The following is a 144,179-nucleotide window of genomic DNA, read 5'->3' as shown; positions in this document are numbered from 1 at the left end:
GGAGATCCATGAGTATGTGGACCACAAAGAGATCCTATCCAATCATGATGGGACCTTCCAGATGAGAGTTGACCTGAACATTTCATCAGTCACACCTGAAGACTGGTGTAGATACGACTGTGTGTTCCAGCTCTCTGATAGTGAGGATGACATCATCACCAGACTGAATAAATCAGTGATCAGAACCAACTGGAGGAAAACTGAATTAAGAAATGAAGGTGAGAAATCTGTTAGTCAGTTAACACATGCAGGTGACTGCCTTCAAGGTGGATGTCCAGTCACCAGCTGCTTAAAATGAATTTAGAGCCAAGTATAAAAACCCTTAAAAAAGGAAAACTATTTACTTCTAATATAATGTGCTTTTGTACTGTACCAGTTATTTTTATAGACAGAATCCAGCTCAAGATCAGTGGACTAACAGTATGTTCTGGATCTTACAGCTCCTGACACCAGCTCTGAACTCTGAATCCAGAGAACACATGGACAATCACAGGACTCTCCGGGGTTCATCAGATGTAATATATGTATGTGTCTGTATTATTCATTTTTATTATTCATCTCTTGCCCTCCTCCACAACATCTCTTTGTCTTGTTTACCTCCCCTCACCCCAACCTGGTCAGAGCAGATGGTTCTGCTGCAGGTGTTTTCCTGTTAAAAGGCAGTTTTTCCTTCCCACTGCTGCCAAGGACACCATTGGGGTCATCTGATTGTTGGGGTTTTTCTGTATTATTGTGGGGTCTTTACCATGCAATATAAAGCACCTTGGGGAAACTGTTGGTGCCATACAAATAAAACTGAACTGAATTGAATGCAAGTGGATATTGACAGAGTGCCTACTATAACTGAAGGTTTTAAAGAAAAAAATCTGTTCATAAAACAGATAACGTATTTCCAGTATGTATCCAATTATGTATTTGATTATGTATTACAATAGGCAGACCATATTAAAAAATAGATTCCTTTAAAAGGTAGGATGGATTTTAATGCTTCAAAATCTACAGTAAATGCCCACTGTATCTCAGTAAGGTGTTGGTTTACTATGTGCTGCAAGAAAAGCTTCAGTGCACCTTGGCATTGATTTTCCAGCTCTACTAAATATATTTCTCTCAAAAGATTTTTCTCCTTTAGTTCTCTAGATGATAGCTGTCATTAGAAAATTGTACTTAGTAGTCAGTATAAGCTTTTAATGATATAAGTTTAGATATGATAGAATACTGCATAATAACCTTTTGATGACTTAGACTATTCTTCATTTTTAAGACTTGTTCTGCCTCTTTCTTATCAGTTCTTTCCCACAGCGATAGAGCTGAACAAGCAGTTTCACTGTACCGCGAAAAGGAGCCGCTTCACTCTCACACACACACACACACACACACACACACACACACACACACACACACACACACACACACACACACACACACACACACGCTCACGTATCAACATTCCACTGAACAAATGTATTCACTGTTGTATTACTTTTCTGTGTATAAATAAAGACCAGGGCAGTGGCAGAGCACGTGTCCCGGAGCTCTCACTCTCGTGCGAGTGCTCTGTGACTGCCTTTGCTTGCAAGTAAATAACTGCAGTGTGTGTTTCTCCTCTCTGATTTCTCAGCTGAAGAAGTGTCTAAGAATAAATCTCTTGACAATAGTCATAATCAAACCATTCTACAAGCCCTCATAAACCCTTTTATGAGAAGTTAAGAAAATGGATGAATTGTTTCTGTGTATATGTGAAAAATTTCCATCAGTGAAACTTTACTTCTGTTGTCTTGTTGCACTTCCAATCATTCGGCTCTTTAAGTAATCCTGATGTGTTATCTGATTGTATCATTAATTTAACAAAATCCCCTTAAAAAAGAATACAACTGGAACACCACAGGCAACCGGTATTTGTAAATATCATCATCATCATAGTTTATTTATATAGCACTTTAAAAACACACAAGACTGACCAAAGTGCTGAAAAATAGAAATATAAGAGATACAATAAGAATAATAAATACGATAAAATAATAAACATAGCAAAAACAATAAAATATAAGTAAAAACAAGTCATTAAACCACTGAGTCAAAAGCCAGTGAATAAAAATGCATTTTCAACCTGGATTTAAAAACCAGCACTGATGTCGATTGCCTAATGTGAAGAGGAAGATTATTCCAAAGCTTTGGAGCCACGATAGAGAACGCTCGGTCTCCTCTCAGTTTCAGCCATGATTTGGGGACTGAGAGCAACAGCTGCTCAGCTGACTGGAGCGAACGAGTGGGGACATAGGGCTTCAGCAAATCAGACAAATATGCAGGTGCCAGACCATTTAAGGATTTAAAAACCAATTAAAGAACTTTAAAATGAATCCTAAATTCAATTGGAAGCCAGCGCAGGGAGGCCAGAACCGGAGTAATGTGCTCAAATTTCCTTCTACCAGATAAAAACCGTGCCGCAGCATTCTGCACTAGTTGCAGGCGTGTCAGAGTGCCCGGTCCAACCCCTATTAAAAGGGAGTTGCAATAATCCAAGCGTGAGGTTATAAAAGCGTGGATAACAGTCTCCAAATCACGCCTTGAAAGAAAAGGTTTAACCTTTGACAGACGTCTGAGTTGACAGAATGATGATGTCACCACCCCATTCACGTGGCCATCAAAAGTAAGTGCAGAGTCGATTTTTAACCCAAGATTGGTAATCGAGCTCTTCAGGTGAGGAGGAGATACAACCAAAACAGTAATGGCCCAAGAATAGATCCCTGTGGTACACCCCATGGCAGAGGGGCCACAGAGGACGATGACGAACCCAACTTAACACAGAAGCTCCTGTTTGAGAGATATGATTTTATCCACAGGAGTGCCAAGCCAGAAATGCCCATACAATGCTGTAATCGAGAGATCAGCAGGTCGTGATCCACTGTGTCGAATGCAGCAGTCATATCTAGTAGTATAAGCACTACGTGTTCACCACAGTCCGTCGCTACCAGAATATCGTTCATTTCTTACTCAGAAAAGGAAGTTTAGAGATGGGGCTAAAGTTTGACATAACTGAAATATCTGAGCCTGGCTTCTTAAGTAGGGGATGAATAACTGCATGCTTAAACTCGCTTGGTACTTGACCTGACAAGAGGCTGGTATTAATTAGGTTCAGAATATGTGGTCCAACAGTAGGAAACACCTTTTTTAGAAAACGGGGATGAGCAACATCATTCGGAGAACCACACGGTTTAGCAGTTAACACAAGCTTCTCTAGTTCAGGTAGAACAATTTGCTTCGGGTAGAAGCAAATTTAAACAGGCAACATGCACAGCCGGGTCAACAGAAGATAAAGTGGAGGGTCTCAAACTGGCAACCTTATCCACAAAGAAATTAAGAAACTTATTACACATAACCTCAGAAGACTGCAAAAGAACATGATCCTCTGCATTCAGCACAGAATTTATGGTATTATACAAAACACGAGAGTTATGTGAATTAACAGCAATAAGTTGAGAAAAATAGGAGTTTTTGGTAGTCTTTAAATACACCTTAACAACTCAGTAATTACAGAAGCTCTTCTTAGACTTGTTGTTTCAACACTGTTTAACATTAAGTTAGGAATCAGTAAGTATTGTATATGTATTGATATGTAAAGCAAACCTACGTTATAAATTCATAGTAAGTGTCTTGAAACTGCATTAAGTTGTTGGTTGGCTAGTCTAGACTCCACTCTGGATGTCTTTGTGTTACTGGACTTAATGGTCTGTGCATGATTGACAAATATCAAGGTGAAACACTGAATTAAGGGGTATTTCTTATTTTCATTGTCCTGCGTGTGCTAGTGGAAATATTTATTATTATGATCATTATTATCACCATCACTATTATTATTCTAATTAATAATAAAAAAATAACTTTGTATAGCTTTTTTTCAAGGCACAGAGTTACAAAGTGCTTCACAGATTAAACAGATTAAAACTATACAAACATAGACCTAGAGACATAAACAGTCACATAATCAGCCACTCATTCCAACATCTATACTTGTAATGTCAACAGTCTGTAAACAGTTGTAAACTATGGCCCAAAAGAAAGGAAAAAAGATTGAGGGAACACTAACCTATAAGCAGTCATCTGTTGTTTAAATCAAACATGGACCTGAGAGGGTGAGGGAGGCTCAAACACACCTTTGGTTTGAAAATTAGAGTGAATGATAGTTAGGAGACTCTGGGTAGAGGACCTGAAAGGCCCGCTTCAGTGATAAGGTCGCCAAAGCTCTGATATTTAAGCTAGGTCTGTCCATGTGGAGCCTTATATGTTAAAAACGCGATTTTTAAGTGGTTTCTAAATTCACACATGCTGCTTAAACAATGTTAAGATTTGCTTGTTTTATTGTCTTTAGAATGAAGAGTGCAATACACTTGGATGTGCCAAAGCATCAGCCTGTTTCATCATCCAGCTTGCACAGTGAAATTAAAAAAAAAAAAATTGTCGGGCTTTTTAATTATAATTGTGCTTTATGTATTTTAAGCTGAATCCAAACCTCGTTTTCAACTTTGTTTATAACAAAGATATAAATCACTTTAAAAAAGATCAATACAATTAAGAAAAAAAACACACACACAAACTAAACATCTTTTTTTTTTTTTTTTTTTTATGAATTCCAGAGTGTTTTTTCCCTTTTTTTAACTTCCTCGTGGGTTGCAAGACACAATCTGCTCGTGTGACTCCCCGTGACTGTTAGGATGCCTGGGTCGTTGACCCAGAGGTTTGAGTTTATTATATTATTTATCATTTCTAGTCTTTGGTTTCTTTTTCTGAGTTCTGTCTTATGGTTTATGTCTCTGTGTTCTCTAGTTGCTGTCTCCCCTGTCAGCTGTATCCCCTTGTCAAGTTTGCTTCTCTGTGTTTTGTTTCTTGTTTTACTTTGAAAGTCCGTGTCTTATGTTAATGTATCTGGTTTTGCTTCCCCTGTTTCGTTAGGCCTGACTTGCCCCAGCTGTGTTTCCCTCCTGTTGCTCATTCCCTGATTGCTCCCTCTGTGTATATAAGCCCTGTGTTTTCATCTGTCCGTGTCGCGATCTGGTCTCATCTTGCTGTGTGTTGTGTCTGTTTGCCAGTTCAGGTTATTGTAGTCTTCAGTTTAATTGTATTCCCAGTTTTGCTAGTTCTCTGTTTGCCATCTAGCACTAAATCTGAGTTTAACCTTTTGTCTAAGACTGTCTGCACTTTGGGTCCTATTCCTGCCTGCGCACAGCCGTCACTTTAGACCAGGGTCCCCAATCTCAGTCCACGAGGGCGGTGTCCCTGCAGGTTTTAGATGTGTCCTTGATCCATCACAGCTGATTTAAATGGATAAATTACCTTCTCAACATGTCTTGAAGTTCTCCAGAGGCCTGGTAATGAGCTAATCATGTGATTCAGGTGTGTTGACCCAGGGTGAGATCTAAAACCTGCAGGGACACCGGCCCTCGTGGACTGAGATTGGGGACCCCTGCTTTAGACATTTAGACTTTTTTTACATTTCATAGAAACATTTATATCATTGCAGGACCTTCCAACTTTTCATAACTGTGGTTATACTTATGTGTGTTTCTGTTATATTGAATACACTTTCTAACCATCATCACACAAACATGATTTAGACTTCAATAATTCATTTTTCTCTGTTGTTGTTTTTGTTTAAATAATTTTCAGTTTTGTCCATGGGGGGGTATTATTTTTGACAGTCCAAACCAAAGAGAAGAACACAACTCGTGAAATTCGCGTTAAAGGATTAATACAGCCACTATGTTTTGAAAATTATAGTAAATATCAGTCAAGAGCCACTAGACATTTGCACTTGCAGTAATCACAAAGTGCTGTTGCAGCATTGTGTAATAAAAACAAAGCTGGTTCACTTGACATGTCTTGTATGAAGGTTTATATAGAGATAGAATAAAGTACTGGAGTTTTTCTATTATGGTAAGCTCTGTTGTTATTCTTGGTGTGATTTCATGTATTTTGAGGAGGTGATATTTGAACTCTGAGGTCAGATGATGCACTGTCATCTATCCTGTTTGTTACACCAATGGGCAGAATATCAAGTTACTTTTGATAATGGAATTGCTGGGAACTTTGCATAAATCATATATACAATTACCTTGTAAATGACTACTAGAGATGTGACTATTAAGGACATGATATCAGAAGATAAATGTTTAAAGCAAAAGCAAACATAAGTTTGTCAGCACTAATATCAGGCACTGAAGCCGTAACTACTCCGGAAAATTTAAAAAACTTTGTTGTCTGAGCTTCTGTCTAGTGTAGAAAAAAATAAAGTGGAATTTATCAAAAACAGACAGATTTTTTTCGACATGATTGCCAGAAAGAGTCAGCTGAATCTCCAGGGTGCGATGGGTGACATCGACTAGCCGTGTTCCATTCAAAGCAGACACTGCTGGAAGGGGAACTAACCGGAGATCCATCTTCTGAGCAAGCGTCTCATACACAAAACTCTGTTCTGCCCTGGAGTCGGCTATCACGCTGCATAAGTGAGCTATAGTGAATTGTGGGTGAGTTTAGCAGGACAAGATCAGTGGGTTTAACCGGGAGGGACAGGTATCAGCAAGATGTCCCTTCTTCCCACAGGCAAAACACTCACCCGCCAGGCACCTTGTTTCTTCGACCAGAGCGTCTGAGTCTGGCATGTCCCAGCTGTGTGGCCTGCTCCTCTTTGTCTGCCTTCTCGTGGTCCATCATCAGCCATACTGTGGGCAGAGCCCTCTTCCAAGGGTTCAAACTTCCGTCGGTCGGCCGAGGTTCCCCTGTGTCCCTGTGTTGACGCTCGTCCCGTCAGCAACTCTACTATGAAGGATATTTTAGGGCAGTCTGTGACATAAGTTTGATTCTGCTGAATATTAGAACACATTGTGTTAAAACTAGTGCTGTCATCGTGAATCTCTTTAAAATGACTTTAACGCCATAACTGCATTAATGCGGCAAATCTCTGTTAGCGAGTTAGCGTGGATCACCCCTTGCGTGGGACTGGTCAACGCGTTAGCGCCGTGCATTTTTTATAAGCAGCACCCTGTTATAAGAGACACATCTCTGACCAACCATTATTTGAATTTAATTTAAATGGAAGAAAATTTGGGTTCACTTTGAACAGTGGGATGTTCAAAAACCCGACATTGTGTTCACATCGATATCAGTGTTTTAAAGTGTTCGTGTTAGTGCTGATATCAGTGATTTTGCATACTTTTTCTTTTCTGTTTGCCACTTTTGTCTCTCTTTATGTGAATGAGTGTGCTTGTTCGCTTATATTATTATCATTATTAATAAATTATAAAATATATATAATAAGATTCATAAAGTACAATACAATACAACTTTATTTATAGAGCACATTTAAAAACCAACAGTACACCAAAGTGCTTCACATAAAAGACAGAAAATAAGACATAAATATTATAAATATTAAATATTATTAAAATATTATAGGACTATAACAAAGCACCAAGTATGCTAACAGGTCAGTGTCACTAATACACAGGAATACACGGTGGCCCTGGGAGGCCAAACGGATGGCAACTTCAGAAAACACCAGCAATAAGAAAAACGCTGCAAAAGCACACAAAACACAACGGAAATAGGAAAAAAGAACAACAAATAGGAAAAACGAAAACATAATTTATTATATTGAACTAGTTTGTAATGCAGAGAGTAGCTTTCTAATAGAAGTTAGAAATCACACAAACACACACTCATTTTCATAGTGAGGACATCTCATTGACATAATGCTTTCCCTAGCAGTTTACCCTAACAATCAAAAATAAATTCCTAATGCTAAACCTAACCATAACCTAACTGTGATCCTGACACTCAAACCATATTTTAATCTTCCATCATGCCTTCAAAGTTATGGGGACAGGCATTTTTTCCCCATAAGTGACTGCTGGGCCCCACAAGTATAGTAGCATTCAAATTTTCAGTTGTTACAAAGATGTCTAAACATGTACACACACTCTCTCTCTCTCTCTTCAGTAGCAAGATATGCAGTGAAAAAGTGTGGAGTTGTGCAAGATGCTATGAATAATAAAAACAAGTAGCGCCTTCTGGTGGTCGAATATAAAAATTGAAAGCAAGTAGTGCAGAATAAAGTCATAATACATAGGAATGCAAAAACTGACATTTTAAATCCTCCACAGGAAAGCAGAAAAAGTCCACCATCAAAGCAGGCTGTGTTCTTATTAATCTACTGGGAAAAACACTGATTTATTTATTTATTTATTTATTTTTAATTGACGTCATTTGCATTCGTATTAAATTAAGTAGCACAAATGGAGAAATGGTGATGTCAGTAAGGGGAATTTGATTCTGGCCTGAATAGTATTAAGGGTTTGTATTGTGATTTTTCACTGGATCACTCGTTTCTGCAGGCTGACAATACTGCACCAAATGTTACATTGACAGAAACAATACATACTAGATATACAGGCTGCCGAACTCTGGTTCCCTAATATTTATATAGAGAAATATTAAATTTCTCCCATATTACAATTCATATTTTTTATTAATAATTAGGCGTATTTAAATCTTCAAAGCTTCTTTTTTCAGTTTCAATTTATGGGAGGTTATTAATCCCATATCGGTGGACATGCAACATAGAAGGAGAGGGCAGGAATCTGAACCTTGTACTCTGTCAGGCTTTCACAAGAAACATCCAACAAATTCATGGTCACCAATGCTGCTTTCAGGATAACGAGGAAATAAAGTTATTTTTTGCCGCTTTTCTTAAAAAACAACAACAACAACAACAACAACAACAACAACAACAACAAACTGTGTTTGTGTTTCATTTTAATGTTTGAATCTTAAAATATGTAAAGTAGACTTCAGTAAGTTCCATAGCCTAAAAAAACATTTATACACATTAGACATTATCTTCATTAACACAGAGATCTGATATCTTGTGTTCTTCTATAGTACAGCTGTTACACATATACACTTTATGTTTAACAGTGGAAAAGTTATAACAATTTTTGTAATAATACAGCTCTCCTCTGGATAAGTCCTTCCTCACACATTTTTGAGTTTACCTGTATAAAAACCATGCTGATTTTTCTTCAGCAACATTCTTCTTCTCTCATTCATCTTACCTGCCACTCCGTTTTCAGTGAGAACAACATGTAAAACTGTCGCTTACACTGTATTAATTTTGTTTGGACACGTGGCCTCATCTGGTCAATATTTAAGCCACTAATATGAGCTGTTCTTCTATGCAATCATTGAAATAAACTAACTGCATCTGTGTATATGCACTAGCATACTGCTGGTAGGGCACTCAAAGACTTTTCACTCTCATAGGCGCATGTATGGAAGTGCATCATCATGCTAATTTGGCCTGTCATTCACAAAACTGACACTGCATCTCTTTAATGAGACCAAACAGCAGTTTTTGCTTTGACTGGACCGTATTAAATTCACTAGAACACTAGCTGTCATCATGATGACAGCTTTGACACTGATTTTGCCTTTATTTAATCCATGAAATATTCTTAAAGTAACAACTGAATTTCAAATGATCAACCTACATAGGAATATGTTTATATCCTCACATGTCCAAACAGAGTGGACTACACCTCTGCTTGGCTGCTGACATTGTTTGCACATTTTTAACTATAAATAGAAATTGTTTGCGTCACAGTGAAACTCACTGAAGCATGTGGCCACTGGATCGTCAGGAGTCGCAAACATATCAGAGTTTTTGAGTGAAATGGTATTTGATGGCATTCAGGCGGGTTACTGTGACAGCAGGAACAAAATACTAGAACCAAGACAAGACTGGGTAAAGAAAATATTAGATAACAACTCTCAGCAGCTGAAGTCTTTGACTGTACAGTGTTTTGTGACTCTAACTAACTGCATCTGTGTATATGCCAAACTTATTCCGAGCCTGGATTTTTGGTTTACAGCAGCAATTTAACCAACCTGGAGGTAAAGTATTTCCCGTTATGCCTCATGTCAGATCATTATAAAACATTAGATATACGAAAGCAAAACAAGACTTCATAACAAAACATTTTTTGTTAATCATGAAAGATTTCAAGTTATAATTTCGTTGGCCTTTTTCTTATTTGAGACCTTAAAACCATCATAAAAATACAAAAGTTTGTGTTAAAAAATGTTAAGATTTCAATTTTACTTATTTTAATAATAATATCTAACAATCTTAAGAAAATATACATATCTCTATCTTCACATTCTTCTAAGATGACTCCTCTGCTGAATCATTTTCTTTCTCTTGTCTTTCTAAACCTTTTTTGTTTTAAACACGAATAACCAGACATTAATTTAAATCTGCAATGTTTTTCAGTTGATTAAATTATTCAACTATTAATAACCAAATCTTGGAGAATAGCAGTGCCTCATGCATTGAACAACATTAATGCAGTTCACTGCAGTCTTTGTTTTCTTTCTGTTTCTTCAGGCATCCACATTTTACAGAGTATAAGTGGCTGTGAATGGAATGAAAGCACTGGCGAGATGATCAACTTTTTACGGTATGCTTACAACGGAGAAGACTTTCTTGAATTTGATATGAAGACATTAACGTGGATCGCACCGAAACCAGAGGCTGTCATTACCAAACAGAGATGGGACACTGACGAAAATAGAATAAAATACACCGTCAAGTTCCTCAGTAGGACTTGTCCAATGTGGCTGAAGATGTCTTTGGAAAGTGGGAAACGTTCCCTGCAGAGAACAGGTACAGTCACGTAACCAGATGTAGCTTCATAGATGCTGTGGTATTTATTTTATGTTGCATCGTTTTTTAATAATACAGGTCTCTTTTAAAAGAAAATGGCAGAAAAGTTTAAGCTGATTTCATATTTAATGATTTAGAAAGTAACTTAAACTGGGCTGGATCTCCTGTACATCTGTAAAATTTTATCAACACTTCCAATTTAACGTTTGATCAGAAACATTTTCGGGCACAAGTAGAATTTTCAAACGACATGCATCAGCAATCACACTGTTTTTTCTTTTCTATTTATTGTTTAATTTTCCCAGATACATTTTTGTCTTGTATGTAGGACAGAGTTTTGATTGATGATGCTCTAATGTGTCATTTTTTGTCAAATAAATGTCTGCAATTATTTATTAGATGTTATCAAGATGCTATAACATTGTCAGATTTGAAAAAATGAAACCCTTTTTTAATCTTTTTGATACTTTCTTCTCTTTCTTTTTCTCCAGTTCTTCCCTCAGTGTCTCTCCTCCAGAAGTCTTCGTCCTCTCCAGTCAGCTGCCACGCTACAGGTTTCTACCCTCAAAGAGTCGAGATGTTCTGGAGGAAAGATGGAGAGGAGATTCATGATGGTGTGGATCCTGGAGAGATCCTCCCCAACAATGATGAGACCTTCCAGATGAATGTTGATCTGAATGTTTCATCAGTCAGACCTGAAGACTGGAGCAGATACGACTGTGTTTCAGCTCTCTGACGGCGATGACATCATCACCAAACTGGATAAAAAAGTGATCAGAACCAACTGTGGAAAAACAATACCTGTCATAGGTGAGAGAAACATTTTGTTTGCTGTCTCGAATATAATGCTTGACCTTTTTGTCCTATATTTAATCCCAGGAGGAACAGCTGTCACTGTGGGGAAAATGAATGTCTTAATTGTTTTAATTATTATGTATTACAATCATTTTCTCTCTTTCATTGTAAATATAAACTGTTGCTGTTATTATTATTAAGAAACCCATTTTTGCAAAAGTTTCAAATCAGGTTAATTTACATAGCGCCAAATCAGAATAAAAGTCAACTCAAGGTGCTTTATACTTTTAGTTAAAGACCCTGCAGCATTCTGAAGAAAACTCCAGCAATCAAACTACTGTCTATAAGCAACACTTGATGACAGTAGGAAGGAAAAACTACATTTTAACAGGCTTAGAGAGGGGCAGCTATCTGCCTCAACTGGTTTAGGGTGAGGGAAAGAGAAAAGAAGAGAAAAAAGAGAGCATGAAAAAGATATATCACAGACTAAGGTAGAAAGAGGAGAACGATGTGATGACATGTTACAGTGATATGTAAAGACGTGGGGAGTTAAGAGTAAAGAGGAAATGCTCAGTGCATCACAGTGTATCACATGACGTCCTGAAACAATCTGAACCTATAGCAGCATAACTAAAGGAGGTATAGAAAGTCACCTGATCTAGCCTTGACTATAAGCTTTATCAAAAGCAGAGATAGTGTCTGTCTCCTGAATCCAAACTGAGAGCTGGTTCCACAGAAGAGGGGCCTGAAAGCTGAAGGCTCTGCCTCCCATTCTACTTGTAAATACTATAAAGAGTATGTTATGAGAGAAATATTATTTCTCTTTCTCATCTCTGTCAGTATTCTCACTGTAGCATTTTTAAGTTTTTTAGGAAATATTTAGGGAAATTGATAACAATGAATGACAGTAATCCGGCTGAGAAGTATTTAATCTATGAACTAGTTTTTTAGGATCACTCAGAGAGATGTTTCTCATTTTAGCAATATTGCACACACTACCTATTAATTTAATATGAACACTGAAGGATATATCCTGTTCAAAAATGACTCAGAGATTTTTCAGCAAAGCCATCCACACCAGATATCTGGTTAGAAGATATTTACAGCCAAATGTAAGCTTCTATGTTTTTAAGATATGCTGTCAGTTTAAGTAATAGATTTGTATCAATTATGTGACAAATTACTTTTCATTTACCTAAACAAACTGAAAACTATCAGATAGATTCAAAACACTCAAAACAGACCAAATGAGCAGTTAGCTGTTTTACAACTACTCTTCCAGGATATTTTAAATATTACTTTATTTTAATATTACTCGTAAATATGTTTATTCTAACCTGCTTCATCTGCAGATTTGATCTTGTTTGTCTGTTTTTACCGAGCAGAGAATCCCTCTGACAGGATGATCTCCATCATTGCTGCAGTGGTTGTTCCAGTTCTTCTCATCCTTTTTGCTGTTGTTGGATTTGCTGTTTACAAAAAGAGGAAAGGTCAGAGAATCAAAGGAGCTGAGTTTATCAGTACATGGTTAAGTTATATTATTTTTTTGGGTATTGTATATATTAGACACTTTTATTTTTGAATATATATAACAGAAACTTTGATTGTAATGTAGAACAAATCCCTGAAATGATTTCTTTCCTTTTTATTTCAGGCAGAAACTCAAGTTCACCTTGTAAGTACAACTTGTTTTACTGTGATATACAGTTTATGTTTTTTATAAAGAAAACCAGTGATTTTTCTTCTTTGGAAATAACAGTGCCTGGCAACACTGCTGAACTGTTGGAGAAACTGAAACAAGATCCACATATACAAATATTGGACCCAGAAAACAGTGTTCAAATCTCCAGTTAAACGAACACATAAAAGGTGTTTTTTAAACAGTTTGTTTATGTGAACTTTACGTTTTTGTGGAAAACCATTTTTCTCTTTTTGTGTTATAATCCAAAGGATTGTTCAGTCATTCAAGTCAAACAGTTTTCATGTTTCACTATATTTTAACTGTAATGTCTATAAATAATTTACTTTCACCATTTTGGTTATTCATTTATTCAGCAGAGAAGGTCAATAACGTAACCACCTCCTTCATCACATTGGTTTCTTACAATATATTTTTTATAACTGGAGACCTGGCTTTTATTAACACACAACAAAAAAAGTAATAAAATAAAATGAGGTAAAATACTTACATTTTATTTAATTTATTAAGTTTTTTCTTTCAACACTGCTATTAAATAGAAATTTTAAAGTTGAAACTGTTTCCTTCATGGAGTTATATTCTCAGTTAAACAATTCATTTTTAATGGTATTACAAACGTAGCAAGAGGTGCTATGTGTCTATTTCTTTATGAATCACACACACACACACACACACAAACACATCCACACACACACACACACTGCTGTTTTCTGTTGACCATTGTGTAGTTTAAAAATGCTGAGAATTGTTTGGTTTTCTAACATAAAGAGACACTGAGGTCCATCCATTGTCCATCAGACAAACATGCTTTTGAAAATAAAACCCACCGACATGGAATAGCTTTGTTTAACAGTGTGAAGATCAAACTGGACATCTACTCCCAGATAATGAGTGTAATACAGTTACATAGTGAGTGAAGTAAAGTTAAAACATTATAAATTCTATTTATAATCTTTAATTCTATTTAGATTAAAATTCATGTTACATGGAACATCATCAAGATCTGGCAATGATAACAGAGGCCAGTAGGTGTCACTGTTGAGTCAGTTGTCAGATTCCATCAAAACCTCAAAACAATTCTGGCAGTTGTTGAAAAATTTCTTAAAAACTCTGAAAACTGATAAATATTTGAAAACACATTTCAAAGTAACTGAGAAAAATGTATGCTTAGGCCAGATCTGTGACATGTCAGTGGCAAATAAAAAGTTAACAACACAATTAACTGAACAGCAGTTAGATATTTTGGAGAGAAGTAACTTATTAATGAATTCCTGAAACGGCACAGTCTATCACAAGAAACTCATTGAGGCTGCATAACAGACCTGCATAATTCAGTTATGGAACTATTAAGATACTGTATTTATTTAAAAAAAACAAGTACACATTTTGCATTCACTTGTTGATTTCTTTTTTATTTTTCTTTTGTAAATGAATTTGTATTTCCTAAAAAAGAGACTGTGAGAGAGAGAGATTTGACAGGTTTCTGTTAAAAAAAAAAAAGTGTAAAAAGATTTAACACTTGATTTGGTGCATAAAGTTTGCTACTTTGTCAACTGTCTTGATGAGTTGTTTCTTATCTCATGTGTTAAAACCACATCTATGTTACGTCTGGAACTTTTTCTCTCAACCAAGAATGTTTTTAGTAACATTTGCAAACTGTACAAAAGATCACCTTCCCAAAAGACATAGTCATGAGAGCAAGGGCGTAGATTTGGTTTTGGCGTTGGTGGGGATGGATGATTCAACCATCGAACCCTGCCCTGTTTCTTTTTTTTTTCCCTTTTTGTCTTTGATTCTTGATAAAAGAAGGAGAAATATACTTGCCTACATATCCTATTCTACATGCTTTTAAACCATTTAAAATTCCAATTCATAGTTTTATATTTGAATTATATAATGTTAAATTACTTAAGTATTTAAGACTTTAGTTTATTTGAGCCATATTCCATATAAATCAGGTATCATACAAAAATAAAAATACAGTCATGACAATAAAAGAATATGACTTTAAGGACCTAACAACATTACTTCAGTTGTACTACACCAACATCTCTTATACATTACCACTAAGGGAACACTTACCTGGTAGTTTTTGTCCATAAAACTACTCATCTAAGATTACCACAAAGTAAAAGATCTCTCAGCAAAATTATGCAACATTTTAGGCACACTATTGCCCCGATCAACTCAGTGAGCTGGGATTTTTTATTCTAAACATGAACTACTGTTACAGCAACAGACATGGACTACTGGTGCCCCACACAACAACCCAATGTCCACTGTGTGAAGGAGCCAAACACATGCCTTCTCCTCTCGTTAACTGAGATAAACTGCTGGCATATTGGTTTTACATCTATACTGTCCAGTCTCTCCTGGTGGACATGGCATACAGCAGCATTGTTTAATCTCATTTGAGTCATTGTTAACCTTAGCCATATTTTTAGTCTTCTGAGAGCACTGAAGCTTCTTTCATCCTCAGCACCTGTGTTTTATCCTCAGTTCAAAATTATTATTATGTGCTTGATGTGCCTCACCTTTGGCCCTGGCTCTTCCCCTCTGACTGCACTAGGACATATTGCCACCTGATAAAATAACACATTGATTCGTGCCATATAAAAAGTGAGACATGTCAATTCAGATTCTTTGTCAAATATACACTAATGAATCAATTTACATCAGCAGCCTAACAATTGTCATGATAATAAATACTAGTTAATCTATAGCACCACATCATCAGTCAGTCACCTGTGACCTCGCCTCTTCACCTCTGTCCAAGTACAACATGGCAGAGCTGCCTCTGTCACCTGATAAATAACAGTGAGACATTCCAAATACATGCAGTCACACATGTGCCTCAAATACAGTCATGAACCATCAAGTCATCATCCAATTTCACCTGTGATCTTGTGTCACCATTACTCTCTGAGCTTTGTGTTGGTTCTTCTGTCACCTGACAAATAGCACATACATGACAATAAGAACAAAACGGGTAGCTGCTTCAGTTTTTCTGTCAATTTGTGCAGATCTTGATTTATCAGTAATGTTTGTAGGGCGAGTGCATTTTTAAAACAATTTGTGCAAACTGCACTACAAGGTGGAATATTTGCAAAATCATGACTACCTCATGATATTTTGTCTCAAAAATTAACCCTATGAATATGTCAGTACCATTAGGATGTAATATTTTGTCACCAACATTTTAACGTTAGACATATAATTTTAACAGCCTCTGTAAACTAATATCCTGGCTTACTCGAGGCTGCCGTTTTCTCTGACAGTTTCACTCAAAATTAGAAATGCTACTCTGAGACTGAGATAACTAATAGTGCTGCATGTTGAGCAGTTAGTTTCCAAAACACGTTATTCATGGTTACATACAATTTTAGACTGATGTGGGCCAAAGCCTAGCATAGCCTGTAACGTTATTATGACGGACACATATTATGAGTGAACTTGGCTTTAAGTGACTTACAGGTTTCTTTGAAAAATACTTTCTTATATCCAGGTTCTTCCTTTGTGCTGTCATCCCCCTCTCCTCCTCTCCTCCTTGCAGGTCCTCACAGCGCAGGCTTGCCGCTGCTAAAACTAAACAGAGCTCCCCGAAAGGCACAGCCAATCACATTGGACATATTTGTCACATGAGGTAGGACTCCAGTAGAGAACGGAATTTAACTCTTTCTGCACCGCTGGGTGAATGAGACGTTGACAGATCGTTTTTTTTTCTTTCTATCGGTTTTGTTTTTCTTTACTCGAAGAAATCAAATTATTGGTGGGGACATGTCCCTTCCGTCCATGCCAAATCTACGCCCTTGCATGAGAGTGCAGATAGCCATGAGAGTGCTTATCAAACAAGTGTACCTCCTCTCATAAAAGGTTAAGAAAATGAGTGGCTTGATTGTTTCTATATCTATCTGACAAAATAAATAAATAAAAAATGACTCTATCGGGAAGTGACAAAGTCTGGGTGAGTGGGAATAAGGATATAACCAATGATGGAATGCTAGAAGCTTGATTGCCAGTGGTCCTTTTTTGAAGCAACTCATTTTCAGTTAGAATGAGGAAACAGATCCTCCAGGAGTCATGGAGGTTTGTTAAAGATATCATCACTTTCAGGGTAATAGACACTGGATCTGAACTGGACGTTTTGGCTGAAAAGTGAAATATAATAGATAATCCATGCAGAAAAGTAGAGCTCAACTGACATGAGGAAATAGGTGTAAATAAAAGGAGCGCTCTGTGGTGTAGAGGCATCAGTGCACGTATGTGTTAAGGGGAGATGGCAACAGCGATTTCAAAGGTCAGGTGGTTCAGACCTGAGAGAGTTCCACAGGAGCGTGGATTTGTGACATAACAGACTTGAGAAATTTAACAAGCAAGATAATTATTACGTGTGTGAAGTTTGTGGCAGTATTGTAACATAAATCTTTCACGGGAAAATAATTCAGGGTGTAAAATCAGAAAGTTAATTCCTAAATAAATGGGAATAGCAAAGAGGAAGACTGGTAAGTCCTGCTTTGAGCAGCAGAGAGGATGAGGCACTAAGAAGAAAATGTCATACGTTTGCTGTTGTGCACTGTTCCAGTAGTTTAACTGAGGAAAGGTGCAGGGGGGGGGAACATGATTCAATAATTCGTATTTGGACTTTATGTTTTTACCTTTGTGGATTACCTGCCAACAGATAACTAAACGTTTCACTTTAAGTCCAGTCTTCAGTCTTTAGTGTAATTCTCAGCCGAAAACATTATTATTATTATTATTATTATTATTATGAAACATTATTGTCCACGAATCATCTATTTTTTTATTATAAGGGGAATGTAACCGTCTTTTCAATTTTTGCCTATTATATATTCATGTTAAATTACATTTTTAAAAACCAAAACAATGATATCATTTATTTATGAAGAAAAAAGTGCTGAACTGATACTACATTTTAAGAAACAATTTTATGCACGCTCGTCGCTTAGCATGTATGTCAGCGACAGGATAAAAGAGAGAAAACAACCTACACTTATAAATGTATATGTGTCTATATAATTAGGACTTTTCCCGTGAAAGGAAGACGCCCTTATCCCACACGCACTGAACCTAACGGGTTTCCGGTAACGGTATCGAGAGTAAACAAGATCAACAGTTATTCTCACAGTAACTACAAGATGCGGACAGGATGACTTTATTCTCGCGGCTTCTTTTTTTTTGTCTGTTTCATCTGTAGGTAATAAAACTTTTTGAATCTCTGATCTCCAAAAGCTTTTCACATCTGCAGCGCGTTTACTTTAACGTTGTGTTAGTCTGACCTTTGCTAACTGAATTTCCACACCCACGTTCAGGAATAATAACCGAATCCTCTTCTTATAGATTTAAACGTAGTTTTTATTGCTAATCTTCTCTCACAGTTGGTCTTTGCTCACACTTGAAATAACTAAAAAATAACTACAGGAGTTATATTTTTCATATTTTTTGGATATTTTATTTATCTAATCTTTTAAAATATTAAAATGCTTGTTTCACAGTGAAACACTCGCTGATAAATTACTTCACTGGATCTGCTGGAGTCCCAAAGGTCTCACAGTTTGTGGGTGTTGCTGTGGTTGATGGCGTCGAGGCAGTTTACTTGAAGAGGCACAAACGTGAGTGCTTTAACATTCAGCCAAGCGCCTACAGAGCGCGGATTATTAGTTTGAAACAGCACTTCAACCAAAGTGAAGGCTGCGGTATTTATTTATTTTTTCTTATATACCTTCTGTCTGATTATTATAAACCATGAGATACACCTAAGGAAAACTGTTTTGCTAAATGTTAAAGATTTAAAGTTCTAATGTTGTGCTTCTCAGATGAGACCAGGAATGATCAGACTTTACTAATATCAACTTCTCTTAAAAAGCATGACAAACAATGCATTTACAGAATTGTTCAAAATTTTAGTCTTTTAGATTAATATATGTATCATAGTTCAGTCCCTCTCTCTCTCTCGTTCCAAGTTTTTCCATCTTACAGACTAGAAGTGGCTGTGAATATGAGGAAAGCACCGAGAGAAGTCTGGCTTTTTGAAGTCTGGCTTTATTGGACTAGATCTGAAGACACTGTGATGGGCTTCACTGAAGGCTGACGCTACCAAACAGAGCTGTGATGCTGACAGTAATAAAACAAAGATTAATGAAGTCTTCCTGACTGACATCTGTCCAGAGCGGCAGAAGATGTTTTTGGACGGTGGGAACAGCTCCCTGCAGAGAACAGGTAGAATCACATGACCTCATGAATGCAGTGGTGTTTATTTTATGTTGAGTTTTCTTTCTAACAACACAGTTATCTTTTAAAGGACAAAGCTTTGAGGCTAATTTTGCATTTAATGATTTTGAAGGTGAATGAAAGAAGCTGTGTGCAAACACTGCTGTACTGCTACATTTTATGGACAATTATAGTTTCACATTTTTATCAGTAAGTTTGACACAAGACACAAATAAGGAAACAGAAATTTGTGGTGCGATGTTACTTATAGTGTTCTAACAATCAAGACCAGGTGACCAGCACACACAGCATTATGGACACTCGTGGTTTTCTCCAGTTTTAACATTATAACATATATTCTTTATAGTTCTACACTAAGTCTATGGATATCTATCCACTGGGTAGTTTTTATCCTTTATTTGTAGGTAAGGGGCTTCTCTGAAAAAGTTAGATATTCATAACTGATAATCAGTTATTTGCATGGGCAGAAAAAATGTCAAGGTTAAACAACAACAACAACAAAACAAACTCAAATGCAGACCTGAACTGAGAAAACAGGAGCTCTGATGAAAGCTGATCAGAACAAACTGCTGCCAAAAAAAGAATCTAGAAAAGAACAAAGACTATGGAGTCGACTACTGGCTCGAATCTCAAAACAGACAAACTGACAACTGTCAGAGGAAGAGACACGACTGCATGCACACACAGAGCTGATTGGACACAGGTGAAACCAGGGAGGAAAAGTAAAGCCATAAGAAGAAGAAAATGCTCAGAACAAGTTGCTCTGTGTCTTTGTGGATCCAGATAGAGTGTACGATAGATCATATGACAGATGGAGCCAGGCAGGAGTCTCTGTGGGTTGGGATATTTGCAAATAATGTTGTGATCTCTAGTGAGAGCAAGTGGAAGAGAGCCTGGAGAGGTGGAGATGTGCTCTCAGGAAAAGAGGAATGAAACTCTGTTAAAACACAACAGAATATACATGTGTGAATGAGTGGGAGGCAGGTAGAAAGAGGCAGAGTGGAGTGGGTGGAGACGAGTATCAGGAGCATAACAGCAAGACTGAAAGAGAAGGTTTACAAACTGGCAGTGAGACATGCTATGATGTATGGTTTGCAGACAGTGGCATTAACGAAAAGACAGGAGGCAAAGCTGAAGATGTTAAGATGTTCAGAATGGACAAAATTAAAAATGAATGCCTCAGAGGGGTAGCTCAGCTCAGGCAGGGCAGTTTGGAGATGAAGCTAAAGAGGCGAAGCTGAAATGGTTTGGACGTGTGCACAGGAGGGATAGAGGAGATTTTAAGATGAAGGATGTTAAATGTGAAGCTGCCAGGCAGAAGGAGAAGAGGAAGACCACAGAGGAGCCTCATGGATGTAGTGAAGGACAAGCAGAGGGTTGGTGTGACAGAGAGGTGAGACTGAGGTAGATAATCTGCTGTTGGGCCCTGTAAGGAGAGGAACCGAAAGAGTTCTTCAGCGTTTTCCAAACAGTGTATTCTCCAACTTTTCTTTTAGCTTCAGCTGCTAGTGGATGGGTGGATTTACATTATTTTATATTAATGTTTGTGATTAAAAGAATGATTTTACATGAACTGAACCCATGTGTTTTCATTTAGTGCATTCATGAGTTCAGAATTTCAATTCATGCAGTAGTTACTGATAATATCTCCATGTTTCTAAAGTTGCATTTAGTTTAGATTGTGCTATAATACATCGGTATCCAGCTGCTAATAAGCTGGTGGCACTCACTCTGTTTTGAATTACAGATTTAGTTTTGATTTTCACATCTTTGAGTTCATGTCAGTTATTTTCTACCGCTGCAGCCATGTTTTTCATCTAGGGCTGCCACAAACGATTCTTTTGATAGTCGACTAGTCACCGATTATTTTTGCGATTAGTCGACTAATCAGATCATGCATCCATTGGACGTAAAAAGTACAGTTTATTGCACCAGCATACATCTGCTCTTATATAACTATCATTAACTTACAGCTTTAAGTGTTTAAGGTATGTGCTAACTAAAAATAAAGACAAGATGATAGTTTATTAAATTTTAATGAAATTTGCAGATTGTTTCAGTGACGTTTAAAAAACTCCTTGCTATCTAAAATATAACATGACACCAGAGTGTATTCTCCAGCATCTCACACTTCTGATAATCAGTTGTCTGCTTGACGTTTATTCAGCTGTGTAAAAACTATAACTTTAATCTCAGCCAAACCGATTTACTCAGGAACAAATAAAATACTAAAAAAGCCAAACAATAACATTTTTAAGTTATCTAAGTGACTTATGTTTAACCTGAGTAGCGAAAGACGGCGGTGGGTTTGAAAACGACTTGCTGGGAGTCCGGTGTTCTCACGGGCTCTAGTGAGCCTAGCACAGCGGCTCGCTATCGAGCTAGTGGGTAGCGGACAAAAACAGTGCCTTTTATATGGACGGAAACGTGCGTTGCAACTTCTTATCTGGTGCGCGTCTTTTATTTTGACAGCAAATGCGCACATGCGGACCACTTATGTGCACCCGTGTAAATAACATAATGTTCTGCCGGGTGTGTTGTTGTTTTTCCCTCGATTTCTGAGTCGACAAGCGCCTGTGTTACTGGGACCAGTAATTTTAAGAAAGGCCCCCATTAGAACCCATGAGAAATGCAAGAAATGCATTATTGCTCAGTCTGCAAATAACATACTAAAAATCAACCTGAAAAATCTGTTCAGAACAGCGTACTGTGTTGCAAAGAGTGAACTACCACTGGCAAAATTTAGCAGTCTTTGCAAACTTCAAAAAGCAAATGGCCTAGATCTTGGTTCCACTTGCCTCTTACCCGTGACTTCAGTGGAAATTTCAAATTTAGGATCTGACACAGACTGATTCCTGTTGTACAGTTCTGACAAGTTCATAGAAATTTCTGTTCAATTAGAACCAAGTGTTTGAGTTGATGATCGTAATTTTTATACAATGTTGTAATTTGTGTTTCAACAATTTTTTGATTAATGTTTTGTTTCCGTTACAATATTATACATTGAAGTATAATATTGTAACGGAAACAAAACAGGAAACAAAACATAAAAAATTGCTCCCTTTTTTATTCGGGCTACTTAAATTTATTTTGGGCTACCAAAAACTGAAGAGTCCCTGCCCGAAGGGCTACCAGGGATTTCGAAATTTTGCGAGCCCTGCTCCCTCTCTCCAGTTCCTCCTTCAGTGTCTCTCCTCCAGAGGACTCCCTCCTCTCCAGTCAGCTGCCACGCTACAGGTTTCTACCCAGACAGAGCCGTGATGTTCTGGAGGAAAGATGGAGAGGAGATTGATGAAGTTGTGCCCCACAGAGAGACCCTCCCCAACAATGATGGGAGCTTCCAGATGAGTGATGATCTGAATGTTTTATCAGTTAGACCAGAAGACTGGAGCAAATATGAGCGTGTGTTTCAGGTCTCTGATTTCAAGAAGAACATTCTCACCAAAGTTTTTGTTTGGAATCCAAGAATAGCAACTGTTACTACTGAATAACTAATGGAGATGCTTATAGACAAGAAGAAACAAATTCATTGCTTGTATATATAAAGTTATAACTGTTTTTTTATTCCAAAAATGCAAGATATCAATGTTATTAGTATTCTTAAAATGAATCCAGTTTAAATTTCAGGTTCACAGTTTATACCAGGGGTGTCAAACTTATGACCCGTGACACCAAACAAGCAGGAAAGATAAAGAAGAGATTAGCATCAAAACAACAAGACAGGGGTGGTGCAATTTTAATGAGGTAATTATGGCACAATAAAAGCAGATAGACCAGCAAGTTTAAAAACTGAACATCACCATGAACATGTTAGACCACCTGGTAAAAATGACAAACACCAACTCATCTCTGAATACGTCCACTGAAACTCCCAGAAACCCAGCATGTGTGACATCACCGTGCAGAAGGTGATAAAAGACCCTCCCATCTATTCCAGCATATATACCCAACATTAAGCCCCAGGAGCCTCCTCGTACTAAAGCTGAATTGCAGCAAATACTGAAGAATGGAGAAAGAGCAGCAGTACCAAGAGAGAAGAAGCTGTAGAAGAAAGTAAATCCTTCAGTCTGAAGAGGTGAATTCCTCCAATGGCTCCACAAAAGTTTTATTGTAACTTTTTGTGATAACTCCACAGCAGACCGGTCCACGTTTCAGTGCTTTTCAGCATGCTTTATTTTCTCACACGGTTGCTGTACAACCCTTGGCTGCAGCTTTACAGCTCACAGCCGGACACATTACCAACAACAACAACATTCTAATGACAGGACAGACTTTTAAGCTGGCTAGGCGTGATTGCAGATGCTGCACAGGTGAATCCATCCCCCCTGCAGTGGCACCGCAGACCATGTATATTTTCTGTCTTCTGTTCCAAACTGCCTTGATAACATTTTTATTATTTAAAAAGTCAGGTATTATCTCAAAACCCTTTTAAAACCAGTGATGATGTTATATGACCACAATAAATGTAATCTTAGGGTTTTTTAATCATTGGTGTGTTTGTTTGTTTTTTACTGTTTTTTTTTTTTAAAGTTAAGAGACGTGCTTTATAAACAAATAAAAATGTGTTTTATATTGGAATATTTCCTGTTCTTTATGTTAAATGTATGATTGGATGTATTAATTCTATATTTATTTATCATTTGTTGTTTACCTTAAATTACACATTTAGAGAAATTATACTAATACTCTTTCATTTTGTAGTTGTTACAACATTTTGGATTTATTAAAAAAAAAAAAAAGCAAAAAGGTCCTGAGTTCAATTCTACCATCAGGCTGGGGTGTTTCTGTGTGGAGTTTGCATGTTCTCCTTACGTTTGTGTGGGGCGATCGTGGCTCAAGAGCTCACCTTGTAATCGGAAGGTTGCCGGTTCGAGCCCCAGCTTGGACAGTCTCGGTCGTTGTGTCCTTGGGCAAGACACTTCACCCGTTGCCTACTGGTGGTGGTCAGAGGGCCCGGTGGCACCAGTGTCCAGCAGTCATCTCTGTCAGTGCGCCCCAGGGTGGCTGTGGCTACAATGTAGCTTGCCATCACCAGTGTGTGAATGGGTGGATGACTGGATGTGTAAAGCGCTTTGGGGTCCTTAGGGACTAGTAAAGTGCTATACAAACACAGGCCATTTACAATTTGTGTGGGTACTCCGGCTTCTTCCCACAGTCCAATTGGTAACTCTAAATTGCCCGTAGGTATGAGTGTGAATTTGTTAGCCCTGTGACAGACTGGTGACCTGTCCCGGGTGTACCCTGCCTTTTGCCCTAAGAGAGATGGGATAGGCAGGGGAAACCCCACGACCCTGACAAGGATAAGTGGAAAAGAATGGATGGATGTATTTCAATTAGTTCAATTAGTCAGTATTGTATAAAGAAATAACAAGTACTATTGTTGGGAAGCCTATCAGTGACACCTTGTGAAGTTAATCACAATCACTTCCAGCTTAAGCAACACAGCAGCCAATTTAACTAGTGATTCTGAGTCTTACAGTGCACTGGACATTTCCTTCTGTGTGGTGGCCAGCATTGCCATGCTAGTTTAGGCAGTCTAATGAACATTCTTGTGTCTTTTTGAAGATGTTATTAATTGTTCACATTTACAAATTCTGTTTGCATTGTTGTCTAATTATTGTTGTCCCACCAGGAGGAGCAGTGTTGGGTAAGTTACTTTAAATTAGTAACTTAGTTACATTACTAGTTACTTCTCTAAAAAAGTAACTCAGTTACTTCAAGTTACTCGTTACTTTCAAAGTAATTAGTTACTAGGGAAAGTAACTTTGGTTTTACTCAGAATTCTCTTGTTAATGTGTTGCTTCCGTAACTGGATACCCAGCAAGATTGTCAGTCTTCTAGCTTGCTTACTTGCCACAAGTGCACTGTGCCACCTACCAATAGAAAGGAAAAATAATGTGCACATTTCCACGAGAGAAATCACGCCTGGACCGTCGTTGACCGCCGCCATGATTCTAGCCTGCTTTTACATCCAACACAAAAACTGCAGTCGTGGTGCTTTTGATTGTACTCAGAACTTGGAAATTCTGCCTTCTGAATAGGAAGATGTAGGTAACACCAGACTGCAGATGAGCTGCATACAGAGCTGGACTGGGACAAAAAAATCGGCCGGGCATTTTGACTAGAGACCGCCCACCATTATAGGAAAAATCATAAAGCCTTTGAATGAAAACAAACACTGTTGTGACAGTGATGTACACTGTTCTGATGGTATATATGGATCAATCTATCAATCGTTTCTTGTAAGACTCAGATAATTATTTTTTTAAAAGCGAGACATTTTAAATGAGAATAATAAAGAAAATTATTTCCTTGTCCCCCCTTTCCCTGTTAATGCCCTACCTGGCCCCTGGCAAAACTTTGCTAGACCCGCCCCTGCACAGTTACCAGCTGTCAGCTACGTGAAAAGGATCCTGGTGTTATTTGTCTCTCAGAAACAGTTCATAACTTCCCTTCAACTCATTCATGTCACCTAAAAGGTAAACCTGTTTCTCCATCACTTGTTCAGCGCTGATGATTCAGTAAGGAAATCTCCTGGTTTCATCTTCATGTTTCCCTCTCACCACATATCCAAACCGACATCCTGACCAGCAGCTTTACAGCTGTGGCTCCAGCAAACATCAGCTGATACTAGAAATTAATATTAAACAAATTCTAACAACAGCTGATCAAACGTGCTGCTGTTGTTTAACACAACATCCGCTGGTTTCCTCTTTCTGGCGCAAAGTGGGCGATAAATAAACAAGAGAGAAAAGCCGATCAGCTGATCATTGATCAGTTTCGTGATTGAAGTAGAAACGGGAGAGGAGAGAATGAGAGAAGAAGAGGCAGCTGTGCAGCTTCAGCTTTGTGTCTTTTTCATTGTAGCTGAAGTCCGGGACAAACTGTGTTCCCTTTCACCTCAGTACGAAACGCGTAGTGTTTTCTCTGAATACCAGACGATTCTGTTTTTTAGGGGACGGTTGGCAACTCTAATAATTAACCGTATACACAAAATAAAGTTCAACATCAGTAACATAGCACCCGCCCAGCTAAACTCCGTCATGCTAGCTAGCACGCAGTATGAAAATACCGAAAATAAACTCCACCTAAACTTGGTTTATATCTGACTCAGATAGACTGCAGGTCATAACTTCTTACCTGAAGTTCAGTTCACCTGACACGCGGACCGTCGGCCGCTTCGGGTCTCTCCTCTTGCCTCCCTTTTCCTTCATCCACCTGCTGGCTTCCACCACTTGCTAATGTTGCTGAATCTGTGGAAGCTCCGCGCGATATCCACCACACGAAGTAACGAATAACGAGCCTATCTAAATCCCAGTAACGAGTAACACGTTCCTGGTTTTGGCATAATAACTAGTTACCATGCTCGTTACCACAATAATAACGTAGTTACTGTAACGCGTTACTTAATAACGCGTTAGTCCCAACACTGAGGAGGAGAAACTTGGGTCCAAAATGGGATCCTATTGGTGGCTCAGCTGGTTAATAAAGAGGGACAATTACTTACTTAAAACGAATTCCTTGCACTATATAATTTTCCAGTCAGTGTTCGGGAATTCTCAGTGGTGCTTGGTGCCATTTCCTCAGGTACTATAATGTTATATGAAAACACTGACAGCTCAATATCTACCTCAGTCGCTCTCCCTGATCCAGCTGAGTCAGCAGTGGGAAAAATCTGCTTTTCCCAGGAACTTGGTAACAACAATAAGAGAATACGTAGTTTATTCCAAGAAGATATCGTTTCTCTCCCATATATAATATCGTACTGAAATTGATATGTTCCAGATATCAACTGGAAGACAGACTGGATGATCTCCATAAATATCTAACTGTAAATAAGGTGAAGGAAGTTTAATTTAAAATTCTTCATAAATGTTACCCAGCCAGTCACCACATTGTAAAATTTAAATGAGAAGTAAATACTAATTGCACTTTCTGTGGGGATCATCCAGAAACTGTGACACATCTTTTTTGGTACTGTTCTTCTAGACCAGGTCGGGCAATCTCAGTCCACGAGGGCCGGTGTCCCTGCAGGTTTTAGATGTGTCCTCGAACCAACACAGCTGATTTAAATGGCTAAATTAACTCCTCAACATGTCCTGAAGTTCTCCAGAGGCCTGGTAACGAACTAATCATGTGATTCAGGTGTGTTGACCCAAGGTGAGATCTAAAACCTGCAGGGACACCGGCCCTCGTGGACTGAGATTGCCCACCCCTGTTCTAGACAGAGATTCTAGAAAGAATTTAGCAGATTTGTTTTTGTCCATATTTTAAGGAAGTTTTCTTTACGATGGGAAAATGTTTTATTCCGTTTCTTTAAGTTCCCCAAGAAAAACGATGAATGTTTTTTACAATAATTTTTTAAATACTTTTAGCTAATTTTTTATCCATAAATGTAAGTTTTCTGATAAAACATCATATTTCTGTCATTTTATAAAGGATGTGGAATTGTACATAAAATCAATATCAGACTCCACCAACAAAAAGGCCCTCAAAACAATGCAAATATGTGAATTTTTGCATGTATTCATATAATTATTTCTTTGCCCCTGGTTTTGTGTGTTTATGTTCTGTTCTTTTGTATACTTCATCTGTTTGTATGTTTTGTACTCATTTTTTGTTCAATAAAGTTCATTAAAAAAAATCCCACTGACAGTGGATACAAAGTTTGACCATGAGAGCGATTTAACCCTTTCATGCATGAATAAAGACAATCTTATTCAGGTTTTTTTTCATAAGTATTTTTATTCATCTTTAGGCATGAAAAAAAGATGTTGGAACTTGATTTTTTTTAAACATGCACTTTTCAAAGAGTGTTTTACATGTCAACTTAAATGGACAGCATATGTTTTGACTTATGAATTTGACAAACTAATGAATAATATACACTGTGTGTTGTGTTTATGAAAAGAAAACAGCTGAATAGCTGTCCACTGTAGTGACCACTATGCGAAAGGGTTACAAATGTGCTGGTCAACAAGAGTGAAATGGACTGCTACGATTGGTCAGAATTAGCACGTGAGAATGTGATAAATGTTACCGTTTTAAAAAGAAGGAAAACACATTCTTTCTTTTTTAACACTGGATGCTAGTCTTGATTTCGAGGACTTTTACTGTGAAAGAAATCAACAGGAAGACGCCATTTTCACACGTACAGTACATAAAACCTAACGGGTTTCTAAAATGGAACCGCTTAGCGATGACTAACAGCAAAATTATTCTAGCAGTAATTAACGGATCACGATGAGGATAATATGTTTTTATTCGTGTTGCTTCTTTTTTTATTCCACGTCATCTGCAGGTAAAAAGAAAATATTTTGAACTCATCTGACCCAGAGCAGGGCGTCAACTTTCGCTTTACTTTAAAGCTCTTTTTAGCCTGAATTTCACGAAAATTCATTGCTAATTTTCTGGAAAACTGCGGATAAAAACCTCACCAAAACGAATACCTTTTTTATTACTCACTGTGTGATAACGGAAACTACAGCTGTGTTTGATTATCGTCGTCAGCAAAGTTTTTACTATATAACGTGGTATATTACATGCCATAACATATTTGCCCCGTTGAAGAAGTGTTTAGAAGGTTTTTGGCTGAATACACACAGTTTTATAGATGTTGGTTTAATAATTTATTGTCGATGTTACAAACGCATGCAAAACAGCTGCAAACCAGATGAGCAGATTTGGTCAAACATCTTCATCAGAGTAAAAAGAATGGGTTAGGAATGAATGGGTTAATTGTGTTGTTGTTTTGCTTGATCACCGATCAAATAGTCCTCTTTTAGACTGATTTCCTTTGACTCCAGCGCCAATAATGCTAACTGAATCATACTGAACCAATCATATTTCTGACATTTTCTCTGAATGTTTTATTTACTTTCATTTAACATTATAAAAATTGCTTATTCCACAGTGAAACACTCACTGCAGCTTCTCGTCACTGCATCATCTGGAGTCCCAAACATCCCAGAGTATATGGGTGCTATGATGCTTGATGGCATTCAGCTGGGTTACTGTGACAGCATTAACAAGATATTGGAACTAAGACAGGACTGGGTGAAGAAGATGTTAGAAAACGACACTGAGCTGTTGGAGATGTACACTCGTTACTGTTTTGTGAATCTGCCAAATAACTTTGGAAGGCGTATTTCTAGTCTGGAGGAGCAGTTCCAGAGTGAAGGTGCAGTATTATATATTTTTAGATCAATTAAATCAATAAGTCGAAAAGAAATTGATTGATATAAAATTATTTTGTTAGTTATCAGTTAAAGATTTTTAAAGTCTTATTTTTGTGTTCATAAATGGAGTCATAAACCTTGTTAGTGTGAGAGTTCCAAAAAAGGATCATAAACATATATATTTACATAATTGTTCTTTTTTAAATTTTACTCTTGCATAAAAAATAATTAGAAATAGACTTTGCCTTTAAAAGCTTAACTCATGATAACTTGTCAGTTGAATCAGTTTCTATCTCTTGTTTTTCTTTTAACCTTGAATAATCACACCAGGCCTACTTTACACATTGTAGAATTCCATCACCTTCAAAATCATTTTAACAAAAAGTTGCTAGAGAGTCAGATTCAGATCATGGGCACGTTATAAACCCTGAAGAGGTAGTTCCTCACACATGGCGTCATGGTCCCTGGGTTTTGAGTTTTGTGAGTTAATGTTTTTTTGATTTTGACAATTGCCTATATTTGCATTTTGTTTTGAAAAATTGTTTTTATTACTTATTCTTTTTGCCTCCTTTGTGGCTTTGTGTATATTTAGTTCATCATTTGTGTCTCACTATTCATTATTTTTGTAGTTAGTATTTAGTTTGTTAAAAAAAAAAAAAGCATGCACAATTGCACTCAAAAAAATCCGCGAAACAGCGAGGCTGCGAAATATATAATGTTTTATTATGTCCTATATAGTATGTTATTCTATTTTATCTTATTCTATAGTTTTTTCTTAATTTTTGCTGCTCTTAACTTTGTACTTTTCACTTTCTGCTGTGACCAAACACATTTCCCATGTGTGGGACTAATAAAGGGTTAACTAATCTTATTTTATCTTACCTTATCTTATGTTCCTTCTTTAGACTTTCAGTCCTCTATGTTAGTTTAACCCTTGTTTCTCCCATTCAGTTGTGCCTTCTTGTTTTATTTAGTAACTGTTGTTCTCACTGTCTTCTATTATATTTACTTCCTCTGCCTTATAATTTGTACCTGTGCTCTCCTCTCAATATCCCATGAGTGCATTTGGGTCCACATCCTACCTGCCAATCCATGATGCAGTGCATCCATGACAATATGCAATATTAAAATGATATATTACTGTCTTTATTTTCTTTGTTTCTCTCTTCAGGTGTTCACATTTTACAGATGAGAGAAGGCTGTGAATGGGATGAAAAAACTGGAGAGGAGACTGGATTTTTACAGTACGGTTACAACGGAGAAGACTTTGTTGAGTTTGATCTGAAGACACTGACGTGGATCGCACTGAAACCAGAAGCTGCCATTACTAAACAAAGATGGGATGCTGACAGTGTTAGAACAAAACACAATGAAAACCTTCTCACTAACATTTATCAAAAATGGATGAAGAAGTTTTTGTCCTATGGGAAAAGCTGCCTGCAGAGAACAGGTAGTCACACAACCTCGTACGGTTTCATGGATACAAAAATGTTTATTTTGTGTTGCATAGTATTCCAAGAAATACAGTGTTACGTCCCCCCGTGAAAGCTAGGCGATGAGGGTGGGGGGCAGTAACAGTTGGATCCGGGTGAAATGAAAAGAACGCCAGGCAAATGGTATTTAACACAAAATAAGTCTTTATTGATCAATTAACTCAATAATCATAAATGGTAACAACAGAAAGAGACAGCACCGCTGCTTTAATGATAACGCCGACAGGTCAACCTAAAGAGAATGGTGATAACTTCAACAAAGAATACAACTATAAGGCTTCAACAGAAAAAGACAGCAACGCTGCTAATAGCAATAACTAGGCAGGCCAAACAAAGTAAAGGGGCTGCCATCACCTAAGCAAAACCACCACTCTATTAGGAACTACTCACAAAGAGCCAAAGAGCCACGCACGGTGGGGCTGGTCACACACACACACACACAGAGCAGGCCTTTTACACACCTAGGCTGGAAACACACACTGACCAGCACAGAGGAAACCCACCAGAAACCTCTCCCACTGCTCCTACCACTCCACACCGTAGGCAGGAGAACACACACACACCACACGCAACGCGGAGACACCAGAAAGCCACTCTCCCACATTCAGTCCATCCCCAGCTTATACAACCTCAGAGAGGCGATTGCTGACTGGGCCCAGGTGGTAAATGAGGGCCAATGAGCAGCAGCTGTGTCCTGGGGAGAGAGAAGAAGTGAGAGAGAGACAGAGGGGTGGAGCAAGAGAGGAGGAGGCGGAGAAAAACACCACGCCCACACAAGGGCAGCTTCAGGAGGCCCAGCTAGGGCCGTAACACCCCCTCCCATAAATACAAACCAGTGGCTTGTCACAGAATGTCCTACCCAACTTTCAAACACATCACCTACCATGCACCATAATGACGGTTAGGCATACCCTGCCAAGACCTTTTTGATGGGTCGAAAACACTGTATGGGGTTGGCTCAAGTCCCTCAACATAGTGTCCCAAGTGACAGCCAGATGTTCTTTGAGCCATCACACATGGAGAACCCAGCAAATAGCTAGAAGGCCTTTCCGAAACACTGTTCAGGCGCTTCATTGCTAGGTCATGGCGACGGGCATGCTGGTTAGCCACAGGTGCAGGTTTGAATGGTTGTGTCGTACACAAGGTGTCGTACTGCAGGTCATCTGGACCTGACAGATTGCCAACAGGTGGCCTCTCATACTTAGGTGACCTCTGACATTGGCCAAATGGCACCACTGAGCCATTACGCTCCAATTGTGGCCTAGGACTAGCAACTTTGTCTGTCTGCGAACCACGGTTCACTGTTTTGACAGCAGATAGTTTTCGCTTTGATTTGGCTTTCAGACAGCGAGCAATCAGGTGGCCAGGTTTGTGGCAGAAAAAACAGAGCTTTGTTTTGGCTCTTGCCACCATGCCTGTATTAGCATTGTTAGCTGGCACAATCCTAGCCCTCGAGACTGACCATTTCTGTTTGTAGGCCCCACAATTAGCTATTAAATGGCCAGACTTGAAACAGAAAAAACACTTGCGGTCTGACCTGGGACGAGGCATAGGCACCTCCCCCCTTGTGCCTTGCTCACCACTAGCACCGCTAGCCTTCGCTAGTGTGTCACGTCGCTCTTGCTTACTGATACTGGCTTTATGGACAAGTGCGAACTCGTCAGCCAGTGTCGCGGCCTGCTGCAAAGTGGAGACTTTCTGTTCGCTCAGATACACTGCCATCCGCTCGGAGATGCAGTTTTTAAATTCCTCAATGAGAATTAACTCCCGTACCGAAACTAGATCTGCAGCTTTACAGGCCATACACCATCGGTCAAAGAGCACACTCTTTTCCCTTGCGAAATCCAGGAAGGATTGACCCTGCACCTTTTTCAACCCCCGAAATCGCTGCCTATAAGCCTCAGGGACTAGTTCGTAGGCTAACAGGATAGCGCTCTTTAGTTTGTCGTAATCCAAACTGCACTCAGTGGATAACGAGGAACAAACCTCCTGTGCCTTGCCCACCAGCTTGCACTGCAGCAGGATGGCCCACGCATCCCGCGGCCAACGCAAGGCTGTTGCTATCCGCTCGAATGATTCAAAGTAAACCTCCACCTCAGTGTCACGAAACACAGGGACCAGGCGACTATTCCTGCCTACATCAAACTGCACCTCTGTCTGTGACAGAGAGGCCGCCACAGGAGGGGAGGAGGCCTGCTGGAGTTCCAGCTGTCGCACCTTGACCTTAGTCTCCGCCTCCACCTTCTTTAGCTCGACCTCCCTAGCCCTAGCCAGTTCTGCGTCCAAACGCCTAAGCTCTATTTCCCTTTTCAGCTGGAACTCTCTCTCGAGCTGCTCCTTTTCCAGCTGGAGGCGAGCCAGGACGGACTTTGAGCCTAGCATCCTGCTTAGAACCCTCCGATGACTGGGTGGAAAGCGGATCAAAGCGGGCAGCGTTATTGGCCCGCCCTCGGGCAGCCCCTGGCCCACGGGTGTAGACACCGACGGTTCTACGCCCTGGCTTGGAACATGAGGCGCGGCACTTGGTCCAGCCGGACCGGGCGTGCTCGGGGTTCTTGCATCACAACCACCCCTTCTCCAACAACCCGGACACCAGCGGCTTTCAGCTCTGCTTTTATGGAGACCAGTGGAGACACTGATCCCGTAACATATTGCCACCTCATGTAGATCCCTCTTCCTACAAACATCCAGCAGGGACAGCGGCGGCTCTGCCGTAAACCCAGAAATATCAAAAGTGGCCATGAAAACCCAAAACGGCCTGCAAAACACAAAATAACCACTCAAGGGCCACACAACACCTTCACTTCACTACACAACCAAAACCAGGCGAAAGAAGATGTTGTGTCAAGTCAACCAACCACTGACTAGAATTTTACCCGCACTCCCCCCAGTCCTGCCTACTCAGATCTAGCCTCACCTAGCTTCTGGAGCGTACCAGGCTCGAGGCAAATCATCAAGTGCCGAAGGCACCGAAAAGCCTACCCCCAACAGAGAATTAATCCCCACCGGGTTTGCTCGAAAATAAAAAGGCAAAACAAAAAGCGAGTGTCGAAGGAAGAGCAAATGCTCAGCTAGACACTCCCTGTTCTAGCCAGGAGAGCAGCAGCTAGTCAAATGACCCTCACACAACACACAAACACCTGTTCACAATCGCAATTAGCTCAACTCCTTTCATTCCGATCCCGGACGAGCCCCCACTTTGTTACGTCCCCCCGTGAAAGCTAGGCGATGAGGGTGGGGGGCAGTAACAGTTGGATCCGGGTGAAATGAAAAGAACGCCAGGCAAATGGTATTTAACACAAAATAAGTCTTTATTGATCAATTAACTCAATAATCATAAATGGTAACAACAGAAAGAGACAGCACCGCTGCTTTAATGATAACGCCGACAGGTCAACCTAAAGAGAATGGTGATAACTTCAACAAAGAATACAACTATAAGGCTTCAACAGAAAAAGACAGCAACGCTGCTAATAGCAATAACTAGGCAGGCCAAACAAAGTAAAGGGGCTGCCATCACCTAAACAAAACCACCACTCTATTAGGAACTACTCACAAAGAGCCAAAGAGCCACGCACGGTGGGGCTGGTCACACACACACACACACAGAGCAGGCCTTTTTACACACCTAGGCTGGAAACACACACTGACCAGCACAGAGGAAACCCACCAGAAACCTCCCACTGCTCCTACCACTCCACACCGTAGGCAGGAGAAACACACACACACCACACGCAACGCGGAGACACCAGAGAAAGCCACTCTCCCACATTCAGTCCATCCCCAGCTTATACAACCTCAGAGAGGCGATTGCTGACTGGGCCCAGGTGGTAAATGAGGCCAATGAGCAGCAGCTGTGTCCTGGGGAGAGAGAAGAAGAGAGAGAGAGACAGAGGGTGGAGCAAGAGAGGAGGAGGCGGAGAAAAACACCACGCCCACACAAGGGCAGCTTCAGGAGGCCCAGCTAGGGCCGTAACATACAGTTGTATGACAAAACATAATTTTAAGAAGGTAACTCTGGAAGAGGCTGGATCCACACACATCTGCTACAATGTGTTATTGATTATTTCAGTTAAAAAAAATTCAATAATATTTTCAGACACAAATAAGGAAAAATTAAAATTAACAGTGATGGTGTGGGCAGAAAAATGATTAAGAACTCATTGAGATGAAGAGCCCTTCTACTAAGAGAGGCTTGTGTACAAAAAAAAACCAATACAAGAACACATTATGCCTATTCAAATTAAGAAAATCATGTGCAAGGGTGGTTGTAGATAATATAACAATTTTAAATATAATGAAATCAGTTTCACAATTTTTGTAGCTCATTACATTTAAAGACAGCAAGTCCCAGTGTTAAAATGTACTCTGAAATGTGTTCAGATCCCAGTTATCTCTGTACAGAAATTTGGACCGGCTCTCCGTTCAAAGGTTTAGAGTCTCTGATCCTAGGGGTATCATCACTATAGGTACCAAAATAGAAAGTGATTGAAGCTGATGGTGTTGATGATTCGACCAGCAACTAACTACCTCAATCTAAAAGTGTCTACCCTGCTGTCCCCTAGATGATGCACCCCACTAGCAACCCTGAGTAAGTTATAATCAGCACCCATATTCATTAACCAAAGCTTGCCCATAATGATCTATAGCACTTGGAAATTTGCTGAGAGTTACTCTGAAGTAGGCCCCCGTGATTCAAACATGGCAACAGATCCACTGTTTTCTTGGTGAGGAATTTGAATCTTTCTGCAATCACCAAAGGTCAGTGTGTACATGTTGTTTTTTATGGTTTTACTGCTTAGATTTGATGGGGAAAGAGAAGCCTTTGGTTCCAATACACTCACAAAGGTAGGCTGATTTATTGATGTACAGAATTCAGTTTGAGGTATTTGATGGTTAGACTCCAACTGCCCATCACAGCAGAGTTGAATCCCAGTGGTGATAGGGATTAGGGCAGGACCCCTCGGAATCTAGATGCTAGTGGTGGAGATGAAGAGCCTTGAATGGAGCCTGAGTGACAAGGGAGACAGAGATGGGAAGGAGGTGGGTTGCACTAAGCCAGGGGTGTCGAACTCCAGGCCTCGAGGGCTGGTGTCCTGCAGGTTTTAGATATCACCCTAGGTCAACACACCTGAATCATGTGATCAGTTCATTACCAGGCTTCTGGAGAAGTTCAAGACACATTGGCTGTGTCCCAATTCAGGGTATGCACGCTTGAAGCACGCATTTCAAGTGCGAATACGTCACTGCCACTTGTGACGACGGCTGTCCCAATTCAAAGTGTACTTCAAATGCATACTCCAAATGCGCCCGTCGATTTCCCCAAATATCAAGCGTGGTCGATTGCACGCTTTGTGGTCCCATATATCCCACAATTCATAGCGCAGCGGTGGGTGTGGATAATTTTGCCATAAAATACGGCAGAAGGGAGCGGCTGAAGAGTGAACTGTCAAAAGTAAGTACTGAATATTATGTCACTTATTTATGTGCGAATGTTTATGAACATTAAAACATTACTGTTGGCCACATGTCGGCAAAGTTATGTGACATTAGTGATGTTTGTACTTTCAGCGGTAACTTGGTTTTAAAGCCTCTACTTCTATATATATATATGTGTATGTATATATATATATATATATATAAAACACCCAGCACGCCCCTGCGGGCGGTTTATCCTTCAAGCTCGGGTCCTCTACCAGAGGCCTGGGAGCTTGAGGGTCCTGCGCAGTATCTTAGCTGTTCCCAGGACTGCGCTCTTCTGGACAGAGATCTCCGATGTTGTTCCCGGGATCTGCTGGAGCCACTCGCCTAGCTTGGGAGTCACCGCACCTAGTGCTCCGATTACCACGGGGACCACCGTCACCTTCACCCTCCACATCCTCTCGAGCTCTTCTCTGAGCCCTTGGTATTTCTCCAGCTTCTCGTGTTCCTTCTTCCTGATATTGCTGTCATTCGGAACCGCTACATCGATCACTACAGCCGTCTTCTTCTGTTTGTCTACCACCACTATGTCCGGTTGGTTAGCCACCACCATTTTGTCCGTCTGCATCTGGAAGTCCCACAGGATCTTAGCTCGGTCATTCTCCACCACCCTTGGGGGCATCTCCCATTTTGACCTCGGGACTTCCAGGTTATACTCGGCACAGATGTTCCTGTACACTATGCCGGCCACTTGGTTATGGCGCTCCATGTATGCCTTGCCTGCTAGCATCTTGCACCCTGCTGTTATGTGCTGGATTGTCTCTGGGGCATCTTTACACAGCCTGCACCTGGGGTCTTGCCTGGTGTGATAGACCCCAGCCTCTATGGATCTTGTACTCAGAGCTTGTTCTTGTGCTGCCATGATTAGTGCCTCTGTGCTGTCTTTCAGTCCAGCTTTGTCCAGCCACTGGTAGGATTTCTGTATATCAGCCACCTCCTCTATCTGCCGGTGGTACATACCGTGCAGGGGCCTGTCCTTCCATGATGGTTCCTCGCCTTCCTCCTCTTTCTTGGGTTTCTGCTGCCTGAGGTATTCACTGAGCACACTGTCAGTTGGGGTCATCTTCGTGATGTATTCGTGGATGTTTCTTGTCTCATCCTGGACTGTGGTGCTGACACTCACCAGTCCCGGCCCCTTCCTTCCGCTTAGCGTACAACCTCAGGGTGCTAGACTTGGGGTGAAACCCTCCATGCATGGTAAGGAGCTTTCTTGTCTTGATGTCAGTGGCTTCTATCTCCTTCTTTGGCCAGCCTATTACCCCAGCAGGGTACCTGATCACGGGCAGGGCGTGGGTGTTGATGGCCCGGATCTTGTTCTTACCGTTCAGCTGACTCCTCAGGACTTGCCTGACCCTCTGCAGGTACTTGGTGGTTGCAGCTTTCCTAGCGGCCTCTTCATCGTTCCCATTCGCCTGTGGGATCCCCAGGTACTTGTAACTGTCCTCTATGTCTGCAATGTTGCCTTCTGGTAGTTCAATCCCCTCAGTTCTGACTACCTTCCCTCTCTTTGTTACCATCCGACTACACTTCTCCAGCCCAAATGACATTCCAATGTCATTGCTGTATAACCTGGTAGTGTGTATCAGTGAATCGATGTCTCGTTCACTCTTGGCATACAACTTGATGTCATCCATGTACAGGAGGTGGCTGACAACCGCTCCGTTCCGTGTCGGTATCCGTAGCCAGTCTTGTTAATGATCTCACTGAGGGGTTCAGGCCTATGCAGAACAGCAGTGGGGACAGAGCATCTCCTTGGTAGATCCCGCACTTGATGGTGACTTGTGCTATGGGCTTGGAGTTGGCCTCTAGTGTTGTGTGCTATATATATATATATATATAATAATCTGACAATACATATAATATTGTCCATATTATATCAACATTACCACAGTGAGATGATTTTAGTCTCATGAACATTAGCTGATTGTTATTTACTAACTAATATTGAAATGACTGTTCAGTACAGAAATGAAGCCCAACTATCATGTTTTACAGTCCCGTGGTCTCAGCCTCAGATATTCAACTAATCAAAGTGATGTCATGACAAAAATGAAGGACCAACAGAACATTTTTTTCTCCTTCATTTCTGTCACACAATGCTGTATGACACGTTTCTCGCGGTTAGTATCATGGTTGCTAGACAACCTGAACAGCACGATGAAGGCTAGACCGTCCCATTTCACAAGCCTCTCACTTCCGCACTTCCCATACTTGTAGTACGCACCGTCCGTAGTACGCGTAGTGTGCGTACTTCAAGCGTGCATACCCTGAATTGGGACACAGCCATTGAGGAGGTCATATAGCCATTTAAATCAGCTGTGAATCATCAAGGAAACATCTAAAACCTGCAGGACACCGGCCCTCAAGGCCTGGAGTTTGACACCTGTGCACTAAGCCATCTGCATGGGAAAATGACAGATGCGCAGTGAGATTTAAAGTACGAGGAGTGAAGACTGATTGGACTGATGGAGGCCAGGAGAAAGACAATTGGTCTAGACCTGTCATGACAATCAGCTTAACAGTGTGAGGAAACTGGAAGTGATGTAAAGCTTAGATTAGTCACATACACATTGGAAACAAATAGATAACTACCTACAGATCATCCTTAATGAATTTACACATAAGCTTCATTACATTACTTCATTACTGAAATTAAGAAACTTTTGATCGTTTCATTGAGTCCTTTTGAGTTAACTGGTGACACACCTGTGGATGAAAATAAAGGCACACCCCAAACACAGAGCCTTTTTCTTTGACATCATGGGAAAATCAAGAGAAATCATCCAAGACATCAGAAAAAGAATTGTGGCCCTCCACAAGTGTGATTCATCTTTAGGTGCAATTTCCAGATGCCTGGAGGTCCCACATTCATCTATTCAGACAATAATATGCAAGTATAACAAATATGGGAATGCACAACCGTCATACTGCTTGAGAAGAAGACAGATTTTGCATCACAGAGAGTTTTGTTGCGAAATGTGCAAATCAACCCTGGGACAACAGCAAAAGACCTTGTGAAGATGCTGGCTGAAACTGATAAGACAGTGTCATTATCCACCATAAAACGAATCCTGTACCACCATTAGCTGAAAGGTTACTCTGGGATGAGAAAGCCATTACTTCAAAACCAACGTAAAAAAGCCAAACTACAGTTTCCAACTGCACGGGGGGACAAAAATGTTAAATTCTTGTGACATGTCCTGTGGTCTGACGAAACAAAAATTAAACCATTCGGCAATGATAAAGTGTATATTTGGAGAAAAAAAGGGGGAAGCTTTAAAGCGTCATTACTCCATCGCAACTGCAAAGTATGGGGGTGGTGGCATCATGTTGTGGGGCTGTTTTGCTGCAGAAGGAACTCGTGGAGCGCAAATGGGTCTTCTACAAAGACAATTACCCCAAACATACATCAAAATGAATTACAAAAGTTACACCTGTTCTGTCAAGAGAAGTATTGTATAAAGCTTGGGGAAGGATGTATTGCTTGTTTATTCTATCTTGTGCTTTTGTTTTTATTGTTCTTCATTTTGTCATTGTTCTATTATGTGTTCTATTCTATTGTAAAGTGTCCTTGGGTGTCTTGAAAGGCGCTTCCAAATAAAATTTATTATTATTATTATTATTGTTAATATACCAGAAAGATTTGGCCCAAGTGAAACAGTTTTAGGGCAATTCTACAAAATACCAGTGTGATGGCTGTACTGGTTGTACTGACAGAAGTGAAGCAGGTGAAAAACAGTCCTTTAACTAAAGGCAGTCCTTGTGATTTTATTCACAGGTGAAATGGGGAAACCACAGTCATCATTATCTTGTGTCACAAAACACACAACCCGAGAATAAACAGTCCCAGAAACAAAACTAGTGTCCTTTACACTCATCATAGCTGGCTGCTCTGAAGTCCTGACAACCTACCTGAAACCATTAGGAGGCGGAGAGATGAGCAGAGATGACACAGGGAATGTAGAGCAGAGAGACGCAGAGATACACTGAGTTACACAGACGGACCGACAACCAGCACAGGCAAACACATAGTATGGTAAATGGTAAATGGCCTGCATTCGTATAGCGCTTTACTCAGTCCCTAAGGACCCCAAAGCGCTTTACACTACATTCAGTCATTCACCCATTCACACACTGGCAATGGCAAGCTACATTGTAGCCACAGCTGCCCTGGGGCGCACTGACAGAGGCGAGGCTGCCGGACACTGGCGCCACCGGGCCCTCTGACCACCAGTAGACAACGGGTGAAGTGTCTTGCCCAAGGACACAACGACCGAGACACATAGTATATATGCACACACATGGAGGGGAATGAGGAATGGCAAACAGGAGGGAGGTACAGCTGATCCTAAATAACATTACAAGTGACACAGACCTTCAAAGTAAAACAGGAACTCCACAGATTGAACTTACAGACACAGACTCAGGGACACGAAACAGAGCACACAGACAGGAATAACTAGGCACACACCAAGGGAGGCACAGGAAGAAAACCCCTGAACCAGAATACATAATGAAACTAAATATCAAATCATCAGATAATAATAACAACACAAAATGCTGGGTCACCAGCATTGATCCCACTGAAAAGGAACCATAGGAGACGTTAACAGAGTTAGTGGTGAAGCAATCTTACTAAAGTCCCTAATAAAACTGCAGTAGAAATTTGCGAACCCAAGGAAGAGCTGGAGTTGTGGGTTTGGGCCACTCTTCTACAGCCTTTACCTTCACAGGATCGGGTCAAAGATTGCCCTGCTCAATGATGTAACCAAGAAAAGACAGTGTCCAAACATGCCTGACATGGCTTTTGTGTTCTGACACTGACGTGGGGAAAATCAGGATGTCGTCCAAGTAGACAAAAACAAAGTGGTTGATAAAGTCCCGTAACACGTTGTTAACCAGGACCCGAAAAACAGCTGATGCATTGGTTAATCCAAAATATCATCACAAGCTTAAAGGCTAATTTCCACTCATCCCCTCCTCGAATCCTGACTAGATAGTAGACATTCCTCTGGTCCGGCTTACTGAAAACCACCTGGGAAGAGATATCCAAACTACATTGTAGATGACAGACAGTTGGTGTCGAAAGCCACCCCCTTTTTTCATCCGAAACCTCTGGTAATAATGACCCATGCTTTTTTATTTACACTTTGGCTCATGATGAGGAACATAATCAATGGCTGGTCAATGACAATCTTAAGGACGGGGTTTAAGTACCTAGGAACTCTCCACTATTTGCCCCATATCAATGGTCATGACAATTAGCATATTAATGATCATGAAACTGACCTCATGGTCCATTAGTGCAATCGTGGTTGGGACGCTCATCTTGTAACCGGAAAGTTGCCAGTTCAATCCCCAGCTCTGTCTTGGTCGTTGTGTCCTTGGGCAAGACACTTCACCTACCGCCTACTGGTGTTGGCCAGAGGGGCCGATGGCGCGATATGGCAGCCTCGCTTCTGTCAGTCTGCCCCAGGGCAGCTGTGGCTACAAACGTAGCTTGCCTCCACCAGTTTGTGAGAGTTAATGAATAGTGGAATTGTAAAGTGCTTTGAGGGTCTCGAAAAGCGCTATACAAATGCAATCCATTATTATTCAGTGGTGGTAGTTTCAGTCATTATGCCATTTAAGGTATAAAGTTGGGGAAATCTGCAGTCAGCTGAAACTGTGGAAGTCATTTGGATGAGTGACAAAATGTTTCTCCTACTAAAAATGCTACGTCCAGATGAACAGAATAAACTTTTTGGGATTTTTTTTACCTGGATGATTGAGCATGCATCAAAACATCTCCACCATTTGGCTTCAAGAACATTTACAAGAAACTTAAAGTCCAGTTGCTTTCTTTGTGCCATCTACCGGAACCAAATTCCTTCTATATGTTTAGAGGGATACTTGGCCAATACACGTGATTCTGATTCTGATTCCAAGCTTCATAGGCAACCATGACCTGGAAGACTGAAAACCTACACAGACAATCACTCACAATTATTTTCTGTTGGTATTACAGTGTTTTATATCTAACACGTACATTATACATTTCTTCCTACTGAATTTCATTTTCTTTGTTTTTCTTTGTATCCTCATTTGGTTTCTTTTCTAATCATTACTTCTTCCTTCCCTCTGCCTGCATTGTCTCCCTCTGTCTCTCCAGTTCTTCCCTCAGTGTCTCTCCTTCAGAAGACTCCCTCCTCTCAAATCATCTGCCACGCTACAGGTTTCTACCCTGACAGAGCTGTGATGTTCTGGAAAAAAGATGGAGAGGAAATTCATGAAGGTGTGGATCCTGGAGAGATCCTCCCCAACAATGATGGGACCTTCCAGAGTAGCATTGATCTGAATGTTTCATCAGTCACACCTGAAGACTGGAGCAGATATGACTGTGTGTTTCAGCTCTCCAATGATGAGCATGTCATCACCAAACTGGACAAAACAGTGATCAGTACAAAATGTGGAAAAAAAATACCTTGCAATGATGGAGGTGAGAGAAACGTTCGGTTTGCTGATATTGTTAATGTAATACTTTATTTGTTTATCCTATATTGGATCCCAGGAGGCATAACTGTCACGTTGAAAATAACTCTTTTAGGTCTTAATAGGGAAAATATGTTGTTGTTGTTTTTATTATTGTGTATTACAATCATTTTCTCTCACTTTCATTGTAAATATAAGCTCTTGCTGTTGATATTAGTAAGAAAACTTGTTTTGAATTTCATGCCACCCTGAATGTGATATTAGAACTTCTACATTTGTCTTCAAACTACATAAATCCGTGGCTAGAACCAAAGGGGCAAAAACAAAATAAGTAATGATCAAATGAGAGCAACTAATTTATTTGCTCTAACTGCTAAAACTGTGAATTGTCTATAATGTGGTGTTTGAATGTCCATCCATCCACTTTCTTCCCCTTATCTAATAAAGTAATAATAATAATAATAATAATAATAATAATAATGATGATACATTTTATTTATAAAGCAGCTTTCAACACACCTAAGGACACTCAACAATAGAACAAAACACATAATAGAATAAAACACAAAATGAAGAACAATAAAAGCCTAAGAAGGTCTAGCAGAAAAGTCAGACCTCTCCCCAGCCTCACACTCCAGCTTATATGGGGGAACACTGAGGCATTCCCAGGCCAGCCAAGAGATGTAATCTCTCCAGGCTGTCCTGGGTCTGCCCTAGGGCCTCCATCTGGTGAGACATGCCTTGAACAGCTCTCCCAGGAGGTGGCCAAGAAGCATCCTAATCATTTACCCAAACTATCTCAGCTGGGTCCTTTTGATGTGGACAAGTAGCTGCTCTCCTCTGAGCCCCTCTTGAATGGCTGACCTCCTCACCCTGTCCTATCTCTAAGGGAGAGGCCAGACACTAATTTCTGCCGCTTGTATCTGTATCTCATTCTTTTGGTCATTACCCAGAGCTTGTAACTATAGGTGCTCAGTTCTCTCTTCACCATGATGGACTGGTACAGCATCCGCATCACTGCAGATGCCACCCCAATTTATCTGTCAATTTCTCACTCCCCTCGCCCCTCACTTGCGAACAATACCCTGACTGACTTAATCTCCTCCACTTGGGCCAGTGATCCCCAGGTCCTCCACCTCTGACAGCCACTCAACAAACATTGTAGCCAACATATATTTCTCCTGCGAGTGGTAGGCTTACAGGAGGGCTTTTGGCTGCACTCCCCCGGGACCCATGAGCTAAGGTCCGGCCTCATCTGGCACTTCACCTAGGACCAATTTGGCTATGAAGACCCTACCAAGGGACAGTCCAACATAGCCCCTGGGATCACTGATAAGGTGTTTGAATTTTTTGTCCTGTTTTTAGTCCTCAACTGTGAAAGGCTGATAGGGTATTGTTGCTACCCTCCTGGGCAGACATGGACACCCAAGTTTGTGGATGCACTAACTTGAGAACGAAGCAATGTAGGATTTTTAAATTGATACCATAGGTGTAGCAACTACAAATCTTGGACAATTTATAATCTCAGTGCCCTTGAACTCAAGGTTAAGCTCAGAGGTTATATATCTTGAAAATCATGTAGGATTTTTAAATTGATACCCTGAGTGCATCTACTAGGGGTCTGAGCGATACTATTTACAGCCGCCAGTATTTTTCTGTCACGCCCCAAGAAAAATAGCTGTTACTGTGGGAATAAATTATGGACAGAATAAAAATAAATCCGGTGTTTGTATAAAGTAATACCTGTTTCATAGATTCAGAGTATGTGAGGTGTTACTGGTGTTAAAAATTGTAAGAATACCCTTTTTAAAGTTCACGCTTCAGACCATGTAACTCTGACAGTGAACTTCTACATTTTAAAATTCAACAGTGTCTCTAATTCATAAAATCCTCAGTTTATTTATGGCTTTTCACTGAGGCATATGTTACTGAATGCAATTAGAAGTGAAAACTAGAGCTCCTGCTAATGAGTTAAAAAGGTAGTAATATAATTTTAGTACATTTGTCCTGCTTCATTGAAATATGTAGTGTAGATGAAACCTATAGAATGGATGTGTGATATTATTATAGGGTTCTTAGGCAACTGTTGTTGTGATTTGGTGCTATGTAAATAAAACTGAACTGAATGTACTTTTTTAAATTTTATTTTTTACTTAGTAGACACACCCCCTGCCACGATGACTGCTGTCATTGCTGCGGTGGTTGCTGCAGTGGTTGCTCTCTCTGTGGCTGCTGTTGGATTTGTTGTTTACAAAAAGTAAAAAGGTAAGAGATCTAAATGATTAGAGCTGGCACTCTGATACAGACTGTAAAACTGAACTCATCTGGCATTTAGAAATCCTTTTTTATTGCAGAAACACATTGTACATTGAAAGTAAACATCTATACACCCATTTTCTTCTCCTTATCCACTTCAGGGGGACGGGGGGGCTGCAGCCTATGCCATGTGTCATAATAAAGCAAGAGGCAGCACTGGACAGAGATAACACAGAGAGACAGACAAGCATTAATGCCAACTGACCCCATGGATGTCTTTGGAATGGGATGTGGGAGGAAGCTGAAGTGCCCAGAAAAAACTCAGGTGGACACGATGAAAAGGCCCAAACGCCACACAGAAAGACCCCAGACTGGATTCAAGTCCAAGACCTTCTTTTAAAATGTGTTTTATTGATGTATATAAAAGTAATTTCAGGATCAGTGAGCCTAAAAAAATGTGTTGTTGACCTACAATTTCTGTCAACATGTTTGAACTCTGATATTGAATCAAGACGCCACATGAACAAAGTACAGCAAACCACAGAGTATAGATAAGTATAAGGACTTCAGTTGAAGAAGTTATGAGCAAAGAAGATACCTGGTCATTTTATTCTTTTCATTAATATAATTTCTTAAATGTCTAACAACACTTTAATAGTTTTTTAGGATGACTTTGCAAACATGAAGCCCTTCTGAAAGCCTTTAACGCTATCCGTTTACACTATCCATTATCCTGCATTATCTAGAACAGCGGTCCCCAACCCCCGGGCCTCGGACCAGTACCGGTCTGTGAGTCGTTTGGTACTGGGCCGCGAGAGTTGAGGTTCAGGTGTGAAATGTATGGTTTTCAGGGGTTTTATTGGTTTTCAGCGTTATTTTGTTATCGTTTTTATCGTTAACTCAGTTTTCCTGAGTCTTTTCACGTGTGTTATGAATAAATCTTCTTTTTTTCGGTACCGGTACTAGTTTAATTTTGTTGTATTTTTCCGCGACACCTTAAAGGTCGGTCCATGAAAATATTGTTGGGCATAAACCGGTCCGTGGCGCAAAAAAGGTTGGGGACCGCTGATCTAGAACCCCAGGTTGGTATTAAAGGATCTGCACTTCCGTTGCCCATTATAAATGTGATTTTCTTCAAGTTTTTGCCTTCAGTGCTCTACTTTTTTTCAGTATGTTTCTTTTAGGCCAGGTCATTTGAAACAGAGTACAGTTATGGCCAAATGCTTTGACAGTGTAATTCTTTGTGATTTTATTTACAAAAGTCTTTGAAACTTATGAAATGCTTATGATTTAATTTAATTTGATTTATTTAGGACAGTGCATGTTAATGAACATAAATGTAAAAAAATTACATGAATGTAAACATACCAGATTCATTCATAATAAAAACTCCATCACCAAACTCACACATACACATCATTCTATTCCCAAATAAAACATTAAAACTATACAACTTATACATGATCACACACTTGATTTATCCATAACCAGTTTTTAACCTTTTTAACCTCTAGTGGTCCTGTCTGAGCTTTCTTTATGCCTAATGAACTCCTTTAGTGGTGGTGGAGCAAGGGAGTGTAAGACTTTATATATTAAACACACTGTTTTAAGTTTCACTAAGTTATTGAAGTTCAGTAATTTATGTTTTTTTAACACATGACAGTGGTGGTGGGAAGTCGTTTTTTTGTCAAGTAGTTTTAAACTTCTTTTATAAATGTTTTCAATAGTTTTAAGTGTTGTTGGACAAGCAAGTGACCAGGACGTCAAACAATAGTCTATATGAGAGATGATCCTTGAGTAAAAATAAGTTTACTTGTTGATTGTTCCTGTATATCATGTCAAAACATGTTTAAAAAAAAAACACAAAACACAAAGACTGAAGCTACAAACTGTATGAAACACATCATTTGTGTCACACTCAAATGTTGCTTTGACTGTATATCTCACCAATGATGGCAGAAGATGGCTGGTTTATCAGGTTAATAAAATCTAAATAAGGAGGAGGAGTGAAAGGCTCTGTCAGATTTTTTATGCAGCATATCATATGTTAAAGATGAAGAAATGTGGTTTATTTCTGAATTTAGATGAGATTTTTATTAATACTAAGCCATACATAAAATCAATTCCAGGATCATTGACGATGTGTTTTAATAAAGCTCTTGACTTCACCTCCTAACTCTCAAAGACTGAAACCACATAGACAAACACAGCGCCCTGAACATATAGTGACATCAGGGGCGTCACTAGGATTTAAGGACAGGGGGGGCTTAGCCCCCAAGAGATGCACACGATACGAACGAATGTAGTGAATGAGCACAAAATTTCACAAACAGAAAAGGACTGAGAAATTGCTTTACTACTTTTTTGGACTGATTAAACATCCTAGGCCACCAATTGATCTATTGCTTTATTTCCGTCTGTTTTAGAATACAGTACAACAAGAAAACAGAGAAAATGTGTTTGCTGCATCAATAACAAGAAAAAAAACTGAAAATAAAAAAATACATAATTTTTATGGCTGCAATCACCAGTTACTTGGTGGGTGGACGCATCAAAGAGTAGCGTCCGTTTTTAAGAGTGGCAAATCGGTCAATCACTATGTTGTGACTCAGATGTTGAAGCGTGTCTTTTTCAATAGACATGACTGCAAGTCTGTGAAGTATTTTCTGACCCATTGTTTGACGCAGCCAAATGCATCTGAGTGTTTGCCCTTAAGTGTGTCACACACAGCTTGTTTACAGATAAAAGCTTCTGCCAGGTCTAAAGTCTCTTTCTGCAGGAATTTGTGGAGTCCTTCGGTTACAGAAAGAATCAACTGAAACATCAGTAGTGCATAGACTGCTGAGAACTTGTAGAGCTTTGCTCTGAGACCAACAGCTATGGGGGATCCAATTGCAGATAGGCACTCCAAAATGGCTGGCAATGTCTCAAGAACTGCACTGATTGATTGCAACTGACATGCCCAGTGAGTGTTTGAAAGTTGCACAAGCTCAGTTTTTGTCAATCCAAGCTTTGCCTGAGTCTTTATGAACTTATGATGATTGACTAGGGAGGTGCTGAAGAAAGAATACACACACTCCAACAAGCTGAAAAGCTCCACAGCCTCTGGGACAGCCTTGCAAGTATTGCACAAAACCAGGTTGACTTGATGAGTATAAAAATGCACATAGATAGCCTCAGGATGGAGCCTTCTAAAATGTGCTTGTACACCTCCAGTGGAGCCACTCATAACGGCTGCACCATCATATGTTTGTGCTACACACTTAAGTTCTGCAAGACCATTGTTTTGGATCTGCTGCTGAATCTCATTTGCAATGGACTGGGCATCAAATGATTTTATCTCTGCAAGTGCAAGGAAACACTCCTTCACTGCCCCCTCTGACACGTACCTGACACAAACAGCTAACTGCTCTGCGTTTTCATTCCTTGCCTTATCTGCCATGATGGCATAGATTTTAGACTTTGTCATTTTGGATACAATGACACTAGTAACTTCCTGGGCACAACAGTCAATCGTGTCATTCTGGGATGTTGGCAAGATATACTGTGTATTTGATGGGGGTTTATGTTTTTGAAGAAAAGGATCAAACTCCTTTAAAAGCTCCATGCACGTAAAAGCTCCGTTTGGGCTGTCTTCACCTTCATCACTGACCAAACTATCATGTTTGATGTTTTTGCCAAACACTCTACATGGGAAGCAGAAAGCTGCATTCTGGTTGACTGAATATTCTAACCAGTTGTGCCTTTCAAACCAGCTGTGGTTAAATGCTCGCTTCTGTGTACCAAAAGTATCATGTGGATAGCTCTTCAGCTTTACCTGTCTGGGCCCTGTGTCTTTGTCACCTAAATCAAACCCTGTAGTAGAATGAGTTGCTGCAGCTGCTTCATCATTTTCCCTCTCTTGGCCTGTTTGCTCCTCTCTCTGTAATAACTTGATCTTCCTCTGCCTCTTGATCCATTTGCTGCAGCTCCTCTGTCTCTCCTTGCTCTTTCTGACTTGAACTTGCCTGTTGACCTTTTTCACCCTCAGCCTCTCCTTCTGCCTCACCCTACAAGATACATTAAAACATACTGAATTGTAATGTAAATTGCTAATATCATGACTTCTGATCACGCGCCACAGCAATTTGTTGCTCCCAAATATTTTGAAGTTACAAACATTACATTTTGAGCACGCATGTGACTAAAATGGTTGCAATTTAAAGCCCTGAAAAATATTACTAAATTACTTGAATTGAAGTAATATTAAAATAGAACCCTCAAAAATATGTGAGTCAGGCTAATTTGACTTATATATATATATATATATATACCTCTTTGCTCTCTCCACTTTCTAACCTTGACTCTCCTAAATAAAAGCTCAAGTTAAACATGTCTTATATGTTGTACCATGACTGAAATGTTTCATATTTCATATCCATATTGAGTTCCATAAAATTCTAATCAGACTGTCTGCATCACAAATGACTCCATCCTGTGAAATCTTTGACTCACCTCTCCAGTAGAGGTCTCTCCCCTCTCACTCTCTGTGCTCCTCTGCCCTGACTCCTACAGGTTAATAGGGATGGAGGAGTGATTATTATTATTTCCACTGATGATAACCATACCTGAATGAGCTCAGCTCCATTTTTCAGAGCTAAAACGAGTGACAGAAATTAACATTATGCTAACAATTTAACTTAGTGCGCTAGCCAGGTTTTTATTTATCGATATGGGGAGCACCTGGTTCATTAATTACATAGGACTCTCTGCTGTTAGCTGGAGCTAACTAATTGTTACTACCAGCCAGTGATGAAGACTTACTTTCTTGCGTATATCCATGATTTCTTGCAGTTTGGAGCATGTACGCTAGTGTGTCCGCAGGTGTAGACGAGCGGAGTGTAAAGTAGCAGTGAAAACGAGGACTGGATTTTCAGCAATGTGGATGTCCCCTGTGAACAACTGGAACGGATTGGATAACGAAGCACTGACGCTACCTTAACAGTGTAAAGTGAAAGGGACCTGCCGAGTTATCATCATATTTATGTGAATAGCGAGAGGTTTATATTATTATTTTTTAAACTCATATTCCTGCATCTTTATATTGAATTTGTCTGCAAGTTCTGTTAAAAAAAATCGAATAAGTTAAAAAAAAAAAAAACCCACCAAATTATTTAGGGGGGCTTAAGAATATTTTAGGGAGGCTTCAGCACCCCTAAAATAGGGAGGCTTCAGCACCCCTAAAATAGGCCTAACAACGCCACTGATAGTCCCAATTGTCTATGGAGCTTGGAGAGAAAGCGACTGGAGTTCTTTAAGCTTTTTGAACGTTTCACCTCTCATTCATGAAGCTCCTTTATTTCTAAAGGAAAATGGAGAGTCTGAAGTATTTAAACCCTAGTCTGGGTTGACCCACTATTAACTATTAATCATGTTACTCATCACATGATAAAAGGTGTGGCTCATTAGGTTTCGGGTGGAACCATTGTGAGACTTTTTTATTTATTTACTTATTTATTTTTAAAAACCTTTATTTAAAAAAGTTCTGGCAACACATATAAAGCATTCATTAAAATTAATCCAAAATTCTTTATATAGTTAAAACATTCCAGGGAAAAGGACTGTTATTCATCTGTCCAATGGTTTTCCTCCTCCTCAGATCAGCAACAATGTTTTTAAAAACATCACTATCTCCCACCACCACAATCCCTGCCAGTGGTTGGTGCATTAGTGGTTTTTGGCCTCTGGATTTCTTGGGCCCAGAGCTCCTCCATTCATGCTTCATGTCCTGGAGGGCAGGGCTGTGGCTCCCCACACCTGCTATTAGTCACTAACATGGAAAAACTTTATGAATACAAGTGTTCTCATACATACAGGTGTTCACACAGGCGCACAAACAGGTACTCGCAGACACAGACTATCTTGGCTGCTGGTTCTAAACATATTATGTATTATTAGTACTGTATGCTGCATTCAATATTTATTATTTACTGTAAATTATGCTTATGTCGGTTGTTGTTGTGGTTTGTACTATGTTTTCTTTTGCTTGCTTTTTTCAGCAGGTGTTGAAGCAGATTTTCAGTATCTTAACAATGTAAAATCATTAACGAAATTATCGATCTCTGCTGGTGTAGCCCAAGGAAATGTTCACTTTGCTTTTATACAGGGCGATCGTGGCTCAAGAGTTGGCAGTTCGTCTTGTAACCGGAAGGTTGCCAGTTCGAGTCTCGGTAAGCGAATCACTCAGGACTCGCTCACCCCCTCCCTCCTGTGCTGAATCATAGAGCGAACAAATCACTCACTCACTCGCTCACCCCCTCCCTCCTGGCTCACAGCTTCTTCTTCTTCTTGGTTGGCAACCAATGTTAAGGCGCATTACCGCTCACAGCTCAGTGGACATTTAGATGAGAAAATATTAATAAAATAAAAATAAACAAAATAAATGTTCCCTTTAGAATTTTTTTTTTGCTCTTTTTTGCTCTATAAAATAGGTGTTTTCTTTTAGAATCACACATCTTAGCAGTAGGATATACATGAAAAGAGAAACAAATAAAGTTTGAGTGAAAATGTACATTTTTTGCACTCTCTGGTCAACTGACTCAGTGAATCAAATGACTCAAAAAAACTGATTCATTTTGGTGAGTGACTCATTAAAACTCGACTCAGTAAAAAGAATCAAATTTACCATCACTACTCACTAAGTAGAAAACCAGCCGAGTGATACACCTCTTGTTGTCAGGCCTGCAGGTTTATCCCTGTGGTGTTCTCCTCTGTCTTTTTGCGACACCTTATTGTTCTCTCATTTTAGCTTTAGTGATATTTTTAAATGGTTGTACAAAATAAAAGAAAACGGCAGGCGTATTGGCTGCATTTTTAGATAAATAGTTCTATGTGTTTACAAAATGTACATTTCATATTTGCATTTCAAGTTATAAAAATAATTTACTCAACAAGTCTGTTTTTTTTTCATTAAAAAAAATACTACTAGGATTTTAAGTTTTTTGTGTGATTTCAAATCAGTAATATTAATACAGTATGTCAATGAAAAAACATCTAAATTCAGACACGTGAGGTTGAGCTGAAAAGAATGGTACCAAGCAAGGCAGGAAAAAAAATAAAATGAAACAATTTGAGGGTGAAATACAAATGTAAACCCAAAAGGAGTCAAAAATGGCCGGTTGTATTGCAGACCTCAGAGGGTTAATCCAACAAATCATGAAAAAATAGGTTTAAATTTTTGTTCATGACAGTGCAGATTTCTGACATTTTGTGTAATGTAAGCATGTAACAATTTGATTATTTTTCTAACAAAAACAGTGTGAAACTTAAATTAGACTTGTGTTTGTAAATGAGCCAGCCCGTGTTGTGTAGCTTTCTGGATTTTATACTTATTGGGTTACATATTAATTTATTATACAGGCTATACAGTACATAACATCAAAACTCACATGTTTCACTGTATTTTCTCACTGTGCAGGGGCAGGGATAGCTCAGTAGGTAGAGTGGTGGCCCCATGATCGGAAGGTCGGGTGTTCGATTCCCCTGAACAGCTACCCTGAGGTACCCCTGAGCAAGGTACCGTCCCTACACACTGCTCCCCGGGCGCCCAAAGGCTGACCACTGCTTCACTGAGTGAATGGGTTAAATGCAGAGAGGAATTTCCCCACGGGGATCAATAAAGTACACTTTCTTTCTTTATGTAACTAAGGTGTTTAATTATGTGGGCTACAGACAGTAATAAAGTTATAGACTATATTTATATGGAAAACGTGTATACTTACTGCTTTTGAATCATTTTAACCATATGTAACCACCTGCATATGTGTGAAAAAAAAGGCTTTGATTTTACCACCCCATTTGATTTCTTTGCCACCCTCTTGCCACCCTAAGAAAATTTCTCTAGATCCGCCCCTGTCCACTAGCCCAGAGAGGTTGAGTGTTTTATTTTATTTGATAAACAATGATAGATTCTCCTGATTTTGGTGATTACTCCTTTAGATCTCATGCAAATGATTTGCATCCAGCAATATGATTATTTAGGCATATGATGACACAGGTCCAGGAATCCAAAATAGTTGAACTAGTCCTTTTACAGTTGAATACCGCGATCTCGTTCTTTTATTCACTACCCGCAGCCCATGACCATAGGTGAGGCTAGGGGGGTAGATCAACCGGTAAACTGAGAGCTTCGCTTTTACACTCAGCTCTCTCTTCACCACGACGGAATGGTACAGCGTCCGTATCACTGCAGCCGCAGCACCAATCCGTCTGTCGATCTTCGGCTCCCTTATCCCATCACTTGTGAACAAGACCCCACTTGGCTAATGCATACTTTTAAAAAAACATGTTTAACCCTCTGGGGTCCAGGGTATAATTGGCCATTTTTGACTATTTTTGATTTTACCTCTACATTTCACCTTTAAAAACTATTTCTCTTGTTTGGTATTGTCCTTTGTATGTGTCAGATTTTAAAGTTATGTTTTCATTTTGACATACTCTATTAACATAATTGATCTAAAATCAGACAAAAAACATAAAATCTGAGTAGAAAAAGTTATATTTTTTACCATAACAACCACAAACATGTTTAATGTTTGTGGTTTTATGTAATCATATTTCATAACTTGATATGCAAATATAAATTTTAAAATCATATGCACAAGTTAAGCCATTTACCTTTTACCCTTTTGCCATTTCCTTTTTACCCTTTAAAAAAATAATAATAACCATTTCAAACTATTTCTATAACAAATCGGGTGTTCTGCATTCAATAAGATGCCACACAAATCATTTGTGCCACTCCAAAAAAAAATTTCTGTGGACTATAAAGGAGAACATCACTAGCCTGATACCTGCAGGCCTGACAGCAGGTGTATCACTCCTGTTTTCTACCTGGAGACAGCAGTCACCTCATTGTTCTGACACACAACACAAAACCATACCTCAACGCTACACACTAACTACACGAGACAAAACATTAACTACACACTCCAAACACGCTAAACGTCACAAATCTCTCACATCTCAAAACTTGCTCTCTCTCTTTTTCTGCTGTCTTTCTCTCTATGCCTCTCTTGCGTCACTCCTAAAACTTCCCCCTCTTCCTAAACAATCGAATGTCATGTTGCCATATCAATTTTTGATTGGTCGACATGGTACATTTTTCTACCAACACGAAAGGCTGTTTTTTTGTTTTGTTTTTTTATTTTCTGGTCATAAGCAGAGAGTGCTTGCTAGCGCTGTCCTTAGACAGTAAATGTGACGAAACTATTGAGGGAAAAACACTGCGTATATTTTGTTTATCATGACTCTGGCTTTATGTGGCCTGTCAGCACAATTTAAAAACTGGTATATATCACCTTGTTGCTTTGTCATCTTGAAGTGGTCGTGTGATTGGCTTACCACGACTACTTTATTCTTCCTCAGTCAAACATTTATGCGATTGTTTTGCCCCCTAGCAAAACAATCTAGGTGTTGTGCCAAAGAGTAATTGTCGGCAAGAAAGTGATTGCCGCCCGTAAGGAGCGCATGCAGCTGCTTAAAGCTGTAGTGCCCAGATTATGTACATAGACAGCTACTCCTGTGCAACTGATGTAAGATGCGGTAAGCTGAACACAGCTTCAACCGTCTGTTTGTTGAAAAATAGTAACGTGCCTGCACCGCATTTTCTTGTTAGTAACTGTAAAGGCATTGTAATGATAGAAATAGCAATTAATTAGATTACGAGTTACTGAAAAAAGTAACGCCATTAGTAACACCGTTACTCTTAACGCCGTTATTCCCATCACTGCTGCTTGGGCACCTGCTGATTGAGCTGGCATGTCTCACCAGATGGAGGCCCTAGGGCAGAACCAGTACACCCTGGAGAGATTAATTCAATTCAGTTCAATTTATTTATATAGCACTCCTCACAGGATAAAAACCACAAAGTGCTTCACAGTAATATAAAAAACAGAAATACATAAAATACATCAAAAATCAAACATACAGCACAAAAAACTAATTAAAAACCTATCTAAATAAAAAAAATGTCTTAAGCTGCTTTTTAAAAGAATAAATACAATCAAGGCAACGTAATGATGGAGGGAGTGCATTCCTCAACCTGGGGGTCACTGTTCTAAAAGATCTATCACCTCTGGTCTTAAAACGTGTTCGTGGGACTACCAACAGCCTTAGATTAGATGATCTCAGGCTGTGAGACGGAGCGTAGGGTTCTAAAAGATCTGAAATGTAGGCAGGGGCATTACAATTCAAAGCTTTAAAAGTCAGTTCTAAGATTTTAAAATCAATTCTAAAATGTACTGGAAGCCAGTGTAATGAACGTAACACTGGTGTAATGTGCTCTCTTTTTCGTGTCTTAGTTAAAAGCCTTGCAGCAGCATTCTGGACTAATTCTGGAGACGGTCAAGATTGCTTTTGCTCAAACAAAGAAAAAGATTGTTACAATAATCTAAGTGAGATGAAATAAAAGCATGAATAACCATTTCTAACTCAGATGTAGACAACAAAGTTCATAGTTTGGAGATGTTTCTTAGCTGAAAAAGGCAATTCCTAATTAACTGGTGAGAGTGTTGTTCTAGGGAGATGGCAGAATCAAAGATCACACCAAGGTACAGATGAGCCAAGAGAACATTGATGCTGTTTGATTAGAGATATCTGGCTGTCAGGGGCAATAATTAATGTTTCTGACTTCTCAGAGTTCAACTGTAAGTAGTTGTCTCCAAGCCACTGTTCAATGGAAGCTAAACATTTAATTAAAGACCACAGTTTATGGACTTCCATCGGCTTAAAAGAGCAATAGAGCTGAATATCATCAGCATAGAAGTCATAAGACACCTCAGGGAACTGCCTAATTATAAATCCTAGAGGTAACATGTACAAAAGAAAAAGAATAGGACCCAGAGCTGAACCCTGCGGTACCCCACATGTCAGATCCTTAGAATGTGACAAAAACTGATTTGTTGGAGAGGTATGACTGAAACCACTTCAAAGCCAGACCGGACACACTACATCCCAGAGCCTGTTAATCAGGCTCTTTGGTATCAAAGGCAGATGTCAAGTCCAACAAAACCATGACTGTGGATGCTCCGGAGTCAGCTGACATCATAATGTTACTAGAGACTTTAAGTAATGCGGTTTCTGTTGAGTGTTGAGTGGTTTTTGCCCCTTTGGGGCATTACTTAAAGTCTTAAAGTACAAAATCCAAAACTTTAGGAATGCAATTAAACATTTCTTCTTGAGGACACAGCTTTCAGGTGGTCTTCTACATTTTGTAGTTTGGTGACAAATGTAGAAGTTCTAATATCACATTCAGGGTGGCATGAAATTCAGGTTTTTCTTACTAATATCAACAGTAAGAGCTTATAATCACAATGAAAGAGAGAGAGAGAGAAAATGATTGTAATATACAATAATTAAAAAAGAAGAAATTATTCCCTATCAAGAGTTATTCCCAACATGGCAGTTATGCCTCCTGGGATCCAATATAGGATAAACAAATAAAGCATTATATTAACAATATCAGCAAACAAGATGTTTCTCTCACCTCCATCATTGCAAAGTATTTTTTTTCCACAGTTTGTTCTGATCACTGTTTTGTCCAGTTTGGTGATGACATGTTCACCATCAGAGAACTGAAATACACAGTCATATGTGCTCCAGTCTTTAGGTTTGACTGATGAAACATTCAGATCAACATTCACCTGGAAGGACCCATCATTGTTGGGGAGGATCTCTCCAGGATGCACACCATCATGAATTTCCTCTTCATCTTTTCTCCAGAACATCACAGCTCTGTCAGGATAGAAACCTGTAGCGTGGCAGCTGATTGGAGAGGTAGGAGTCGTCTCTATGAGAGACACCATGGGAAGAACTGGAGAGACAGATGGAGACAATGCAGGCAGAGGGAAGGAAGAAGTACTGATTAGAAAAGAAACCAGATGAGGATACAAACAAAGAAAAAGAAATTCAATAGGAAGAAGTGTACAATGTACGTGTTAGATATAAAACATTATAGTACCAGTAGAAAATAATTGTGACTGATTTTCTGTGTAGGTTTTTAGTCTTCCGGGTCATGGTAGTCTATGAAGTTTGCAAAGAAAGCAACTGGACTGGAGTTTCTTGTAGATGTTTCACCTCTCAACCGAGAACTCAAATGGTGGAGATGTCTTGATGCATGCTTAATCATCCAGGTAAAGAAATCCCAAAAAATGTTTATTCGAATGTAGCATTTTTAGTGGGAGAAAGGTTTTGTCACCCAAGTGACTTCCACTGTCTCAGCTGACAGCAGTGTCCCCAACTTATACCTTAAACAGTACATTTGAATAATGACTGAATTTTGCACTACTGAATAACAATAGACCGTGAGGTCAGTTTCATGATCATTAATATGCAAATTGCCATGACCATTGATATGGAGCAAATAGTAGAGAGTCCTAGGTATTTAAACCCTGCCCCTTAAGATGGTCATTGACCCACTTTTAATTATGTGCCTCTTCACATGAACCAAAGTGTGAAAAAAAGGCATGGATCATTATTACAAGAGGTTTCAGATGAAAAGAGAGGGTGGTTTACGACACCAACTGTCTGTCATCTGCAATGTAGTTTGGACATCCCTTCCCAGGTGACTCAACCCCCACTCTTATCCTGCGTTGGCCACATGATAGAGTGAGGAAAGGTGTTTAATAAGGTTTGGCGAATGGATGAATTTATCGACCATCAATGATAGGCTAAACCAGGGGCTATTCTAGGATCAGAGATTTGGGGGTGCTGAGCACCCAGAGAGCTGCCCAGCCAGACAAGATAAACTTTCCTTGTCACGATGAGACTTCTTCCCTTCTCTGTCAGTCCCAGAATCCTAAAATTTCTCTAGTTGTCCCGAGTTCTCTCTGACTGTCTCCTTGGTACATTTAAACCCCTGTTCCTCCCTGTCCTCGTTGTCAGTTGTCTTCGTCTCCGTTATCAGTCATCATAATTTTACCATCTCTGTGCAAGTCTGTAAATTTCTTTATTAAATCATAAGATTCTTAAATTCATCAAGTCTCTCTGTGCCTGGATCATCGTCACAAAACATGACATCACTGTTTTGTACATTTTAACACAACTTAATCCCCACATTTGTGAAAGAAAAACACTTCTTTGAAAAGTCTGTAACTGTTAAGGGATTTTGTGATTTTATGTTGATTTTATGTTTTTCCTTTTTGATACGTCTTCCTTTTAATGTTTCATTTATTCAGTTCTCCTTATATTGCTCCATTTACTCATTTACTCATATGCTCCTGTTAAGAAAGGCTTGAAAAGCACACAGTGTTCACATATCTTTATGTTTTGTCTTTGCTTCTGCTCACACACATACACATGAGCCCTGCAGTATTCGCTGACTCCTGTGAAAGTCTCTTGCAGACACCCTGGGAAACAGGACCCAAACTGGCTTCTGTTTTCCTCGAGATAGAAACTGCACACACACACACACATATACACTGTGTCCCATACATGCCCAGATTGTCTGTTACAGCCTGATAAAACAGGGAATGCTACGATGTATAAATAAAGCTGACTACAAAGCCTCGGGTGAGTATCACTCGATCACTCACCCGTGCGCACGTAGTTCTCTGAACAAAACTCTGACTGTTTCTGTATTCTTTCAATGTTTAAAAATGTCTTGCCACTGACATTTAATTGGTCCTTCGAGCCGGATAGTTTATTGATATTATTGTATCATCTAACTATTCACAGACGAACCACCAGATCCGGACGTCGTGACTACCTGCACTGCAACCACCGTTTCTAGCGAAGCGAGGAAAAGCCCAGAGTCGTACATTCGCCTACTGGCCAGTGTCTTATACAGGTCCACGACGCCAGGTTCTCGGTGACGCCGAAAAAAAAGAACACAGCGCAACATTGAAGGTGAATATAAAGCAGCCAGAAACACTGCGTTGAATAATCGATTTTAGTTTGACACTGCTCAAAGTAAGGAAAAGGACAGGCGTGTCCTATGTAATATGCTCGCCCGTGTAAGCGAAACAACCTGCCCTGTGGGGCCCGTTTTCATAACATAAGTAAGGGTTGGTAGCCAGTATATCTCACGCTCGCCTGCGTAAGACGGATTAACACGCCCAGGGAGGCTTAATCCGCAGCAAAACAAAAGGTTGGTAGCAACGCTCGCCTGTGTAAGACGGATTACCATGCCCTGAGAGGCTCAATCCGCAACAAAAAAAAGGTTGGTAGCCAGAGAAGCGAGAGTGTCAAATAAAAATAGGATTTTCTCTAAGCGCGCTAACTGTTTGCTGATTGTTGAGGGTAAGTGCTTCATTGAATAGGAGCTCTAGGCTCCTGCACTACTCCTACTGTTTTCCTGTGAGTACTGGATGGTGAGAAAGAGAAAAGGTTGCGCTTCAACGCGTAAAATTAAGTCCGCCCTGAATTTAGTTCAGGGTAGAAGGCTGACTTAATAACCTCCTCTGACTCTAGTACCAGAACGTCTCACAGTGTGTGTTGGCAGTATTAATAAATAAATAAATCAATAAAGTGGTTCTATTGAAATAAAATATAAAATATAAAATATAAGCATTGAAATAAAATATAACATATAAGCATTGCATCAATTAAACAAAATTAGAAATGGGCAATAAATCCACAAAACCTGAATTAACACCTGACGAATTGTGGATGGAGAAAAAGCACCCAGGTGCAGGTAGAATAAGTGCAAATAGATGGAGAGACCCAGAAAAACCTACTTGCACAACCTGGGACGGGAATGGCAACCCCGCCCCAGTACAGGAACTACACAAATGCCTGCAGAAAGAGATAGAACAAACTAGTGGTAAGGAAAAGGATTTAAGAATGTCTGAATACGTAAAATTTTTCATGCCCTGGCAGGAGGAGAGCAAAAGGCGTGGGGATAAGAGAAAAGTGAAGCAAAACAAACAGAGTGAAAAGCCACCCACTGAAATAGTAAACCCCCCTCCTTATCAGCCGCCTCCTCCTGCCTCAGCCCCACCAGATAGTGAGCAGCAGCCTCAACCTTGTCCTCCAATCTCAAAAAACCCCTTTGTGAAATCAAAAGACCCCTATGCTGCAGCTAGGCAACAGCTTAATTCAACCACACATATAAACCCACCTACTTCGGGTTTCCGCCACCGCTGTTCCCACCCACACTGGGTCAATTTCCTTTAATCCAGGTACCAAATCCCAACTACGGCCGAGCCACTGGCCCTGCGGTGGGTGAAGACGGTGTGATCCCCAGAGACCAGTTGACATTTACATATACATATCAGCCGTGGACAGCTGAGGATCGTAAAAATGTGTTAAAAGATGTCCCTCCTTTAAACGAGGGCACCACCAGTGGAGGAATGCGGTAGACATAATACGCTCTGATTGGCACCTGAATGGCAGAGAAATGCTGCAAGTGCTCCAGGACCTGTTGGGCCTGAAGTTGGCCCGGGTCCGGGGCAACTTCACGGGCAACAGACCGGACGGAGAACCTTTAAGAGGCGATGAATTAATCCAAGCATTGAACCCAGTATTTGATAGAATAAAAACCGAGCTAGCACCAAGACCAGATTATGGTAAAATAGGGGATACAAAACAAAAAGAGGATGAGTCCGCCTCTGACTTCCTGGACAGGTTACGTCCAGTGTTTAGACAAAACTCAGGTCTAGAATATGATGAGAGCCCCAATACACCTTTCGAACAACAATTAAAAAATGCGTTTCTAAAAGGTCTCCTCCCAAAGGTCCGCGCTCACGTAGATAAACATTGGGTCACTCAAAACACCGGGAGCTTAGCTGATGCTCTACAGCATGCAGAGCACGCAGTAAAAGTGCAGAAAAATAAAGCAGCTCAAACCGAGTTTTGTAGTCACAACAGAGGAGACCTCGTTGCTTATGCAGGAAAAATCCACAGCAGCAAAAAGGAAAGGTCGGAGACAACACACGGGCGATAAGGGAGGGACAGACGGTGCTATAACTGCGACAGAGAAGGTCATTTTGCTAGAGATTGTAGGAGCAAGCCTAGGGATCGCCGAGATAGGCGTGACCGCTGCATGGAGAAGGCAGGGACAGAGATAGATATGACCGCTCAAACAGACGAGATAGGCAGGACAGCGAAGAGGAGGATAACAGTAGAGAAAGGTGACTAGGTTCTCACACCAAAGCTCAGAGCAACAACAGCAGGGACAGTACAGAAATTTTCAACATACATCAGCTGCTGTTGGGCTCTGAGCACAAACCAGAAGTAACAATTCACATAAATGGCAAACCATACCTCATGTTATGTGATACGGGAGCTTGCATGACTGTGTTAAAAGAAGAACCGCCGCGAACGCATTTCTCAAAAGACGCTCGCGTTGTAACCTCTGCCTCAGGGCATACTACAACACAGTTCCTAACCCAAAAACTAGATTTCCTGCACTCAGATAGCAACAGATGCTGCAAGTTGCAATGCATTGTTGATTCCAGCTGCCCTGTAAATTTATTAGGGCGAGATGGTTTAATGAAACTAAAAATAGGTGTGGTGCCTGAGAGTAATGGCATGAGAGCAGAGCTTATGCTCTCTGAAACCCATGAACTAGCATGTCATTCAGACGGTGAGCCACACTATTACTGGACTTTAGACCTGCCACCAGTGCCGCAGCTTGTGACCGCAGCTGAGCGCTATCTACCCAGCTCATCATCCACCATGCCATTTAATGAGCTGCACAACACCATACGTTTTAAACAAACACCAGGCCCTGACTCGGAGTATGACACACAAATCCATCGTTTAGGACCTCAAAAGTTAACACTGCAACATCTCTACGTCACAAAAAGTGGAAACGCAGTATGTTCAGTGATACAGCCCCCTAAGGTCAGAGAGTTAAATCGAATGCCTATTTCACATGTTTCTGTAGCGAAAAGCCCAGAAACTCAATGGAGGGACCTGGGCACTATTCTTAAACGAGTACAAAACGATCATTACGAGAAAACTAAAGAAACACACGAAGGCTGGCTCCAGGGCCGCAGAACCGGTTGTATGAGATACACTCTAGGATGGGTGCTAAACACACAGCCCAGCACCCACCTGGATACCTCCCCGGACACATGCTATGTGATCGAGGAGGCTGAATGATTTATCTTGACACCCGTCGAGAACGCAGAACTAAAAATGCTTCCATCATCATTATGGTCAAACGGACCCACAGACGTAGGCCTAATAAAAAATGCAGACCCAGTAAAGGTAAAAGTCATCTCAAAACACAGACCAATGAAACCACAATACCCACTCTCTGCAGAAGCTAGAGACGGCATACGCCCAGTAATAGCAGACATGGTAAAAGCAGGAATTCTGATTAAAACAACAAAAACGACATGTAACACGCCAATATTTCCAGTGAAAAAAGCAAATACAGGAAAATATAGGCTGGTACATGATTTAAGAGCAATAAACGACATCACTGAACAGATACCACCAATAGTGGCAAATCCACACACACTTTTGAATCACGTGTCACCACGAGAACAGTGGTTTTCAGTAATTGACCTGTCAAACGCCTTTTTCTCAGTACCACTACACCCCGAGTCACGTGGGCTGTTCGGTTTTACATTTGATGGCCAAAGATACACTTACACACGACTTACGTAGATGACATCCTGGTAACCGGAAACACGCAGGACGACTGCAGGACAAACACTCTAGTGGTGCTGAGACACCTCGCAGAACAAGGACACAAAGTCTCTCAACATAAACTGCAACTATGGCAACCTAAGGTCGTATACCTAGGCCATGAACTAACAGGACAGGGTCGAAGGTTACTTAACAGTAGGAAAACTGCAGTACAAACTGCCCCAAAACCACTAACAAAACAACAAATGATGAGTTTCCTCGGCCTCTGCAATTATTGCAGAAGTTGGATTCAGAGTTCGCCCTCAGGGCTCAACCCCTGCAAGACCTTATCTATGGCAAAGATATGGCCCTGACAGATAAGCTGACCTGGACTGCTGAAGCTGAAACTGCCTTCGCCAATTTAAAACTGGCTTTACAAGCGAGCATGGTTCTAGCATTACCAGACTATGATAAACCCTTCTACTTATATGTAGATGAGGCGCTGGATATGAAAGCTGTGCTAACCCAAGCTTTTGGAGATAAACAACGTCCACTTGCATTTTATTCCTGTAAATTAGACTCAGTGGCCTCGGGCCTACCAACCTGTGTACAAGCCTGTGCAGCAGCAGCAGAAGCAGTAAAGAAGTCAGCAGATATCATTCTCGGCCCACCGTTAATAGTTAAGGTCCCGCACGCAGTGACCTCAATTCTATTACAAGCAAACTTATCATATTTGACACATGCCAGACAGCTGTCGTATGTAGGAATATTGTTGTCACAGTCACACATCAATATAGAGAAATGTGGTCAGCTAAATCCAAGCACCCTGCTACCTGTAGAAACAGATGGTGACACACACAGCTGCTTACACACACTCGATGAGGAAACAAAACCAAGGGCAGATATATACAGTTCACCACAAACAACCTTTGCAGATATTTTTGTTGATGGCTCTGCCAGCAAAGACAGCACTGGGAAAAACTGTGTGGGTTATGCAGTAACCACAGTCGACACTGTCATAGAGGCAAGGCCTCTCACATCTGCAAATTCGGCACAAAGTGCAGAATTAACAGCAGTTATTCGTGCTTATGAATTGCATAAAGATAAAGATGTCAATATACACACAGACAGTCAATATGTCTTTGCTGCAGTTCACCATTTCGCATAAAAATATGGCAAAACAGAGGTATGATAACCTCTACAGGAGCACCAGTCCAACATGGCAGTCTCCTTAAAAGCTACTACAGGTAATCACATTACCTAGGAAACTAGCACTATGCAAATGTGCTGCCCATCAAACAGATGACTCTTACATCACTAAGGGTAATAACTTTGCAGACAACGCAGCAAAGGAGGCTGCACAACAAAAACCAAATGTTTTTACTTTAACCTCATGCTCTCTGATACCACTAGAGGTCCTCAAAAAGGCGAACAAAAGGCGGCTCCACAAAATGAAAAATCCTCGTGGTTAAAAGATGGCGCAATTCTACAAGATGATATCATGACATGTAATGGGAAACCTATTCTACCTAAATCCCTACATAAAACAGCAGCATTAGTGACACATGGGAATACACACGTGTCGCCGGCATCAATGGTAGATATTCTTTCTAAACAATTCTACTCGAAAAACTTTGAAAACTCAGCTAAAGCATATATTAGAACATGCATGATATGCCAAAAACATAATGCACAGGGAAATTTAAGGCCAAAGAGAGGCCAATTCCCAACACCGCCACATCCGTTTCACACAATACACATAGATTTCATCCAATTACATAAGCACCAACAAGTAGAATATGCACTAGTAATCATAGACGTATTCTCAAGGTGGCCAGAAATCTACCCGGTAAAGAAAAATGATGCAATCTCAGTAGCAAAATGTTTGTGTAATCATTTTATTCCAACCTATGGAATACCAAGCCTAATAAGATCTGACAATGGCACACATTTTGTAAATGAGGTAATATCAAAAGTCTCTGAAGCACTGGGCTTCAGTATAAAGCATCACTGTTCATACCACCCACAGAGTGCAGGATTGGTTGAAAGAACAAACGGCACTATAAAACAAAGACTAAGGAAATGCATGGCGGAAACGGGTCGCCCCTGGCCTGAATGTGTGGGTCTAGTAAAAATGTGGATGAGACTGACACAAGGCTCACAGAAACTGACACCCTTTGAAATAGTACACGGGCGACCCTTTCCTCTACCCATTACAAGTGAACCGATAGACAAATCCATAAGAGAAACAACACTAGCAGAATGGATGACAAAACTGTTAGAAAACAAAGAAATAGTTTTGAACAATCAACTGCCAGATGATTCTCTTCCAGTCTCTTCCAGGTTGAAACCAGGAGATTGGATCCTGATAAAAGTGCTCCAGAGGAAAAACTGGAGCTCCCCGAGGTGGGAAGGACCCTACCAAGTCCTCCTGGCCACACCAACAGCCTGCAAAATTGCTGAACGACCTTCCTGGATTCATCAGAGCCATTGTAAAAAAGTGAGTGACAGCCCATAAACACTGAGACGCCAGCACCCCTGCCTGTCAGTGACCTGGGAGGTGGAGAGAGGGCTGTTTGGGTAAATCCCGCCCTTGTTCTTCTCGCCCCTAGTCTACTCACTCACAGGACCAGGTGTGTTCGGTCATCATGAAGACCATACTCGTTCTAATGGCCAGTGTCACAATTCTGTTGGGACTGCTGTTACTGATTCCACAAGAAGAACGACAGCACCACCTGGAGACAAGACTGACACATGACACAATGCATCCAGACGACATGACGCAAGATCACAACCACCCATGGATGAACAATGCCTGGTACCGTTATGTGTACAACTCCACAAGAGACAAAAACTGTTACATCTGTTCACACATGCCTCTCACTGCAAAACACTTGACCCTGTACGGCACACCCGCACCACTAAATGAAGGACTGTGCATATATGGGAAAGCTGCCCGCGGACATTGTAATAACCAAACAATGAGAAAATTGGAGAAGTGGATATGTCTGGGAGACCCTAACGTCCAGAACATCAACGTGACCGCAACCGTAGGACAAGAAGACCCGACCTATCTGATGGACCTATGCACTAATATCACCAACACGTCAGAGCCTAACAGGTACACGTACGCCTGTGAGGACAAACACTGGGTGAATATGTCACTCAGCACCCCAAACATCACTGTGCTGGCTGTGGTGACCACGCACACTTTTCCCTTATGTGTCATGTTTGTCAACATCACCAAAGGAGCAACTCACTACAGCCTATCTGGCACATGCCAATACACCCTGACAGTACCAACTCGTACAAAGAAACTCTACTGGGTCGAGGGGACCGGCTGGTGGTGTCAAGGATATGCCAATCAACCCCAAACCTACCTAGCCGTGCCTGAAAACTACGAAGGACAATGTGTGCCCCTGATGCTAAGTGATCACACCTTCGTGATAACAGCAGGAGCAGCCCGTCTTGTGACACGCCGGAGACGAACAATACAACCACACGACCCAATTTGGGGCTCTGACGTCCCAAAGGAATTCAAGCTTTGGACCACAGGACAAAAGGTCGCCCATGCCCTTTTCCCAGGGGTAGGAGTCGGAAAGCACGCCCTTAGAATTGAAACTCTGAACTACCGTTTTGGACTGTTCCTGAATGCATCCTGTAGAGTGAATAACGCACAGAATGAAGAAATCGACGCCTTGCGCCTTAGTACAATGCAACACCGTGTGGCGTTAGACATGATTTTGGCCGAGAAAGGCGGCCTTTGTGTGTTGTTCAATACAACCTGCTGCACCTACATCCCTAATAATGTGCATTCCACCGACATGTCTGATGCACTGAACACGCCACGTGAGCTCAGACGAGTACAGCAGCAAGATTACACACACAACACCGAGGACTGGCTCACGTGGCTGTTTAGCGGGTCATGGAAGTCATTGCTCACTAAAGGACTAACATTCGTTGGGATGCTCCTTCTGCTACTTTGCTTATTTTCCACATGTGTACTGCCTTGTATTCGGAGTATGATAAGCAAAATGTTTACTGTACGAGTGCAAGCTTACATTGCATTATCTCAAGTTGAACAAGCTCAAGAAAAGGTACAAGTTGAAGAAGATGGTTTCTAAGCACTAAACTGTGTAAACCCACTAAAGTTGATCATGTACGTTTTCACAAAATGATACTCTAGTTGAAAATGCTTCTGCAAGTGACTAGTAGTTGAAGTACATAAATATATATGAACAACAGCAGGGAATGTTAAGGGATTTTGTGATTTTATGTTGATTTTATGTTTTTCCTTTTTGATACGTCTTCCTTTTAATGTTTCATTTATTCAGTTCTCCTTATATTGCTCCATTTACTCATTTACTCATATGCTCCTGTTAAGTCATTTATTTCAGTTCTCCTTATATTGCTCCATTTACTCATTTACTCATATGCTCCTGTTAAGAAAGGCTTGAAAAGCACACAGTGTTCACATATCTTTATGTTTTGTCTTTGCTTCTGCTCACACACATACACATGAGCCCTGCAGTATTCGCTGACTCCTGTGAAAGTCTCTTGCAGACACCCTGGGAAACAGGACCCAAACTGGCTTCTGTTTTCCTCGAGATAGAAACTGCACACACACACACACATATACACTGTGTCCCATACATGCCCAGATTGTCTGTTACAGCCTGATAAAACAGGGAATGCTACGATGTATAAATAAAGCTGACTACAAAGCCTCGGGGTGAGTATCACTCGATCACTCACCCGTGCGCACGTAGTTCTCTGAACAAAACTCTGACTGTTTCTGTATTCTTTCAATGTTTAAAAATGTCTTGCCACTGACAGTAACAAAACCATCAAATCTCATAAAGGTTATTTAAATGCTGCAAAAGAAGAATGGATTGGAATATAAAAATTTGCAGACTTGCACAGAGATGGTAAAATTATGATGACTGATAACGGAGACGAAGACAACTGATGACGAGGACAGGGTGAAGATTTATTAGGCTGTGTTTTGAGTTTTGATCCAAAAAGAATGACTTCATATAAGAAAAAAATATATCACATATGCAGGACACCTTAAACTAGTTTTTTTATTAAGCAGGGAGGCAGAACAAAGTCGGGGCTCCATCAAGACATGGGGACTGAACCCCAATTCAACCAGACCCAGAACTGATCCAGAATTAAAAGAGGACTACAACAGTTCAAAATCAGGACTACTTTAGGACTTAACCAAGACAGAAGCAGAATCAGAACTAGATGATAGTCGCACTGAAAATCATCATAGACCTGCACTACACTGACAACACCTCTTTATTGTGGTAACATGAGACTGTATCCTCGAGGCTCGAGTTTTGTGAACCTATCAATGACACTTTCAGGGTCAATATTATTAAAGTATTCCTTTTCAATAGATATGATGAGTTATTAGTTTGTACCATATTATTTTTAAGTAGACTATTTAGATTCAGAAAAGATTATATAACTATTTTGCCTTGTTGTGCAAACAAGCCTGCATAACTTCAAATATTGTGTGTAACTTTTGTTTTATACAGTTGTCAGTCATCCATCTAACTATGAAACAATTACACTACAAAAGACCCCGGCTTCTGAAACAACAACCGGGCTTAAGCCCAGTAAGCCCCCACCCCGCCGATGCCCACAACATGATGCAACTAGCCCCATGTGACACAGTTGGGATAGTATAACGAGGCTACAAAGCTTCCCCGTTTTTCTCCAAATATACAGTTTATCATTGCCGAATGGTTCAATTATTGTTTCGTCAGCCATGGAGCACAAGTCAGAGGGGGCTGCAGTGGCGTGCCCGCTGGCTCTGCCAGCAGCCAGCTGTGCCAGAGTGAACCGAGCCACAGGCCCAGCAGCCGGAGGCCTGATAGCCCACCCACACCACCATTTTTAGATGGGCTTATTTGTAGTGAATATAAAGTTTCATAGAGATACCTAAAAATCTCGTTTATTCTTTCAGGGTCTTGATGGATTGCCGGAGCATCATGGCTGCCGTAGTCAGGTGCCTTGCGGAGTAATCTGGGTCCAAATCTCAGTCTGCTTCAGGTTCCAAAGTCAAACGAACACTGCGGCATCACTGAGAGTTAAAAACTGTCTAAATTATTTCATCTTCAATAAAATGATCACCGTTGCTGCTTTGCCAGGTGTAACAATTAAGTTTATGTGAAGAGTAGAAAGATATTTTGCTGCTATTATTTGCTGCAATTTTTATAATCATCATTACCATTTCATTATTAATAGTGATATTGCATTCAGATGTTCAAACATATTGGTATCATATTAGTCTTTATTACAGGTTCAGTGAGAACCACTTTAAACTGTGGAGTTGAATCTATAACCCGAAATGCTTTTGAATCTATAATCTTAAATGTTTATATGCAGACTGCATTATAAAAGAAAGGCCCTAATGTTGAGTATACTCTGTGCCAAAATGAGACAGGAAACTGCAGGCTGACAGGAAACGCCATGCTTTGCAAAAGTGAAACCAAAAGCAGAGTCTGAGTGCAAGTATTTTGAGCAGGTTATGAACAATCAGGTTATTCTTTATTATCTTTTATTCATCTATATCTATTGATTAAGCCTTTAGTAGAGGTTCTTGATTGAAACAGTTGTTTAATACATTTTACATATAAGTCAAGATCATCACACTCAGGATGGCCTCAGCCTGGGTGCATAAGCAGAGAGGTCAAAGAAGGTGCAGCGCGAGGATCACACATGCACAGACATACACACACACACACACATACACCCACATACAGTTAGAGAGGTTCATTTATAGGTGAAAGTTTAATCATGTTTTGCTTGCAACTGCAAAATTGTGCCTGCATGAGTGACAGTTTGTGCAGAACGTGTGCCTGATGTTCCAGACAGATAAGCGTGGGCAGGATGGTGACAGGATGCACCTGCCGACAATGTTCTTTTTAAACTGTGTTAAAAGTCATTGTGGTTTTGAGTTGACGTATCATGTATTGTATTGGTGAACGCAAGAGGGGGCGTTCTAATACCCCGATGTATAAAACTGTGTTCTGAAGTTTTGAAGATCGAGATCTGATGCTGTCTGGGTACAGATCTCCACACGCTGCGTGTGTTTCATTAAAATCTTCGTTGATTCCACCTGACAGGGTCAGTGTGTTATTCCGATCTCCACCATCTCTCTCTCCCCAAAATGAACCTTAACATTTAACATCCATGAAAACAGAATTTATTAAATTCAACAGAGTTAGAAGTTAGCAGTTAGCAAGTTAGCTTGCTAGTTTCCACCTTAACATGATATAGCATGCTCTGACTGAGAGATTTCTGAAAAAATTAAAACGTACAGCTCTGCTATCACTTCCAACATAAATGAAGAGAGATAACTCAACAGCAGTGGTGTTTGTAGGGTTACTTAAATTGGACTAGCTGGTATATAATGATGTCCTACGTCACATGTGTCAAACTCAAGGCCTCAAACTCTTTGTGTGAAAGAAGCAAAAACTTTATTGCATACTCTCTTGCTGAGGATGAAAGTACAGACATGATGGACATTGCACGGCTGGCCATCTTCATCCGTGGAGTGGAAATATTGGACATTAAATCAATGCACGGGACAACGACAGGGAAAGACACTTTTTAAAACGTATGTCAAAGTGTAACCGACATGAAACTGCCCTGGAACAAACTTGTTGGACTTACAACAGATGGAGCGTCGGTGTTGTGCGGATAAAAAAAGTGGACTAGTCGGCAGGATGAGAGTATAGATGCGCAGGAGGAGAAATGTACCGGTGAGTTAACAGCATATCACTCACTGATCATACATCAGGAAAAGCTGTGTGGTAAAGTCCTAAAAATCGAGCATGTAATGATCACCATAACACAAACCGTAAATTTTATCTGAGCTAAAGGTTTAAATCACCGTCAATTTAAGTCTTTTATATGGGAAATAGATTCAGAGTTTGCCGACATTCCTTATCATACATAGGTCCGTTGGCTGAGTTGGGGAAAAGTTCTCAATAGAGTTTTTGAGCTCAGCAAGGAAATCTGTCAGTTAATGGACATGGCATGTATGATGCGGTGAAGACATTTCAAGTGAAGCTGTCACAAATGCACCAGTGCAACTTGCCTCACTTTCCCTCTTGGCAAGTAATGTTGAACCAAGTTGGCGCACTTTGCTGATAAACTGAGCGCACTGCGCACTGAGTACGCCCGGCGCTTTGGTGACTTTGAAGCACAAAAAGAGAATTTCAAGCTGCTTCGCAACCCATTTACGTGGAAACTGCACCTGTGCAGATTCAGATGGAGCTGCACTGTAATGGGACACTCAGGGCAAAGTACGACACCGAATGGCCTGCACAGTTTATTAGTTCCATTCCTGAAGCAATGCCCCAGCTCCGTCTACATGCGGCTCGAACCTTGTGTATGCTTTCATTTATTTTTTCTGGGGTTTTTAGCAGCATGTTCATATTTCTAACTTGCATAATTTTGACAGGATATAGTTTTATGAAGAGCAAAATATTTAAAGTTAAAGGTTTTTTTTCTGGAATAATATTCCTGTCTGTTTTCATTCGTATTTATGTTTAAAAAACATTGTTTAAGTGTGTTCAAAAAATGTTTATCTTGTTTGGCCCGCGACCTAAAGTGTGCCTTGAGTTTTGGCCCCCTGTGCAATTGAGTTTGACACCCCTGTCCTACGTAATTGCTAGCAAAACAGCTACGTTAGCAAAACATTAGTACAGTGAAGCTGAAGGATGAACGCTAACTTTTGTTCCACTCAATAAAAGTTAACCTGAGGGTTTCTGGTCGTTAGGGACAAATGCAATTGCATGGCAGGATGCTACAAACGGACCAAACTTCAGTTAGGAGAAAAACTGAGATAATCCATCCACAATAGAGATTGACAGACGACGTGACTTTCGCGCCTTGCATTGTGGGTACGAGTGGCAACAAAACAAAACACTGCATCAAGTGCTAGCATTTCCAGCACCGGTAATCATTAATTCTGCGGTTTTAATCCCTACTTGCATTTTATTTGCCCCCAAAACAGTTATGTACAAAACGATGGAGAACACGGCAGGTCCGTACAAAGACAGACTTGACGAAAAGGCAAAAAAAAAAAAAGTACAAAGAAAAAAATCAAAGGAGTGAAAGGGTTAGACCCATACGAGCATACAGAGTGGAGTAAGGACGTTAGCGTGCTGCCCAACTTTCATCATGCACACATTTATTATTATATGGTCCTAAGTGTGAGTGCATACACTCACAAAATGTTTAGTAACTTCAGATCCCTGCAACAAGCCCAGGTCCAGTTTACTATGGTGATTTGGACTATTCCATTTCACAGCTGTTGTTAAATTTTTTTCCTCTATCTCCTGTATAGGCCAACACAATCTATTTGTCATTTCAGGTTGTAGTATTACACAACATTTTCAGATCTAATAGAAATAAAATGAATGTTTCATAATTCATTCAACTTATTGTCTTTATTTATAACTGGCATTATTGTTTCATTCTATTATAGAATCTTACAAGAAAGAGGCAAAATTGTAAAAGTCCATTATGCTTTATTAGCTGCTTCGGTGAAAAACAAATCAACAATGCAACAAAAAAACCAACATACTGGAAAACACTTATTCATCACTTGATTGCTTCAATACAACACTTGGGCACATATATGCGGGACTTTTCGTGGCTGTTTTGATATCGCTCTCTCTCTTAACCGATCAAATCTCGCTGTGGTAGCAGCTTTTGGAGCCAGAGTCTGCGCAGTAGTGTCTTGAGGTGGAGCGACTGTGTCACGCTCCCGCCCACACACTCGCTGGACGTGACCGCAAACACGCCCCCCTACACTTTTTACGTAGCCCGGCTGCTCCAGTTTATTTGCTGATGGGTTTACCGCGACTGACGACTTGTTCAATTAAGGTAAATGCAACCATGTCACTGTTATGAAAAAGACACACAGCTTATCATCTTATAGTTCTAAAACATCTAAAATCACTGTGTTGTTAATTCGTTTGCTAGATTAGCCGCTAGCATACGCACTGTGTTGGAGGCTTGTTGCTAGCTAGTTAGCGGTGCTACACACCTGTTACTCTAATAGTCTGTGTTATTGAAGGATTCAGGACTCCTTAGGTTTTGTTTGTCCATTTTTAGACAGCGATAAGATCAGCTGCACACTACACAGAGGCACAGAGTTACTGTTAATATCAGAAATGTAATGCTGTTCTTTGAGATTTTAACATTTAAGACTGTGAGTGTAATGGATCTAAACCTGTTTGAATCTTCAGAGCCGCCTACAGTCAGGTAACATGGAGACTTTAAAAACAGCAGCAGAAGGTTTCAGTAGTGTAGGGTAATTCAACAGCTACTTTCACCCTGGGGAGAAACTAGTGAGGGAGACCATGAGGACCAAGCTGGGTTTCCTGGGTCGAGGTTTGGAGAAACTTCTTCCTTTTCTTTCATCACAGCTGTCCTGTGCCAGATGTTCTGTTGACCCACTGAGAGAGGCTTCATTTAAGAAACACCAGGAAGACTGAAGCTCATCGCATTGATCAAACAGGACTCATGATCTTCACCAGCAGCTCCCTCACAGGGAAATCTTCAGCACTCCTCTGTAGGCCCGCCCCAGGAGATGGATAAACCCAGCATTTCATGAACACTGTGATGGAGACCTTTGGTTTGTGTAATGTTATAAATACCGGATACTCCCCAGAGTATTATATTATTATAAGATATTATATTCAGTCATGTAGAAAGTTATATTATTAAAAATATATGATCCTCTCTGGTTACTCTGGTATGAATAACTCTGAATCACTTTATGGTAAATAACACATTATCTGCAAAAAACTGTGAAAGAATTCCAGATGACAAGTTTGTAATTCAACATACAAGTGACGACCTTTGACCTTCATCAGGTTTTATTTAATTGTGTCAGAAAATCAGCTGTGCTCTTCATGCAGCTGAGTACATCAAGTGTTTAAAATGGAAGCTGTGCAGATCTGAGATCAGCAGCTCTCTGAAACACCAAACTGAGGTCCTGTTAATGCTGCACTGGCACTGCTGGTGATTAATCCTTTTGACTTTTTGTCTTTAACTTTATCAATAAAACAGCTGCAGCTTTCACTACAGCACATGTGATACTTTAACCTTTGTACTGTTTTCATCAGTTAATTTGCAGTTAAGACATGAACATGTTGGATGATCTGTCTGCTGTCATTGGGTGGTGCTGAGGTCTGAATCTGAGGGCAGCTCCTGTAATCACAAAGAGAACAGAATCATCACAATCTCAAATATAAAGTGTATCTCACAAATATGAAATAAAGCTGATCCTTCTCTCTCCTCACACACCCAGGATCTGAAGTTCTTCTCTTAGATTGTTTCAATTCTACAGTTTAATCCATAGTTACTGATTAATGAAGAGTTACTGAAGTACAACCTTTTTTTTGCTTTTTAAAAAAAAAAAAAATTGGTGTTACTGTCTTTACAGATGTGGCAAGAGACTGAAAACCTGCTGCTGTTTGAAGATATTTAATAATCAGCCCTGCACCAGAGCTGAAGCAGAGTGCAGCCTGTTGCTTTTACAGTATAATACTTGTAATAAAAGTTCAGTAACAGTAATTAGTGACTGATCAGCCCAGTGTGTTTCTCTTGATTTCTTTAGTCAGGGTAAATTCATTCACCTGCAAAGGTTAGCTAAACGAACTTTACAAAACAAGTTTTCCCGACACCCGAGTGCTCATCTTAGCTAGCTAGGCTAGGTCCTGGGACCTTAGCTTACAAACACGTTTAACTTACTGAAAAAGTGCAGCGGTGCTTCGGGTCCTTCTGTCGGGTAGTCCAGTTTACTGAAGAACACCTCAGGCTGTCAGGTTAAAGCAGTCGGTCGTGTTTTCGTAACGTAAACGCTGGCCCTCCTCTCAGACCCTACGCTCTGCTATTCCCAAACAGAGATACAGAAGTTTCTCCGTGACTGCAGCTGTCAGTCAAAGCTGCTATGATGACGTTACACCCCAATTTAACATCACCGCGGTAGGAATTAGAATCAAACTTATGGGAAAGGAGACCCCTTGGACATAAATCAATGTGATGAGAACTATTGATAACAAAAGAAAGAATCTTTGGAAAAAAATTATCTGAGGAGAATTAATTTATTTTAGTCTGACCCCAGTCCCATCCGCTAACATGGAGGAGGCGGGGTTTATGACCTATACTGCAGCCAGATACCAGGGGGCGGTAGAGATGTTTTGGCTTCATTTTTGGGGTGCTGTCACGTCGTGCATGTTTTCTACAGTCATTGCTTTCGACCAAAACAGGCGCAGGTTGATGATGAAACCATCAACATGCGCTATCGCGGTAGAGCGGTATAGTCAAAATCTCTACCGTTGGCCAAATTTACACCGTTTCTACCGTATACCGTTTCTACCGCCCACCCCTAGGTCCCAGATAAACCTTTAACAGCACATACAGTTGTTGTTTTTTCTTTATTTTTACTGGTTAGCTAGAAATCAACCGGATTTGTTACTGTGTTCAAAATTCTGCAAGCGAAGTCTTTGCACTAGGAATCGAGTTTTTATTAACAATTTCATTTAATTCTAGTTTTGTTTTGCATATTTTGTTCAAGTATTTCCTGATCTTGGTCAGAAACATAGGCTTCCTCTAAGGATTTGGTTGTTTTCTCTAGTTCCTTAATATTTTTGTTTTCTTCTCTCTTTTCATGTGATGGGAAAGAAATTATTTTGCCTCATATTACAATTTTCCCTTCTTCCCAGAGAAAAGATGCTGATGTTCAAGGAATATCATTATAGTCTAAATATGAAGTCCATTCTTTTTAAAAATATTTAATAAATTCTTCATCTTTGAGCAATGATGTCTTAAATCTCCAGTTTTTATTTGGTGGGATGTTCTTCTTATGTATAGGTGTTAGAGATACAGGAGCATGATCGCTGACAGCTATAGGATGAATCTCAGTGTCTGTCATGATTAGTTAACGGACTCCGGCACAGACCAGGAATCCTTGTAGAGAAGAGAGTTAATTTATTTAAACAGAGAACACCAGGTGATATTATATACAACGTGCTGGAGGGGGGGGGGTCCAGGGCTCCAGGGTCCGTGAGGGAAAGGAAGGGGATCGAACGCACTCCAAAAGGTCTACAAATAACTCTCCTCACTCCACAACTGGGTTACACACATCACACACTCGTTCAGGGGATTATAGGCAGGCAGGGAAAGTACCGGGAAATATCTGCACACAAAAACTTTAGTTGGAGGCGAACTGAAGGAAACAACTCACAGATTCAAATTCTCAAACTACTGAGTGACTGACGCTGATAGCTCATTGATCCAGCGACGAGTAGCACAGTGCTGCCATCTTAAGTAGAGCTTGGGATTACCAAGATAGGCAGCAGATGTGGAGATGGCAGGTGCGTGGGCCAGGGGTGGGAGCCCGTAATGAGCACCGCCCCGGCAGGAGAGAGGGAGAGAGAGAGAGAGAGGGAGAGAGAGAGAGAAAGAGCAAAACAACAAAAACACATGTTGCCTAATACGGGATCAGGTGGTGAGGCACAGGGACCATGACAGTCTGAAATATCACTCAACAATGAACTGCTGATTAAGAAATAATCCAGACGAGAGTAGCAGTGATGGACATGTGAGAAGAAAGAATATTCCTTACTGTTGGGGTGAAGGGAGCACCATGCATCGCAAAGCCCAGGTCGCTCATATACTGTTTGATTATATTTGTGGACTGCCAATTGCGCTCAGTTCCTGCTGACCAGTACCTAACCCTGCAGCTGCTGTTTTTGGCTGGAGGAAAAGGGGAAAGTTACCTAGCCACAGGGGGTGGGGTTATATTAGTCACTGTATGAAAGGCGACACCTTTGGCCAAAGTGTAAATATGTAAATAGCTGTTACTAACCCCTAAGTATAATCACACTGATGTAAATATTGCTAACTAGTAGTCTAGAGTATAATCTGTTTGTTGCTGTAAATACTGCTTAATATTAATTTAACCAATGTATTGCTGTAAACATTTCTTAAAATAACTCTTGCTGTAAATAAGAGAGGAATATGCGTAATGGGTGATAAATAAATAAGAAAAAGGGAAGTTAGTAGATAAATAATGTTGTAGAGGGACTCTGTTGTAGAGGCTGAGAAAAACTGAGCTCACTCTTCTGTAAAGCTCTGTGTCTGCAGGCAATTTGTGAATCATCCCTAAGGTATGTGGAGGAGAGAAAAGAGCATCAGAGCAGTGAAATTGAAAGATCTGCAGAAATAATATTTGTTATGTAACAATACAAAGTAAAGTGAAAAAGTGGTGGGTAAAATTGAGTAAAACAGAATAATAATTACCAAAATAGGGATAATAAGCAGACAGGGATGCAAGGTATGGGCAGAAATCTGTGCCATCAGAAACTGAATTTGAATAAGTTAAATTTGAATTTGAATTGCTCAGATTGAATCTGAATTGTAACTTGAATAAATGCTTTTGAAAACTGAATTTGAATTAGTCTAATTTGAAATTGAATTTATGGTTTGAAAATGATCATCACTAAATTGAAATTGAATTTTATATTTTGAAAATGAATTGATTTGCTTTGAAACTGCATTTTATCCTTTAAAAATTCAGCTCTCGAATAATTTCAGTTTCACTCTCACCATTCAGTTTCAGTGCTACAATTCAGTTTTTTGGAACTTACATCCGGTTCAAGCGCAGATTAATAGAACTACGTTTTACTAGCGGACCGAAAGTGTTACTGAAGGGAATCTACAGCATTTTGAGCTGAATTAAGACTTCAGAAGTCATTCGTCATGTCGAATCACCAGCGGATAAACTCTCAGGTTGGTAATAAATGTATTACATGTATAAGAACAAGCGTCATGTTAACAAATGATAGTCGTAAGGTAACTTTTATGCTTATTGTAGCTGCTAGCTAAAAACGCTAATTTAGCGTACTTTGCCCTGGATTCAGCTTAGCAAACAAATATGATCGACTGTTTCTAGTAGAATTCCAAAGTTGTCATCTTGTACCCTGTCAGAGCCCTGTATGCTTGCAGAGACCCCTACAGTAGGGAAACATGCAAAACCATGTCCAAACCTTTGTATTTGAGCTTTATTTATGTCTTACACAGCATCCCAACTCTTTAACTAACTTAATAACTTTAGCTAAAGTGAATAGTTAGTCTAATTTATTAGCGCAGCATTACTGGATCACCTCTGTTTGAAGTGATATAATATGATATACAACTATCACTGTGTTTAACTACCATAATAATTCTTAGGGTACTGAGTGCATGCTTAATTAGATTTTTTTTTAACATACTGCTCCATTGCTATGTTTGACAGGCTGAAGTTGTCGGGTCACCTCCTAAATCGACCATCTTTTACAGGTGTTTTGTGCCAGAAATGGAATGTCCACTGAATACTGAAGATACTGAATCTCTACGCCGTGCCATTGATCCCTCTTGTGCCTTCATCTAGACAAGAGACATTAACTTAACCACTCTCACATGCTCTGTACCTACATCACCTTCCCTGACAGTCGTAGCTTGGCTCATCTGAGGGTGAAATTATAAGAATGTGTTATTTTGCAAAGTGCTCTCTAGGGTTCCTAAATAAAATATGGCATTGAGGTCATTTCTTTTGAATTAATCCCTTCTTCTGAAATATAAGAACCTCTCCTGGTTTTAATGGCAATTTGGATTTCCTTACTTTTTGTTCCACTTCCAAACCCAAATAGATGCTGACAAGCTGACACAGTAACATGGAAGAGGGAAAGAAGTTGGAAAGGACTACTACAAATAAGCCTAATGCCTAACAATGAAAAATGTAAAATAAGAACAATAATAGTAAAGATAAAAGATGAAGTAGCAAGTTTTTAGTTCTTTGTTTATTCTAAATGATCATCAGATGTCTGTGACATGTGATGACAAACACCATAATGGAAGGCCTTAGTCATCACATGCTTAAACTCATCATATATTTTTGCATATGCTGAACAGGCAGTCAGACATGCTGTAACTGTGGGGTAGAAAACAGCATGAACACCATACGGCAGGGTCTCAAACTCCAGTCCTCGAGGGCATGGAAAAGTTGCATGACACCGGCCCTTGAGGACTGGAGTTTGAGACCCCTGTCATATGGAATATGACAGGTGTGGTTCAACTGCATGAAGACTCTGAAGTTTCTCTTCTGGCAGGACAGGAATGTAGCCTTGTCCTGTGAGCTACTGTAAGGATGTACTTAGAGTAGAACTGGACTGTCACCGGCCTCAGGCTCTTCACCTTTTCAAAGACAAAGCAGTCATTTAGACAAAATATTAGATAATGTTTACCTGTAAATGCACAAAGAGAATTTAGAAATGTAATTATTGTCAAGAGTGAACAAGCACTGATAGTGTAATCTACAGCTGTGGCCAAACATTTCGAGAATGAGAAGTGTTGTTTGTTTATTTACAAAGTTTGCTGTTTCAGTGATAGTTGTATATCATATTATATCACTTTAAACAGGTGATCCAGTAATGCTGTACTAATAAATTAGACTAACTATTCACTTTAGCTAAAGTTATTAAGTTAGCTAAAGAGTTGGGATGCTGTGTAAGACATAAATAAAGCTAAAGAACAAAGGTTTGGACACCGTTTTGCATGTTTCCCTACTGTAGGGGTCGCTGCAAGCATACAGGGCTCTGACAGGGTACAAGATGACAACTTTGGAATTCTACTAGAAACAGTCGATCATATTTGTTTGCTAAGTTGAATCCAGGGCAAAGTACGCTAAATTAGCGTTTTTAGCTAGCAGCTACAATAAGCATAAAAGTTACCTTACGGCTATCATTTGTTAACATGACGCTTGTTCTTATACATTGTCAGGTGGGAGTAACGTGTTATGCTGCTATTATTTGCTGCTATTTTTATAATCATCATTACCATTTCATTATTAATAGTGATGTTGCATCCAGATGCATTCAGATGTTCAAATATATTGGTATTATGTTAGTCTTTATTACAGGTCCAGTTATAACCACTTTAAACTGTTGAGTTGAATTTATAATCTTAAATGTTTGTATGCAGACGGCATGGTGAAAGAAAAGGCCCCACGTAGAGTAACTCTGTGCCAAAATAAGACAGGAAGTTACATGTTTTTGAAGTTGCAGGCTGACAGGAAACGGCGTGCTTTGCAGAAGTGAAACTGAAAGCAGAGTCTGAGTGCAAGTATTTTGAGCAGGTTATTTTAATCTTTGAATAAGCTTTGATTAAGCTTTAAGTAGTTGTATTAGATTGGAACATTTGTTTTATACATTTTACATATAAGTCAAGATCGGCACACACAGGATGGCCTTAGCCTGGTTGCTTAAGCTGAGGTCAATCAAAGTGCAGTGTGAGGATCACACATGTACAGACATACACACATACACACACATAGTTTCAGTACATGCTGGCCTTCTGTCAAGGTTTAGCCGATGAAGTGAAGGGTGAAATAAAGGACAGCACACACACCCGCACACACATATTAGATAGACTCATTTATATAGGTAAGAGTTTAATTATGTTTTGCTATAACTGCAAAGTTGGGGTGCATACGTGTTAGTCTGTTCCCGGAAGTACACCAGATGTCCCAGAGATAAGCGACAGCGAAGACGAGCTGAGGGGAAGCACCTGGGTCCGAGCCGAAGACGATGTTCTTTAAAACTGTGTTCAAAGTTAACTGAACGTTTGTGGTTTTGGAGTGACGTATGCTGTATTGAGACTGCCAACCCTATAAAGCCTTTGTCTGACTATTGTAAGACAGTTCGATCACTGACTTTGCCCAGTGTTTTGGACTCCGCACGTGTGTACATTAAAATGTCGTCTAATTGCACCAGCCCGGATCTGTGGTTATTTTGGATTCCACCTCAATATCAGAACCTTAACAACATGTAATACATTTATTACCAACCTGAGAGTTTATCCGCTAGTGATTCGACATGACGAATGACTTCTGAAGTCTTAATTCAGCTCAAAATGCTGTAGATTCCCTTCAGTAACACTTTCGGTCCGCTAATAGATAAGATAAGAGATAAGATAATTCTTTATTGTCATTGCACAGTCATACATAGTACAGTAGTACAATGAAATTGGAAAAACGTAGTTCTATTAATCTGCGCTTGAACCGGAACCAGATGTAAGTTCCAAAAATCTGAATTTTGGAACTGAAATTGAATGGTGAGAAGTGAAACTGAAATTATTCGAGAGCTGAATTTTTAAAGGATAAAATGCAGTTTCAAAGCAAATCAATTCATTTTCAAAATATAAAATTCAATTTCAATTTAGTGATGATCATTTTCAAACCATGAATTCAATTTCAAATTAGACTAATTCAAATTCAGTTTTCAAAAGCATTTATTCAAGTTACAATTCAGATTCAATCTGAGCAATTCAAATTCAAATTTAACTTATTCAAATTCAGTTTCTGATGGCACAGATTTCTGCCCATACGCAGGCACTTTATTGGATTATCGCCCTAATAAAAGTCAGAGCAAAAGTTAAATAAATTGGAAATAGAGCTGATTGACTAAAGAAAAAAATAAACGAAGGGATAAAGTAAACCAGAGCTTAAATTGAAATCCAATTATTAGTTTGTATCCAAACTAATAATGACAACTATAAACTAATACTGATAATAAAACATAGCTGGGATAAAACCCAAGCCTAAAATGAATAAAGGGAAAGCAAATAACAAATAATAAATGAAATAGGGAGGTTTGTGTGCTGTTTGGCAAATATAAAAGGTAGGGGTGATTGTTAGAGTGAATTGTTAAATGTTGTCATTTTTATGCTTACCATCCATCTCTACATTGTTTAACTGTGTGAGGAAAGGAATTCTTTCTGTCCTCCCCTCCCCAGATTCTCGAGGTTCTGGGTGGGGGCTGTAGTCTTTATTACAGACACATCCTTGTGAAGGTCTTTTTGATGTAAGCTTCCTGCCCAGCAGGAGGTCACACACACACACACACACACACACACACACACACACACACACACACACACACACACACACACACACACACACATTCACACACATTCTTACTTACATACAGAAGTTCACACATATACATACAATGCCTTGTCTTAGAACCATGTGGGCGTTGCTCTGCTGTGTTTTGTGTGAACTGTCACTCAATAAAAGGCAGCGGGAGGAGGCCGGATTTGGGGTCATTTTCGTGGTGGACACAGACAAGGCCTCCCTTGCGCAAGTAATCGATCGATCGCTGACTGTCTTGTTTTCTTTCATGATGAATAAGTCTCTAAAACCAGTGGGGCTTGTGGAAACACAGACCCAACAGTGATGATGTAAGAACATCTGAACATCTTAGTAAGGAAGGAGAAACCAAATAAATAAGAAAAGGTTTGGGTTAGAAAGAATATGCAAGAATCAAAACGGCATCCATAAAAAGTTTTGCCTGTTCCAGAAAGGTTTGCAGAGGGGTCATAAACTCATCCAAAAGCGAAGATAGAAAGTGGGTAATATGATGTGAAATGAATGATTGTTGAAAATAGTTTGTGTCAAGCTTAGAGGAGTTCAGAATAAGTAGGCTGACATGTGGGGTGAAGTTTTAATGAGGACAAATATGAACAAATTAATACAAAGAGACACCTGCTAGAGATCTGTTTAAAATGCTAAAAAAAATAAATGAATAAGGAGTTGGGAAGAGAAAAGAAAGTACACAGGGTTTAAATACAACCAGTTGATATACTAAACCCTGAGCACAACAGCTAAAATCACTGAATGGAAAATAGAGAGTTGAAATGGGAGAGCTTTACTGGAGATGGTAGTTTATTAAGTATTAAGTTTATTAAGTCAGTTGAGAGTTTAAACACCTTCACAGTGTGTAGCTGGCTCAAGTTGCTGTGGCTTTGGAGTGTGTGGGGTGGGCCTTGACATGCAGCCAAGAGTGTCCTTGACACAGTGCACAGGCTTTCAAATGACCTGAGCCAAATGCAAGTGTGACAGAAGAGGAGTAAAAGATTGAACTGCATATCTCAATAAGGTCATTGTTATGTTGCTCAGATGACTCACATGAGACAGGAAGCAAAATTTTTTGCTTAACAAAAAATAAAAGAGAGAAGTAACTTGTTTGGAAGTTTAGGTCCCACACCAGTGAAGATGCTTAAACAAGTGATCAAATTCTTAGAACTATAAACAAAAAGTTAAAAAAAAATTTTTTTGAAAGGAATAGTGCCCTTTAAAATGAAAAACATGAAGAAAGAAGCTCCAAAATTAAGAATAAAATATTAAAGATAAACATATGAGAGCAAGTGAATTGAAAATAAATATAACAAACTATTAAAATAAGAACAAGTGAAATAAGTAATAACAGAATGAAAGAAGAACATAAGCCATAACAAGTGGAAGAAAATTTAGAATAATATAATTCAGTGAGTAAACAAAAAGCTTAAATATAATAATAACAACGTATGCGAGTGTAATGTTAATAATAGTAAAACAGTAATCAGGAGGATGTAATAAATGATGTTATTAAGTGTAATAGTAAAGTAGCAGGAAAAGTAGGAATGAAGGCAAAGTGATTAGAGTTGAGCATTTTAGGGAAAAAAAGAAAAGCTTAAATTTAAGGAAAAAAATATTTGGCTGGGTAAATAAATAACAGAAGTAAAAGTTGCAGGATGCGTGACTGGTTAATCTGAACCTGTGATTCACTGAAACTGCTGATCAAAGAAGAAACAACATGGTTAGATGTTGTGTGGGGGAAATAATTAATAAAGGGATCTTTGGTATCTAAAACACTTGCCTTGATGCTGATCAGACTGTGTGTATGTCATGGTGCTGCGTCGGTGACCCAGGGTTTTGTGTTTATTAATATTATTATTATGATCTTCAAATCAAATCAAATCAAAATTTATTTATATAGCACATTTAAAAACAACAGTTTTGATCAAAGTGCTTCACAAATTAGGAAATAAAAATAAGACAAATACAACGCAAGACGAGACAAACATAGTTTGATTATCATTTGGTTGGTTTCTATCTTACATCAAAGCCAGAGTAAACAGATGGGTCTTTAAACGAGATTTAAAAGACTGAACAGTCTCAGAAGAGCGAATGGCAATAGGGAGGTTGTTCCACAGTCTAGGAGCTGCAATAGCAAAGGCACGATCGCCTCTGGTTTTCAAACTAGACTTAGGTTGCATTAAGAGCATCTGGTTAGAAGATCTTAGTGCTTTTATAGGATTATACAAATAAAGAAGTTCTGTTAAATAGCTAGGGGCAGTGTTATTTAAGATTTTATAAGTGAGTAAAAGAATTTTAAAATCAATGCAAAATTTCACAGGAAGCCAGTGTAAGTTGGCTAAAACTGGAGTCATATGATCATGCATTCTGGCACCGATAAAAGGCGTGCAGCAGCGTTCTGTACTAATTGCAACCGGTGATGAGAGGAGTGAGGGAGGCCTAAATAGAGGGAGTTACAATAGTCCAGTCTAGAGGTAATGAATGCATGAATAAGCTTTTCAAGGTCCTTGGGGGAGAGGAAAGGCTTAGCTTTAGAAATTTGCCATAGCTGATAGAAGCTGGATTTAACCAGTAGATACTTGTTTCTCTAATTTGAAGGAGCTATCCAGGAGTACCCCAAAGTCTCTTACAACGTGGGAGAGGTAGCTAGCAAGTGGGCCAAGGGTAACAGTTAGTTGGTTCAATGGAATATGGCTGTCAAAGACAATAACTTCAGTTTTACTGTCATTCAAGGTTAGAGAGTTTTGAGATAGCCAGGTTCTCACATCATGAAGACAGTTAAACAATGTATGCAATGGATCTGTGACATTCAAACTCAAAGGGAAATAAATTTGAATGTCATCGGCATAACAATGGAAGGAAATATTATATCTTTGGAAAATAGATCCCAAGGGCAACATACAGAGAGAATAGCATAGGGCCCAAAACAGACCCCTGGGGCACACCACAGAGAAAAGGAGCAGAGGAGGAGGAGTATTGCCCCATAGTGATAGAGAATGACCTCTCTAAAAGATAAGATTTAAACCATGATAAGGCTGTGCCCTTAAGGCCAACTACTTGCTCTAACCTTGATAATAGAATGTTATGATCTACTGTGTCAAACGCAGAAGTCAGATCCAGTAAGACTAGAACCACAGAGCAACCTGAGTCAGTGGTTAAAAGGAGATCATTAAAAACTCTTAGCAAAGCTGTCTCAGTACTATGTCGAGGCTTGAAGCCCGACTGGAATTTTTCAGTAATACCATTGGTATCTAATGTGTCGACAGGATATTTTCAGGCAGAGATCTGTTGCATGTTTTTGTTTTGTTTTTGGGTGGTTAAATCTGTTCGGTTTTTCTGGTTATTGTAGTGCAGCGGCAAGACAGCAGCAGCGGCAGCGTCGGGACGGACTTCTGGTTTTTATAAAGTGATATTTAAATACTCTGGTTTATTATGGAGGAAGAGCTTACACAGCTACGAGACTTGGTAGCTCAGCTGCAAGCAGAAAATCGGTGGATGCAGCAAGAGCGAGGATCGGAGCAACCTGGCACCAGTGCTGCTGCTACAGGTTCATCCACCAATGGGCATTCTGCTGTTTCAGCTCCCGCAACTGAGAGACTGATTTATATTCCTCGGGAGAGGAAGTGCCCATGGTTCAACGGTAAGACTGGTATAGGTATTGCCGAATGGGTGGAAGAGGTGCAGGCCTGTTTGAGGGTACGACATCTTTCACCAGCCGACCAAGCCCTTTTCATCTATGATCATCTAGAAGGCGAGCCCAGAGAAAAGATTAAATATCGGCTTCCAGAGGAGAAAGACGATCCCGAAAAGATTTTGACTATTTTACAGGAACTGTATGGGTGTACTAAGTCATATGTCTCTCTGCAGGAAGAGTTCTTTTCAAGACGACAGCAAGAGTTTTCACATGCTCTTATGTGCCTCATGGATAGAGTTGTGAAACAGTCCCCTCATGTTCTGCTGAAGAAAGATGTGTTGCTTAGAGACCAATTTGTTGAAAATGTGCTTGATTGTTTCTTACGCAGAGCATTAAAACAGTATGTCTGCAGCCACCCTACTGCCACCTTGATGGATGTTCGTCGTGAGGCTATATTATGGGAGCGTGGAGGTATGCCAGGGGGCGGGAGGGATAGAAGCTACTCGGTTCCCCCGGCACTAGGCTTTCAACACACTGTCCAGGAGGTCCCCTTTAGAGGTAGTCCGGCAGGTATTGCACCCTATGCATCTGAAATACAGGAGTTAAAAGAGATGCTTAAAAGTCAGCAAGAGCAGTTGAATCAGCTCGCAAGGAGTCTTGCTGCTTTGAATAGTGCTTCCAAACCATATCCTGCCTCACGTAATAAGGCTGTCATTTGCAGACGGTGCCAGAAGGTTGGGCATTTTGCCAGAGAGTGCCCTGGTGAGCCCACAGTCATGCCTGTGCAGTCAGCTGGAACAGCAACGCAAGCCAGTTTAAGCAATGTTGTTTGTTCTTCCATGCAGGAAACTTCCACCCCCTGAACCATTGAGCCGAGGTTCAGGTGGGGGCATCCTAGGCTCAGAGTCTGTACTACCTGACCCGTTGCCGCAGGTTACTGGTAGGAAACCAGTAACCCCCGCCATTAAAACCATTACTTCGGTCTTCCCTGGGTACGCATTGTCTGACCTTCGTATGTTGCAGGAGACTGACCCCATGATCCGTGAGTTTCTACAATTTTGGAGGCGGAGGCGGGGCCCTGATGCCAAGGAATGTGGTCGCACTTCAAGGCTGGCCCTCGGGTTGGTCAGGCACTGGAGTAGGTTAGTGGAGCGGGATGGTGTGTTATATCGGAAGGTCTGTCATCCAAGGAGAGGAGAGACACTGCAGGTATTGCTGCCCAAGTCCCTTCAGGGTCAAGTTTTGCAACATGTGCGCCAGGAGCATGGTTATCAGGGTGTTCGGAGCACGGTAGATGTGGTTTCTCAATGGTGCTGCTGGGTAGGGATGTATAGAGACATCCAATGGTGGTGCCAGGAGTGTGAGCGATGCCAGTCGGCTAAAGATGCACCAACCCATCTTAATGTGTGTGTGGGCCATTTGCCCGCACCCCAACCGAAGCAAATCCCTGTAGCTGATTGGCGTGAGACGCGCCACGACCAGCAAGCCAAGGATGCTCCCCTGCAAGAAGGTCAGCTGGTTTATCTGAAGAAAGTTGGGCTCAGAGGTCGTGATAAAAGTAAGGGTGCTTCGAGTTCAGTGGTGTATAAAGTGCTTAAGGCCCCTGACCAAAATGGGTCCATGTATACTACTGCCCCTGTAGAAGAACCGATGCAAGGTGGCGAGTGGTTTTTATTGTTTTCTGAACCTACTCCAGCCCCAAACAGTTGCCAACCAAGACCAGAGACTCCTAGCCCTCGTAGACCAGATGAGCTAGAACCCTCAACGTCCTCCGTGGTGTCGACTTGCACTGATCAGCTGCCAGTTATGGCTGGTGTTCATAACAATATAGCCCCTTTACGCAGGACTAATCGTGGTAATGCTGGGACGCACTCAAATCTGCATCATTTGCCCCAGGCAGCAGGAAGTAGAGCAATAGGGGCCGTGAACTCCCAGGCACCTGTGCCTAATACAGTTACCCTGTTTAGACCTTGGCAGTGAGTGTCAATCGTCGGGACGACGATTCAAATCCCGGGGGTAGATTGTAGTGAAGTAGATTCTGGGGTAGGATTTTACATGATGTCCACAAACGCACCACTGACATCCACACCTTCCCAGCCGACAATTAGCAGGCTTATAAGAAACAGCTGCGCTTCACTACCAGAAGGAGGCATTTGGCAGTCTTGTCCATCCAAGGTGGCTGCGAGCATTAGGCAGTTAAGCGCTGCAGATCTCTCAAGGAAAGCTACTCAGTATTGCCCTTTAGAGAGTGGTAAGTGGGACCTTTGTGTTCATCATAACGTGGCACAGTAGGGTGGACTTTGACAACTGTTTCCCTCTTTTGTTGCAGGTTTGGATTATACTGCTGCTGTCTTGTCATATGCTGTTTTGTTTGTTATGCAATGCTTTTATAACGAACAGTAATTTGGGGTGTATTTGTTTTATGTAGATCTTTTACTAATTTGTTTAACGTTTTATCCTTTCTTTTATTGCTTTAGTGGAGGTGCGGCCGCTTGTTGAGGGGCTAGGCACGTGAGGTGGAATCCCCCTCCCCGATGCATGCGAGTGTACACACCGGGCATAGGTAGATTGCACCATTTAAAGTTTAGTGTGAGTGAGGTCTGCAGTGAAATCACACGGGTGAGTAATTGGTGACACCCTTGGGCACTCCTCCTTGTAGGTTGCCTCCTCAAGTGGCCGGTCTCCACCATTTTGTTTAGTTATTCTTTTAACATGTTGTGATTGTTTTTAGGGTAGCATCGTGGTAGGGAGTCTGGTCATTTTGTTAATAAAGTGTTTTAATTATCTATTTTGCCATCTCAACCCAGCTACCTTAGGTGCCTTTTTGATTTTATAATTCTGTTTTTTTAGTAGTAGTTCTTAATAAACTTTGATTTGTAAAATTCATCTGTCTCACCTCTGCCGTTAATAACGAGTCTGTGGGCTTTGGTAGCCAGTGTAATACTTACATTGGCTAGAGAAATCTTTCCTGGGGTGTAACTCCCTCCCCCAGGTGGCGTTGTCAACATCTTAGTTACCGTCCCCGGTTATTCCTCAATCGCGATACCACACTAAGAAGGTCTGAAGTTGTTTACAGACCACTTTTTCCAGGATCTTTGACATAAAGGGAAGCTTAGAAATCGGTCTATAATTTGAAAGAACACTGGAGTCAAGATTAGTCTTCTTAATAACGGGTTGAACAACAGCATGCTTGAAGGCAGACGGTACGCAGCCCGAAGACAATGATGCATTCAAAATTAATAAAATACAAGGCCCAATAGTATTCAACGCTTCCTTAAAAATACGGGCAGGGAGAATATCATGTGGGAATTGGAGATTGTTAAGTGGTCAATTATTTCCTTTACATCAGAAAGAGTCACAGGCTCAAACTGCTGAAAGACAGCAGAGCATTTAGAAACTGGAACTTGATGTGGAACTACCGATAAAAAGCAGGGGCCCTTAAAGTAGTGATTTTTCAATAAAATACCTTAAAAACTATATATATATATATATATATATATATATATATATATATATATATATATATACACGCAGCTAATCAACGTCGTTGACAGGCTATGACACCGTCCTTATGTGCCGACTCCGGTGTTTTAGCTAGCAAAGCGGTGTGTACAACCATTGGAGATGTGAGCAGGACAGATGGAACAATTGACGGAAAAAGTGTGAACTTTCAACCAGTTTTTAAATTGTGTTAATAGGGCACGTAAAAGTCAAAGTCGACTTTATTGTCATCTCTGCTATGTACAGTTCAGTATATAGAGAGACGAGACGACGAGGCTCCAGTTCCGTACAGTGCAAAAGAACAACAATAAATACAGGAAGGATAACAATAAGAAGAATAAATATATATACACTTGAGACTGAGGTGATAGGGATTCTGAAAGGGACTCAGGCGCAGGCCAGGGTTTTCCTTTAAGTGAAAGACTACGTTTATTCACAGTGAACACAACACCAGGTGACTATGTACAATGTGCAGGGAAAAGGGGGTCCAGGTTGCCGGGGTCCGTGGGAAGACTGATCAGGGAAAAGCGAGGAACAGGGACCATGACAGTACCCCCCCCCTCAACGGGAGCTTCCCGGCGACCCACCAGGCTTACCAGGATGAGACCAGTGGAAGGCGTGCAGCATACGCTTGTCCAGGATGGCGGCCCGCGGAACCCAGGAGCGTTCCTCAATACCATAGACCTTCCCAGTCCACCAGGTACTGGAAGCCACGCCCGCGGCCGCGAGAGTCCATAATCCGCGTAATGGAATAGGCTGGCAAGCCATCCACGAGCCGGGTGGGAGGAGGGGGCCTGGAAGGAGGGCACAGGGGGCTACTCCAGACAGGTTTAATCTGGGAGACATGGAACACACTGTGAATCCTCATGTTGCGTGGCAGCTTGAGTTCCACAGAGACAGGGTTAACCAGTGCCAAAATCTCAAACGGACCAATGAAGTTCGGATTGAGTTTTTTGGATTCGGTCCTGAGAGGAACAAAGCGTGTGGACAGCCATACCTTTTGTCCCATGGTGTATGCTGGAGCTGGCGTGCGGTGGCGATCTGCGATCTGTTTGTTATGGTCCTTTGTGCGCAGCAGCGCTGCCCTTGCGGCCCGCCAAGCTCGTCGGCACCTGCGCAGATGGGCCTGAACAGATGGTACAGAATGCTCACGTTCAACAGAGGGGAAGAGAGGCAGCTGGAAACCCAAAGAGACCTCGAAGGGGGATCGACCGGTGGCGGAGGAAGTCTGACTGTTATGGGCATACTCAATCCAGGGCAGCTCATCACTCCAGATGGACTGGTTGGTGGATGCCGTGCACCATAGCGCTGCCTCAAGCTCTTGTTTGGCTCGCTCACACGGACCGTTGCTCTGGGGATGATAACCGGAGGTTAGACTGACCTTTGCTCCCAAAGAGGTGCAGAATTCCTTTTTTTTTTTTTTTTTTTTTTTGTTGCCTGTCCCGTTTGGTTCTCTTTCCATCAGAATTGTTGTCTAAAGGCAAAGAAAGATGCCCAACGGATTTACTTTATCAAATGGACCATCCCAGCCTTGCCGTATTGGTCTATTTGATTCACCTTTGCTTTTATTGTGTAGGTGCAGAATTCCTTCCAGATGCCAGATGTGAACTGGGGACCCCTGTCAGAAATGATGTCCTCCGGGATCCCGTGCAAACGAAACACGTGGAGGGTGAGCAGCCGTGCAGTCTCCATGGCCGTGGGAAGCTTGGGCAGAGCTATGAAGTGGGCTGCTTTAGAAAAGCGATCAATGATGGTAAGTATGACAGTGTTACCTGCTGATGGTGGCAGCCCGGTCACAAAGTCCAAAGCTATATGGGACCAAGGCCTGGAGGGAGTAGACAGAGGATTGAGCTGTCCGGCGGGTGGCTGATGAGACGGTTTATTCCGGGCGCAGGTCGCGCAAGCGGAGACATACTCTCGAGCGTCTTTGGTCAGTGAGGGCCACCAGAAGTAGCGCCGGAGGAAGTTGATAGTGCGGTGGACCCCCGGGTGGCAAGAGAAGCGGGCTGTGTGGGCCCAATGTAGTACTTGAGAACGTACCGATTGAGGAACAAAGAGCCGTTGAGCTGGTCCACCTCCCGGATCTGGTTCCGACGCCTGAGCCTCCCGAACAGCCGCCTCGATCTCCCAGGAGATGGCGCCCACGACGCAGGTGGCGGGGAGAATGGAAGCGGCCTCAGTGGACTCCTCCGAGGCTGAGAACTGACGGGACAGGGCGTCAGGTTTGACATTCCGGGATCCAGGTCTGTAAGAGATGGTGAAGTGGAAACAGGTGAAAAACAGGGCCCACCTAGCCTGTCGGGCGTTGAGCCTCTTAGCTGATTGCAGGTATGCCAGGTTCTTGTAGTCAGTCCAAACAAGGAAGGACTGAGCCGTGCCCTCCAACCAGTGCCACCACTCCTCCAAGGCCAGTTTTATCGCCAGCAGTTCTCAATCTCCGACATCATAGTTTCTTTCTGCAGGGGACAGACGGCGAGAGAAGGCGGCACAAGGGTGGAGCTTACCTTCCTTCTGTTGTGATAGGACTGCTCCAACCCCTGAGTCAGAGGCGTCAACCTCGACCACAAATGGTTGCGTGAGGTCAGGTTGGATCAGGATGGGGGCCGTGGCAAACCGTTTCTTGAGCTCTTGGAAGGCTAACTGGGCTTCTTAGTTCCACTGAAAAGGAAGCTTGGGAGAGGTTAGCTGGGTCAACGGCAAGGCAACTCGGCTGAAGTCCCGAATGAACCGCCGGTAGAAGTTGGCAAACCCAAGGAAACATTGCAGTTGGCGCCGATTTGGTGGTTCTGGCCACTCAACGACGGCTTTTACCTTCACAGGGTCCGGGCGAAGATCCCCTTGGTCGATTATGTACCCCAGGAATGCAACGGTGGAGATGTGGAATTCACACTTCTCCCTTTTGATGAACAATCGGTTTTCGAGGAGGCGTTGCAGGACCTGTCTGACATGGTTCTTGTGTTCGGGCTGGTTTCAGGAAAAGATCAGGATGTCGTCTAGATAGACAAAAACAAACCGGTTAATAAAGTCTCTCAGCACATTGTTCACCAAAGCTTGGAACACTGCAGGGGCATTTGTGAGGCCAAAGGGCATGACAAGGTACTCGAAATGCCCGAGGTGGGTGTTGAAGGCGGTTTTCCATTCATCACCTTCACAGATGCGGACCAGTTGATACGCATTTCTCAAATCCAGTTTGGTGAAAACAGTAGGTCCTTGGAGGAGTTCAAAAGCAGAAGTGAGAAGAGGCAGTGGGTATTTGTTTTTGACCGTGATATTGTTCAGTCCGCGATAGTCGATGCATGGCCGGAGGGTTTTATCTTTTTTCTCGACAAATCAAAAACCAGCTGCGACTGGAGAAGTAGAGGCCCGAATTCGTTAATGTACTTCTCCATTGCTTCTCGCTCCAGACGTGAGAGGCTATAGAGCCAACTGGTGGGTAAAGGAGCTCCAGGGAGCAGGTCAATGGCACAGTCATAGGGCCTATGCGGGGGGAGTGACTGGGCGCGAGCTTTTTGAAACACCTCAGCTAGGTCGTGATAGACGGAGGGCACATTAGATAAATCAGCGGATTTCTGTTCCCCAGGAGAGGATGCTTCTGTGCTGGGAGGTGAGGCAGCTTTCAGGCAGGTCATGTGGCATTCCTCCCCCCACCCAGTGATGCACCCCTGTAGCCAATTGATGTGTGGGTTGTGCTGTTGTAACCAGGGGTGGCCGAGAACTAGTGGAGTGCGAGTAGCTTTAAACACCAAAAAACAGATCTCTTCAGAATGATTGCCAGAGAGGGTGAGCTCTACAGGCTCTGTGACCAAAGTGATGTCCGGAAGGCATTGGCCTGACAAAGCCGTAAGGCGCACAGCGTGAGGCAGGGGCTCCAATTGCAGCCTGAGTTGATGGGCTAATTGATAGTCAATAAAGTTTTGTTCTGCTCCAGAGTCGATTAATATAGACAGGGAGCGACTCTCAGAGCGAATGGAAAGTTTAGCTGGTAGCGTTAAACGGGGAGGAGCTTCTTCTTGGCTTAGCTCACCCACCAGTACTCCTACCATCACTGGCAGGCGCGCCCTTTTGCTCGCGAAGGGCAGGTGGCAACAACATGTCCCTTATGGCTACAATAGAGGCACTCACCGGCCGAAATTCTGCGCTGACGCTCCGCGGCGGTGAGATGGGAGCCGCCCAGCTGCATGCGTTCCTCTCCGTCACCCACATGCGTTCCGGAGGGGCCGACATCAGCCATGCCGTCGGTGCCTGAGACTGAGACGCAGCCTCGTGGGAGTTGTAGTTCCGCTGCGACCAGCAAGCCCGTAGCCGCTCATCAACCTTAATGCACAGGGACATTAGCTCATTAAAGGAGGCAGGAAGATCGCGCATAATTAGTTCGTCCCTTAATTCCTCTCGTTGTTCAATAATGCGCTCCGTAGCGCCTCTTGGCTCCATCTCACCTCTTCTGCCAGAATCCAAAAATCGATTGCATAATCGGACATGCTCTTCTTACCTTGTTTAAAGTTGAGGAGACGGAGCACAGCGGCCTCAGTCCCGGTGCCTTGGTTAAACACACTCTTAAATTTGGAGAGAAAGTCAGCATAGGTGATGACAGGATCTGAGTTTAACACAACCTGGGCCCACTTTAGCGCATGGCCCCTCAGAAGTTGAACAAAGTAAGTGATCTTTGCACCATCATTGTTATGAAAACGCTGCTGCTCGCGAAAGGTTAGAGAAACCTGAGCCAGGAATCCAGCACATTTGTCAGACTCACCCGAGAAAGGTTCCGGCGTAGGTAGGGGTCCGTCAGAAGGCGTGACGACCCGAGGTGAGCTACCTGACGCTGCGGCAGGTGGTGCCGCCTGGGGAGCTGGGCTGGACGGCTGAGGGTTCCCGGGTTGCGCATTTCTGTCCTGCGGTATTAACTGCGCTACCACCTGGCTCAATGGGGCGATGTCATTCCGCAGCTGCACAAGCATTTATTCGTGGCGGGCAAGAACAGCTTCCTGGGCAGCCAGAGCTTGGCCCACGGGGTCCTGTCCTGGAGTCCATGCTGGCTGGATCGTTCTGATAGGGATTCTGAAAGGGACTCAGGCGCAGGCCAGGGTTTTCCTTTAAGCAAAAGACTGTGCGTTTATTCACAGTGAACACAACACCAGGTGACTATGTACAATGTGCAGGGAAAAGGGGGTTCAGGTTGCCGGGGTCCGTGGGAAGATGGGGATCAGGGAAAAAGTGCTCTACACTCTCTGTACAGAAGCCCAAAAACCTCCTCCTCAGTCACTCCTCTCGTAGTTGGGTTCCAGAAACGATCTATACACAGAAAGGTCAGGTTAGCAGAATAATCACAAAACGGTTTACAGACTCAGGTTTGCAGATCTACTAGTTGACTGACACTGATAGCTCAACGATCCAGCGAAGACTAGCGTAGATTCACCATCTTAAGTAGTACTGCAATCAGCTGGAATCAGCGGCCAGTGCGGTGATGAGAGCAAGTGTGTGGGCCAGCAGCAGGAGCCCGCAATGAGCATCGCCGCGGCGAAAGAGAGAGAGCGAGAGCAAAAACCAAAACAAACATATTGCCTAATAGAGGGTAAGAGAGTCCAATAGAATTCGTTAGTGGTTTGTGTGGGTGTGTGGTGTGGGCGGGGGAGTGGGGGAGCTGGTAGTCAGTTCAGGAGTCTGATGGTTTGGGGGAAAATGCTATCCCGCAGTCTGGATGATCGGGCCCCAATGCTGCGATAGCGTCTGCCGGATGGGAGGAGGGAAAAGAGTCCGTGTGAGGGGTCATGCATGATGCAGGAGGCCTTACTGATGCAGTGTTTATGGAAGATGTCCTGTAGCAGTGGGAGAGATGTTCCGATGATCTTGCCAGCTGCTTTGACGATCCGATGTAGCTGGCTGAGGTCGCCGACTTTGCAGTTTCCAAACCACACGGAGATGCATCTGGTCAGAACGCTCTCTATGGTGCCCCTGTAGAACATGGTAAGGGTGGGATGGGGGAGGTTGGCCCGCTTTAGGCGTCTCAGGAAGTGGAGGCGCTGCTGGGCCATTTTGGTGATGGAGGTGGTGTTAGTGGTGCAGGTGAGGTCGTCTGAGATGTGAACTCCCAGGAACTTGGTGCTGTTAACAGTCTCTACCATGGAACCGTGGATTCTGAGTGGTGTGTGAGTGGAGCGAGTCCTCCTGAAGTCAACGATCATCTCCTTGGTTTTGACCACATTCAGTGACAGGTTGTTTTCACTGCACCAGAATGCCAGCTGCTGAACCTCATCTCTGTACGCTTACTCATCGTTGCTGCTGATGAGTCCAACCATGGTATGTCGTCAGCGAACTTGATGATGTGGTTAGAGCTGTGTAGAGCCGTGCAGTCGTGTGTCAGGAGCGTGAACAACAGTGGGCTGAAGACACAGCCCCGAGGAGCTCCTGTGCTCAGCCTGATGGTGCTGGAGATGTTATTGCCGATTCGGACGGACTGAGGCCTCTCTGACAGGAAATCTAGTAGCCAGTTGCATAGAGAGGTTCTCAGTCCCAACTTGAGTTTGTCAAATAGTTTTTGGGGGATAATGGTGTTGAATGCTGAGCTAAAGTCTATGAACAGCATTCTGACATAGGTGTCTTTCTTGTCCAGGTGGGAGAGGGAGAGGTGAAGTGCAGTGGAAATAGCATCCTCGGTCGATCTGTTCGGCCGGTATGCAAACTGCAGGGGGTCCAGTGAGCAGGGGAGGTTGCTCTTCATGTGTGCTATGACAAGTCTCTTGAAGCACTTCATGATGATGGGGGTCAGTGCGATGGGACAGTAATCATTCAGGCAGGATACAGAGGATTTCTTTGGCACCGGGATGTTGGTGGTGGACTTGAAGCACGCTGGAACAATCATCTGGCTCAGCGATGAGTTGAAAATGTCTGTGAAGACATCAGCCAGCTGATCAGCACAGTCTCTCAGCACATGACCTGGGACGTTGTCTGGTCCAGCAGCTTTTCGTGGGTTGACCTTGGTGAGAGATCTCCTCACTTCAGCTGGCAGAGAGATGGTCTGGTCGGTGGTGGGGGGTGTGGCTTTCTTTGCTTCTGTGTTGTTCAGGGCATCAAACTATGCGTAGAACTTGTCCAGCTCCTCAGGGAGTGTGACATCTCCATCACAGCTGCTTGGTACAGGCTTGTACTGTGTGATGGCCTGAATGCCCTGCCATAAACTGCGAGAGTCCTTTGTGGTGTGGAAGTGGCTCTGGATCTTTTGTGCATGTGCACGCTTTGCTTGTCGGATGGCGCGAGAAAGGTTGGCTCTGGCTGTTCTGAGAGCTGTTTTATCTTCAGACCGGAAAGCAGCATCACGCTCTCTCAGACATGCACGTACAGTTGTAGTGAACCAGGGCTTCTCATTGGCTCTGGTGGTGATGTTTCTGGAGACAGCTACATCTTCTGTGCACTTACTGATGTGAACTCGTTCAGGTCCAAGAAGCCATTTTGGGTGGCTGCCTCTTTAAACATGTTCCAGTTCAAACCAGAGTTATGATAAAAAAAATATGAAATGTTTGATTTTCTTCCTGAATACTATCGTTGTTTATATTTACTGTGGGAAGAAACACTAATAACAGCGTTTTATAAGGAAAACGCTCAAAAGCGCTCTCTGCCTGTGAGCAAAAACAAAACCCCCACCCTTTGCTATTGGTCGAAAAATGTACCATGTGGACCAATCAAAAAATGATATGGCAACATGGCATTTAGTTGTTTGAGATTTGCGACGTTTAGCTCAAATCTTGTGTAGTTAGTGTGTAGTGTAGTCAATAGTTTTGTTGTGTGTGTCAGAACAATGAGGCGACTACTGAATGTTACAGGTGTTACAGGAGTGATACATCTCCTGTTGTCAGGCCTGCAGGTATCAGGCTGTTGTTCTCCTTTATCTCATAGTGGACAGAAATTATTTTTTGGAGTGGCACAAATAATTTGTGTAGCATCAGATTTGATGCAGAACACCTGATTGCTCTGTAAATAGTTTTTTAAAAAAATGTTTATTTAAAAAACGCCTTGGCTGCATTTTTAGGTAAACAGCTGCAAAAAACTGTGTTTGCATAACTCAGTTACTTTTTTGAAGAAGTAACTATATAATTAATTGCCGAACATTAGTCATTATATACTGTATTTTGCAGAAAGAGATTTACAGGACTCTCTCCCAGACCACAGACTCATAATACAAGTCAGAGCTTTATGAAAAAAAAAAAAAAGAAGTTTTGTTTTCAAAATTGCATTTCAAGTTATTTTTACTTCCAATATTGTTTATATACTACACAGGTCATGAACAAGATTTTTTTTTTTAACTTTCATTGTAAGTGGGCTAAAGCACAATTAAAAGTAGTCTAACATAAATGTAAATGCTGTAATTTGATTATTTTAATAAACCATGTAACTAGAATGGATTTGATGCTGGCGTGACCACAGTGCACACGTCTGCTGTTGCTCACAGTGGACCAAGGGGCCACTCAGGGAGTTTGTGTGTTTGCTCAGATACATGAAAAATTAGAGGGAACATTGGTCTCTTGTCTAGGGATGGGTATGCCATTATGGCACCAGTTCTGACATAAACGGTAGTAACCAGACCGAAAAGCATTGCACATTTTGGTGCTTTATTTCGGTGCTTTTTTTTTTTTCCTGAGACATCATACATGGATTCTAGCCAATCATTTTACCTTTGCAAGGATAGTAGGCGGGCCCAGGTACGTACGTTCTTTTAGAGCAGAGCTACAGATTAAAAATGCCCAAGGCGAAGCGGTCAAAAGTCTGGCTGTACTTCACAGCAAAAGATGCAAACTCAGCAGCCTGCAACAAGTGCTTTAAGATGATACTGTGATACTGTGCAAAGGAGGTAACGCCTCGAATCTGACGACGAACCTGGCGACGTATAGTGTTTTGTTAAAAGCCGAGAAATGCACCGTATTTGATAGCTTGCTGCGAGACCCCACACCGGCACATCTACTGTGGGTGTGGTGCCTGTTATCAGACCCGGAGTTAGCAACATCCCCCAAGAACCCAAAGAAGAGAGTCCTGGCCTCTAGCCCTGCCAGTGTAGCAGAAATGATGACGGATGATGATGGCAGCAGCAGCCGTTCTTCTCTGGGTAAGTAGCTTAATGTTGTTTGTGTGTAATTTATATTGAGTAGGCTAACCACGTTATTACATTAATGCATGTAAGGTGAACTAGCAAACACCGTCGTAGTTACATGCGGCTGTCTTCTTGTTTGATGACAGATACTCCCTTCACCCTGGCCAAAAAGGCTAAAATGACCAATGAAAAAGTAGAACAAAGTTTGTGTTTTTTCCATGGTTTAAGCACTGCTTCCAGCCAAGAGTGATACCATATAAGCCCTATAGCTGCAGAAAAGGCTAACATTGTTATCTGTTTACAACAAAACAGCTAAACATGAGAGGTTTTAGGACAAAGTTTGTGTTCTCCATTCTTTAAGCACCGGCACCGTTTCAAAAGTACCGGTTTGGCACCGGTATCGGATAAAACCTAAACAATACCCATCCCTACTCTTGTCTCGTCATTTCTATTACAATCAGCTGTGCCTCCCTCCTGTTTTACCATTCCTCATTCCCCTCCATGTGTATTTAGTGTGTGGTTGCCTGTACTCGTTGTCGGTCCGCCTGTGTTAGTTGGTGCTTCTCTGGGTCTCTCTGCTTTTCATCGCATGTTTCTCCTTAGTACGTGTTTCAGGTTTGTTCTTTAGTTTTCCCCAGTTTACGTTTTGGTAGCTCACCGTTCCTTATTTCCCGTTTTTGCCACTTTGCCACCCCTGTAAATAAACGCTCACTCACATCACAGCCTTTGCCTGCATTTTGGGTCCTTCCTTCACAAACACCATGCGGCTTGGCCCACAAACCATGACAATGTAATCTTTCTATAGCTAAAACAGAAATAACATTTAGAGCTTCAGAGGACCTTGACATAAGTGGGTCTTAACTCTTTAAGCTTAGTGTGTCAGGCTTGAAGCAGGAAGTATTTAAGCTTTTCAGAGTCCCACACCTTAAGATTGATTTTTAATGCCCAAGAAAGTAAATAAATAAATGAATTGCTCTTTATTTGTTTAAGGAATAATTTGCAAAATGCAATATAATATATGCAAAATTGGTATTGCTTTTAATTTGTCAAGTTAATACGTATTATGGCAATTTTGGCTAATTATTTCAGGAATCAGGATTTTGAATGGTTACAGGTTGATCTCATACCTGCAAAGGTAGCTATAAAGAGAATTCAAAGAACAGAAGTAAGATAATGGCGAGTAACACGAGGTCGAGCTCACAGGAAGAAGAAAAAGTGTAGCAAATAAAAACAGTTACTACTAACTGATGTATGCACATACTCGAAATAACGACTCTCCTGCTATGAATGCAGGAGATGCAGATGCATGGGTGACCGTGGTTCATGGGGTTGGGAAGCTCATCTTGTAACCGGAAGGTTGCCAGTTCGATCTCCTGCTCTGTCTGTCTCGGTAGTTGTGTCCTTGGGCAAGACACTTCACCTACCGCCTACTGGTGTTGGCCAGACGGGCAGATGGTGCGATATGGCAGCCTCGCTTCTGTCAGTCTGGCCCAGGGCAGCTGTGGCTACAACTTTAGCTTGCCTCCACCAGTATGTGAGCGTGAGAGTGAATGAATAGTGGAATTGTAAAGTGCTTTGAGGGTCTCGAAAAGCACTATATAAATGCAATCCATCATTATTATTATTATGCAGGCTCACCAACTGAAATCAAGAAACACAGACTACCAGTGAAAAATGGCAGTCCAAGAGCCTATGGAGAAGAAACACTGGCACTGCAAAGGCCTACTAACAAATATGGCCTGCAGAAAGGAGGAGAGGAGGAGTCAGCCGGATGATGACATCTAATGGTTGGCACACATAAAAGCCCAGGAACTCCAGAGAGGGGCATCCAAGGGAAGATCCACAAATCATGAAGCTGAGGATAGATGTTGGTCTATCTCCTCGAGTATCTTGATGCATTCTCAATCATCCAGGAAAGTAAATCTCCAAAAAGTTGATTCTGTTCATCTGGACGTAGCGTTTTGTGGGAGAAATGTTTCATCACTCAAGTGACTTCTTCAGTCTCAGCTGACTGCAGGTTTCCCCAATCTTATAAACAGTACATTTGCATAATGACTGAAACCAGCCCACTGAAGGAACAATGTTCAATGTTCAATGTTCCTTCAGTGGGCTGGTTTCAGACATCCTTTGACATCTCAAAGGATGTCAGCCGCCCTCCTCCCTCCTGACATCCTTTGAGTTGGGCCTAGTGGCCGGCACTGCTGCAGGCTGCGTTCCCCTGGCCTGTTGCCCGCGCTTTGCCGGCTTCATACGCCAGTCGGACCTCGCTGCGTCTGACGGCTCGGCTTGCGGTTGACAGTTCTCCGGCCTGTGGCGCTGGCTCACTGTCTGGCACGTTGCCCAAATTCTGCGGGTCCACGTGGCCGGAGGGGCCCGGTCAGTGAGCTACCACTCCTGGCGAGTCACGTCCCTGGCTGCACTGCAGCTCCGGGCTGTCTCCCCCTGGCGTGTTGCCCGCATTCGCCTGCTTACGCACCAGTTGGGCCTCGCTGCGGCGAGTGTGCGTTCTCCAGCCTTTGGGTTGGCTGGGTTTGGGGTTGGCTGGGTACTCTCTGGCATATCAGCTGCTGCAGCTCCTGACTGTGTTCCCCTGGCGTACTACCCACGTTTCGCTGGTTTACACGCCAGCCGGAGCTCGCTGTGTCTGATTCTTCAGCCGGCGAGTGAGTGTTCTCCAGCCTGCAGCGCTCTGCACGAGTGTCTCATTTTCGAAGTTCACTCCTGCTGCTCCCCTGTCTGCGGACAGCGCTAGCGACCGCTTAGCCCTGGGGCAGACCTTCGGGTTAAGTCCCTGCTTGGCCTTCAGCGGGCTGGACTGCCAGCCTCCCCATCTGCGGACAGCTCGGCGGCTCCGTGGTTGGATGGACCCTTCCAGTCGCATCCCTGCCTTGGCCCTGCATCTTGCAGCTGTACTGCTGCTGCGGGCTGTGTTCCCCTGGCGTATTGCCGGCGCTTCGCTGGGTCACACGCCAGTCGGACCTCGCTGTGTCTGATACGTCAGCCGGCAGGTGAGTGTTCTCCAGCACGCAGCGCTGGCTCTCTGTCTGGTGCGTTGCCCCTGTGTCGCGGGTCACATGGCCAGCAGGTGCCCGTTCAGTGAGCTGACGCTTCCCAATTGTCCAGTGTCTCATCGGGCCCACTCTTGCTGGCCCCCTGTCTACGGACAGCGCAGAGTGGCTGCTATGCCCTGGTGATGAACCTTGGGTTGCTCCTCACTTGGGCCCTCAGTGGCCTGAGCCACCAGCACCTCCCCTATCGTGGATGGTGCAGGTCAGCTGCTCTACTCCTGGGACAGGCCCTGGGCATCATCATACCTCGGCCAATCCACTGAGTGGCTGAGATGCTTCGACAGGCTCTCTCTCCCTGGCACTGTGTCACTGCCTAGTGCCAGGCAGGGCTCTTTTGTGGCTTGACTTCTCCAGCTGGCGGCTCCGCCTTCCCTTCTGGGGCATCATCCGCATATTACGGGCTTCTGTCACAGCGATAGCCAGCTGCTGTGCTCGAGTGGCTTGGTAGGCTGTGTTGCCCTGGCGTCTTGCCCGCGTTCGCCGGCTTACACGCCAGTCGCACCTCGCTGCGGCGAGTGGCATTCTCCAGCCTAGTGTAGCCTGTTCTGTCTGGCGTGTTGCCTGCAGTGCGCGGTTCACGCGGCCAGCAGGACTCCTGTCATTGCTCGAGTGGGGCGGCTTCTCGGCTCTGACCGCAGCTTAAGCCGCCGCCACTGCTGCTGCCGCTGCTACTGCTGCAGCTGCAGGCTGTGTTCCCTCTGGTGTATTGCCCGCGCTTCGCATCAGACACTCGCTGTGTCTGATGCTCAGCCAGCAAGTGAGTGTTCTCCAGCCCGCAGCACCAGGCTCCCTGCAGGCGGTTCGCCCGTTACATGTTAGCCGGGCCTCGCTCTGTCTGATAAGCCAGCCAGCGAGTGTGTGCCGCTTGGCCCTGGGGTGACCTGCGGGTCGCGTCCCTGGCTTGGAGCTCCTCTCCAGCGGCTGCACTACAGCTGCTTGCTGTGTTCCCCTGGCGTGTTGCCCGCATTTGCCGGCTTACACGCCAGTCGGGCCTCTCTGTGTCTGATACGTCAGCCAGCGAATGTGTGTTCTCCAGCCTCCTTGGCCAGTCTCTGTCTGGCATATAGGCTGCTGCGACTGCAGGCTGTGTTCTCCTGGCGTGTTGCCGCATTTGCCGGCTTGCCCGCCAATCGGTCTTTGCTGTGTCTGATGCCTCAGCAAGCAAGTGAGTGTCCCCCAGCCTGCGATGCTGGCTCCCTGTTGGTGCTTTGCCTCTGTGTCACGGACTTACACGGCCAGCATGGGGACGCCCAGTAGCTGGGACTATGTGTCTGACCTCGAGTGTCTCATTGCGAGTTCACTCTTGAGGCTCCTCTGTCTACAGACCAGCACGTGGTGACGGGGCTGGGGGTGAACAGCTCGGGGTGGCTTCGGCTTTCAGGATGGATGGGTCACATCCCAAGCTTCACCTGCAGTTGCTGGCTGTGTTCCCTTGGCGTGTTGCCCGCTTCGTCGGCGTACACACCAGTCGGACCTCGCTGTGGCGAGTGAGAGTTCTCCAGCCTGTAGCGCCGAGTCTCTGTCAGGCATTGCCCGCATGTCGTAGGCCTATGCGACCAGCGGGATGCTACTTGGCAGCTCGGTGTGCTGCGTTCCCTGGCGGTCTGCCTCGCGGTTCCCGGGCTGACCTTGAGCGGCCAATCACTTGTGGTCTTGCGTCCTGCACGACCGGTTCAGGCCAGTCTAGCGTCTGCAGACTGCTGCCTCCACCCCTGGCTCGGCCTTCGCATTGCGAAGCCCTGACCAGGGTGGTGTCTCTATTTGTGCGTTGTCACTGATTCCCGGCACCTTCACTTTCGGCGGTGCACTGTCTCCTCGCGGGGTGTCTTACAGAGTTACCCCGTACATATGGAATATGTAACGGTGTGGAGAGATAGTCTCTCACTAAGAGAACCAAGGTTAGACCATAACCGTACGTTCTCTAGCATATCGAGACTATCTCTCCACACCGTTACATATTCCATATGTACGGGGTACGACCCCCCTTGGCTGTTGATTATAACTTACTCAGGGTTGCTAATGGGGTGTGTCATCTAGAGGGCAGCAAGGTAGAAATTCAGACTGAGGTAGAATCAGAGACTCTGAATTTTAGAATGGAGAGTTGGTCCAGATTTCTGTACAGAGATAACTGGGATCTGAACACACATCACAGTACATTTTAACACTAGCTGTATGACAGGGGATTTCTTTAAATCACCCTGCCGTTCTTTGTTCAGCTGAGACACCTGAGTTAGAAAACACACAAACACTGCAGATCTTCTTTAACTCGCGAGGGCAGCCATGAAACGCAGGATCTGCGTGTCATCTCTGTCTGCGTTTTTTATTTATACTTTTCTGTGTGTCTGTATATGTGTGTGTGTGTGTGTGTGTGTGTGTGTGTGTGTGTGTGTGTGTGTGTGTGTGTGTGTAAAGATAACAGAGTTATTCTCAGAACTCAGAGCTGAGGTTCCCCTTTTCTAAGTCTGTGTCTTCCAAAACAGAAAGAGGAAGCTGCAAGTTGTTTATCACAGAAGAGTTCATGTCAAAAGTTATTAGGTGAAAAGTCACGTAGACATGTGCTTAATGATCAATAAAGAATACATTTCATGTTAGCTGATCACAAAATACACGATTTTCCTTTGACACTGTACCTCTTGTTTATACTAAACTAAAATATTTTGCTAACTTTAAATGGAATGAGCTACAAAAAAATGTAAAACTGATTTCATTATAACATTTAAAATGTTACAACTACTCTTGCACGTTTTTATTAATTTATGAATATGTATCATGTGTTCTCATATTGTTTTTTGTTAACAAGTCTCTCTTAGTAGAAGGGCTCTTCATCTCAATGAGTACTTAATAATTTTCTGCCTACACCATCACTATTAAGTTTCATTTTTCCTTCTTTGTGTCAGAAAATATTACTGAAAAAAAACAAACAAACCCTGAAATGATCAATAACAGATTGTAGCAGATGTGTGTGGACCCAGCCTCTTTCAGAGTTCATGTCTAAAAATGATTAAGTACAAAAATAACCAAAACTGTATTTTGTGGAAGACTATGCAACAGAAAATAAACACTTCTGCATCCATGAAACAGTATCAGGTTGTGTGACTCTACCTGTTCTCTGCAGGGAGCGTTTCCCATAGGATAAAAACATCTTCATCCACTGTGGATAAATGTTAGTGAGGAAGTCTTCATTGAGTTTTGTTCTAACACTGTCAGCATCCCATCTTTGTTTAGTAATGGCAGCTTCTGGTTTCAGTGCGATCCACGTCAGAGTCTTCAGATCAAACTCAACAAAGTCTTCTCCGTTGTAACCGTACTGTAAAAATCCAGTCACCTCTCCAGTTTTTTCATCCCATTCACAGCCTTCTCTCATCTGTAAAATGTGAACACCTGAAGAGAGAAACAAAGAAAAGAGAGAGAGCAATATATTATTTTAATATTGCATACTGTCATGGATGCACTGCATCATAGATATGATGCATGGCAGGTAGGATTTGGACCGAAACACACTCATGGGATGATGAGAGGAGAGCACCCGTGGGATGTACGTTTCGAAAGTATAAAGTTGAGGCCAAGTAAGTAAATGTAATACAAGACAGTGAGAACAACAGTTACCAAATAAAACAGGAATCCACAACTGAATGGGAGAAACAAGGGTTAAATTGGCATAGAGGACTGAAGGACGAGAGAAGGAAGGATGGAAACATGGAAGGAGAAATGCAGGCGAAGCTGGGACATAAAGGTGAACTAAGCAGAAGCAACGTGTACAAAACTAACCAGAACTGAAACTCATATTAATATAATAAATTCACAAGAAAACAACGAAAAAAGACAAGACCTCTAATAAGCTAAAGCAACCACACAACAAACTAAATACTAACTACAACAAAGATAAATACAGGGAGTGCAGGATTATTAGGCAAATGAGTATTTTGTCCACATCATCCTCTTCATGCATGTTGTCTTACTCCAAGCTGTATAGGCTCGAAAGCCTACTACCAATTAAGCATATTAGGTGATGTGCATCTCTGTAATGAGAAGGGGTGTGGTCTAATGACATCAACACCCTATATCAGGTGTGCATAATTATTAGGCAACTTCCTTTCCTTTGGCAAAATGGGTCACAAGAAGGACTTGACAGGCTCAGAAAAGTCAAAAATAGTGAGATATCTTGCAGAGGGATGCAGCAGTCTTAAAATTGCAAAGCTTCTGAAGCGTGATCATCGAACAATCAAGCGTTTCATTCAAAATAGTCAACAGGGTCGCAAGAAGCGTGTGGAAAAACCAAGGCGCAAAATAACTGCCCATGAACTGAGAAAAGTCAAGCGTGCAGCTGCCAAGATGCCACTTGCCACCAGTTTGGCCATATTTCAGAGCTGCAACATCACTGGAGTGCCCAAAAGCACAAGGTGTGCAATACTCAGAGACATGGCCAAGGTAAGAAAGGCTGAAAGACGACCACCACTGAACAAGACACACAAGCTGAAACGTCAAGACTGGGCCAAGAAATATCTCAAGACTGATTTTTCTAAGGTTTTATGGACTGATGAAATGAGAGTGAGTCTTGATGGGCCAGATGGATGGGCCCGTGGCTGGATTGGTAAAGGGCAGAGAGCTCCAGTCCGACTCAGGCGCCAGCAAGGTGGAGGTGGAGTACTGGTTTGGGCGGTATCATCAAAGATGAGCTTGTGGGGCCTTTTCGGGTTGAGGATGGAGTCAAGCTCAACTCCCAGTCCTACTGCCAGTTTCTGGAAGACACCTTCTTCAAGCAGTGGTACAGGAAGAAGTCTGCATCCTTCAAGAAAAACATGATTTTCATGCAGGACAATGCTCCATCACACGTGTCCAAGTACTCCACAGCGTGGCTGGCAAGAAAGGGTATAAAAGAAGAAAAACTAATGACATGGCCTCCTTGTTCACCCGATCTGAACCCCATTGAGAACCTGTGGTCCATCATCAAATGTGAGATTTACAAGGAGGAAAACAGTACACCTCTCTGAACAGTGTCTGGGAGGCTGTGGTTGCTGCTGCTGCATAATGTTGATGGTGAACAGATCAAAACACTGACAGAATCCATGGATGGCAGGCTTTTGAGTGTCCTTGCAAAGAAAGGTGGCTATATTGGTCGCTGATTTGTTTTTGTTTTGTTTTGAATGTCAGAAATGTATATTTGTGAATGTGGAGATGTTATATTGGTTTCACTGGTAAAATAAATAATTGAAATGGGTATATATTTGTTTTTGTTAAGTTGCCTAATAATTATGCACAGTAATAGTCACCTGCACACACAGATATCCCCCTAAAATAGCTAAAACTAAAAACAATCTAAAACTACTTCCAAAAACATTCAGCTTTGATATTAATGAGTTTTTTGGGTTCATTGAGAACATGGTTGTTGTTCAATAATAAAATTATTCCTCAAAAATACAACTTGCCTAATAATTCTGCACTCCCTGTATTGAGACACAAATGATGAACTAAATATACACAAAGCGACAAAGGAGGTAAAAAGAATAAGTAATAAAAACAATTTTTCAAAACAAAACACAAACATAGGTAAATCTCAGAATCAAAAAGAAACACTAACTCACAAAACTCAAAAACCAGGGACCATGACACCATGTGTGAGGCACTACCTCTTCAAGGTTTATGATGTGCCTATGATCTGAATCTAATTCTCTGGCAACCTTTTGTTAATATGATTTTGAAGGTGATGGAATTCTGCAATTTGTAAAGTAGGCCTGGTGTGATTATTCAAGGTTAAAAGAAAAACAAGAGAGAAACTGATACAACTCACGAGTTATCATGAGTTAGACTTTTAAAGGCAAAGTCTGTTTCTAATTATTTTTTTATGCAAACTAAAATGTAAAAATGAACAATTATGTAAATATATTGCTTTATCACCCATTTTCAGAAACTCTCACACTAACAAGGTTTATGATGCAATTAATGAAGAAAAAAATAAGACTTAAAAAAATTTTCACTGATAATTAAAATCATTTTTTATCAATTTTCTTTTTGCCTAATTGATCTTAAAATATATAATACTGCACCTTCACTCTGGAATTGCTCCTTCAGACTAGAAATACGGTTTCCCAAGTTTTGGGGCAGAATCACAGTACACTTTCGAGTGTACATCTCCAACAGCTCAGTGTCGTTTTCAAACATCTCCTTCACCCAGTTCTGTCTTGGTTCCAATATCTTGTTAATGCTGTCACAGTAAACCATATGGATGTTGTCAAGCACCACAGCACCCATAAACTCTGGGATGTTTGGGACTCCAGAGGATGCAGTGACCAGATACTGCAGTGAGTGTTTCACTGTGGAATAATCCATTTTTATAGTGTTAAATGAAAGTAAATAAAACATTCAGAGAAAATGTCAGAAATATGATTGGTTCAGTACTCAGATAACATTATTGGCGCTGGAGTCAAAGGAAATATGACTAAAAGAGGACTGTTTGATCGGTGATCAAATGGGACAGGAGAAAAGCAAAACAACAGCAAAATTCGCCCTATTCCCTTTACTCTGATGAAGATGTTTGGCCAAATCTGCTCATCTGGTTTGCAGCTGTTTTGAATGCGCTTGTAACATCGACATTAAATTATCAAACCAAGATTTATAAAAAAAAAAAAAATTGTAAGCGAATATTCAACCAAAAACCTTCTAAACACTTCTTCAACGGGGCGAATATGCTATGGCACGTAATATACCACGTTTAATTCATGTTAAAAAGAGCTTTAAAGTAAGGCGAAAGCTGACGCCCTGCTCTGGGTCAGATGAGTTCAAAGGATTATTTTTTTACCTGCAGATGACATGGAATAAAAAAAGAAGCAACACGAATAAAAACATATTATCCTCATCGTGATCATGTAATCATTGCTAGAATACTTTTGTTGTTAGTTCTCGCTGAGCTGTTCCATTCTAGTGCGTGTGAAATTAGCGTCTTCCTGTTCCTTTCTTTCAGAGTAAAAGTCCTCGAAATCGACACGAGTGTCCAATGTTTTTTAAAAAAAGACTGAATGTGTTTTCCTTCTTTATAAAACGGTAACATTTATCACATTCTCACGTGCTAGTTCTGACCAATAGCAGCAGTCCATTTCACTCTCGTTGACCAGCACATTTTTAACTCTTTCACGCATAGTGGTCACTACATGTCACGGAAAAGAGGGACCCAGGCGCGGTTCTTCTTCACAGAAACACAGTGCGTTTATTTACAGTGAAACAGACAGGCAAGTCCAACAATTCACTCAAAAGTGCAATTTTCCAATCGTGCTCGTCCCTGCTCCCAGTGCGTTCCGTGTTGTAACTCCCTTAGTGTGTGTGCTCCCCAACTCGCTTCTCCGCTCGCCCCTCCTGGAGGAAGAAGGAAAATCCACTATTAGCCACACACTAGCCGAATAACAAGCTCACACTGCTCGCACGAACTATACTAGTTCGGAGTAATAATCCCACGTCGACTGTCGCCGCGAGTCCAGGTTAAATACCTCTTTCTAGCCGGGAGGGATGATTACCAACAGCTGGTCAGGTAATCAGCTGCAGGTGGGCCGGCAACAGCGAAGAGGGACTCCCAATGACGACAGTCGCCAGGACACGCCTCTCCCACGGCGCGCCCTTCCGTAAAAAGCCCCGAGGACCGGGGAGAGAGAGAGGGAGAAGCAAACACACATAGAAAACATAAACACAAGCAAGGTCGTCCGGAAAGGACCGTCCGACCGTGACACAGTGGACAGCTATTCAAAGGCTGTTTCCTTGTATTTGTGTCAATGTTGATGGTATACTTGCACATAAACACAAAACACAGTGTATATTATTTATTCAAAAGGTATGTTGTCTACCTAAGTGAACATGTAAAAAACTCTTTGAAATGTGCATGTTTAAAAAGATGAAGTTCAAATCTTTTTTTTTTTCATGTCTATTGATTAATAAAAATACTTGAGGTTGTCATAAATCATGCATGAAAGGGTTAAATCACTCTCTGTTGAGCAACCTCTGAACCATTGTTGTAGGAGCCATAACTAAATATATAGAATTTTGATGATCACTGGGTTTTCATTTGTTTGGTTATGGGAGTCACGTGGGTGCTAGCGGTGACATAAATGGGCGTTGTCAGTCTGTCATTCACGGGGTTTGATTTTGACAGAGAGGAGGGCTGGGTAGCCGTAGTTTTGTTGACCGCTGCACAACATGTTTTGCTTTGTTACATTAGAGCCTGTGACGTTGTAAGAGTACAAATCGTGAGATGATCACATTACTCTGTAAACTCTCAAAGCACTTTAATAAATAAGCAAACAATTCCACCTTTCGCATTATTGCATAAGTTGACAGCGCGTCAGGCAAAGAGGCAAGCTCCATCCCCGGCCTCTAGCGACTGTGGAAGTCGCTACAATTGTCAAACTTTGTATCCACTGTCGGTGGGAATTAAACAAACAAAAAAAGATAATAATAATTTGCTATGAAAATTATTAAGAAATAGGTAACTTAATGGAAGTGTTTTTCTATTGTCTAGACAGTATGTGAATAATGGATTATAGTGAGGATGAAGTCACCTAATGCAGGATAATAACATTTTCTTTTGAAAGTAGAAAAAACTACAGGCAACAGGCAGAGTCAAAGATGAAAACTCCTGTTTGATTTTGTCCTTGAAAGCAGAGGACATTTTGAGATGATTTAATAAATTTATTTGAAAATGAATAAAAAAAATTTTTAAAAAACAATATTAAATGCTGTCTTAGGGCAAAAGGCAGGGTACACCCTGGACAGGTCTCCAGTCTAACACACTCACAACTATGGGCGATTTAGAGTTAACAATTGGACTGCGGCAGGAAGCAGGATTACCCACACAAACATGAGGAAAACATGCAAATTCCACACAGAGAGACCCCAGCCTGGTGGAATTGAACTGAGGACCTTTTTGCGGGACCTTTTGAAGGACCAGTGCTAGCCACCATGCCACCTAATGGAAGATTTTTTTGTTTGTTTTTTTAATAAATCCAAAATGTTGTAAAACTATAAAATGAAAGAATATTTTTTCCTTAAGTTATCTGAAGATCTTTATGGAGCATTAGCAGTGATGACAGCGTTACAAGTAATGGCGTTACTAACAGCGTTACATTTTTCAGTAACCAGAAATCTAATTACTATTCCTATCGTTACAACGCCATTACCGTTACTAATAAAAAAACGCGGTGTGGTCACGTTACTATTTTTCAGCAAACAGACGGTTGAAGCTGTGTTCAGTTTACCGCACCTTATATCAGTTGCACAGAAGTAGCTGTAAGTAATCTGGGCGCTACAGCTTTAAGCAGCTGTGCGCGCTCCCGCGGGCGGCAATCACTTTCTGGCAGGCGATCACTTTTTGGCACAACACCTGTAACGGTACATCGAGAGTAAACAAGATCAACAGTTATTCTAACAGTAACTACAAGATGAGGACAGGATGACTTCATTCCTTCCGCTTCTTTTTTATTCTGCTTCATCTGCAGGTAATAAAATCTTTTAAATCTTTGAGCTCTAACAGCTTTTCACATCTGCAGCGCGTTTACTTTAACGTTGTGTTAGTCTGACCTTTGTTAACTGAATTTCCACACCCACGTTCAGGAATAATAACCAAATCATCTTCTTATAGATTTAAATGTAGTTTTTATTGCTAATCTCCTCTCACAGTTGGTCATTGCTCACACTTGAACAGTTGTCTTTTCGCCCTAAGCAAGTCATACTAAAAGTTATATTTTTCATACTTTTTGGATATTTTATTTATCTAATCTTATAAAATATTAAAATGCTTGTTTCACAGTGAAACACTCACTGATAAATTACTTCACTGGATCTGCTGGAGTCCCAAAGGTCACACAGTTTGTTGGTGTTGCTGTGGTTGAGGCAGTTTATTTGGAGTGGCACAAACGTGAGTGCTTTAACATTCAGCCAAGCGCCCTCAGAGTGCGGATTATTAGTTTGAAACAGCAGTTCAACCAAAGTGAAGGTTACAGTGTTTATTTATTTTTTCTTATATACACATTCTGTCTGATTATTATAAACCATGAGATACACCTAAGGAAAACTATTTTGCTAAATGTTAAAGATTTAAAATTCTAATGTTGTGCTTCTCAGATTAGACCAGGAATGATCAGACTTTACTAATATCAACAAATCTTAAAAAGCATGACAAAACAATGCATTTACAGAATTGTTCAAAAATTTTAGTCTTTTAGTTAATATATGTATCATAGTTCAGTCTCTCTCTCTCTCTCTCATTCCTCTCTCTCTCTCTCATTCCAAGTTTCTGCATCTTGTGTTCACACCGAACGCGATAGACGCGACCAGAGCATCAGGTTTACATGTAAAGTCAATGGAGAAGCGCGATGACGCACGATTGCAGGTCCCGCGAAAATTCAGAAGCAGATTTGCATCGCGAAAACACGTGAAACGCGCGTCAAAGCAGCGCATCTAGAGCGTTTGACTCGTGAATAAAGCGTTTTTGTGTTGCATTTTGTGCATTCGCGCTTAGTTGGAAAAATCTAAACTCCAGCGTCAATTCGCGCTGCAACAACCAATCAGGAGCCTGGTGACGTGGCTCTGACTAAAGGGACAGATCCAGCCAAAGCCCTTCATACTTCATTCAATATAGAGGTAAGGCTAATCAACGCCTTAGCAAACCACCCAGAGCTGTACCACACCAGCTGCTTTCTGTACCGAGACAGGAATATAAAGGACCGAGCTTGGAGGAAGATATGTGAAGAGATCGGGCAACCTGGTAAGTTCATTAATTTCTCTTTTGAAATTTTTCACTGATCCGGGGAAGCCGCAAGCCACCACTATTTTCCCACTGTACAAATACCGTTCTGCTTTTATGCATGTTGTCATATAGGAATATATTTTATTGTTTATTAATAAACAGCACACAGTGGTCCCGCTCATCCGTCACTGCCTCGCTTTTTCGCTGATTTTTTATCGCACCTTACAGTATTGCATTCTGCAGCCTGATTGACAAATCTCCTCCGTGCTGTGTCTCCTGCGCTTGCCAAATTTATCATGTTTGGTTTTGATAACCATCATGTCCAATAGAAAAAACAGCACAAAAACACCCATAACTATGACCCTCATTCGGAAATAGACACCTGCACCGGGAGGGAAAAAGACGCACAAAAGTGGCAGGCAGACGAAGAAAAAACGCGGCATAATAATACTTTTACGCTTTGCAAGGTTTGCACTTTGGGAATCAACTTGTGAGAACTATGACTACTGTTCATGTGTGTGGGGAAAAAAAGTGTATAAAGTGCATGGCGAGGGGCTAGTTATTCTGAGAACCCCTGCTGCAATAAATGAGGGACCACTGTATATACTTTCTCTATGATTATTGTATTAAACCTGTTAACATTGAATATTGTCTTGATAGAACCAACTGATTCTGCAGCAGAGCATCCCCTGTTGCTTCTCCTGGCTCCCCAGTCCCTGGTCCCTCAGCTCCTGCTGCTGCACCCACAGGTATGTAATTGTAGCATCAGATGTACAGCAAGCACTGATAGCTTTTTACTCGGTGGGATTCCCTTGTGATCACCTTTACTAAATATCTACAACCAATCTGATTATATCCTGTTTTTCTTTTTCTTTTTTTCTGTGTTGAAAATGAAAAATCTAGTAGCAGCCTTCTCATTCCTTTGTGTTGTTTTGTGCTGTGTTTTACAGGCCCACAGAGGAGGACAACTCCGAGGCAGATGAGGGACTGGTCCTAGGACGGTCCATCGGTGGTGGAGCTGGCCATCCTGGAGTTCCTGAAGAGGCCACACCAGTCTCCAATGGAGCATTTCCTCCTCAGCCTTGTTCCTGCTCTGGAGAGCAGCTGGGTCCTTTTTATTCCTGTCTCTCTGTAAATACTTATATTTTATATATTTATGTTTAATGTTTTTCTGTTTGAGAATTTTAATATTATTTCAAATAAATTTTTATAATTCTAAGTCTCAGTTCTACTACACAGCAAATGTTGGCACACGACTTGACACGTAAAATTTCTTTCATATTATACTAATGACAAAATATACTAATACAGTGGGATGCAAAAGTTTGGGCAACCTTGTTAATAGCCATTATTTTCCTGTATAAATCGTTGGTTGTTACAATAAAAAATGTCCGTTAAATATATCATACAGGAGACACACACAGTGATATTTGAGAAGTAAAAAGAAGTTTACTGGATTTACAGAAAGTGCAATAATTGTTTAAACAAAATCAAGCAGGTGCATAAATTTGGGCACCACAAAAAAAAAAAAGAAATGAAATAAATATTTAGTGTATATCAATGTGTGTGTCTCCCTCGTCTGTGTGTTGTAGTTTGGTTTAGCTCTAGGCTTGAGTGTGTGTAATGGTGTAGAGGGAAAGGAATTTATTGACACTGGGGGTCTGTATGTCATAAAAGGAGACAAGACGCTACAGTTGGGGGTTGCTGATGCTGATGCTTGTACCTTTAATAAAAACTCATAATTGTCATTACTTAGAAGCAGGTTTGCAGGAGACTCTCCACATCCTTATCTGTAAATGTAAGACAAGAAGAGGCCAATGGCCCAGTGGATGCAGAGTGGGGGTCTCAGTGTTTGTAATATGTTAACTCTTTATTGTATGTTTTGTGAAGGAATTTGCTGTAGCTTGGGTGAGGAGATTACTTTTATGACCGTCAGGAAGTCACGTACACAGAGACACACACACAGAGTGCTTTAACTGTTACGACGCACCCACACCCACACGCACACTCACTCACGTGCACTCACACATACACACAGGTACGCCCACACACAGGCACTCACCTGCTCGTGCATACACACACAAACACAGAGTTTGCAGCACACCATGGGGGTTTTATGATGGGGTCACTTCTATAAAGCTGATTGTAACAAACAAAGAAGTGGAAGATCTGCAGAGGGACACCAGCCTTGCACGTCTTCCCTTCTAGAAGATGCATGCGTAACGAAAAACGAATAAAGGCTTTTGTGAAAATGAATTCTGAGTCCGGTGCCGTCTCTGGATGCCCGAGAATAAAAAAGAACCGGGGTGAAACTATTTTGTAACAATGCATAAAAATAATGCTTTTATGAAAACAGAATAACAATAGCTTCCTTGGAAAAAAAAAAAAAAAAAAAAAAAAAATATCAGTTCAGTATTGAATATTACATAAAATATATACAGAATGTCTTTGAATGGCAGAGATGCAGATATGTGTGCATGTAGCACAGAGCCATGGCTCTCACAGGCCTGAATGTGTGCTTGAAGTCATTTATAATTCTTAACTTGTCTGGTCTGCTGCTCACCACACACAAGCAGAAGGAGAAATTTTGGATTTTTAACTGTAATTTCATATGTTTTACACATTTTCCTGATAAAAACCTCCCATATGGCCATTTATACTAAAAAAAGTACTTAGAAAGAGAAAAACAGAAACAGAAACCTATTATAGAAATGTCTGTTTTTTATGACTACAGTTATAAAAAAAAAAGTAATTTGACACATTTCTTACAATTTAACTCCAAAGATTCATACTGACAGATTTCTTTCTTTTTCTACATGATAAAGAAAAGGCTGCTGTGACAAACAGTTAGATATGTAACTTCTTTGGTGACTATAACTGGTTCGGCCCACTTAAGACCAAAGTGGGTTGTATGTGGCCCGCGATGTAAAATGAATTTGACACGACTGTTTTAGACCATCCATCCTTGAAAAGGACTGAGTGGAACGTCAATATATCAAAATTCCTCAGAGGGAAGCACAGAAATAATTAACTTGAAGTGAAATTTCACTCTTCTCATATGTGAGCAGAGAGCGTGAAACAGAAAGTCCAGCTGAACAGAGAAAGTTGATAACTGCTGCTGGGTGTGTGGGGTGTTTTTTTCAAGCTAACAAACACAAATACAGGGAGTGCAGAATTATTAGGCAAGTTGTATTTTTGAGGAATAATTTTATTATTGAACAACAACCATGTTCTCAATGAACCCAAAAAACTCATTAATATCAAAGCTGAATGTTTTTGGAAGTAGTTTTTAGATTGTTTTTAGTTTTAGCTATTTTAGGGGGATATCTGTGTGTGCAGGTGACGGTAGCTGTGTCCCAAAACGTCGGCTGCATCCTTCGGAGCACCCGGCCTTCGCGGTTTACGTGGGCCGGGTCCTTCAAAGACCGAGAAGGCCGGAAGTGCGAGGCTGTGAAATGGGACGGTCTAGCCTTCAGATTTGCGTCACCGCTGTGTCTGTGGAGTTTAATAAACTCGGTCGTCTGGTCCTTGCTGTCTAAAATATAACAGGACACTGGCGTAAATTATCAACCGTCTCACACTTCGGTTTAATCAGTTTTCTGTTTGACGTTTATTCAGCTGTGTGAAAATCCTGGAGGAACCCTCCCGATGGATTAATAAAATTTTATTTAATCTAATAACTTTGATCTCAGCTAAACCGATTTACTCCGGAACAAATAAAACACCGAAAATAGGCAAACAATTACATTTTTAAGTTATCGGAGTGACTTATATCATGTTTAACCTGAGTAGCGAAAGAGCGGGGGTCTGAAAACGATGAAGCCGGGAGTCCGCTGCTCTCGCCGGCTGGAGTGACCATTGAACCCCCCCCCCCCCGGCTTGCTATCGAGCGGGTGGGTAACAGACATCTCCGAAAACCTCGGTGCACTTTTGCAAATATGCGATGTCTGTCACGGCGGGGCGAATTACACACAGTAATTCGGCGTGCCCGTGTGGCGTGCTGGCTAGACCCAAACGCGGCGAAGGCTAGCGGTGGGTTGGAACAGACACGCAGTTATTCTAGTAACGATCCGTGCACGAAGCTTGGCTTCGGAACTGGCGTTACAAATGGAGAGCGAGCGGGGCTCGGATGAGAGAAAGAATCGAGAGGAAAAACACTCACAGTTGCTGAATCAGGCGGAGACTGACGTAGGCAAAGTTTCGGAGCTCCTGACATGAAGGGAACGATGTCTGAGCGGCGAACAGGTGAGTGGCATCTCTCTTTTAAGCCCGGCCCCGTAATCAGCTGATCAGCCGCTGACAGGGCTGACAGGGTCTTGATAAACCAAGCAGATATTTGAAGTTTGCACAGCTATTTTCTCGCCTGAAAATATGTTAAAAGTTTATTTTGTGACCCAGAAAGATTAATAAGACTAATTTTAAAACTTAGTAGCGGCCGCCATTGTTGGTAGCTGAAATTTGGCTGGGCCGCGCTATGAATTCTGGGATATGGTGGGCCACGAAGGACACACCCAACCCATCCTTCGCATTTAAAGGAGTCGACGAATTGGGACAGCCTTCGTCGCCTGGCTGTGACGTAATCCGCCTTCAAATGCGGCCTCCGGAGGATGCAGCCGACGTTTTGGGACACAGCTTATTACTGTGCATAATTATTAGGCAACTTAACAAAAAACAAATATATACCCATTTCAATTATTTATTTTTACCAGTGAAACCAATATAACATCTCCACATTCACAAATATACATTTCTGACATTCAAAAACAAAACAAAAACAAATCAGCGACCAATATAGCCACCTTTCTTTGCAAGGACACTCAAAAGCCTGCCATCCATGGATTCTGTCAGTGTTTTGATCTGTTCACCATCAACATTGCGTGCAGCAGCAACCACAGCCTCCCAGACACTGTTCAGAGAGGTGTACTGTTTTTCCCCCTTGTAAATCTCACATTTGATGATGGACCACAGGTTCTCAATGGGGTTCAGATCAGGTGAACAAGGAGGCCATGTCATTAGTTTTTTCTTCTTTTATACCCTTTCTTGCCAGCCACGCTGTGGAGTACTTGGACGCGTGTGATGGAGCATTGTCCTGCATGAAAATCATGTTTTTTCTTAAAGGATGCAGACTTCTTCCTGTACCACTGCTTGAAGAAGGTGTCTTCCAGAAACTGGCAGTAGGACTGGGAGTTGAGCTTGACTCCATCCTCAACCCGAAAAGGCCCCACAAGCTCATCTTTGATGATACCGCCCAAACCAGTACTCCACCTCCACCTTGCTGGCGTCTGAGTCGGACTGGAGCTCTCTGCCTTTACCAATCCAGCCACGGGCCCATCCATCTGGCCCATCAAGACTCACTCTCATTTCATCAGTCCATAAAACCTTAGAAAAATCAGTCTTGAGATATTTCTTGGCCCAGTCTTGACGTTTCAGCTTGTGCGTCTTGTTCAGTGGTGGTCGTCTTTCAGCCTTTCTTACCTTGGCCATGTCTCTGAGTATTGCACACCTTGTGCTTTTGGGCACTCCAGTGATGTTGCAGCTCTGAAATATGGCCAAACTGGTGGCAAGTGGCATCTTGGCAGCTGCACGCTTGACTTTTCTCAGTTCATGGGCAGTTATTTTGCGCCTTGGTTTTTCCACACGCTTCTTGCGACCCTGTTGACTATTTTGAATGAAACGCTTGATTGTTCAATGATCACGCTTCAGAAGCTTTGCAATTTTAAGACTGCTGCATCCCTCTGCAAGATATCTCACTATTTTTGACTTTTCTGAGCCTGTCAAGTCCTTCTTTTGACCCATTTTGCCAAAGGAAAGGAAGTTGCCTAATAATTATGCACACCTGATATAGGGTGTTGATGTCATTAGACCACACCCCTTCTCATTACAGAGATGCACATCACCTAATATGCTTAATTGGTAGTAGGCTTTCGAGCCTATACAGCTTGGAGGAAGACAACATGCATGAAGAGGATGATGTGGACAAAATACTCATTTGCCTAATAATTCTGCACTCCCTGTAAAGCCTGGCTGTGTTCCGCTGTAATATACCCCACCCGATCCTCTAATACAGACTACAAAACTGAACTTGAGGCGACTTTTGTTGTGATTTGGCGCTATATAAATAAAATTCAATTGAATTGAGTTGAATTGAATTGAACTCATCTGGGATTTAAAATTGTTTTTTCTTCTTTTTATTTCAGAAAAACACTTTGCACCACTCTGATCTGTGCATTTAAAAAAAGGAAAAAGTTTGATACATATTTTATATAAAAGTTAGTTCAGGACTAACAGTGTGTTCTGTACCTTACAGCTGCTGTCAACATCTGTCTCTCTCTGAGGGACTGAATGGACACGACACATAAACAAGCACAGTGCCTCAGAGTATACATGAGTATACACACCTCCAGCTAAACAAGTTTAGAGCAAAGATTGTTGTTCATTTTGTTCTTTATATTAATGTCAGTGCTACTTTTCTCATATTCTTCTGATGTAATACATGTGTCATTTAGTTTTTTCTGAAAAAGAGAAAACCTGAATCGGAATTTTTAAACTGCGGTTTTTATGCAGTTTTTAGGTGATTAAGGGAGTGTACTTCTGTTCAGTTAATTTCTCCACAAAGCCCAAGGCCTCCTGAAGGACTTCAACACTATCCACTAACACTAAGCAATCTGCTCTACTTTCATTGTATTCTTACCTGTGACACAGGAACCTTCATTTTTATAAAGGTAAATATATATTTATCTGGTGCTCATTGTAACTGTGGTTTTCCTGTGACACTGCCAATATGTTGTTGTGATTGTATGTATCACCAGTCATAACAGGAGAGTTACGGCCGTCTTCGGTTCATCAGTCCTAGCTGATGTTTTAAACTTTTCTTAAGAATTTTGTTTTGTTTTATTTCTTTTTAGTAATTTTATTAAGCATTAACTAAGAGTTAAAGGGAATGCTTTATAAATAAGGAATTTTAAAGGGCATCCTGGAATAATTCATAGTGCAAGAATTTATTAATTATATATTCATTATACCTCATCATTTTCATTTACCTTAAATTGCACATTATGAGAAAGGATACCAATGTTTCATAAATGGCTGTGGTCCTGGAAAAGAGTAGGTTCTTACTGACTTTGTCTGAATATTCCTCGTTGTGATATTATTGATGGCTTATGAGCAGGGGCGTTACCAGAATCTTGAAACAGTGGGGTCTTAGCCCAGCCCTGAAATCTCTTGGATTTTCACTCAGTAGCAGCACTTTAAGGTTATTTACTAGATTTTTCAATGAAATTAATATTGAATGTCAAACACTGTGTGCTACCTAAAGCTTGAAGTCAGGTGTGTCCGACTGTCTTTCCCAGAATGATAGTGAAATAAACAATCAGTGCAATATGGCTTCTTCGTCTTTGTTAATTTTTTCTCTTTTTTATTAAATATTAACGAGACAGTCATCTGGAAGATTACATGTTGACATGTTGATAGCATTAGTTTTTTTTTTTTTTTAACTTTTGAAATCCCTTTTAAAAGCCCAGGGTTCAGTGCTGAATCATAGAGCAGTTTCATGAGACACCAAACAAGCAGGAAAGTTAAAGAAGAGATTAGCATCAAAACGACAAGACAGAGGTGCAGTTTTAATGAGGTCATTATGGCACAACAGAAGCAGATAGACCAGCAAGTTTAAAAATTGAACATCACCGTGAACATGTGTTATGGAAATTTTAACAATAACCTGCAACACACCTAGTGAGCTTGATTTGAAGTGGGTTTAATAAACACATTGCAATGTGGAGAGAGCATCCCAGTGAAACACCAGGACCATCTCTGAATTGTGGCCACCGCCCTTACATCTTATATACAGAGACACAGACAAAGAACATTCCTCAAACTCTTACATGTTGGCCCCTCTCACGGGGGGGCTGTACCTCCTCCCGCACAGAGAGAATTATGACCTTGTTTTCTGCTTAGCCGTCACCTAAGGATTTACATCCCTGATATGCAGAAGGAGCCTCACTATCTGTTTAATGTCTCCCATTACAATGGCCTCACTGTGTTAACTTTCCACATGCATGTAAAGTAGTGGCAGGAGTGCTCTTACTATGGTAAAGTGAGAAAGTGATATTACTATAACTAATGTGATATAATTAAATATGTGATTAATATATGAGAAAAGAAATCTGCCACCACACGTTAAAACAGCTGCAAGTGGAAACCCAGCAGGTGTGATATCACCGTGCAAAAGGTGATAAAAGACCCTCCCATCTATTCCAGCATATATACCCAGCATTAAGCCCCAAAAGCCTCTTCTAGCTAAAGCTGAATTGCACCAAATGCTGAGGAATGGAGAAAGAGCAGCAGTACCAGAAGAGAAGAGGATGTAGAAGAAGGTATATCCTTCAGTCTGCAGAGGTGAAGTCCTCCAATGGCCTCACGAAAGTTTGCCAGACTTAATTAGCTGATTTTATTGTAACTTTTTGTGATAACTCCATGGCAGACCGGTCCACGTTTCAGTGCTTTTCAGCATGCTTTATTTTCTCACACGGTTGCTGTACAAACCGTCGGCTGCAGCTTTACAGCTCACAGCCGGAAACAATACCAATGACAACGACATTCTAACAACAGCACAGACTTTTAAGCCGGCGAGGCGTGATTGCAGATGCCGTGCAGGTGAGTACATCTCTCCTGCAGTGGCACCGCAGACCACGCTCTGCCACATACCCCATCACCCGACTGAGGCTGGGGAGCCATCCAGCTGAACATGTCCAGCGGTGGCCCCGGAGCTGGTCTCCAGCATCTGCAACCCTGACAAGGCTAAGCGGAAGAGAATGGCTGAATGGATGAATTTCAATTAGTTTCAGTATTGGATAAAGAAATAACAAGTACTATTCTTGGGAAGCCTATCAGTTACACTTTGTGAAGTTAATCACAATCACTTTATATCCGTTGCCCTTCCCGCTTAAGCACCACAGCAGCCAATTTAACTAGTGATTCCGAGGCTTAGTGTGCACAAGACATTTCCTTCTGTCCGTTTATGAAGCAAGTGTTAGTAATAATAGGTTTATTAACTGACCTTTGTGGTTATCAACTCACTGCAAGTTAATTTGTGTCGAAGAGATATGTTGTGGAAACTAACTGTATCTTTGCATTCCATGTGGTGGACCGCATCGTTTCTAGTCTAGGCAGTCTAATGAATATTCTTTTGTTACCTGATGAGTCTGTCTGAAGGTGTTATTAATTGTTCACATTTACAAGTTCTGTTTGCATTGTTGTCTGATTGTTGATGTCCAACCGGGAAGAGGCCAGACCCAAGACACACTGGCTGGCCTGAGGAAACCTTAGTGTTCCCACTGACAAGTTAGAGGAGGTGTCTAGGGGGAGAGAGGTCTGGGATTCTCTCCTTAGACTGCTGCCCCCGCGCCCCAGATAAGGGGGAGGAAAATTGATGGATGGAACTTGACTACAAAAAATTTCTGATAGTCACTGTTTTGAATTTGAATGTTAACCAAGCAGGTACTGAAAAATAACACTACCAGAACAATGGTACATTTTATTACTTTAGAGTTTCAACTGTTTACAGTATCTGCTATCTATATATTCAAAAGTACACATTGCCTTTAGCATTTAATATTGTTTTTAGAATGTTTTTTTTTTTAATTCATTTTCAAATAAATTCATTAAAGTATCTCAATGTCTAAAATGTCCTCTCCTTTCAAGGAGAAAATCAAACTGCCTGTTCTCTAGTTTTTTTTTCTACTTTCAACATAAAATGTTATCATCCTGCATTAAGAGGACTTCATCCTCACTATGATCCATTATTCACATTATAGTCACATACACATACTCTAGACACTAGAAAAAAAACATCCATTAAGTGACCTATATCTTAACAATTTTCATGGCAAATTAGATTTTTTTTGTTTGTTTAATTCCCACTGACAGTGGATACAAAGTTTGACCATGGTTCAGAGGTTGCTCAGCAGAGAGTGATTTAACTCTTTCATGCATGAATTATGACAACCTCAATCAGGATTTTTTTTTTGTAAGTATTTTTATTCATCTTTAGGCATGAAAAAAAGATTTTTTGCAACTTCATTTTTTAAACATGTACTTTTCAAAGAGTTTTTTATATGTCCACTTAGGTGGACAATATTATGACTTATGAATTTGACAGACGATTAAATAATATACGCTGTGTGTTGTTTTTATATGCAACAATCAACACTGACACAAATACAAGAAAGCTGCCTTTGAATAGCTGTCCACTGTAGTGACCACTATGCGTGAAAGGGTTAAAAATGTGCTGGTCAACGAGCATGAAATGGACCGCTACCATTGGTCAGAACTAGCACGTGAGAATGTGATAAATGTTAGCGTTTTATAACGAAGGAAAATACATTCTTTTTTTTCTTTTTTTTTTCTGGACACTAGTCTCGATTTCGAGGACTTTTACTGTGAAAGAAATGAACAGGAAGACGTTATTTTCACACGTACAGTACATAAAACCTAATAGATTTCTAGAATAGAACCGCTCAGCGAGAACTAACAGCAAAAATATTCTAGCAGTAATTACAGGATCACAATGAGGATAATATGTTTTTATTCGTGTAGCTTATTTTTTATTCCACGTCATCTGCAGTTAAAAAAAAAAATACTTTCAACTCATCTGACCCAGAGCAGGGCGTCAGCTTTCGCCTTACTTTAAAGCTCTTTTTAGCCTGAATTTCACAAAAATTCATTACTAATTTTCTGGAAAACTGCGGATAAAAACCGCACCAAAACGAATACCTTTTTTATTACTCACTGTGTGATAACGGAAACTACAGCTGTGTTTGATTATCGTTGGTGGTAGCTGTTAGAGTGAATTGTTAATGTTCGTCATTTTTATGCTTGCCATCTCTACATTGTTTAACTGTGGGATGAAAGCAGTTCCACAGTCCCCTCCCCAGATTCTTGAGTTTTTGGGTGAGGGGCTGTAGGTTTGATTACAGACACATCCTATCTGGAAGGTCTGTTTGATGTAAGCTTCCTGCCCAGCAGGAGACACACACACACACACACACACACACACACACATATACATACAGTGCCTCGTCTTTGTAACCAAGGGGGTTAAGAGGGAGGTACGTGTTGTAAACTATTGTGTGAACTGTAACAGTTTGTCAATAAATAGCTGCGAGGGAAGCTGCTCTTTGAAGGACTTTGGGCTGGAGACAGGTTAGGGCGTGAGCTCCAAGAGCTGGTTCTTGACCAAAGGCCTCCCTTTAAGTAATCGATCGAACACTGTTGCCTTGTTTTTCTTTCATGGGAATAAGTCCTGGATACAGCGGGGTCTGAGTTTAGACCCAACATTTATTTGGTCCTCCGAGCCGGATCCTAACACATCGCATTCACCGAGGAGAGGAGAGGACGCCACCGCAGTCTGCTAGCAGCCATCGTCTGGGACGATTGACGAAAGCCCTGGTACTTTGCTTTGTTCCAGGCGGACAGTTTGCGCCTGAACTCCCCTCGGGATGGATGGCGATTGACGGGAACCAGAGACTCTTCCCATGAACGGAAACAACACGAACAGTGAGTACAGAAGGCCTTAGAGAGCGGCTACGTGCCCGTGCGTTAAAGCAGGTGCGTGAGTGCACAAGCTGTGCGTGACGCATAAGCTGCCTGGTTTCTCCGCCAGTGTTTTGTTTGTTTTTAATCTTTTTGATTTATTTAAGGAGGGTTAAGTCGGTTTCTCCACGAAGGAGGTTTAAAGAGGTTTCTCCACCGAATAGAAGGAGGGTAAGGATGGTTTCTCCACGAAAGGAGGATAGAGCTCTATAAAGATAAAAAAGGTTCTCCGCAGTTAAGGGCGTTGAGTGTATGGTTTCTCCACCAATGGTAAGGAGGAAAGAGCTCGCTTGTGGTAAGGGGGATTATAGGCCTAAAAAGAGTGTGAATGAGCGTATATGTGTGTGAGTGCCAGTAAAGTGAACGCAGCAGCACAGAAGGAAACCTAAGTGGTGTTAACGGATTTGGTGACCTGTTATGTACACGTAGCCTGGGTTTTGGTGTAAGTCGCGTTGCCTGCTGCAAACTTAAAAGAAGTCGGCCTTGAAAGAGGATGAAATACACTGCAAAGTTTTTATTGGGCAGCACGTGGTGTGTGGATCGTTGAAGAATGAAGTGAAATAGGGCTTTGGAGCGTGATGTCACTGGAGGTGGGCCACGCCCCTTTCCGCCATGACAGTAGGCTAGACACAGGATACAGCTTCAGCTATGGTTCGTACGTGTTGTGTTATCAGTTGCAACGTTTGATCACACGATCGTGAAGGCAAGAAGCTGGATAATGGGCTCTCTTTTCATCGTTTTTCAACCTGGAGGCAATGTGAGGGATCCCATGTATCCGATATTACTAAACAAAGACGTCAGGCTTGCATTGCAGCGGTGAGATGAGCGGATCGAGTTCTGTGCAACCCCTAGCTTTTTGTTGGTTTGGTCTCCGCATCTTCTTTCCGGTGAGTTCTAAATTAATTCATATCACTATTAAAATGCTTTTAGTGTTATTTTCAATGTGCTGAGGTCATAGATAATGAGATAAAACATGCTAATGTGTGATGCTGCAGAACCACGTCATGTCATCATGTCGACTGAGTAGCTTATGATTTAGCATTATTGCAGGCAAAGCAGCATATGAAATGGATGTAACAAATCCAGACTGGGCACCAACACTGCTCATGGGCCTCTAAAAACATACTAAATTGCTCTCATTGTACACTAATCCGCACATAACTTCCAGATGAATCACACACCTGTCATGTGCACTAATTTTATCTTACCGCCTTTGTCCTATCCCGATCTTTGCATACCTTGTCTGTGGAGTCAGCGCATACACAGCAAACCAGTTTAAAATTATAAATCCCTGAGGCCCACATCCAATTCACGAACGGCTGGGTGCAAGATTTGTCCATCTTTATGCCTCACGCTCACGACAACTGTACGTTGTCGTTAAGACAAAGGTAAGTCGGTTTGAACATGATAACTTTCTAAACAACTTCCTTGTTACAGTTTTTGATTTGCACGTACAGCCAAACCATCTATATTAGCCTGGGTCATTACAGACTTTTTATTAAAAGTGGTTTTTGTGTGTTTCAGGTACTGCACTCACAACAACTGAATGAAACTGCACTGTGACCTCGTTGTGTGGACACAGAGAGACCTGTCATACGCATCTTCCCTGATGTGGATTTCTGGGAACCACGTTTAAAGCAAGCACAAGACTTCTTTCTTAAAGTGTGTCTTCCTGAACTTGTTGGGAAATACTTCTCCAAACAATGTGCTGCTCGAAATAGCCTGTAATGTTTCATTTTGTGGTTCAAGATTGATGCCAGCTGTGTGTTGCCATGTAAATAGTTTGCATTTCATTTTTATATACTTGCTAAGTACATGTGAACAGATCAAGAATAAAAAACAAACAAACATACTATTCTTTTCTGTTTTATTGAAATTACTTCACACAAAGTACAATTATTTACAATGAACTACACATGCAACACAACAGCTTTATGAATACTCAACAAGAGCAAGTTTCATTTGGCGCTGGTTTGACAACCACACTGGGGCACATATTCACCAAAACACAGCAAACCTTAACAATCTTATCAAGCAGTGTTGTGTTTATTTCTGCTCTGCCCTGTTCATTGCACACACAATCCTTCGTCTGCCCTTTAGCTTCTGTGATGCTGTCTGTCCGATCACCACTGTCCACATTTACAGGTGGTACCTCAACCTCCACTTGTCCAACACAACTGCTGTCCACAGCTATGACATTGTAATTTTGTTGTTGTTCTTCTGTCAGATCTTCATCGATTACTTCTGCACGGGCACACCTTCAGACTCTGCAGCTGCATAAAAGCCTGTAAGATAAAATTAGTGCACATGACAGGTGTGTGATTCATCTGGAAGTTATGTGCGGATTAGTGTACAATGAGAGCAATTTAGTATGTTTTAGAGGCCCATGAGCAGTGTTGGTGCCCAGTCTGGATTTGTTACATCCATTTCATATGCTGCTTTGCCTGCAATAATGCCAAATCATAAGCTACTCAGTCGACATGATGACATGACGTGGTTCTGCAGCATCACACATTAGCATGTTTTATCTCATTATCTATGACCTCAGCACATTGAAAATAACACTAAAAGCATTTTAATAGTGATATGAATTAATTTAGAACTCACCGGAAAGAAGATGCGGAGACCAAACCAACAAAAAGCTAGGGATTGCACAGAACTCGATCCGCTCGTCTCACCGCTGCAATGCAAGCCTGACATCTTTGTTTAGTAATATCGGATACATGGCATCCCTCACGTTGCCTCCAGGTTGAAAAACGATGAAAAGAGAGCCCATTATCCAGCTTCTTGCCTTCACGATCGTGTGATCAAACGTTGCAACTGATAACACAACACGTACGAACCATAGCTGAAGCTGTATCCTGTGTCTAGCCTACTGTCATGGCGGAAAGGGGGCGTGGCCCACCTCCAGTGACGTCAACTCCAAAGCCCTATAGTGCGCTAAGCAGAAGTGAGTGTGAGCGTGTCTGACGTCACGGTGTGTGTGAAAAGGTATCCAGCTGGGGCAGATGTGATTCTGCAGGTCACCTGCCCAGCGGACAAAGAAATAAAATAGTTGTGTGGTGAATGATAGCACGAAGAGTGTTTGGTGTTTCTCAGCCTGAAACAGCTGTAACGCTACTTTCTGTTTATGAGAGAGAGAGAGAGAGAGAGAGATGTGTGTTGTTTTAAGCAGTGATGAGAATAATGGAAATGTGATGAGAGATGAACACAAAACATACAGAAAATGCATCAACCATACTAACCCTACATGCATACATAATAAATGATACTCATGAAGACCAGACAGCATCTTAAGCATGAGATTCTGTTTGTCATCTTGTCCAAGTCACTAGTAAGATGAAAGTGATACATAGACTAGTAGACTGAATATTATAGGAGGACAGATGACTGCATCATAGAGGAAAACAGAATGCTGATGAGGGTTTTAAATGAGTGAGCTGAGTGAGCTGATTGTGAGTTTCTGGTGTGTGAAGAAGTTTTACCATGGCACACATTTGGTTATGTGAGAAGAAACTTATTATGTGACGAGACAACAGGGTTATGCTGTATGTTGTGTGTGGCTGATTGGATGAATGTTTGAGATTGATCTAGCTGTTGATTTGTCTTTTGTTACTAAGTTGAGCCTGCCAAATGGGTTGTTACGATTTATCCCCTGGCATGAAGAACACGTGTCATGACTTAAACAAGGCCTTTCTTTCCTTTGCTTTCCTTTATTTTATTTTATTTCTTTTATTTTGATACTTTCACAGTGCACTGAAGGTTTCGTTTGATGATCTCTGTTTGAGCAGAGATGCACAATTAGAACAGAAGCGCTTATACGACTCGTCGTCGAGAAAACTGTTGCAAAGTGAGTTTCTCCAAAAATTAAAATGGGCTTGGGAGAGAGCCACTTATTTGGGACAATCAGAAAACAAGTCCCTGTCAAAACGGATTCAGCGAGGTAATCCAGTCTAAATTATTTTTCTTTTTTGAATTGACGTCATTGCTGGCAGTAGAAACTTGTTGCGTCACGAGAGCTTCTACTGTCAGCAAATAAAAATGGGGAAAAACTGACTGACAAAAGCTGACAAGACTGACTGACTTAACACCATTGTGTGAAGTTAACCCCCACCTGACAAAGGTGTGGATGTATCTCTGTGTGTGTCTTCTGTTGCAGGAGCAGAAGGAGATCACAGGAGGAAACTTGGGTCACATGACTATGTGAACTCTGCAGATTTAACCTTTTTAGTTTAAAATTTTCTCTGTCTGTGAATTCACCATGGGTGCGTTATTAACTACTTTGTGTTGCTCACAGAGATTACTGTGAGAAAGAGTGTATACAAATGCGCAGCGCTAACATTAACATTTCTTTTCACAGCAGATGGTTAATCATGTGATTTGATCATGTGATTTATAGCAGGACACATCTTAATGTGTTTTTCTACCACAGGATTACTGAGATTTTGTGTGAAGAAAACTGTGGTTACAGGCTGTGTGTTGGTGATTAAATTATACCGTGTTGGAGAAAATATGAACGTTACAAGGGAGAAGTGAATACAGTGTGACACTGTGTTTGAAACCAGTGTTACTTCTTTTACAGCATCTCTGGAATCTGGATGGCGGCACCTGACCACCAGGATGAACGTGTGTTTGGCTAATGTTTGTTTTTCCTTAAGAGTGTTTGTAAAGGATTCAGCACAGACAGACAAGTGACAATTGAACAAATGTGCAGTGGTTACAGAATAGTTGAATATGGGGCTCATTAGCTGGCCACTATTGAGCTCACAGTGATAAAAATGAGTGGTGTGACATTGCTTAAGGAAAGTCACCGATTAAATTGTGGAATAAATTGGGATGATTCATGATTTGGGACAAATTATGATAATAATAGTGATTTAATGACTGGAGAAAACCTGCACATGATATTTGTCTTTTATGCTGAATACCTTATTACTCATATGATCTATAGTCGGTTGAAAATGTGAAGTTTGATGTAACAGATTTGTCTTCCAGGATACAGGCTCTAGGTGGAGCTGAGAGTTAGACAAGCTAAACATTTAATTGCTGACTAATGTTTTTACACAGGGTTACAGGTTGGAGTGAAGCTGTTCCAAGGGACAAACCCTGGAGATTGTTTTAGGGAGACTGTGCAACATTCTTGTACATGTCTCATTAGGGAGTTGACACAAGAGAGGAAGCCATGTGGCGAGAGAGGTGTCATTTTAATTTGCAGATGTCGCGAGATGCCATGACGAGAGAAGTGACTGAGAGGATCATCCACAAGATGGAAGCTGAGGCCTGAGAGAGTCTTCAGGAGGATCAGAGATCACCTTCAGCACAGAGAGCTGTGCTACTGGGCTTCAGGAGATTGTCATGAGGAGACTCTGCACAGCGAAATCTTAAATAAGATGAAAGACTTGCGGACGTTGGCGTTGAGGAAGACAACTAAGGTGTACGACGTGCTCTGCCTTTAAAATCTTCAGCAACGTTGAACCATAAGAACTTGAGGGGCGTGCCAAGCTCCAAAAAGTGACGGCGCAGAGGAGGTCCAGCGATGGACTTGTGGTTCTGTGAACAGCACAAATGCCAGGTGACTGTGAAATAACTAACAACACTTTTTTTTCCACAAGTGAAGCCAGTAACTTACTATCCTAACAGATTAGCTCTTGTTGCTTGTGCTTTACCTCCATGCGTGAGATCAGTATGTGCAGCAGCTTACGCTGTACAATGTTTCAGGAAATAGTTTATTTCACCTTTTTGACATTGTTAGTTCCACACGAGGTAGATGTCTACTACTGTAGACTAAAATTACATTTCTGTCACGTACAAGACACTTGTCTTTAATGTTACTGTTACTCTCATAACCATACATAACCATAAAGTGATGCACAATTCTGAATCCGTCAAACCTTTTGCCAGCGAAAGAAGAGGGCACTTCTCACGAGTGTAGACAGCACGTAGAGAGGAGTGTAAGCCGAGGGATGACTTAATAGATGTGCCACTTGGTGAGGGAAAGGTTTGGTTTGTTGATGGTTGAGTTTTACAACAGTAGAGCGACAGACTAAAACAGGTTTTACTGTAGAAGATAGTGAGAAAGTTATCTGTGTAGGACAACTAGCATGTTTCATATTTGCTTGAGCAGCAGAGATGTTAGCTTTAAGGAAGGCGTGTAAAGCTGCAGAGAAAGCGGATGTGACAATATACACTGATAGCCAGTATGCATTTGCTACATTACATTTCTTTATGATGCAGTGGGCAAGACGAGGTGTGACAGCCTCTACAGGGAAACCTGTAGAACACGCCATACTCTTGCAAAATCTGCTGGAGGCAGTGTTATTACCCAGTAGAATTGCTGTTTGCAAATGTGTAGCACACATGTGAGGGAAAGATCCAGTTGCATTAGAGAATGCTTTTGCAGATAAGATCGCGAAAGAAGCAACTTTAGGAGAACATGTTGTTAACGTTTTAGCAGTGCAATGCCAGCAGACATTGGCTATTATGCGGGATGCACTGGTAGACATGCAGGGCCACTCACCTACTGAAGGAAAACAGTTGTGACTTACAGTAGGAGCGAGCTTGCAGGATGGTGTTTGTTATCTGTGTGATAAACCAATACTGCCTTAGACTTTATATAGGACTGCTGCTATTTTGCGCCATGGGCTTTGCCATGTCGCAACAGGAGGGAGATAATGAGTAGTTTATACTTTAAGATTAAATACCCTTAAAAAAAAACTTTTGCAGGTCATGTATGATATGTTGCAAGCACAATTTGAGACCTAAGAGGAAATTCCCAGACCCGGTCACCCATTTTAAGTTATTCACATGGACTTTATAGAGCTGTCCAACTGTAATAACTATAAGTACTGTTTAGTGATAGTGTGTCCTTTTTCAAAGTGGGTAGAAATTGTACAAACTAGAAAAGCAGATGCCATTTTAGGTTGCCAAAGCAATATGTAAGAATATCATTTGGAACACGGGATTCGAGACCATTTATAGTGATAATGGTCCACATTTTGTAAATGAAGTGATTAGATTAATGGCACAACATTTAGGGATAACACTAAAACATCATTGTTTATATCACCCACAAAGTGCAGGGTTGGTAGAGAGAACTAATGGAACAGTAAAGTTAAGACTTAGGAAGAGACACATGGGACATGGTTAAACTGTATAGAATTAGTTAAGATGTATATGAATGTACATGAGGATTACTCCAACAGAGAATGGTCTGACTCTTTGAGATTATATATGTTAGAGCATTTGGAGTTCTAGTCTTCTGTAGTGATGATAGAAAAGCAGAGAGAGAGCATATTAGCAGATTAGATGCTTAAAATGTTTAAAAACGAAGAAGTCTTGAGAACAAATGATCTGCCAGATGATTCTGTTCTCTGCAGGAGCAGAGTCTGAAGTCTGGAGATTGGATGTTGACAAGGCCATGGAGAGGAAGTGCTGGTCCAGTCCACGGTGGGAAGGTCCCTATCGGGTGCTGCTGACGACGACCACAGCGGTGAAGATTGCTGAAAGGATTACTTGGATACATCAAGCACACTGCAAGAAGGTGACGCACATCCAGGCCAGCTCGGGGTAAGTGGCAGGAAGACCGGGTACAAAGGGGGGGGAAAGCCTCCAGGGCCCCTCGTCTCAATCCGGTGAAGAAACCAACTGAGCCACAGGTACTCATCAGAATGGCTGGGAATGTGCTGTGCACCTTCTTGTGCCTGTGGACCCAGAGTGGGATGACAGGAAGCGCACTGGGACAGAGCAAACCACACCCAGTACCCGCATGGGGTTTTCAACAACTACTGGTGGCAGTTTGTGAACACAACCGCTCACATAAAGAACGAGACCAATGGCTATGCTTGTGATGCCACTGGCTACACATTCTTCTGGACTGTGGCCATATAGCATCACTGAGAGCGAGACAGTTGTTTGGTTGCCTTGGCAACACATCCAAGAGTAAACGTACTTGGAACACTGCCAACTTTTCAACTTCTGAACCTGAATGGACGGTTGATTCACCAGTAGCTGGGATGGTGAACTGCTCTGGTATGACAGATCTGCTAGTCTGACTCCAAGAATCTGACTCGCTGCAGGACATTGAACAGCTAAATGAACTGGAAATAGGCCAGTTGCCTATGTGTATGAAGGGCAATGGATTAGTCCAAGTTGGAGATTTACCATGAAATTTGTGCAACGTCACCTATTCTTTGTGTCCTCTGTGAGAAGGATGCAAACAGAGAAGCCTTTTGTCTACATTTACATCATGAACACTTCTGTAAGCTGGTTGAGGTTTTGAGCCAAGAAGATCAAACACCTTGATCCAATTTCCTTTACAAAGCTTTTCCTGTGGTGACAACAGGACAGGAGAAGAGTTGTGAATGCAGATAATACACCAGTTGACTCTAACCCCCACAGGATGCCCACAGTGAGAAGGTTTGGGGGATTGATAGGAGTCATAAAGAAGGGTGTTGACCAGGCTACAGCTTTGAAGTTAGCTGAGAGCCACATGGACAAACAATAAAGTCAACTGATGTGTTTGAATGTCTATGTCTGTATACAGTTGGATTGTAGTGATATTTGATTTTTGAGTTTGTTGATTCTTCTTGTTTGACTGTGACATTCAGTTGTTTACTTGCAGGAATACATAATGAATCGCACGACAGGAGTAGATGCACCACAAGGCTGGAGAGCTTGGTGAATGTCTGGTCCTTGGTGGCATCTTCTTTGAAAATATTAACTCTTGTTTTTGGACTGTTGACACTTGATTTGCTTATGTATAGGATGCATTTTACCGTGTATAAGATCAATGGGAACTAAGATGATTTCTAATACATTTGTTGATTATGTACCTTTACAACAGTATGAATTGACTGAAATGGATGATATGACAGAAGCCTGTGTATAAATGACGCCTTGGCTGAAATTGTCAAGCAAGAGGTGCATGGCTAAGAATATACTACACAGGAATAATTTGGAGCATAAAAATCACAAAACAGGAGGGAATGTTAGAGTGAATTGTTAATGTTCGTCATTTTATGCTTGCCATCTCTACATTGTTTAACTGTGGGATGAAAGCAGTTCCACAGTCCCCTCCCCAGATTCTTGAGTTTTTGGGTGAGGGGCTGTAGGTTTGATTACAGACACATCCTATCTGGAAGGTCTGTTTGATGTAAGCTTCCTGCCCAGCAGGAGACACACACACACACACACACACACACACACACACACACACACACACACACACACACATATACATACAGTGCCTCGTCTTTGTAACCAAGGGGTTAAGAGGGAGGTACGTGTTGTAAACTATTGTGTGAACTGTAACAGTTTGTCAATAAATAGCTGCGAGGAAGCTGCTCTTTGAAGGACTTTGGGCTGGAGACAGGTTAGGAGCGTGAGCTCAAGAGCTGGTTCTTGACCAAAGGCCTCCCTGCAAGTAATCGATCGAACACTGTTGCCTTGTTTTTCTTTCATGGGAATAAGTCCTGGATACAGCGGGGTCTGAGTTTAGACCCAACAGTAGCAAAGTTTTTAGTATGTAACACGGTATATCACGTCCCATAACATATTTGCCCCATTGAGGAAGTGTTAAGAAGATGACTGAATATTTGCTTACACACAGTTTTATAGATGTTGGTTTGATAATTTAATGTCGACGTTACATTCAGTCTAAAAGAGAACTGTTTGATCGGCAGTAGCGGTTTTTGATACGGGCGAAACGGGCATTTGCCCGGGGCGGCATCATGGTGGGGGGCAGCATCACGGGCATCGAAAAAAAATAATAATTAAAAAAAAATGCTCGTACTCATGCTGCCCCGACGTCATGCCAGCGCATAGTGGGAATGGCATAGGCACCGATCGGGTTTCTATCGCCCATTTGCTGGGAGTAAGGGCGCCCTCCGTTTGCGAGGTGCGCCTGCTGCTTACTGCACAGGGAGGAGAGGGCGGGGCGGCGGGGGATTCTCTGGCTGGCTGGAGCGGCATCTAATAACCAACTCGCAAAATAAAACAAAATAAAACCAAACCAACAAACACGAAAACAGAGGGAGTGTTCGCCCAGGGCGCCAAACAGGCTAGGACCGCCACTGCAAGTCGACCACCGTGTAAACCACACAAACAACACAACTTCCCTCTGACTCCCTGGTCACCAACAACACCTGGCAGGATGGTGCAAAGCCAGTGGTTTGGTGTGCCATACAGTTATACACAAATGTCATGGACTGTATCATCTGCGGCCAAGCAGAGTTGCAGTCTTACACGCCTCTCTGCAGCTTCTCTCCTCCTGCTACCCCCGAAAACCCATTTCCATTGAGACTGTGTCAGCTCCCAAACAGACAAAAACAAACTAAAAACCAGCAATAAACAATTTAAACATAAAAATCAAAAGAAAGAACAATACAGTATCCACATCTGAACCAAAGAGTAAAACAGTGAAATGTGGATTATTAAATATTAGGTCTCTCTCCTCCAAGTCTCTGTTAGTACATGACTTAATAATTGATCAACAAATCGATTTACTCTGCCTTACAGAAACCTGGTTGCAGCCGGATGATTATGTTAGTTTAAATGAATCAACACCCCCGAGTCATTCTAACTACCAGAAACCTCGAAGCACAGGCCGAGGGGGCGGTATGGAAGCAATTTTCACACCAGCCTATTAATTAACGAAAGACCAAGACAGACTTTTAATTCATTTGAAAGCCTGATGCTTAGCCTTGTCCACCCCAGCTGTAAAACTCAGAAACCAGTCTTACTTGTTATCATCTATCGTCCACCTGGGCCTTACACAGAGTTTCTCTCTGATTTCTCAGACTTTTTATCTGATTTAGTGCTCAGCTCAGATAAAATAATTATTGTGGGTGATTTTAACATCCATGTAGATGCTAAAAATGACAGCCTCAACATTGCATTTAATCTGTTATTAGACTCAATTGGCTTCTCTCAAAATGTAAAAGAAGGATGGGCAAGATGGCGTCGTAGCGTGGGCACCCGTCTTGCTGAGTTCCGGTGAGGTTCCCTGATTATCCGTCTAAAATACGTGTTCACCTGGTGTAACATTACAAATGTGCGTGGGAGTAACTCTATAATGAGTCTGGACGACTATTTTTCTAAAATGCCTAACGCCAGGTCTAAGAAAAAGACAGCTCCGACTGTGCAAGCTAGCGACATTGTGGATCCTACTGCGGCTGAGCCTGAAGAAGCTAACGCCAGCGACACAGAAGTCACCGCTGACGCCGAGGAAACTGGGAGTGACATCAACCCGAACATCCTCGCGGCTTTGAGTAAGATAACCGACAGCATTACAACTTTGTTGGATGTTAAAGTTGATACCGTGCTGGCCGCAATCCGTGAACAGACATCTCGGATCCAGGCCCTGGCAACGCGGGTGGGTGATGCCGAGACACGAATCTCAGGCGTGGAAGACACGGCAGATGTATTGCAGTCAAAAGTGGCACAACTCGAAAAACAAGTAACTGACATGGCAGACCATATGGATGATTTAGAGAATCGCAGCCGCAGATGTAACCTTCGGCTGGTCGGGCTACCCGAGGGCTCGGAGGAAATGATGTTGTCACTTTCATGGAGACATGGCTCCCCTCCTATCTCAATCTCACAACTAAAAATGGGAAGATCAAGCTAGACCGCGCTCACCGCTCTCTAGCACGAGCGGGCGCCAGCCAGCGCGCCAGACCCATCATCATGAAGCTTCACAACTTTGCTGATAAACAACGAGTGATGGCCGCAGCTCGGCGCCTGGCTACACAGCCGAACCAGCCAACAGACCGGATCAAAGTTTCCTTCTTTAATGATTATTCGGCGGCGGTAGCCAAGAAGCGCAAGGCTTTTGACGAGGTGAAGAGCTGCCTGAGGAAGAATAATGTGGATTATGCGCTTCTATACCCCGCCACACTGAGGCTGTCTGCCAATGGCAAGGAGAAGAGATTTCACACACGGAGGCAGCTGCGTCTTATGCGCGGAATCGCTGCCCTGAATCCCGTAACCACGGAGTGTTCCTTTTATTCACATTGTGCCTTATGAACCAGTGTGAGTATCTCTGCGAATCTAGGCGTATGTGACTCTATCTCTTTTCGTCCCGCTGCTTATAAGCAACCAGGTGAAATGTCCCACCTCATCGGGCACCGGACAGACTGTGTTTTCGTCTATGAGTAGGCGTGAGTTAAGCGCGTGCAATGCCTTTCGGCTTCTCCGACAGGCAGGAGGAGATTGGTTCTTTCCTACACGTTTAGTAGGGCTGTTGCCAAATTACTGTTCTTTGAATGTTCCATCACGCAGCTCTTTCTTGCTCTTTTTTCATTTTATTGTTTTATTTTTCATTTTACTGTTTTATTTTCAACCAGGGTGTGGTGAATCTTCTGGCTCAATATGCTTTGTATGATACATGAATAAGACTAACAATGAATAAGCTGCGAATATGCACCTGGAATGTTCGGGGGGTTCACAGCCCTATTAAGAGGAGGAAAATATTTACTTGTCTAAAAAAGGACGGTATAGATGTTGCTATGTTACAAGAGACACATCTTGATAACAATGAGCACTTAAAGTTACAACAAGGATCATATGGACAAGTATTTTCTCATCCTTCACTACAAGAAGCAGGGGAGTGGCAGTGTTGATTAGGAAAAATGTGCCTTTTATAGTAACTGACTGTGTTAAAGATCTGAAGGGCCGCTACGTGATAGTCAAGGGAATTTTGCAAGGTCAAAATATTTTAATAATGAATGTTTATTTTCCACCTGCCCACCCAACTACCTTTCTTACCAAAATGTTTCTGGATTTAACCCCATTTCTTCCTAACTCTACCATTATTATTGGTGGTGATTTTAATTTAATATTAAATCCGCTTATGGACAAATTTCCACATAGCATTGCACCCCCCTCTCCTCAGGCCAAAATGCTTTATGCTTTATGTGACGAGTTTGGGCTTGTCGATGCTTGGAGATGTACTCACCCCTCCGATAAGCAATACACATTTTTCTCGGCTCCGCATAAGTCCCAAACTAGAATTGATTACTTTTTTCTGCCAAAGACTGACTTGTGTTCAGTCGTGTCATGCGATACAACCAGTATAATCATCTCAGATCACGCTAGAGTAATTATGGATCTTAATCTTAAGGCTGCGCCTCATAGGTCCCGTTACTGGAGGCTTAATACCATTATTCTTAAGGATGAAGAATTTACCTCTAACTTTTCTACTGAACTTAAAGCATTCTTGAATATCAACACTCCGTCAGCTAGTAATGCCTCTGTTTTATGGGAAACATGCAAAGCTTATGCGAGAGGGCTAATTATTTCGTATTCTGCAACAAGGAAGCGACAACGGATGGAGAAACAAAAATCTTTAGAGAGTGAATTGATGGATAAAGAAAAAACATACATTGCCTCCCCGTCACCACCATTGTGGCAAGAAATAACTGCACTCAGATCAGCGCTGAATTGCCTTCTTACCAGAGATGCAGAGAAGAAAATTAAATACACTAGGCAGAGGTTTTACGAGCATGGAGATAAGGCAGGTAAATGTCTGGCGTACTATGTTAAGAAGCGTGCAGAATCTAACACCATCGCAGCGGTATCTGATGAAGGAGGCCACAAGGTATATGAAAACAAACTGATAAATAACTGTGTTAAGAAGTTTTACAAAACCCTGTACTCTTCCCAACAAGTTCCAGAGGGGAGCAGCTAATGCACAATTTCTTTACCCAATTCGACTTACCAAATTTGTCAGAAGAACAGAAGACTGCCCTTAACAGCCCCATAACTAAGACTGAAGTGATCAAGGCTATTAAAACACTACAAAATTCACAACTTCTGTTGTGAATTTTATAAACAGTTTCAAAATATTCTTGTAGAACCTCTTCTTGATATGTTCAACCACTCCTTCATTACAGGTGAATTCCGCGAGACACTGAAGGAGGCCAACATTTCCTTAATTCTAAAGAAAGGAAGTGTCCTGATTTGTGCGGGTCCTACAGACCTATAGCCCTCTTAAATGTGGATAGGAAACTACTTTCTAAAATCTTGGCCTCTCGCCTAGAAAACTTCTTACCTGTGCTGATAAGGGAGGACCAGACAGGCTTTATATAGGGTCGAAATTCAGCCACCAATGTTAGAGCGTTTACTGAACGCTATTGTAGCTTTTAAGCAAAAATCTATTAATGACCTGGTGCTTTCTCTCGATGCAGAGAAAGCATTCGACCCAATTGAGTGGTCTTATTTATTATATACACTGGGCAAATTCGGCTTAGGGAGAATTTTATAAAATGGGTCAAAGTTATCTACAATAGTCCACAGGCAGCAGTCCTGACTAATGGACTCAGGTCTGATTACTTCAACACTCATAGGGGGAGTGATGCAGGGCTGCCCCTTGTCGCCCCTTCTATTCGCTCTGGCCATAGAGCCACTTGCCGAGGCCATAAGGGTGACGCCCACAATACGTAGTTTAGAGATTGGACAGCTGTGTCATAAAATAACCTTGTACGCGGATGACGTTTTAATTCTTTTGACTAACCCTGAAACATCCGTACCTAGTCTCATTGAGGTGATTGACAGATTTAGCTGTTTCTCTGGCTATAGAATCAATCTGGCTAAATCAGAGGCCATGCCTCTTGGTACTCTTTCTACAATGCCAATTACTGTTCCTTCCTTTCCTTTTAAATGGTCTCCCAATGGATTTGTGTACTTGGGAATCTTTATTACCCCATCTTTCGATCAACTGTACAAAGCCAACTTCACGCCCTTATTTGGCAAACTCAAACAAGACCTAGAGCGATGGGCGTCACTTCCTGTCTCCTGGCTAGGACGCATTGCCCTGATCAAAATGAATGTGCTGCCTAGGCTATTGTATCCTATCCAAATGATCCCTGTCTTGTTCTCTAAAAGGGTACTGAAGGACATAAACGGTTGGCTCACCTCTTTCATCTGGAATAAGCGTAGACCTAGGCTCAAGATGCCAAGCTCCATGGGCGGCTTGGATTTACCTAATATTAAAATGTATCAGCTTTCTGCCCATTTAAGATTTGTGAACGACTGGGTTAAGGGTAAAACTTCAATCTGGTCGGATATTGAGACAGCTCTGTCACAATGCAAACTAAGTGATTTATTATTTTGTAATGATTTTAAAGAAATTAAAGCCCTCTGTACAAATCCTGTAACAATCAACACCCTAAAAGCATGGCGACTTGTCCGCCATCTTGAGGGAAGATCAAAAATAACGTCAGCCTTTACCCCAATAATAAATAACCCTGCTTTCCCTCCGGGTTCCTCGGACCCCGGGTTTCAACGATGGTCTGATAAGAATATTAAGTCTCTTGGTGATCTTTTCTCAGGTGATAAACTCATGTCATTTGAACAACTTACCAACAGTTACAAATTGCCAAAACAAGATTTCTTTCACTTTTTGCAAATAAGACATTATATCACTCACAGTACAACCCTTATTGAGCACCCTGAAATATCTGATGTTGAGAAAATTTTGTTTAAGCAACAGCTGAAAGTGTCTCTGAGTTCATTTTACCATGTACTTAACGGTTTGACTACCACTGATGCGCAGGGGGTCAGAGGTGTGTGGGAGAGGGAGCTGTCGGCAACCATAGACGAAGAAAAGTGGGATACCATTTGGTCTCTTGCAAAACAGATTTCAATTTGTACTTGGACAAGAGCAATACAATTTAAGATCTTACACAGATTACATATATCCCCTCACCGCAGGCACCTCTTCAACCGCTCTCTTTCCCCTATGTGTCTCAAGTGTAAAATTGATGTGGGGACTTTAACTCACTGCTTTTGGTTTTGTCACAAACTTCAAAGATACTGGGTTGAAATTACAGGTGAAATGGGGAGAATCTTCCACGTCGATATAGAGATGGACCCTATATCCCTGATTCTAGGTTTTCCAAGTGACCACCTAAAAGCAGCAGCCAACAAAAGACTGTATAACATTCTAACATTTGCAGCCAGGAAAAATATCCTCTTGCAATGGGTCAGTGATAAGACTCCCACTGTCTGTGGCTGGCGCAAAATAATGTAGGAAATGATTCCTCTAGAATACCTCACCAACGTTATACACCACAGTGTGGGTCAGTTCTACAGAGTGTGGCACCCTTTTTAGGACTATATCGGACCAGACCTTTCCGCCATCTTATTAAAAGGACTGTTGCGCACGTGATCAACACCCGAGCGCTGTAAGAATAACCCACCACCTCTTGTATTATGCCATATTTAAGAGCTGTTGTGTGCGTTTTGTGTTTGCACTGTTTTGTTGTTTTGTGTCTGATGTCACAGACACTGCCTTGTTAAAGGGAAAAAAGGAAAAACTGCAATAAAAACAATGACAAAAAAAAAAAAAATGTAAAAGAACCCACCCACCACTTTAATCACACTCTAGATCTTGTTTTAACATATGGCATAGAAACTGAACATTTAACAGTGTTTCCTGAAAACCCTCTGCTGTCTGATCATTTCCTGATAACATTTACATTTACAATAATTGATTACACAGCAGTGGAGAGTAGACTTTATCAAAGTAGATGTCTTTCTGAAAGTGCTGTAACTAAGTTTAAGAATATAATCCACCCACTGTTATCATCTTCAATGCCCTATACCAACATAGAGCAGAGCAGCTATCTGAACGCTACTCCAACAGAGGTCGATCATCTTGTTAATAATTTTGCCTCCTCACTCACGTGCGACTCTGGATACTGTAGCTCCTGTGAAAACTAAGGTCTCAAATCAGAAGTACCTGACTCCGTGGTATAATTCTCAAACACGTAGCCTAAAGCAGATAACTCGTAAGCTGGAGAGGAAATGGCGTGTCACAAATTTAGAGGATCATCATTTAGCCTGGAGAAATAGTTTGCTGATTTATAAGAAAGCCCTCCAAAAGCCAGAACATCTTACTATTCGTCACTGATTGAAGAAAATAAGAACAACCCCAGGTTTCTCTTCAGCACTGTAGCCTTGCTGACAAAAAGTCAGAGCTCTACTGAGCCAACAATCCCTTTAACGTTAACTAGTAATGACTTCATGAACTTCTTCACAAATAAAATTTTTATCATTAGAGAAAAAATTACCAATAATCATCCCACAGATGTAACATTATCTACAGCTACTTTTAGTACCATCGATGTTAAGTTAGACTCTTTTTCTCCAATTGATCTTTCTGAGTTAACTTCAATAATTAATTCCTCCAAACCATCAACGTGTCTTTTAGACCCCATTCCTACAAAACTGCTCAAAGAAGTCCTGCCATTAATTAATGCTTCAATCTTAAATATGATCAACCTATCTCTAATAATCGGCTATGTACCACAGGCCTTCGAGGTGGCTGTAGTTCAACCTTTACTTAAAAAGCCATCTCTAGACCCAGCTGTCTTAGCTAATTATAGGCCAATCTCCAACCTTCCCTTCATATCAAAAATCCTTGAAAGAGTAGTTGTCAAACAGCTAACTGATCATCTGCAGAGGAATGGCTTATTTGAAGCGTTTCAGTCAGGTTTCAGAGCTCAGCACAGCACAGAAACAGCTTTAGTGAAGGTTACAAATGATCTTCTTATGGCCTCTGACAGTGCTGCGTTCGATACTGTGGACCATAATATCCTATTAGAGCGATTAGAACATGCTGTAGGTATTACAGGTACTGCGCTGCAGTGGTTTGTATCATATCTATCTAATAGACTCCAATTTGTACATGTAAATGGAGAGTCCTCTTCAGACACTAAGGTCAATTATGGTGTTCCACAGGGTTCAGTGCTAGGACCAATTCTATTTACATTATACATGCTTCCCTTAGGCAGCATCATTAGAAGACATAGCATAAATTTTCACTGCTATGCAGATGACACGCAGCTCTATCTATCCATGAAGCCAGGTATCACAGACCAATTAGTTAAACTGCAGGAATGTCTTAAAGACATAAAGACCTGGATGGCCGCTAACTTTCTGCTTCTTAATTCAGATAAAACTGAGGTTATTGTACTCGGCCCTGAAAATCTTAGAAATATGGTATCTAACCAGATTCTTACTCTGGATGGCATTACCTTGGCCTCCAGTAATGCTGTGAGGAACCTTGAGTCATTTTGACCAGGACATGTCCTTCAACGCACATATTAAACAAATATGTAAGACTGCTTTCTTCCATTTGCGCAACATCTCTAAAATTAGAAATATCCTGTCTCAGAGTGATGCTGAAAAACTAGTTCATGCATTTATTACTTCCAGGCTGGACTACTGTAATTCTTTATTATCAGGATGTCCTAAAAACTCGCTGAAAAGCCTTCAGTTAATCCAAAATGCTGCAGCAAGGGTACTGACAGGGACTAGAAGAGAGCATATTTCTCCTGTTTTGGCTTCCTTCATTGGCTTCCTGTTAAATCCAGAATTGAATTCAAAATCCTGCTCCTCACATACAAGGTCTTAAATAATCAGGCCCCATCTTATCTTAATGACCTTGTAGTACCATATCACCCAATTAGAGCACTTCGCTCTTGCACTGCAGGCCTACTTGTTGTTCCTAGAGTATTTAAAAGTAGAATGGGAGGCAGAGCCTTCAGTTTTCAGGCCCCTCTTCTGTGGAACCAACTTCCAGTTTGGATTGGGAGACAGACACTATCTCTACTTTCAAGATTAGGCTTAAAACTTTCCTTTTGCTAAAGCATATAGTTAGGGCTGGACCAGGTGACCCTGAATCCTCCCTTAGTTATGCTGCAATAGGCGTAGGCTGCCGGGGATTCCCATGATGCTTTGAGTTTTCTCTTCCAGTCACCTTTCTCACTCACTATGTGTTAATAGACCTCTCTGCATCGAATCATATCTGTTATTAATCTCTGTCTCTCTTCCACAGCATGTCTTTCATCCTGTTTTCCTTCTTTCACCCCAACCGGTCGCAGCAGATGGCCGCCCCTCCCTGAGCCTGGTTCTGCTGGAGGTTTCTTCCTGTTAAAGGAGTTTTTCCTTCCACTGTCGCCAAAGTGCTTGCTCATAGGGGTCATATGATTGTTGGGTTTTCTCTGTATTTATTATTGTGCTACCTACTGTACAATATAAAGCGCCTTGAGGCGACTTTTGTTGTGATTTGGCGCTATATAAATAAAATTGAATTGAATTGAATTGAATTGAATTGAATAGAAGTGAAACAAACATTTATTTTTAGCTCCATTCTGCTGCTGATACATACTTTAGGTTTCTGAATATTAAACTTGTTGCTAATGATAACATTATTTGAACATTACCTAATAAGACTGATTCAGGACAGACAATTAGTTATGTTAAACTTTCCTAGCAGTCCTTCACAAACAGGGAACAGTCTGTCTATTCTCTCCATCTGTCAGCTGCTGCTGGCTCTTCCTCCTCCTCTTCCTCACACACTGCTGAGTTTGTCCTGGTGGATCATCAGGGGTGCAAAGCCTCACAGATGATGTGCAGCAGTGGGTCCCTCAGTCTGTCCTCACTCTGGACACTTGCAGTTGTCACACATGGAAATCAAATGTGTGATAAGCTGCAGGATTCAAACACAAGTGTAACTTATAAATACATGTTCATACTTTTATTCCACAATCAGAGAGAAAGAAACAGAGAGAGAGTGCAGGACAGACAGACAGGTGACAGTCTCAGGTGTATACACTGCTACAAAACAGCACAAGAGAAGGAGGATTTAGTGTTTGTGTTATTACGAGTGCTAAACAAGAAGAGTTCCAGATGGTACAGTGGACACATCCGTGACTCCTGTGATTAAAGCATCTTTCTTTCAGCTTAACGAGTGAACCGTCAGCTCGTTCAAACACACGTTAAAGTCCGTTTGGCTCGACACCACCGAACAGAGGCAGCAATATAACATAGCTAACATTAACAGTGCAGTGAATCCTGCTTGTGCCGTCATATTCAGGACTGCAAACCGAGCAGCATCACTGACTTTCAGCTTGTTGTGTTTGTGGATATATGACTGACTTTAATTATCCATAAAATCATCAGATTCTCTGTAAGATTAAGGTCGACTATATATATATTTAGACGTAGAGGCTTTAAAACCAAGTTACCGCTGAAAGTACAAACATCACTAACGTCACATAACTTTGCCGACATGTGGCCAACAGTAATGTTTTAATGTTCTTAAACATTCGCACATAAATAAGTGACATAATATTCAGTACTTACTTTTGACAGTTCACTCTTCGGCCGCTCCCTTCTGCCGTATTTTGCGGCAAAATTATCCACACCCACTGCCGCGCTATGGATTGTGGGATATATGGGGCCACGAAGCGTGCACCGGACCACGCTTGATATTTGGGGAAATCGACGGCGCATTTGGAGTATGCATTTGAAGTACACTTTGAATTGGGACAGCCGTCGTCGCATGGCGGTGACGTACTCGCACTTGAAATGCGTACTTCAAGCGTGCAGACCCTGAATTGGGACACAGCCCACGTATCTGTACCAGTGACTAAGTGCTGTCCCTTTAAAACAGCCACAAGCCTTTCTTTCCAATTCCTCCATGTAAAGGTTGGCTACAATGGGTGACACTGGGGAGCTCATGGCACAATCATGTTTTTTCTCTGTAGAAACCCTCATTGTATTTAAAATATGTGGTTTTCCAAGGAGCTGTCTTGTTGTAGTTAACTTCAACATTTAACAGTTAACTTCAATTTAGTCACCTCAAAGCAATCATGAATTTTACAAGAGTTGATACATGTACAGTCAAA

General features: G+C 41.6%; 2 protein-coding genes and 1 pseudogene across 4 annotated transcripts; 2 read left to right on the top strand and 1 right to left on the bottom strand.

Annotated features, from left to right (window-relative positions):
* Positions 1-22,948, top strand: part of LOC116315497 — a 22,971-nt pseudogene extending 23 nt beyond the window's left edge.
* A 5,592-nt stretch (positions 22,949-28,540) lies between these two features.
* LOC116315358 (major histocompatibility complex class I-related gene protein-like) lies at positions 28,541-46,206 on the top strand. Of its 2 annotated transcripts, none has more exons than XM_039605542.1 (6): positions 28,541-28,758; positions 29,371-29,637; positions 30,807-31,085; positions 42,761-43,087; positions 45,241-45,345; positions 45,498-46,206. In XM_039605542.1, the coding sequence occupies exons 1-5, from the start codon at positions 28,701-28,703 to the stop codon at positions 45,339-45,341; spliced, it is 1,032 nt and encodes a 343-aa protein (XP_039461476.1). In that variant the 5' UTR covers positions 28,541-28,700; the 3' UTR covers positions 45,342-45,345; positions 45,498-46,206. The 2 variants fall into 2 exon arrangements, with proteins under 2 accessions (XP_039461476.1, XP_039461475.1); XM_039605541.1 differs by having other exon boundaries at positions 28,542-28,758; positions 45,238-45,345.
* A 9,082-nt stretch (positions 46,207-55,288) lies between these two features.
* On the bottom strand, positions 55,289-109,772 carry LOC116316941 (major histocompatibility complex class I-related gene protein-like). 2 transcript variants are annotated; one of them, XM_039605539.1, is made up of 5 exons: positions 108,593-109,772; positions 107,965-108,515; positions 107,213-107,479; positions 104,271-104,549; positions 55,289-57,187 (listed from the first exon to the last, which is right to left on the bottom strand). In XM_039605539.1, exons 2-5 carry the CDS (start codon positions 108,029-108,031, stop codon positions 56,745-56,747), a joined length of 1,056 nt encoding a protein of 351 aa, XP_039461473.1. In that variant the 5' UTR covers positions 108,032-108,515; positions 108,593-109,772; the 3' UTR covers positions 55,289-56,744. The 2 variants fall into 2 exon arrangements, with proteins under 2 accessions (XP_039461473.1, XP_039461474.1); XM_039605540.1 differs by having other exon boundaries at positions 108,647-109,772.
* Positions 109,773-144,179: the final 34,407 nt, after the last annotated feature.

Source organism: Oreochromis aureus, linkage group 22 (genome assembly GCF_013358895.1).
Source record: "Oreochromis aureus strain Israel breed Guangdong linkage group 22, ZZ_aureus, whole genome shotgun sequence".
In the NCBI taxonomy this organism is placed as follows: domain Eukaryota; kingdom Metazoa; phylum Chordata; class Actinopteri; order Cichliformes; family Cichlidae; genus Oreochromis; species Oreochromis aureus.
Note: the sequence above shows the minus strand (reverse complement) of the source record. Positions and strands in the feature narration are given on the sequence as shown.

Bases quoted from the DNA above. Each gene is read 5' to 3' on its own strand.
- LOC116315358 (XM_039605541.1), top strand. From the start codon at position 28,701: ATGAGGATAATATGTTTTTATTCGTGTTGCTTCTTTTTTTATTCCACG. The intron at 29,638-30,806 runs GTGCAGTATTAT...TTCTCTCTTCAG, and splicing joins GGAGCAGTTCCAGAGTGAAG to GTGTTCACATTTTACAGATG. The intron at 43,088-45,237 runs GTGAGAGAAACG...TTTTTTACTTAG, and splicing joins AATACCTTGCAATGATGGAG to TAGACACACCCCCTGCCACG.
- LOC116316941 (XM_039605539.1), bottom strand. From the start codon at position 108,031: ATGATCACGATGAGGATAATATGTTTTTATTCGTGTTGCTTCTTTTTT. The intron at 104,550-107,212 runs GTGCAGTATTAT...TTCTCTCTTCAG, and splicing joins GGAGCAATTCCAGAGTGAAG to GTGTTCACATTTTACAGATG. The intron at 57,188-104,270 runs GTAGAGTCACAC...CTGTCTCTCCAG, and splicing joins ACGCTCCCTGCAGAGAACAG to TTCTTCCCATGGTGTCTCTC.